The 144,179-nt window shown below is 40.2% G+C and overlaps 1 long non-coding RNA gene across 1 annotated transcript; it reads left to right on the plus strand.

The window, feature by feature from the left end:
- The first annotated feature begins 32,686 nt into the window (after positions 1-32,686).
- Positions 32,687-113,851, plus strand: LOC133272023 (uncharacterized). The gene is made up of 4 exons (XR_009744325.1): positions 32,687-32,780; positions 48,632-48,761; positions 102,350-102,440; positions 113,742-113,851. It is a non-coding gene; the product is annotated as an uncharacterized LOC133272023 (long non-coding RNA).
- Positions 113,852-144,179: the final 30,328 nt, after the last annotated feature.

The raw sequence follows: 144,179 nt of genomic DNA on the forward strand, positions 1-144,179 counted from the left end.
TTCTATTTTGACCAGAAATCTTATGCCAATCCCAAGAAACTCTAAAAAAGTGCTTGTTAAAAAACTGATGATTTCCAACTAAGAATTATCTGATTGAAGAATTCCCACTGGCTCTACTAAAAAATAACAATTCCCTTTCTTCACAGCATCTATGACTATTAGCAGCGATGGAAGCTGCTGTCTGACTGAAACCACAGTAGTCTTAATGACATATGTCTGGCTTTAAGATTCTCCTGAAGGGTATGAGAAGAACTTGAATCTTGCTCTGCTTCTATTAAAATGAACCTAATTGATCTTTACTACTTTGTCTTTTAAAAATAACAGATTGTAATGCTCAGAATCGTGATGGAAAGGTGCTATTAAATGATGTAAACTTCTTTGGTTACTCTGATTTTGTTTAAAAGAGTTTGTATGCTTTTCCTGCGTTAATTTTCCAGTTTAGCTCTCAAAGATGTAGATTTACACCTTGGGGATAGACCACAATTTCACAGACACTGCCTGAAGTATATTTATTATGCAATTGTCTTAATTTTGTAGTGTAAACCCTGATTTAAGCTTTTATTCTCTCGTCCTATCTGAAGACTTTGTTCTCCACTGCCTACTGTTTAATTTCCTTCTATGAAAACACTGGCTGTAGAGCAGAGCACAGAAGGCTCAGTTTCTGGGGGAGAAGCAGATCACCCTCTGTAGGGTTGCAAGAGGAAGATAGGCAGCAGAAAATAAGATCTGGCATTGACATTTGTCCAAAGGGGAAATATTCTTTATTGCCATGATTACTTTTGGCTCTTTCATGAGAAGAAGGGGTTAGGAATTTGGATTACTATCTCATCTAAAAATAAAGTTGACATTATTAACAGCAGCAATAATGAAAAGTGGCATTATATCAGGAAATGAATTTATATTGATGTGGATAACGAGGATTATGTTCAGTGTGTACGCAGTTTCCTGCAGCACGTAATTGTTTCTTGTCCTGTGTTAAGTATTTGAATCAACACAGCGTAACATAAGAGAAAATATGAATGTAGAAACCAGGTTTGTTATGGTTCAAGTTCCTAAATAAGTACATATTGCCTGTTTGGTTTTGGTTTTTTTTTTTCCAACTTTTAAACTATAATATATATACATACATCAGATAAGAATATTACATCTATTCTGTCACTTTTTATTGATTTCATATCGTTCATATTCAATATATGTTTCGTTATGCTTTTACAGAAGAGTTGACCTGTGTTCTGATTTTAAAATTTGTCAAAAGAGAAGTAACTTCACTGTTTTATTTCTGGAAGTAACATGAGCAAAGCTGTGTACAAAGTAGTAATTTTCACGTCTAACCCTTGAGAAAAGAGCACCACAAAACCCTGGGGTCTAGAAACTATCCTTTTAGTGATTCAGTGGTCTCAATGTCACTCATTAAACCAAGAGAAGGCTAAGAGTTGTCTTGAAAGGGTATATAGACTGCTGTTAAAGTATTTCTTTAATAGTAAAGGTCTCTTCCGTAAGAATTCCAAGTCAGTGCCTAAAATATGGAACAAAACCCATCCGGGCTAAGTGGAAAGGCACACCTTTTGGATCGTAGAATAAGTGGAAGGAGCAGCTTACCCTTGGGTGCCATTGACCTTCCCCCAGTTGGATCTCGCATGGCTCAACAGTGAGCAAAACCCAGCAGTTAGGTAAGCTGGCTATAGTATTTCCTTCTGTCCTCCAAGTCTGAGATGGGAAAGCTCATGTCATGCAGATCTTCAATGGCAAGCTTTGGAGATTTTCTTTAGTCCAAGAAATTTCAAGTGTGTGCATAGTGCTGCTTGAAATCTGTGTGTTATTGTTAAGTGAGGGTAAGGAACCATTAGAAGACAAGTCCTTTAGCAAATCTTGCAGAAATCTTCATATGCTTTAGTTTCATTTGGAAGTTTTTTAAGTAGCTTAACATGTTCAAGGGGAAAAAAACTGGGGCAAAACCAGTTGCTATTCATAGAAGGTAAAAAAAGGCAACCAACAAATGTTCTTGAAGGGTCATCTGTCCGCTCGGTAACCAGGAAGTTCTGTATCTATCTGCATCATTTGATCTAATTAGTATAGAAGTGTTTCATTGATTTTTCCACAGTAAATGTAATAGATTTGTTGTGATGGATGAAGCATAAGTTATCTCCAGCAATTTGTGCTTGGAAAGATCGTCAGTTCTTCTGCACCTGTAGATATGTCTACTTCCGAGCTTTTGTTGGTGTGAGTGCTAAATGTTACAACTAGCTTAAATGCAATAGAATTTATAGAGCAAGTGTTCATTTTTATCCCCTTTTACCTATGCAAACTCCTGTTAACCAGTTTTTCCATAAAACTCATGCAGGAGAGAAGATGAAGGCAGTCATTCTCTTCACCATGCACAGCAACAGAGCAGGTTAAGAGGCACCAGTTCATTCAGGGTGTTTCTATTTGAATTTTAGAAACAGTTTCTTCACTGAGACCGCTTGGACACTGGGGTAAGCTGCCTAGAGAAGCAGTGGAATCTGTCTGGCTGCAGATATTCAAGACTTGGCTGGTCAGGGCCATGGATAACCTAATCTAAGGTGCCGCTTTCAACACGAGGTTGGCAAAGATGATCTCCAGGGTCCCTTCCAGCTGAAACTTTTCCATGGTTTTGCAAATCTGAGTTGTTGGCCAAAGGTAACCCAGGTCTGAAGAGGAGCTCTGGAAAGCTGCACTGGCTAATGCTGAGGTTGTCAGTGGGATGTATTGTTCAGTAAATTCAATTTAATGATGCATTTAACAAGAGAGAGTTCCCCCTCTATTAAGGCATTTGGATTTTAAAAGTCAGGTCCTGGATTGCTTTTTTGATTATCACAGCTGGCCAAAATTTTTCTGACTAAATTCCTATGCAGTGGAAAACCACTGTTTTGTCAAAAGCTCTGTAGAGCACGAGCGTCTTGCAGAAGATAAAGTATTTTGACCTTTTCAGAATGACACGACCCTGTCGGCATCATCTTGTCAGGAAGAAATGAAGTCATTTTATGTTGCAACTACTGAACAGCAGACAATAATAAGGTCAAAGTAGGAATCTAGTATTTTGATCTTATTAAAACAGAGTGGTTGGACTAACTTGAAGTGACACCCAAGTACTGCAAATAATTGCACTTTTAAAACCTTTTATTTATTATAAGAATATTATAGATAAATTCCAAATGCCAGTATTTCCTGAGAAGTACACTTCTAGATATCAATGAAGTTTATATTGCTCAAACCCTATCAGTATTTTGACGTACTTTTACCTGATGCTCCAGCTGTTTTGCCCTACAACCAAGCTGCTGTGAGTGGGAGCAGGAGCTAGTATATCTCAGGAGAGGGTGTAAGGAGCCTGGTATCGTTTTCACTGAGTCAGCAACCCGTACTGGGACCAGGTTGCCTGAATTACTGTACAAGCTTTTCCAATGCCTCAAAGGACATCCAGGGAGGATTAATATCTTTGTGGCATAGGAGCAACTCATCTCATCTGCTGTGGCATATGAGGCAATAAGGAGAGAGTGGAGAAATAGGACAGCAATTGAGAGCCCCAGTGTCTGGGGAAATCTATGTCCCGTTATACTGGAATGAAAGGAAATTACAGTTTATTGGAAAAAAATCAATACAGCCAAGGACTGTGTGAAAAACATCTCAGAGATGGAGCTGAGGAGCAGTATTTTGTCTAGACATGTTTCCCTGGCATGACTGTAATTTTCTTTAAGGGCTATTCAGCAGCATTACAGTACTTTCTTGTCCAGAAGTTTGCTGCCACAGAGATGCACAAACTGACAGCTGAATAGTGCTGTAAGGCTAAATTCAGTAAGTCAAGGATCTGCCATGGGAATGATGGTTTGGATATTCAGAAGAGCAGGATTCATCCAGGTCTGGAAAGAGTGGGTGTGACACCACCGGAGAAAGTGGAGTTGCATCTTCTTGCATCATGCTTGGATTTCAAGACTTACGTGTTAGGAAGCTAATGCCAGAGCTCCTGAGGAAAGTTGGACCACGTGTACCTGCAGCAGTGATGAGGTTTCCTGAGGAGGTGAGGGAACTTCTCTGTGCAGCCTTTGTACTGGTGGTGCCTAAGATGCATGTAAAGGCTTTCAGCTGAAGGGAAAGTAATGGTCTACCACAAGCAAGAATTACGCTGCAAGAAGAGAGGTGAGGGAACAAAACTTGTGCAGTTGGCACTGGCTCTTAATTCAAAGTGTTCCCTTACGAAACTGCTCATTTTCTCCTCATCAGCTCCAGGAAGCCGCCAACCCAAATGCCTGTGTGCTCATCTCCTGTGAAGCTGCCAATGGGTTTGAAATGAAGCTGCCAGCATGCAGCTTGCCTGGTACATCCAACTTTGCTGAAGCATTTTCTTGCATGAATACTTATCTTACCAGTTTTCTTGACTGTATTTCATTTACTTTTCAATTAGTTTGGTTTTTTTTATGAAGTATTTGCATTTTTCAAGTCACAGATTCGGGAAAAGAAAAGAAACCAACAAAGCAGACCCAAGGGTTTCTCGTAGGGAATTATATAGGCAAATTTTTATGACTTATATTTTTCCAAATTCATATTTTCCCTCTCATTTAAAATTTCCAAGACTTGTTCCCTGACAGCTGTTATAACAAATGGTGGACTTCTTCAGCTGATGTAATCCAAGACTTCGTTCATGTCAGAGGAGATGTAATATTTATTTATCCACTGGCCAATGAAGTATAATGCACTGGTTTGTTTTTTTTAATGTTCAGTAGCCCTTTTTCAGTATTTTTCAGTTAAAATAGTATATTTCTCTCTAATTATCTGTATAGACTAGATCTGCACAAGACTTTTTGTAGGTCCAGCCCTACAGGTTGCTCATATCATAAAGCTAATGCCATATAAATGTTCAGTAGTCACATAATAGTGACACATCTTGACAGAGTTCTGGAAGGGCCAATAAAAATGTTACTAACCAGATTAAAATGCTGAAGGAAAAATGGTTTCATTGCGAGTTAAAAGTTTTGGGTTTTTTTCCCCTTTAGTATTTGGCAGTGCTTTGCTTGCTCTTCGTTTGACTTTTTGTTTCATTGTTCACAAATACTCTGTGGATCCTCCTCTGATTTAACAGTTGGGAAACAACAGTTATATTCAGGGTGGTTCCAACAAGTCTTAAAACCACCTCAGAATTTCATGCCTGGTCTCTCTTTTGGTACCAACTGACCTAAATATGACAGATGTCACTTGCATCCAGACTTGGTTCTTGTAATCTCTATTTTGCTTCATATGTAAGTTGGCTTTACATATGTAGTATATGTGCTGAGCCCCCTTTATTCTAGGTGTTGCAATAAAGAAGGAGGAAAAACCTCCTGTGCCTTTCTTTAGACTTTGTTTCTTTCATTGGAGGCAGATAGGAAAGAGGCAGCAGCCCCTTGCTTTTCCTAGCACTGCGTTCATTGTCTCTCTTGCTGAAGCCTTCTCCACCTCGCACCCACAGCACACACCACATTGGTAGTTAAAAACCATACACCCTCAAAGACTTACATATTTTGTTGAGATTTCTCTGTAGCTCGACTACAGACAGCCATTGCTCCATTAATCACCCCCCTCTGTTTGACAAGCAGTAGATTTATGGCACTGCGTGGATGGAACCGAAATGCTATTAAACACTATCAATCAGTCCCGCTGAAGCTTCCAGATTCTGCTCGTGGAGTCCTTTTCAAGCGTCATTAGAGCTGGGGCTTTGAGAAGCATGGAGTGAAAGCAAAGAATAGATGGCAGTTTATCCAAGGTAATTTCAGTCTCCCAAAATACACCCCAAAGGTCTAAATGTAGTTTTAAAGAAATAAACAGCAAGGGGAAGACAAGAATCTAGGGGGTTGCTTTTGGTCCTGGGGTAGGATTGAGGGTAAAAGGAGCATCAGATGATGAAGTGGTAAGTCACTGAAGTTGTATGGTTTCTGCAGGCTCAATGTCTGCTTTCACTCTGAGTGGCACAGCAGCCATGAATGCTGTGTTCCTTTTGGCAGGGGAACATTCCCACTTCATTAGTTAATAGCAAAGATATGATACAAACATGGTGAAGATGCACGCTGGGTTTGTAAATACTTTCTTAAATAGCTTTGGTGTTCTGGCTTTCCACAGTGTCTCTGTGTACACCCAGACCTCAGCATGTGACTTCCAGAAAAGTACCATCAAGCAGAAGTAGCTTAATTTAATCTATTAATCTATTATTTATTTATTTACTAGCAAATGCAATTCTTTTTCCTCAAAGCAGCTGCAGTATTCATATAGTCAATTCAAAGAATTTTGAGGGTTTATTCTCCCCTCCATTGTGTATTGTTTGAGGGGAAGTGCTTAGTATTCCATGAGGTTATACACGTTAACAAATGCAGCGTCAGTATTGTTATATTTGTTGTGACTAGAAGCATGTGTAAATTGCTATGTGATCTTCATGTAACATAAAAAGGGAAAGACGCTCAGATGTTAGTGTCTGTGCTCCTTATGCAGTCCACGTATCGAGCAGATTCTTATATAGGAGATTAAGGATATATTCCTATACACACTGAGGGGGTCTCTAGAGCTTTTTAACCCAATAGGAAAACAAATCTGACAGTTGCTGGCACCTAATTCTGCGTTTCATATTCAAGAAAGGAAGGCCAGTAGTCATTTTTGCATATTTATTTCTCATTGCAATCCCATCTTTATCCAAACGACTTCTGTTCTGAATCTGCTATGGAGCCAGCACACAAGACTTACCATAAAAAAGTAAGAAGGCTCTCTCTCAGCAAAATCTATATACATTTGATGCCATTGAATGTAGGAATTTTGCCAGTAGCCACATGATGAAGTTCCTTATGGTGCCAGAGTGATGTGGTGAGGAAGTTGTCTGCATCTCTAAATCCCCACTTTATGCTGTTCTTTGAAAGGCAAAGGATATTTGAAGGGTGTGACACGTGACAAGAATCTGCAGGAAATTACCATTGTGTGTTTCCCCTCTGTGTACTCGACCATTTCATGATAACAACTAGTTATGGAGAAGCTCCGTGTGAAAGGAGCGTGTTGGCTCCTTTTAAACATGCACCCACCCCACAGGAACACGACGCCCCAGATGTGCAGAAGATGGGTCCAGAGCTGGCCAGTGGGTAACATCCTCACTCATAAGCCTGCCAGCCCAGCAGTAAGGAGGTAGAGAAAGAAGCTGCCTCTCTCCATAAACTTTTGTTCCCAGTAATTAATAGAACAACGTTGGAATCTCTGGAATCTTGTGGTAAGTGGTGTGATACGGTAAGCATTCACACTGGATGTATCCTAAGCTTAGTGTGGTAGAAGGATCAGACTCTTGGACCACAGTCTGCCACTGCTACCAACACTCAATACCCAGCACAGGCTGCTGCTGTTTATCTCCACAAATGGGCTGCTGGAAAAAGGTACTACAACACCAAAACCACATCTTTGAGAGGAATGTTGCTTGTAAAGCTCACATTCTCTCTGTGAACACCTCCTCTGCTCCTTGCAGTACAACCACCACCAGCTTCTTTCCCTACAGCAGCAGTATCAGGGGAAGAAGCAGCTGATGGGGGTAAAAGTGTGCTCTCCCACATTAGCTTTTTTCCCCCCAAAAGGACCCCCATCCTTGTTAAAGCTCCCCAGTGTGTGCCTGACCCGCATCAACACCGCTGGCTGCAGGAGCGAGCAGCTTTCATCCTGGCTGCCCCTTTACCTCCTAAAACCAATCTCAGTTTTATTTTAGATCAAGCCCCCCCCCCCACTCCAGTGCCTCTGCTGTGTGATCTAAAGATAGCTACTGCATTGACTATATAGCACGGACACTGCACACATGCTGCTGGATTTTGGATGTGTTTTACATTTTCCAATTGTTAATTTTATAATGTGTCCCTCAGGTCCCTTATTAATGGACAGCTTACAGAGGAGGTCTGGGTTACTGTTTACCACAGCCCTCAATACTTTGGCATCCCTTGAGTCAAATTGAGCGCTCAGGCTTCTGCTTGCCAAGTTAAATCCTTTTAGCATTTTTATAATCTCCAAACACACGTTTCTTCATCTCCCGGACTCGGTCTCTGCAGTTCAGTAAGCATTTGTTGTTTGAAATCAGATCATGATGAAATCTCTTAATAGCTGCTCTATGAAAATATTTTGTTTCAAAAACACTCCAAACTTAATTGGAATGAAAATACCAGCAGCTGGATTGTAGTTTGAAGTTGTAAGTCTGAGAAACAGCTGGAACAGCAGGATTCAGAGAGGCGTTTCTAAATCTTCCTCTTTCTACAGGAACGTTTCAAGGCTGCTGTATTTTGGCAGGCAGTGAAAAGGACCCACTTGAGTTTAGCCTTCTCTGACCAGTACCGTATGCTGCTGTTAGAGCTGTCACTTAGCTTTGCAGCTAGAGCACACAAAAAGGTTTCTGTCTTGTTCTAGGTTTTATAAGGGATCTGATGTGCTCCATGTATTACCAGAACATCATTGCCATTGCTGCCATATCTGAACAATGACTTGCTCTAGCAGGGAAATTAATTTATTCTCAGCTCATCTAATAAGCTGAAAAAATACACTATAAAGAAAGATTTTGGATGAGTTTTTCATTGGATGAGGGCTCACTCCTGCAATTGTATTGAGTCTTCACTCGTCCTAAACCAGAGATCTCATGAAGCTAATACAAGCATTCATGAAGTTGCTAGACAATTTTTGTTGTGTTTTATTTATGCTTTGTTGGAGAGGCTGTTAAGGTTCAAACAGTTTGAGACGTTGGATACGCACACTGGTTCTGTACAATGAGTTCAGTTGGCAAAATGTAGTTCTCTGTCCAGTTTCTACTAGATAAAATTCCTTCCAGCACAAGAGCTAATTGGTAAGGGTGGAGGTAATTGCCTGGAGAAATCATCTTCTTAGGGTAGGAGTAATCCTCACACACAGCACAGCGGCTTTCTGTTTGCATCTGAAAAGACTGGCTCTTTGACTTGATCACTGTAGAACATTGAATTTTAAGCAAAGAGGAAAATGAATTTATAAAAAAAAATGGATTTTTGACATTGGGGCTTTAGGATGCAACCCCTAACAAAACCCTAAATTAATTGGAGCAGTCTTTAGATAAATTCTCATTGGAGATGTTTACTTTCAAGTTACACTTTTGACCAGCATGCTGTCTGGCTGCCTGCTGGTCATTTTATAACGTTAAAGACATAATAATACAAATTTGGCACATAATGCAATGAGAATGTCAGCACCATCTGAAGTCTAAAAGGGTCCCATGCACTTGCCTGGGTGCAGCATCTTCCTTTCTGGCATTAACAGCTGAGCATAGCTGCAGAACAAAATGGTTAAGGATATAACTTCCAGCTTGAAGGAGTTGTCCTTGTTTTAACTCTTACTGACCAATCTAATTATCCTAAGGAAATCACAACTATGAGAATGAGGAGAGAGGAAGCAAACATGTTTTAATGCAGAAGGAGAATGATTATCTTATGTTACTTTAGGTCACTCCACCCTGACATAGCGGAAATCACGTATTAGAGGATAACGTGTGCTCCATATATGTATTTTGCTTATTCTTTCTCAGCAGTGTTATTTCAGTGGCTGTAAGCAAGTTGTTCTGTGCTTCAGGTATTTAAGAAAACACTATTTTTTTCTGGCTTTTTAATTCTTCCACCAAGCATTTGATTAAGTGCATGGACACCATACCTGCAGGTAAGGTTGAAACTCATTAGAACTGCAGTCTCCACTTTTTTTCTGGTAGATTTTCTAGGGATAAAACTTGGGAGGTGTGACTGGAAAAGTATCTACCTTGTTCATTTTAATGGGCTCTTTCTGAAACTCCTCCATGGAGAGGTTCCCTCTCCCTTACATCACTGCTGCAAAATCCTGGCATTAATTCAACAAATTCCTTTAATACTTGTGTTATGCACCACCTTTGTTACTGCTGAAATCAAGCTGAGCATAAATCATGCCCTTATATACAGGAATCAGAGCTTCTGTGTAAATGAGGTGGCGGTGGGCTAGGGAAAAGCGGTTTTGGGTGCATTGACTGCCCCATGTCAAGCAAGCCCCAGGTACAGGGGCACATTCAGATCTAAGCAGGACATACCACAGGTCTGGGTTATCTTTCTGGGCCCACGTCTATGCTGATGCAAACAGTGCTCAAGCCAAAGTTGCTCTGAGGAGAAGGTCCATAACAAATATTAACAGATCGCTTTTAGCTGTTGTCAACCGATTTTGGAGGGTTCTTTTGTTTTTTTTTGTTTAATCACCTTCCAAGTTCTGTATTATGAAGGAAGATGCCTTTCTGGACAACGCTGTAGACAGCAGGAGTGTCTCATCACTTTGGCAATGTGAAATGGACACACATTAAAGACGTGATGCAGACTAGACCTGGTGAGTATCTGCCAAATATTCTATGAATATTTATTTGGATTTTGAATCAAATTCACTTTGGCCTTGTTCCTCTTTGTTTGGAGCTCATACACTAAGAGCACTTGCAGTCTTACCATCCCTGACCACCCATAAAAACATTTAAAATCATTTGCTTCAGCAGAAGTAAAGGTTTGGATTTGCCACATTTACATTGCAGGTATTTGCCCAACTCTCACAAAAGAAGGGAGAAAACAGTGAGTGCAGTGCTTCTAGCTGATCGCAATAGCCTCTGGAGTGATAATGTGGAAGGGATTAATGTTGATAATTTTGCCTTGGAAATACAACAGAAGGTTAATTTTGTAGGGAGAAAAAAAAACCCAAAGGGAAATGTATTTGTTTCTGCCTTTTGCTGAAGGTTGTATTTCACCTGGACAGTAGTCACATCAATCCTTCAATCAGGTGGTACCAAAGGAGAGGGAGATGTCAGGTGAAGGCATGTGGGTGGAAAAGGGGACATGGGACCTTATAGCAGTTTAGCTGGCACTGGAGAAAGTTTCTGTTGTTGTAGGTGATCTTTGTGTGTCTCTGTTTAAGCTGTGTTGAGGGGTTTTGTCGCCCAGGTTGTCTTGCATACAGGAGTAAATGTAGATGTTGGCCTAATGGTCTAGGGCAGGAAAAACTGGTAGCAGTGGCTGGAAAAGATAGCTGGGGAGGCAGGGATGGATGGGTTTAGCACAAAGCATTTAGCAGCTCTATAAACAATCGATGAAAGAAAGGAAATAAGAAATATAAGAAAAGAAATCCTAGTGTGGTTTTAATAATGAGAGCATCCAAACAGGTTGTGATCTGTTCATGGAGCCTCTGCATTCAGGGAAGTTAAAACTGCCAAATACTTTATTGCTTTGAACGTTCATTTCAGAAATCAAGGTGTTTATTAGAGTCCTAAATAAGCATATAACCAACGGATAAACATGAGTTTCAAGAATAACCAACTGTCATAAGGCCGAAAGCTGAGATTCACAGTTGTGGTCTGTTAAATCTGTTTTCCTTTATCCTTCTGGAGTAGTCACAGTCCCAGATTGTTAGATTAGGTTTACCTTTCAGAAGAGAGTGATTTACAAGATGCATTTTATGATGCACATCCCAGAGCTAGTTGCACTATCCCAGCAGAGTTGTACTCTGCTGAAATTAATGTGAATGCCATCATTGTATTGATTAGTTGACTATGACTGCAGATATTTGACGGTTATGGATTCTTTCCTGGGTCATATTAAATCTTAAATTAAGTTTCTGAATTACTGCAGTAAAGAAGAGCATCAGCACGTATAAATGGATAAAAGCACATAAATGAGTAACCAAGGAAGTTGCATCAATTTAAGCAGCCTGTTTGTGAGCTGTACTTTATTTTGTGCCAACTGCATCTTCTTACATCATTAAGTTATTGTCGTGGTGTTTGGTTGTGCCCATTCAATTATAAAATGATTTTTTCATGTGTTAATGTTCGAGTGCTGTGAAGATATCAAGCAATAATCAAACCTTTTCTTCACGATTGTGAATATACCCTTGTGAAAAATGGATTTAAAAATCCACTCTAACCTTTTGCTATCGGAACACAACATGTGTCTGACCTCCCGACCTCACAGCTGTATTCAGGGAACTGTATACTTCAATGATTCCTTTTATACAAACCTGTGTTTCATCAATTTTAAAAATAATTATTCTGAGTTTTCATAGAAATGAGTCAGAGATGCAGCATGTTCCAACATGTAAAGAAAACTCCCCAGCAATACTACTAAAATAACCTTAGTTAAGAACTTACTTGTACAAGAACCTTATTTTTACCAGGACAGAAGACTTATTTATGACTACTTCTCTTATCATGGTGAGTATGGTTTAATATGCCACTTTTAACTACAGCACTGCTGTTGCTCTTTAAGAGTAATATCCCATGAAATAGATGTCAATTCTCAAATACTTTAAGGCTGAGAGGCTCAGGTGAATTATGCTGAAATACAAGGAGGTTTTTATGCTCTAGTGAGGCATCAGACCAGCTGACAAACAGCTTTACATTGAATTGCGTGCAATTGCCTAATTCCTGCTAAGGCTCTTTGAGAATCCTGTTCTACAAGGGTAGGTATCTAAAACAGTTGCACCTACATTTCTGCTTTCAATTTTGTGACTTCTGTCCCTTCACTAGCACGATGTCTAGCACAGCATCACAAATTGCTGTACCAGTGCAAGCGATAGGCAATGAGCAGTGATGTAGAGATGATAGGAGTGTGTGAAAGGTGAGAGAGTAGAGGCATTTTAAATGGATTTGTTTTTGAAGGAAGACTGATGTTGTTGTGTCCTGACTGCCAGACAAAACTCGCAAATGAAAATGTAATTAATTCAGAGCATTGAATATAAAGATGTAAATATATATACAAAATCACACTTGTAATTGAAGTACTTCTAGTGGACATCTGGAAATAGAGACATTTGGTTTGAATTTTGATGGTATGGCAGGACTTCTAACAAGAGCTTTAAATATAGGAAAGTCGGAGTAATATTCCGAGTTTCACTTTTACCTACGTCATTGATGCCTTTTTTTTTTGTGCCTAACACTGCTTTAAATAAAGCAGGACTGATCTGTGTTTTCAATGTCAGCCTTCTCATTCCTTTCTGACTTACAGAGTGATGCTCACTGTTCCCATCCATCATCAATTTCTCCTTCCTAAAATTGCCCATAGAATCATAGAATAGTTCGGGTTGGAAAGGACCTTAAGATCATCCAGTTCCAACCCCCCCTGCCATGGGCAGGGACACCTCACACTAAACCATATCACCCAAGGCCTCAGCTTGCACATCCTTGCTCCCATGCAACTCCCACTCCGTTCCACTCACAGCAGTGCACTTGCTCCAGAGCTCAGTTCGTATCCGCAACATCTTGGTTCAGTCCTCTACCTATCTGCTTTGTGAGCTGTGTACTTCCAGTTGCCAGGGCATTTAGAGGTTATTGGGGGATGGAGGAGAAATAAACCAAGGAAAAACCCAACAACCCTATGCATCTTCAATATTGTCATATGCTTGACATGTTACTTCGTACGGTACCTAGTATAATGAGACTGTACAAGTTGCATGGGTACAAAAATGAGCATTACATAGTCAATAAATCATGCAAGGAATGTGGTATCTGTGTACTTAATCTAAATTTGTTAACACTGGCAAGATAAAGGTCATTTTGACTCCATGCCGACTCTTGAAACTGGGACGCTGTTCAGAAATTTGAGGTTTCTTCATCCAGCTGTGTACATGTGCCTTGTTATCTAATACTTTAATTGCTAACAAAACAGTGGGTAGTGGAGAATATACTGTTCTGTGTCAATATTTAAGCAGGACTTTACTTATGGCTTAAGTTTATTCACCTTGGAGAGAGCATTTTTGCCTCACTTGAATAATTGGGCTAAGAAAAAGCAGGGTTTCAACTTGCTCCGGTGGTTTGCACTTACTATAAGCAAACAGAAAAATATGTGAACTATTTCTGAAACATGTGTTCTTCAGGTCCTTTTTCTTCTTTCTTGAGATTTCAGGAACTGTTGAGACCTCACAAGGGTCTTGGACATTTTCCTTTCTCCTTCCCTTTCCCAATGCTTGAGGCCGATTAAACTCTCTGGCTCTGATTAATATTTTCCTAAATTCTCAACATTTCTCTGCAAGGATTAGCAATTGTGGCTGTAACTGTCTCTCCTTCCCTTCTCATAACTCCTTCAAAAGCTGAGCATGGGGATGGGGACTTCTGCAGGCATATGAGCAAAGGAAGCTGAGAAGAGACAGCAGAAGCTGTTCAGGTTTAAGTACAGAAATCACCAATCTCCACCCCATTCTCAGTGGCGTTTCTCAAGAGAAGTTATCACTTAAAGTCTAAAGTTTGTTGTTTTCCACACCCGAAAGTCTGATTCTCGCAGTGGAGCAGGTTAAAACAAGAGATACTATCCTACTCCCATGAAGCCATAAGATATCTGGAACAACAATTAAGGAGAAGGATATAAAGATGGATATTTTTTTCCAAACTGGAGCTCTCCGCATGGAAGAAGCAGTAACATAAAGCTGTGAAGTCTGACTCGTGCAGAGGCTCAGGCTGTATCAGTTTTCCTCAAATCTGTTCACAGGGCTAAAGGATCTGTTTGTTTTTAATACCTTGTGTTCACCAACCCGTGATAACATGAACAGAGCAAGTCTTGAGGAAGTTACATACTTTGAGCACTCCTTTATGCTTCCTGAAAGTTTCTCCGGAGTTGATCCTGCTTCAAACTTCCCCTTTCATACTGTGCTACACTAGGACATGAAATAAATATGTAGTAAAATGAAACTTCTATATCAAGACACCGAATGTGTATTCAGTCTTTATCCTCCGAGATAAGACAGCGTTCCAACCCAAATGTATCATAGACTATGACTCTACTATGCATCATAGGACCCCAAAACAAGGAATCTAGGTACCAGACTGCTGCTTTTAATACAAGTCTCATTCTTAGTTTTAAGACCTGGCTTACGGCCATAAAAGTGGTGGTTTTGTTGGGTGAGGGGCTTTTTGGGGTTTGGGGTTGTTTCTTTTAAGCAGAGTAACTATGCAAAGAGCACATACACCGTAAGTTAAAACCATGTGAAGATAATTGAGGAGAGGAAGAAGAGGCAGCAAGCTTTGAAAAAAGAAGCTTTTCTCCGCAGAAGATGTGCACATATGCCATGCCTTTAAAAATCTCTGCCATTAGGCTTATTAGGAGAACTGAATGGAACTTGTCCATGTGTGTCCTGGAGTAGATAAGGCTCTAACTATCCCTTCAAAGGCAGTTGGAAAGGCTCAGAACAGTGTTTCTGGGGTCCAGACTGGTGCTTGTGGTGCATGAAAATATAAAGGGAAGTAGAGTGAGAGTCGGATGATCTGCATTTAGCAAGCTGAACAACAGTTTTCAGGCTTTTTCTGTGACAAACAAATCTCACCTTGTCTTTCAAGGTGAGTTTTGGACATTTTTCTTAGCTAGATTCAAGCTGTGGAGAAACACTGCTTGGCTTTTGTTTGCAAACCAGCTCTTTCTTCCACATCCTCTCTCTAATCCAGATTTATCAGTAATTTGGAGCAATTCTTACGGATACACGTGTAATACCAAAACAATCCCAGAACACTACATTTAAATGTTTAATTGCTTTATAATGATTTCAATTCTTATTCATATATATTTTCAGTAGGAGTGCTTATAGAAAGGGCACTTTTTACTTTGCAAGGACACTACATTATGGCATGATGAGGATCTAAAGTTTGCAGTGGCAAAGTTAAAATATTTTCTGCTCTGAGAATAAAAATTAAGTCTGCATGAATAAGATGAATATTGCTAAACCTGGATATGTAAAACGTCTTGTCTGTCCTCCCTATCCCTAATATTTAACCAGGTGCTAGACCAGCTAAAATCTGAGATCATAGAATCATAGAATAGCTAGGGTTGGAAAGGACCTTAAGATCACCCAGTTCCAACCCCCCTGCCAGGGGCAGGGACACCTCACACTAAACCATCTCACCCAAGGCTCTGTCCAACCTGGCCTTAACCACCATAGATGGAGTATTCACAGCTTCCCTGGGCAACCCATTCCAGTGCTTCACCACCCTCACAGGAAAGAATTTCCTCCTTATATCCAATCTAAACTTCCCCTGTTTAAGTTTGAACCCGTTACCCCTTGTCCTGTCACTACAGTCCCTAATGAAGAGTCACGCCCCAGCATCCCTATAGGCCCCCTTCAGATACTGGAAGGCTGCTCTGAGGTCTCCACGCAGCCTTCTCTTCTCCAGGCTGAACAGCCCCAACTTTCTCAGCCTGTCTTCATACAGGAGGTGCTCCAGTCCCTGATCATCCTCGTGGCCTCCTCTGGACTTGTTCCAACAGTTCCATGTCCTTTTTATGTTGAGGACACCAGAACTGCACACAATGCTCCAGGTGAGGTCTCACAAGAGCAGAGTAGAGGGGCAGGATCACCTCCTTCGACCTGCTGGTCACGCTCCTTTTTATGCAGCCCAGGATACGCAGACAGATCTCTCTTACTAAGCTTCTGATGCTTAGAACTTTAGAGTTTATGTTTGGAAAGCTTTCTTGTAACAATGAGCAGCAACCTTTTCCTCTAATGAGGCCTGAAGTTCATGTAATCACTCTAAACATTGGTGCTTTAAGTTTTCTTAAAAATACCAAACATATTATAGAATTACGGGTGTGGGAGGTCATCTAAAAGGATGAAATGAGTAAGATCTCCAGATGTTAAAGAAACAACATAGTTATAAGAAGTTATAAAAGCCAAATTTAGATGCTGAGTTTTACATAGATGTATTTTCTTTAGGATTTCCTGCTGAAAATGATAGATCCAATGTCCTTTATCACATCAGTGATTTTGACTTTGTAGGAGAATTGGTGTATGCTGGCAAGAAAGGTTCTTCCGATATCGCCCATGATAAATGTTTGGACACAAACCAGTTTTTGTAGCATTAGGAAAAAGTGGTTTGCCTCTAATCCTAGTACTTTCCTTCCTGAGTTCTCTGTGACATCTTGCTTTTCAAAGTCAGTTTTTGTCTCAGCCTAGCAGAACTTTGAAACATAGGTTATAAGGAATGCTGTTCCTTCGAATGCAGTTAAATCCATGGCATTTAAGATTTCCTATGTCATTAATTTAAAATGTGCATTTTTGGGTCTTTTCCCCACTTTTGGGTATTGGCAGTCTGAAAAGAGCTGTGTATTATACTGTGCCAGTTGTTCTTAATCATTCTTGTGACAATATTATCCCTGTAATATGGCCAAAGCAGAGTCTACGTGGATTATCTGACACTTAATTACCTGAATTACAAGATATAAAATGTACTTTGAGCACTCATAAGGTATGTAACCAAATTATCCACTGCTTTTGTGTTCTTCCCCACTTTGTCCTTCTTCATGGCTTGCATTTATGAACTGTTATTAAAAAAATATCAAATCAAACCCAAACCAGGAGATTTATGTTTCTATGCTGGTTTGGATTAAGATAGCACGTAAGAGAAATATGAGAGTCGGTTTGTGGGTTAACTTTGTTTCTCATCTTTTCCCACATTGTATTTAAAACCAGGGCAGACCAGTTGCTCTGGAGCATAAGCCTGTGGGGTTTTCATATTTTGTGCCTTCTAATGCATGTGATTTTTTAAAGCAGTGCTAGATGAATTACTTGATTGACTTCTGTGTGATTTCTTGTACCTGGCTCATGCAGAGATGTTCATGGTTTTCCCACTCCTGAGCGATGGAGGTGCATAGATCTGCATTTACAAACCAGTTCTGATCTCAAATGTGTTAACTCAAATGTGGATACAGGGACACTAAAAATCTCTGGATATTCCTAATTAGGTGAGTGCTTCAGAAGAAGTATTTGTGCAGTATTTCTAGAAATCTCTATATCTTTCCATGGTTGATTTGTTGCTGTCACTAGATGAATGCCACATCATTTGCAGTGCTAATGCTGACTTGGGGACAGCTTTGACAGAATGTCTACAGAGGCCAGTTCTGCTATTCCCACCTTGATAAGCCAGCAGACAGTTCAGAGTGACAACATTGGCATTATCCAGACTTCTATATTGGGGAAAAAATAACATAGTAAGCTCCTACCCTTTCTGTTAATTCTAGTATAGTTATTCCTTGGGAAATAGCCCTATAGAGCCACATTACCCTCAACTTCTGTGCTGTCTCAGCAAGCAATTATTCAGCTGATGACAAATTATTCTACGCATCCTCATAGTAAAGTAAGGTTCTGAGAACTTCTTTATGATAATTCCTTCAAAAAAACCCCAAAACCAAAACCAGATCTGAATGTAGTCTTTGTAGGTTAAGAAGACTTCGTGGGTGAACAGTTCTCTTCTAAGCCATTGCTCTTAATCTTCCCTGTGTGTTACATGCTGTTCTTAGGCAGTATGTTCCAGATAATGGACTTTAAAACAAATGGTTTAACTTGCAGAGACTATCTTAAAGCTAAAATCATGCCAAGGTTTGTGTTGCTTTGAGACTTTAATCAGCCACCTTTTGCATTTAATTGCTATTTTGGCAGGCTAGAGAAAGGAAATAGAGATTTTTAGCAATTCTATATCAACATGAACCAAAAAGAATGATAGCCAATGAAAAGGTCTTTTTCTAACTCAGAGATTCTCTGCTTGCCAAGAGTCAGAAGCTTTTTGCAAATATCAGAGGTGGGAGAGGAGTTTTTTTTGAGAAAAGCTTGTTAGACTCCTTTATAATGGAAGACTTTATGCAACACAGGTAAATGCATGATATGCTCCCATTTAGAGGACATCCTGCTTAGCACATCACACCTACTTAATGTTCCACTCCAGTGGACCAGCTTCTTGGAAGGCTTTGTGGAGCTCTGATACGCATTGAAAGGTAACAAACCTGTTATCCAACTTACCTAGGTAAGTTTACCTCTATATCTGTATCCTAGGTTGTATTTCCTACAGTAGACGTGTGCTACTGACTTTCACCTCATTGCCTAACAGCACAAGCATAGCTGTGGCCAAATGCGTTGTTATCATTAAGGTCTGTGCTCTCCTGATTCATCCAGTGAAAAGCAGTTGTGCGGTTATTAATCAAGAAAGATCTGTTTGTCATTAATATCCACTTCACTTCAAACTTATTTAAGTGTTGGAAACCTCAGAAGCTGCTATTCCAGTTGCTTATAATGTGCTCTTTGTTTTCTGTTTGGCTTATCTTTAAGCACAATACAATCCGAAGGAAGCACACCCACTCCCTAATGTTTTCCTTGGGAGCCAGAAATGTGTGCTGCAGCATATTTAAGCGGTTGCAAGTTAAAGTGTATGTTATGAAAGGTGCGGGGGATGGTAGCGGTGGGATGCAGGAAACGATACTGAACTCTAAAGGTTGCAGATCCAGGCTAAAACCAGAGTCCTGACAGTTCCCAATTTGAAACTGTGCAGCTGAAGTCAAAAAGCTCGACTAGCAAATGCAAAACCGATCAGCTCGCCTTGCTTGATGGATGGCTTTTTAAGGCTGGTACACCTTGTGGTCCGAATACACCCAGTCGTCTAAAAGTTCAGCAGCTAAACTGAAACTAACCATTGTTCAAATACTTTTGTAATGAGAGAATCTTGTTTACTTTAACGGTTTCCCTTCCTAAGAGGCATGCTGGTTTTTCCCAGCCTGCAATGTTTCTTCTTTCCTTATAGCGTTTCCCAAAGTGATGTTATCCCTGACTTCTTGGATCGTTAATTCTGAATTCTTTGTACATCTTTTGTTGTTCTTGCTTTGTTTTTTTAATACTAAACCTTCCTTAAAAGCCCTAGATTTTACTTTAGCTAATGCTAAAGCTATTCATACAGAGGGCTTATTCTTTACACATAGTTGGCCTGGGAGGCTACCTAGGTAGTCCAGATCCGGTGTGTACCTACATATATGTGTGTGTGTGTATATATATATTTTGCTCTTACCCTCCCATATACGTATATGATGTTTATATATATCTATATACACACAAACTGTTTAAGGATTCTGCTCTAAGGATTCTGCTCTTGCAGGTGTCAGACACGGCACCACTGTGTGTATTATTAGCCACTCCTGCATATGGGCAATGGTACCACAGCCAAAAGCTTGATCTGGATGTGAATTCAAGCTCACACATATACATGCATACCCCCTCTCATGGCTCATCTATGAGAGGACAGCAACCTCCTGCTATATTACTTACTAGAGCTCCTCTTTTTTCAAGATGCTAAATCTCTGCTCTGAACATCTCCCTGCTCTTCAAAGCTCTGTGGGATCCTCCATACCTGCAGTCTCAGCCCCTACTTGCTTTTGGCATGTGACTTTTCTTTTTCTGCTGCATTTAGAGTAGAGTTCCAAGGTATCAAATCAAAAATGACAAAAAAAGACTGAATTAAAAACAAAATCCTGCGTATCTTTTGTATCCCGTTACTGCTTTAAAAAAAACCCAAAAAATTAAGAAAGACCGAATTGTCTACAGACACCAGATACAAGACCTTATTTAAGAATCTCTTTAAATTTCACAAGGACTCAATTTCGATTCTGAAATTCAAAAGTCATTTGCGATTTTGGCTCAGAGTCACAAATAAATATCATTGGAGGCTTCTGAAAACTCAATATCAAAGCTGTTCTTGCAAGATCTCTTATTTAACAGAAGTGTCTTACAAACAGTTTAAGGAGTTTTTGTTTTGCTTTCTCTGAATCAAACTCAGGCCTGGGTTTAGATTCAAATTGTAACTCTGAGTTTTCATTTCAAATGCAATCTGTAAACCATGGCAAGTTTCAGGCACAGTGGTTTTTCTGTTAAATAAATAAGCATTACTATTTAATTGATACTTCTTAACCAGAAAGGTCAGCCCCATTGTTTCTAAAGCTATTCGCTGTATATGAATCTGAAACATAAATCATTAGTACCAACTGTGAAAGCCATGATGCAGTCAAGCACTTGTCACATGGAATAGAAAAATAAACAAGTTATTCCCCCAAGACCTCTGTGCTATTTAGAGCTGAATGAAAACCTCATTGAATAAAATCATCAGTTTGAATACACTTGTTTTGTGGATACTACTTGAAAGATTATATCTTACTCAAATGTATCTACATGTAAAGTACTTGACTTTTAAAAAGACTCTAAATGAGAAATTAAGCATTAAAAGCAGGTTTTTTCAATGCACTTTTAACACCAGCTTGATATTTGTAATTTCTGCTAACGAAAAAAATCTTACAGAAACAAAAAAGTTGGATTTTCTTGCATTTCTAGTATCCCGTACGGCTTCATCTTTTCTGGAGAGGGAAAGAACAAAGAAGAGAAGAGAAAAACCTGATACTGGTAAAGGAAAACTGTCATTTTTCACTTTTCAGAAGCCAGCCTGAAATATTTTGAACTGAAATTGAAGTATTTTGTTCAGTGAGAAATGAAGGGGGGAAAAATGCTCCAATGCAGATCTATAGGTGTTGAACAGCTTCTTCCTTTTGCAGCCCTGCCTGCTATTGGTAGAGCAACGCTGTCTTCCTTTCTTTCTCTCCTAGTACAGAAAAAGAGTTTGAAAACATGAGATTTTCATTTGACCTGTTCTCCTTCTGCTATTCTTGCTCCATCTCTTTGGAAAAAATGCTAAGAAAGAGAAAATATATCGCTATTAGAAATATGTGATGTGACCAGCCTTTGCACCTTAGCTTCTTGACATATATCTGTTGGTCATACACTTTCAGGAGAACAATTTGCTGTAAAATATAATCCATCTCTCTCACATATAAGCATTCAATAAAGTTGGCAATGTCCCAGGGAGGAAGAGGAAAGCTGCAAGGCACACCCATGTGTGCAATATCACATACACCATCAGCTAGCGTAAACTTTGTTCCAGAGCAGGGTTGCCTGAAAGTTCCATGGACCGGTGTCTAGAAAACCTTCCAAAACAAGGCTTCTAAGTGGTATTCTTGGGTTTTTTCCCTGGGTTTGAAAGATTTCCTTGGTTGATTAAGTCATACAATTGGTAGAGGTTGCCTCTTGCTTTTGTCCTTCCATGGTCTCAGCTACAGCACTTACATTCACTTGTCAGGGTTTCTTTTGTAGGAAGCGATTTTTTTATTTCAAGTTCATTCTTGCTAAGTCTTATTTCGACTAGAGACAAGCATACTGGCCTAGGAATGCAAACCAGAAATGACTTGCATACTGGGTTGTGTTTAAATACAGGTCCCATTGCCTTTGTCGCTTACCGTCTTCTGTTGGTCTCTGTTAGTTGTGCTCATTAAGTTTGCCTGTATGCCAGAAGTGTCTGTACCTGCTGGTGTTTGCTTGTAGACGTGTGTCTGAACAGCAGTTAAATACCTCCTGTGACATTTTGATTCTTACTATATCTAGCAAGAGGCAGGGGGGCAGAATGCCATGAAATATGGGACACTTCAGAACAATCCAACAGCAAATACTCTTCACTTAGTGTATTGCCTTGGGATGCCAGTGGCAGTCGAACCAGCCCTGTATTTGCAGCCACTGCAAAATGCTGATGTAATAAACAGTCTCTCATGCTTGCAGCTGGACCCGGCTGGTGCAGTCCCAGCAGCCAGAGAAGGGAAAGGGGCTGGTCTGCGCTGAGGAGTGGGTGCTCAGAGCACCCTTCTGGGGCAAAAGCTTAGGGAAGCCTCATGCAGTTCAACAAGGCCAAGTGCAAGATGCTGCACATGGGTCAGGGCAATTGCCAGCACAAACACAGGCTGGGCAGAGACTGGATTGAGAACAGCCCTGAGGAGGACTTGGGGATGTTGGTTGATGAGAAGCTGCCCATGACCTTGCATCAGCATGTGAATGAGCCCAGAACCCCATCGTGTGCTGTGCTGCACCCCCAGAGCATGAGCAGCAGGTCATGAAGGGGATTCTCCCCCCTCTGCCCTGGGGCCCTCAACACAAGAGGGACGTGGAGCTGTTGCAGTGAGTCCAGAGGAAGCCATGGAGATGCTGCGAGGGCTGGAGCAGCTCTGCTCTGGAGCCAGGCTGAGAGAGCTGGGCTGGGTCAGCCTGGAGAAGAGAAGGCTCCTGAAGGGGAGACCTGAGAGCAGCTCCAGTGCCTAAAGGGGCTGCAGGAAACCTGGAGAGGGGCTTGGGACAAGGGATGTAGGGACAGGCCAAGGGGAATGGCTTTAACGTGCCAGAGGGGAGACTGAGATGAACTCTTAGGCAGAAGCTCTTCCCTGGGAGGGTGCTGAGGCGCTGGCACAGGGTGCCCAGAGAAGCTGTGGCTGCCCCATCCCTGGCAGTGTTCAAGGGCAGGTTGGACACAGGGGCTTGGAGCAAGCTGCTCTAGTGGAAGGTGTCCCTGCCTGTGGCAGGGGTTGGAACTGGATGAGCTTCCAGTACAAACCAGTCTGGCGTTCTGTGATTCTATGACCTGCTGCAAGTGAAGCCCAGTCTGTGGACAAGACAAAGTTATGTCTCTCCCAACCTGCTTGACAAATCCAAGGCTGAGAAGGGGTGAGTGACATGTCTTAAGTGCATCTCCTTCCCTGGGCAACCGTACCGTCAAGAGACCATTGCACTGGTGCAGTCACCACTGGTAGGGAATCCGGTGGTGGTATCAGCGAAGAACCTGAGGAGAAGATTGTGACAGATGGTGACTGTGGGATGGCTTGTTAAAGTGAAGGACTGTGCATAGATTGGCTTTGGAAAGAGCAGTTGTGAGACCATCCTCAGGTTTAGCAGGATTTGGGTTGTGAGACCAGGTGGGCGAGTTTCATTTCTTGCCTAGATTTTATTTATCTTTACACCTGTTCCCCTAAAAGGGGTGGTTGAGTTTCCTTTGATGTTGTCTTCTACTTAAGTTAGTACAGAAACAATTATTTTTCCTATATTATTTTCATAGCCTAAGTGAACGGTTAAGTAAGAGCCTTGTAATATTTCCATAATTAAATCTCTGACCAATGAAGGCAATTCACTTGAAATTACATCTCTTCTGAAGTACCTTAGTGAATCAGGGCCTGGTTTTGGCTTCATTTGTCAGGCTGTTTCACAAGCAGAAACTAAGTGGCCTAAAGCTTATAAACAGCTTTGAGTATTGGCTACGTGCTCTGCTAGAACAGCATCCATCACGACAACGTCAGGGATGCAGCGGGGCGTTTTGTCTTATCTTCTCTCCCTCTCAGCAGTCGTGTGTTCTCATACCTAGACGGTTGGCTCATTAAAACAAGTGTGTTATTGCTGAGCATGAAAAAATAGAAAGAGAGGCGCTGTTTTTAAGACTTGGATTTATAGCTCCATGTTGTAATCAGACATCACAAATTCTTTCACAAGAACTATAAAACAAGTTTTCTCATGAGAAGGAGAAAAGGGGGGGGGAAGGCGACCATGCTGTCCTCCATTAAACAATTCTGAGTTTCTAGTTTAGTGCAAGCTCGAGGGGAAAAAGGGGACGTAGCAGTAAATCATCTGAGCAGCTCTCAGCCGTAAAGTTTCTTGAGCAGTCAAAACTGCCAGGGCTTGTTTGGATGACTTATCCTAGGCAGGGGGGATGGAAGAGGGTTTATAATACAGCTGCAAACTTTTGCTGTCTCTAGTGTCATTGTTGTTTACATTACGCAAGAATGTGCTACAGAAACCTCCTTCCATTTCAAAGGTGACATTTTCCTCTCTGACCTTGTTTTGAGATTATTTCACCCAGCCAACGAAGCAGAAATCTGGAATCGCCTCAGCACTGGTTAAGTCTTTGCAGAGGATGGGGAGTTGGGTAGGGGCTGCAGCAACCCAGCCTGGTGAGGCAGGGTTGGATGTGGGGAGAGACTTTTGGGCCTGACTGGGGTTTGGACCCAGCCATTGAACGCATTGCCAGCAGAGGTGGTATGGGCTGTTATCCAAATAGGATGATTGACTGAGTGATTGCTTTGTGTTGAGGGTGGAAGGGAGAAGGGTGCCAGTTGGCTTGGGTGACTGGTAGCTCTTGGATACCTTACCTGTTCCTCCAAAAATGATGCCAGCATTTTACACTAAATCGTTAGATCCTCTCCATTAAAGTAAGGCTAAAATGTTTATTGCTTATCTCCATCAACAAAATTCGATCAAAGAACTTCATCACTGTGCTGTATTTCAAATTGCTATTGCTGCAAACTCTGTATTGTAGTTGGAGACACTGTTTTCAGTAGAAGACAATACTCCTATTTGACAGTGCAGTGATGTATGTGATATCAGAGCATGCCTTGGGGAGCAGACTACAGTAATGTATGCATGCAGGGGTGCAGGCTGTCACTGCCTGGATGAGCTATGCAAATGCTGAAGCAGTGTAAGAAAAATACACCTGGAGACAAGGAGAACTTGCCCAGAAGGGTGTTACATAGTACACCTTGAGACAACTCAATTGATAAATTAGGGGAGGATAAATATATCTTCAATATAGGTTTTAGATTAGTAACTTGGGAATTTGTGAGAATAATAGTAGAATTTACTCATAAACTGTGTTTTGGGGGGAAATGAAGAAAATTAGTCCCAAACCAGGACTTCATTCCTCTTTCTTCTCCTGAAATTCTTTCTCCTTACTCTTTCCTCTGAGCACTGTTATAAGAAAGATGTCTCGTATCCTGAGACCTCTGACTAAAGCTTGAGATGAGTATCTTTTAAATTAAACAGAACTCAGCCTGACCTGTTTCTGTCTTAAATTTCTTAATAGTATGGAATATACCCTTTAAACAATCTTAGACCTGTGCTTCCCCCTTCTCCCCTTAATCTAAGGTATGATTAGTGTTTAATGGACCTTGAAAAGCACCTTTATTTATAATGGCGACAGGTTGCTCTTGTCTAAATATGATCTCCAGTTTTCTGTTTCCTCTTAAAATGCAACCCAAAATTGTGGGACACATACTTGGTTTTTATGTTCATATATGCTAGATATTTTTAAAGAACCTTTTTTTTTGAAAATAATTTAATATTTATAACTACTTATACACCCCAAACAATAGCCTCCTTTATGCTGAGTAGCATTGATAACACAGTATCTATTACACAGATATACCAGGGTATCAGGTGCCAAGAAACACTTTTCGTTAAGGAGGACATATGAATCCAGGACACTTATTCTTCATCTAAAGAGACAGCACTCTCATACTCGCTACACTTTGCTGCACAAAGAGCTCAGAAGCCCTCCAAATGTCAGCCTGTGTGAGTTGAAACTGATGATCTGTCTTGTGTGATTTGCTGAAATCCAGGGATAAAAGTAGCTAGGACCCAGTGCTTTAAGAACATCAACTCAAGCAGACAAAGGCCCAAAATGTGATTTCAGTAGCATCTCTTCTATAGAATAAAACCTTATGCATCAGACCTCAGGTAGAAACTGCATTGGTTATGTGTGTGCATCTGCTTATTGAGCACAAAGTTTTTCTACAGAGTGATCTTCCAAATCACGCAGCCCCTCTCATAGCTGCCTAGCTCAACTCAGACTAGAAAATGAGAGATGAAGCTTTCAGAGCTGGTGGGATGATCCTGTGGGAGAAGATGAACCGTCATTACCTTTGTTAATGATGGTGGATCCCTGTGATATGATAAAGCCACAGCGCCTGCATAGAACTACCTAATTAAATGTTTTAGGAATAAATGACAGTGGGATTACTGGTTTTCTCCACACCGGCATCAAATCCTAATACAACTGGCCAAAGTTCAGATATGTTTGCATTGCTAATATAGCTGGGACTGATTTCTATTAATAATAATGTTATTGTAAAGGCTAGAGGATCCAGCTGAGGCTGATGCTGCTCTGCTCTCAGTAGCATACAGGAAAGTCAAGCAAGTCCCGTTATCAAATCTGGAAACAACAGTAACGATCTCCGGAGTCTCTGTCCAGTTACTTAATCAGAAAACAATTCTTTTTCAATATATTGTTTATTATTTTGAATAATGCTCAAACTTTAAAGTACAATATCTGCTCACCTGGATCATGTCATGTTCAGCTATGCTAATTTTCTAGTAATTAGAACCCCTGGGGCTGGATACCATCTGTTTTCCACAGCTCCTATCACCTTAATATCTAAGGGCAGATTTAAAAAGTAAAAAAGCCCAAATGGGATTTAAGGGCCTAGAAAGCACGGATTTTCATGTTCATCTTACTTTTGACGCATTCAAGGTAGTTGCTTTGCTTTGCTTTGCTTTGCTTTTCCCCCCCCGACTTCTTTCGAAACACAGCTAGTCTGCTATCTTTTTCTCCCTCATCTGTGCCAAATCCCTAAAGGTGACTTAATCTGTTGAGAGTCCCTCTCAATCATTATGCTTTAAGCTTTAATATATGACTCAACAGATAAATATTCAAAAACAGAGCAATTTCTCAGTGCTTTTTCACTAAGTAAGCTAAGCAGGGTGACAAGGCCAGAGAAGTTTTGATTTGAGAAGATCAAAATGGAATGTGGCTAGCTTAGGCAAAATGAAGGTGGTAAAAAATTACTGACTGTACAACGTACCCAGGTTTGCTTAAAATATATTTCCAAATTTGAATAATTTGGGCTCTCCATAACTGGAAGATCTTTCAAAAGGGTTCTCTATTTTTAGTTTTACAGATCATTCGTGCTATTTTTAAATGTTCTGATATTACATCATTTAACTCTGTGAAGTGATTACAGTGGTAGGCAAATTTGCATGGAAGAATGAGGCAATTTAAAATGTGTCATTTGATAAGAATGAAGGGGAAAGTGAAAAATATTTATCCACATATAATGTCTTCTTCTCAAAAGACACTAGAGATCAAACCTGGAGAGATTAAAGGAATCTAAAGGTCAAATAACTAATACCTACAGTAGGTTGCAAGGTGAAATAATGATTACGAAATGACAACCAAAGACAGTGGGAGAACTATGATGCATAGCCAAGGAGAATAAGGCCTTTTCACTCTCCATGTTCATTTTTCCATTCCTAGAGCCTGTTGTACTTGATGCTCCTATACTTAATTCTCCTCTTCTAAACACTTTCCTCATAATGATAGCTAGTTTTAAACTTTTAGGTTAAAATATTTAGAAAATAGTCATATAGTTGTCTCTAATGGTTGGTGATGTTTAGATAACAGTAGCTTAGCACTATATTGTGTAGGCACACATATGTTCATTCCTCAGAAGACAGGGCGGTTATGCAGGCGTGACATTTTTATTGATTGCACCACATTAAATATATCAGAAGCAGCAGAAGATCATAATAGGTTCTTTTACTAGTCCTACTTACAAGAGGAAAGCTCAGTGCAAGGATACAAAGGTGCTACCTAAGCATGAATCTCTTCAGATCAGATTTAGGAGAAGGAGCCTGAAAAGATGCCCAAACGAGTCTCTGAACGTCTTCACTACTGCCAATAATGATGTGAAATATGTATTGAAAACTATGTGTGTATATTTGTGTATAGATACTTATATTCTAGCTTGTATGGTAAAGTGATGGTTCTTATTGCTGGTTGCTGATATTTGAAGTATTTGAAGTATTTTTTGCACTGCTCTTTTTAAAATAATGCTCAAGTTGTTTGCACATGCATTACTGATAAGGCCAAGGATTCTATTTTCACTGCTCACTGAAAAATGTAAAAAATGTGAATCTAACTACCAGGGCTACACGCATTATCTGGTAAGAGATTAATAAAAATCCTTTCCCATCTTTCCCTGTCACATAATAGACACAGACCAAGGATGCTGTGACACACGTTACCAGCCTGTTGACAGAGAATTGGAGAGGTGGGTGCCACATCTGTATTACACATCCTAGACCCTAACTGCTAGCTGTGGCTTTAATCATTTTCATTTTACTAATCATAAAAAAAGCTAACACAATGAATTAATCTAAACAGAGATTTAACTTCAATATTACTGAGGCATGCAAAAAACTCCTGTGCAAGTAACTTAATTCTTCAAGTGGGATATAGTTAAAACAGAATGAATTGTGAAAGCCTTGAAGAAGAATAAGGCAGGGGTATTTAAAGAGGAACTTCCCTTGAACATCCAATGCTATTTGTCTAGAGACGAGCACTGAGCAGCAGTAGGTGTCTGAAATGCTCAACCTGAATTGTTTTGCCCCTTTAAGGAGAAAATCTAGTTCAGACAGAATCACAGCCTGGGTGCGTAGTAGAGAGCTTGGAAAAGCTTCGCTGTCGTCATTGTTGTTCTTATGGCCAAAGACTGTACCAAATAAATCAGAAATTTTTGTCTGTTGCACTCTTAGCTTTCTGGATGGAGTCTGTATTCAGCTCAGGTTGCAGGCAGAAATGCTCACGATAAGGTTGCTAAGACTCAGGAGCATGACTTCTGTTTGGGATGAAACGATTTCAGCTTTAGCCCACTCGGACATAGCACATTTCTCACTAGTTGTTAATTACTGAGATCAGTGTTCAGAAATATTAGTTTCTTGATTTTTACATTTTGATTTCCTTATATCTTTGTGTGTACATATGTATCTCTTTAGTTATACTCCTTGAGCCATCTCAATAACTTCATCAGGTTTACTGAGGAGGCAAAATGCTAATATTTAAAAGTTTCATGAGCTGATCCACTTCTTGGTCAAGTAACTTGGGTTTTGTGACTCAGAACTGTCAGTTGCTCAATATTTCTTGTGTCAGTGACTGCAGTTAACACAGAAATAACTTCCTTCTCATCAGGATTCTGCCAGTGATAAATACAACATAAATTAGGAGCACTGCACCTCATGTTATGCTTTATTTTGTGAAATAGATACGGGGGTAGAGAAATTCGTCGGTGGAGTGGTGCTTTTTTGTGCTTTTGTATTTTATCTGGTGCTAGTTGATTCTCCAAGTTGTATAAGAATAGCAGGACATGAGGGCTAATGCTGTCTAAGAGATAGTTAACTCCTAATGTGCTGTTGTGCGTAGTGTTTTGCTACACAGCCTTCTGTTGGTCTGACCAGCCACTTCCAGGTATTTATCTGTGGACTTGTAAATAATCCAGGGACCCTGAGCAAGGCTGTAGAGTCCCTCACACCTTATATGGCTGGCATTGCAGCATCAGTATTAGTGCAGCGCCTCGCTGACAGATTGCTGCTCTGACCATGGCGAGAGGTCACATGTATTTCTACCTCCTAATTTGCCCGATGAGAGACTATTGAGGTTGAAGAGAAGCGATTGCTCCACTCCTGCTTCCCTCAGATTGTTCTTTCTTTGAGGACAATTTCCTAAACAATCTTGCTGCTCTTAATGAGAAAAGCCCAAAGTGTTTATTGTAACCTGCTTTGAACTGTTAGCAGCTCCAGAGGAGGGAGGTCTTCGAACAGAGCCCGTCTTGTGCCAAAATGAGAGCACTCAGCGGAGCGGGGTTGAGGTACAGAAGCAGAGCAGCAAGGGAACAGCGTTAATAAAAACACTGCAAATGAAACGTTAGCGCGGGGTGGTGAAAAAACCCAATTTTATTTTGTTTTCACACATTAGGTTTTGCTTAAAGCAGACAAGTACCAGGGAGAGCGTTCTGAAAAGAGGCTTTGTATAGGAGCTGGGGCTCTATCCATCAGATTTGTCATTTCAGGAATGCAGCCAGATGTATTGACTTACTAGCAATTGCATTGGTGCCATCTGGCCTGCTGGAGGCTGTATTAAAGATGGAAAAAACTGAACAGAAAGAAATGAAATTTGTTCATCATGCCATTACCCTAGCTGCTTATTTAAAGAGAGGAAAAAATGTAACTTCTTGGCAGGGGGTATGCTGTTTGAAAATAAGATATAAGGTTTTAAGGACCGCAAGTTTCAAAACCAAGCCCTGGTGTTTATACGTAGACTTGAAAGCTGGGCCTCACTGTTGTCATTTTGTGTATGTTTTTTTTTTTAATGGAAAAATGCTTTCAAATCCTACTGTTCCGAGCTGTAGAGCAAAAAACACCCCCAGTCCCCTGCCTGGTCCACTGCAGCGTTTATACTTACTCATTCTCAGTGGTCCTCAGTACTATTTTAGCTGTCTGAATTCTCTCCTTGTCTCAGGAACTGAAGTTTGTAGGTGTTGTACTTTCTATTGCTGACCTAGGAATGTCTTCCTAATATTTGGATCATTACTTTTCTAACTTACCGGCATTGCTCTCTAAGGAGAGCTACTATTCCCAGTCCAACGGTAGCAATAATACAGCCCTTATTTTAATACTGCCACACCTAAATGTGCTTATTTTAATTAATGAATACCAGGTCTAAAGTATTTCCATACATTTAATAAGCAAGATGTTTTTCTTAATATTTGGAGGATCAGGGCTAGTGTTAATCTTTATTGACAGAATAAAAGTGAAACCATTTTCAGTATAGAAATGCACTGTGGCTAAGGGGTAAGAAGTGTTCCCCAGCCTTATTGAGTTATTATTTGAACTATACATATATTCATATTTAGTTCTACAAACAGTCTCCCTGAATCAATAGCTGGAGGCTGCCATCTTTCCGGGAGGTGATTCCGTTTGTTTCACAGGATAAAACTGTGGGTCTGAATCAGCTCCCACTGGAGTTAATGAAAGTTGGACTGGCTCCTGTAAGAGGCTGTGAAGCAGTTGTTTGTTAGGCATTTTCAACCTTTGCTGAAGGTCAGAAGAAAGACTTGATTACTGGGAAGTATAACAGTGTAGATGCTAAATTAGATTCTTTTCTGTTCTTCAGTACTCTCACAGACATACTGGTTAATTTACTGTCACAATAAAAGTTGTTTACAATTACTGACAACATGATGAAACAAAGGACCAGAGTCCCTTCTAAAACATATATTTCAGTTCTGCTCTGTTCTTTTTGCTTCTTTTGTTTTTGCCATTTAGGACAGAAAGCTCTTGAGGGCAGGGAAGTGGAACTTTGTAAAAGGCTGAGCTACTTGTGGGTGAAGTCAGTGTTTTAGCACTCCTGAACACACGTGTTAGAAGAATACACAATAATTTTAGGATTTCTGTGACCATGAAACCTCCATTATAGCACTGCCAGGGTCTTCACTGTGGTTTTTTTTTTTTTTCCAACAAGATGAGAAATCCTGGCACCAATACTGGAAAAGTCAACAGTGACTAAATACTCTTAAAAAAAGATGTAATGTTCTTACTCATAGCAAGCCATGGAGGAGTGTGAAAAAAGACCAAATTCAACCCTCATTAAACAACAGAATAAAGACTTCTGTCCACTCTGGAGAAAGCTGGTTTGTGCTTTCTAAGGAAACACTGAGCAGCATCACCTGAGCAGGAGTGTTAGCTGGTGCAACATTACGCTACCATGTCCATAGCCATAGAGAGCACCAATCTCTTGGTTTTTATATAGATATATCTATATTTATATATATAAAGTGCCTATTACCATATTGATAAACATTCTTTGGAACCACTCGGACATGGGTGAAAAATCCCCAATGTCTGAATCATCTCAGTAACATGCCTTCTCATTCTGCATTTGGGAGAGTGTCTACTATATCTGTGACACTCCATCTCCCTGCATCAGGATGGAGCAGCACAACCTCAGCTGATGAAGTGGACTTGGGGCTGCTCTGAGCAGCTGCTGTTTCTGAATGCCCGATATGTTTGCTGAAGAGCACTGTGGGGTTTTGTTGTCACTCAGTTTTTAGTAATGTGAAATGTTCTGGAAGTCGATTTAAGTAAGGTCGTGTCCCATGTTTCCCCTCCCTACACTAAAATTCAGTATCTCTGGTAGCAATGTGTGGATTATTCCTCCAACGGATTAATTAAAGGACTTAATCTCTGTGCCTTTTATTTTGTAAATTCAGAATGTTGACATTATTATTGTTAACAATAGTCTTATGATTATAAGCAGGAAGACAGGAGGGCTCAAGTGTATGACACATAGGACAAAATGCTGTTCTGGCCAGGAACCGCACACTGAGCGGAACAGCAAGGGTACAAAATATTCTGGGAAAAGAGAAACGTTGCCATTTCTCTGCAGGGAGCTTCTGCCCATGCAGAAGTTACCACCAGATATTGGCAGCTCTGCCAGGAACAGAAACATTTCCAAAGCCCTGTGGGTGAGTTTTGAGGGGAAGAAAGCAAATCATAGGTTTGAAAGTTTGAAGAAAAAATGGAAGAGTGACAAGAGGAATTGTCAGATTTACATTATGAAAGAGCTTGTGAAATTGATTTGGGAATAATAACTTTCCTCTCCATATTTCTTGGTTTTCCTCAGGTGAACTAGAAAGTAGTCCAGCTCACTTGAAATTGGAAAGATCTTCAGAAGTATGTTATGTTTCCATATTTAATCTATGAGAGTGCATAAATATAACGCACATGAGATGTGGGCATACATAAATAGCATGTGCGTATGCATTATTAAGTGTGGGATTACAGGTAGTGCAGTTTTAAAGCATGCTGAGTAACACCAGCCTCTCGATAACAGTAACACTGGCTCTCTCGGTAATACTAATGCAAATAATGCAACCAGAGAAGTAAGAAGAGTAAACAAATTAATAAACAATACTAAGTAAGAGCAGGTAATTAAGTATACTGTGAAGAATAATGTAAAGTAGTAAATCTTCCACATTTTTCTTATTCATTTAGCATATACATATGTTATATAGCTGCACAAATGGAGCATATACCTTCTCTGTATTTTTTTAGCAATACAGCACCCATAAGATAAACTAAGGATGACAAAGGGGTGTGTGGGAAGACAGGAAAACTTATTCCTCACTGTCTAGAGTTCTTTGCTGTCTAATTCCTTTTTTTCCTGCCCTTCTAGAACCCTGTAACAGAGAAAGCTGCTAGTGCTCGGAAGGCATAGATACCATCTTATCTGGTGAGTTAGATGGGTTTTTTGTATGGGTTTGGAAAAGTTCATTGTACACCAGAGAAGACTACGTGGAAAAAACCCTTTAAAAAGTTTGTAGAAAACCTGGAGCAGCACAGCATGTGCATATGTAAGTATTTAAACCAAATACAGAGTTGCGGTAGCCTTGAACAACTCTGAAACCAGTGGATGTTTTCTTCTTGAATATGAGAACAGTATTTTGTCAGTCTGTTTTTTATTAACACAAACAGGCTAGTGGCAGTGACATAGGTAGTGACATAAGGTGTATTTACGATAAATAATGGACTGCCAAAGGGGAGAACTGTGCAAGGGACAACTTTCATGTGTACTTTTTGGTGATGCATGACCTACCCTTATTCCACAGGCCTTTTATCATCTCTACACGAAAGAAACATGTTTTAGCCAAGATTCATGTGGACTTGATAGCTCTATCTTTGTAGCTTTTTCTACAGTACTCCCCAAAGGGCTGATACTAATATGTAGTCAACCACCTTTAGGCCATTGTTGGGTCAACTTGGACAAAAAATAGTAGTTTCCGAAACTTAAAACCCCTGTATCGGTGACAAGAGAAACAAAATCAAGTGTAAGTCCAGGCAAAACAGCTGGAGATGGCTGGCAGTTTCAGTGGCAATGTGATGCAGATTGAATGCCTTGTTCAAATACAATCTCCACAGAGACCTGTTGACAGCTTGCGCTGTTTCTGCTCTTGATGTTGGTATTCTGCACTTTCAGAGAGATCCTGCTGCCCATGAAGGTATGTCTAAGAAGTCAGAAACTTTAAAACATTACATATAACACAAAACTCTCCTAGTTTAATTCCAAAACTCCCCTAGAAATGAATCTCGTGAGGTCAGTGAGGGGAAGGTCCTGGTGCCACTGTGCTCTGTGTGAAAATTACACCGTGAATTCTGCACCAAGATTTTGCCCATTCTACTTGGAGGAATGAAGCTGCAGTTCTTTAAGAATATGGTTTTTTTCAACTCCAAGTTTCCAATATGCAACACTAACTTGATGTATTAGGGTTAAAATTACAAATTCATCACCTAATGAGAAATAGATCCCAAATCTATCACTTGTGCTACACTGCCAAAAGCAGATCCTGGTAACTGAATTGGCTGTAGTCATCTTTCTCCTTGCTGAAGTTCAAGCTCTTATGTTATTAAATGGTTTATTATACTTAGGTGATGTACTTAATTTGCTTGTTTTAAGGGACTGCTTGCTCTGGTTTCTTTTTCAATTAAGTGACCACTCTAAGTGCATTTAACAGTCATTGACAGTAGTACTTTGAATTACAGATCTAGTTAATCTTACGCTGCTCTTTATCCCCACAGCAGCGATAGCTCCAGAATCCCATTATTAAGCACAAAGCCAGCCTTAATTTTGCAATTAAAAGGAAAGTAATTTGATGATGCACACACAGACCGATGGGGCACGTGTGTGCATGTATAAACACTGGAGTATCATATGGAAGCTCTTAATGAAACCCTTATGATATGAATAATACTCAAGTTACAAGTGCTACAGCTTATCTGTTATGTGTGGTAGGTGATAATAACTCTGCCGTTCAGTCAAGGCAGGAAAGCAATTTTAGTAAACATAATACCTGAAAGCAATTTTCAAATTATTCCCTGAGTCCTAATGTATAGTAATCTCCATCACAGTTAGGTTATTTTTCAAATCCTATTTCTTTTCTACCAAGCATGCTGCAGGTTTCCCCACATTTGTGCTCCTGCCTTTTCCAAAGGCTGAAATGTACTCCTGCATCGCTTTACTTTTCTTTGTCTCTTTTTGTACTATTTACCTATGGACAGGGAAAAATTGTCCTTAATCTCTATGCATGGTGGGGAATGCTGCTTTTCCCCTTCTCTTTAAGTACCCACAGGGACAATCCAGTCTTTCACTATTGTAATTACTGCATCAGACAGTAACAGAACAGTATCAATATCATTCTAAAAGACATGGTTTTACTATTCTGACATAAAGGCCTTAGACTATCAAAATTCTTTTTTAACCATGCCAGGAATATAATTGAAAGCATATTAGCTGTATGGATATAGAAACCTAGAGGAATTTTGTTGGTCTTGTGGTTAGCTAAGGAAAGATGTGGAGAGACGTTTAAACCAAGAGTTTCTAGAAGCCATACATACACGTTCCTGAAATTTGAGAGAATGCATTTGACAATAATGCTCACTTTGAAAACTGGGTATGAGGCTCTTTAGGATTGTTCTTGTGTGCCTTTGGCTGCCTTGGTAATATTTTTGGAGAGAGAGTTTTGGTCACTGTTCTGGATTTGTTCAGGGAAGACAACTTGGACCTTTTGGACGTTGATGCACTTCTAGCTTGACTGCAGTTAAATGCTCTTCAGGTGATATTTCAGCTTAGCTGAGATTTTTTTCCCAAGCAGAACCTCTCTCCAAAAGTTGCAGTCAATGCGAACTTTCCTTTCAGATCAAAGTGAATAGACTGGCTCTGTGTTATCACCTGACAACATTATCATTGGGAATATTAAGCTGTCAGCAACAGATCTGAAGGAATCATTTTCCCAATCTGTAGTGAATTATAGGGGATGGGAGTCTATCACACATAAAAGTCTTTCTATTTTCTAAGTCTGTGCCTAATTCTAATACTTTCAATCTGACCTCAGGCTGGATTTCCCTCTTGTTTTAAATCATGCTCAAGACACAAGACACCTTCTAATAGCTTAGTTACAAGATTTGTAACAATTCAACACATTTGTGTATGTATTTATGGTATTTTTCATTTTAGATGTATTTAAATCTGTATGTGTATGTCTGGAGAGAGCAGTCTTTTTGCTGAAATGCTCACTGCCTCCCTGTTATAGATCTTTCCCTTTTTTGTTGAATTCCTGATTAATATGTTGTTTGCATCTCCTAATACTATCACACACATCATTTGGGACTGAGTGGGGGTCAGTGTCAAGTGGAACAGGATTAGGATGTGGGAGGTTGCTAGCATTAATGCTTAGCTACTAGGATTAGGATAAGGCTATAATTGAGCAGTTCAACTAACCTGGGATTCATCAAGAGATTTGCAAAAGTACATTACAGTGGTCAATGAAAGGAACTTTTAAACTATCAAGGCAATGTGGTATTACAAAGCTCTAATTGCAAAGAGGCAGGGTTAAGCAGTTATCACGTCTCACATGTACAAACGTAAGATGGTTTTGGCATTGCAGTGTGTGTTTCTGCTTGTTTAGAGATAGAGGGACAATGAGATATGAAAAAGTGTTTTGTCTAAAAAGTTCAAAAAATGGCAGAAAGACAATAGTTTCTAATGAAATCCCATTGGAGTCGTTATCTCATAGAATTTAGAGGGACTTGGAAGTGATACTAAAAAGTAAAATATCTCAAAGGACCTTTAAAAAGGTGTTTTAACTGAATGAATAACTGCAGCAATCTGCTATTAGCCTAGACAGAATTTCACCAATTTCTCTAATCCTGCCAATTTGCAGGCTATGGAGGTAACACTGGCTAGAGCAGACACATCAAAATATAGAAGTGGTGCATAGGTTTTGTGGTGGTCCTCTTGACAGGGATGATAAGTGCTAACAAACCATAAAGATGGTTCCCTTTGCATTGACAGGTCACCCCAAAGCTGAAATGGTCCACAATGGTGATAAATTCCTCAAAACTGCATCCTGTTTTCATCCAAATCTGCATTCCAGCCACAGTGTAGTTGGCAAATATTAGTGCAGAGAGAGCAATTTCATTGTGCAATTTGTCTTGGCTGTGCTCATTTTTTTTTTGGGGGGGGGGGAATGGGAATGAAATAGCAGCTTTTGATGACATCATAGCTATGGCCGAGATTAAAACTGCTCCCCTGTGGGGTGTTGGTGGGATTTTTGCTCTATCAGCTTCATGGACATGTATATTTGTGCTGTACTGGCAGCGGGCCCGTTTCTATGATTGTTTTATGGGGTGTCCAGTGTTATTAAGCCTCTCTGTGTTTTTTCCCCTTTCACTTTTTACTCCTGAGCTGCATTTCTGTAACCAATTTGCATTACTTTATGTTCAGTTTCATATGCCATGTGTCAGCTGAATTACACTTCACATCTAAAGATTCAAAGCCTTTGGAATCCTTCTTGGTGACTATACTGTATTTACTTTTCACTCGTTTGTGTGCAATTGAGGAGTTTAACAAGTTTTCGGCTGTTTTCCATGACTGAGCACATCTCTGCACAAGATGGATTAAAAAAAGAACCCTGTAAAGACCCAAAAAGAGAACATTTAGGAATAACTAACAATGCAATTTGTACCTTGATCTATAACAATCTTCCTGTGTTCTGGCTTTTATGTGCATTCAGCAATTGCGTTATTCTGTTGATTTATGAGGAAAAAAAAAGCCTATTCCTTATGTCCTTGAAACGCAACACACAGATAAGTCTTGATGTTGTCTCAGGAGAACCAGAGGGGTACTGAAATATACAAATCATTAATAAATTATCATCATAATAATGTCAAGCTGCTTCATGCTGGTCTCCATGAAACCCGTAATGGGCTTGAGGTTGTAAAAGTATGTATCTTTTCTTAAAGCCTTAAAATATTTTTACCATGGTTTCTGTTTCAATTTAGCCACATTGATGCATTTCTAAGGTTCAATAAACATAATGTAATGATGTGGGCTCTATCCCATTCCCAGAAAGTATAAATTTCTAAAGATTCAGCAATATCACCAAATCTTACGTCTTACTTTCCATGGGTTCTCTTGATTCCTGCATGGGCCACCCATGAAGTTACCCAAATGTGCAGTACTTTGTCTGAGGGTTTTGTGAGCTGCTTTATTTGGGAGTAGAATAGGTATCTCAAGTATGATTCCCTCTTTTTATCCCCTGTGTCTGTAAAGCACAGATAACAGAGATAGCCGTGAACGACTTAATTTTGCTCTTCCATCCAGCTGAAGTCAGCAGAGTAAAGATGGTGTAAATAGGGTCAGAGTCAGGCTTTTAGACACGATAAATTTCCTTATGCTAGTGGCAGTATGTTCAGAATGCTTTGTTCAGAATGCTTTGAAGTGCTGGTTTGTCAGAGTTCACAACAGTTCATTTCAGCTCCAAATAAAATATTATCTGACTTTGCTGGCTTTCCAGCACCAGGCGATGTAACAGTAGAGCTGTTCTAATTCATTTTATGAATCCAGTTCTCTTACACTAGTTTCTTTATTGGAATTCATACAGAGCTTTCTTTAAACACAGCTTTTCACTGAAGAAAAACAAAAGAGTGTTTATATAAGACAATAGGGCAGACATCATTTACTGTATAGAGTTGATATTGAGTTTATGCAACTAAGACAAAGGGAAATGAACACCCCCATGTGGTATAACCTCTGCAAGAGTGTAGCTTTGTTATTTTAAGGCTTGAAATGACATACCTTTTAAAGTTTGAATTATTGAAGAATATACTCTACAACACGTACTTTGTTCTACAGAATGCAAGCACAATAGTTTCCTTATGTCTTTGAATTTAGAATACATTCAAAACACGACAACTGCCACCTTTCTGAAGCAGTTTGCAATGTAGCATAAAATCCCAGTTCTGTGACTTAAAGAACTTTCAGCAGTTGGTGTGTTTTTATGGGGGGATGTCTAACAATGTCAGCACTAAGGCTTAAAATAAGCCCAATTGCCGAGCAGAATCCCTTTAACATTCAGCTTAATTCTGATGTCTCTATCCTCCTTCCTTCTCATCGCCTGCTTTGTGATCTTCTGAGCAAAACAGCCTCTTGGGACTTTTTCAAAGGTTTTGAAGCTGTGCGCAAGAAATGGTGAGGACAAGGAGGAATTTCAGGGCCTGTGGACATGGAGGGATCCAATGGACTACAACTTTTCCACTTTTATCTTCCAACTCCTTATTGTTTTGCAGTTAAGAAATAGCATCCTGAGATAACTGGTTAAAGCATAGCAAAAGATAAACTAATCTATTTATTAATAGGATAGAAATGAATTTTTCTCTTAATACTTTAGTGGCTCCAAAAAGTATACCTGACTGCAAAGAATATGTCTATTATATGTTAGAGCTGCCAATCATGTAACCCCATAGGACTGACCTCACTACAAGCTATTATGAAGTTAGAGTAAATCCAAACAAATTAGTGAACAGTGTCTGCAAGGTAAAGAATTTTTTTCCCATGTTGATATGTTTGTGAAAAAATCTAAGTTTAAAAAAAGAAAAGTAAATTAGAGGAAAGGAAATCTGAAAAGAGCTAATATCAGGGATGTGAAGGATAGCTATAGTTGTGAGGCATGAAGATGACTTGGTTTTGGTGCAGACCAGATTGCCCGTCTCTGGCTTCCAGAGTCATATCCAGGTAGTTGCTCAAGTGATTGTTCTAATACAAGCAGGGATGAGGGGGAAAGGAGCAATTAGTTAGTTTCCTCTTAGGAAGAGCCCTCTGAACCACTTCCCTTCCTTTTGGTCTGAAATAGTCTGTGTCTTCTGTCCTGCAGGTCATTAATTTACTATATAAATGCCCTTCTGTACAGAGGTTAGGGTACGGCTTTATGGGTACCTCAGGAAGTAACATCTAAATCTGAACGTGTTAGTTCATCTAGCCTGAGTTCAGTACCAACTAGGTAAATCACATTTGGATCATAAATGTTGTATCTACCTATATAAAGAACACATTTTCCAATGTGAAAACTCTTAGAATCTCAATAGGGTAAGTGGAAACCTGTGGAGGTCATCTAGTCCCAAAGCAGTCAGCTAATGCAAACCATTCATGACAGTTTCGTGTAGTTTATTTATTTATTTATTTATTAAAAAGGAGGGTGGGGAAAAGGCATATTTAATATTCTCTCCTGTTAAGGCTGTATTCCTCATGCATGGGTATGAAAGCCTCTGTTTGTGTTTTCCAGTAAACTGTGATGGACCTTCTCTGTCCTTTGAGACAAGCATTGGTGAGAAAGGTGGAAAGACGTTGGCTGACTAGCAACAAATAATGTAGCCTGCAGCCATCTTGCTACAGATTACCTGTTAAAACATTGGGTATATAGGGGATAGATCATCTGGTTCAACTGGCAAGTAGAATTACTGCCCTTCCCTGCAAGCAAGAAGTGTCTGTATATGAATGACAGTGGAGTAGTAACCCAAGCAAACTATGCAACAAAGCCATGCTTTACTGAGCTTTCTCACAGTATAGAATTTGAATCTAAAGAAGACATGCATATAGGGAATGTTTTCTTATGAGGGATGCACGGCATCTATCAGTGCTTCAATTGCTAACAAGTAACTAGAAATGTATTGACTGAAACGTACATAGAGTGCGCATCTTTCCATTAATAATTTTGAGTTTTCTCAAAACAGGCAGGTTCTGCAAAGCCATTTCACAGATCAGCTCCAGCTTGGCTATTTATTAGTCAGAATTTGCAGACTTGACTCTTAAATATATATATGGAAGTTGTGCTTGATTTCTATGGAACGAGAGAGTAATTTCTCAATTGTTCTTCTCATAAGGGCTGAATGCTGAAACTTTACCTGTGTCAGCTGCCTCCTAACCAGCTACAGCAAGTTTATTTTTAGCCAGTGAGAGACTGAAAGTTTCATTTTGAGAACTTCAAACAAAGTATAAATCAAGATCGTTTAGTGATAAAAAAGCTTGGCTGGGGACTTCTATTGGCTTTTCTATCCGAAATACAACATCGGGGTTTCTTTTTTTCATGGGTACAAATGTTATTTTTCAGTGGCTGTCAGAAATGGTCTGTTTCAACTTCTTATACAATTGACCATTGTGATAAGTCAGTGAGTTTATCCTTTTTGTCCATTAGACTGAATAAACACTGGGATTTTGTTCATCTTTTAAATCCATTATATGGCATTTCCCAGAGGAAGTAAGCTTTGTATTTACTTGTGTGGCAGCTCTTAGGAATATGGCATTTGAAATCATTCCCTTTTTTTCCCCAAAACCCACTTCCAAGAAACTAAGGGTCTGGCTTTATATAAAGGTTTCAAGGGCTAAAATAATTCCTTACTGTGAATCCACACGCTAAATTTAATTAAACGCAGGGCTACTACAAGATTAGATCAGGAGATTGTTTATATTGACAATGCTTTCCACAAAAAGTTTTGACAACCAACTGCTGAAAATAGCTGCAGAAAACCACCAATGAAAACCAGCAGTGAAAAGAATCCCCAAGACTAATTCACACAAGAGTAAAGAAGGAATAGCCGAAGACCCTATCTCAGCTTAGGTTAATGCTGGCCTCTTCGTGGAATAATTTCTTTTGATGATCTAAGGGAGCATTCTTGATGCTTTATATGCTTTATATACTTGCTATTTTATATCTATTTAAAGCTACAACAGAGATTTGAGTGTGAAATACTTTTTCAATGTGAGCCAAACACTGAATGAGGACTGTACAAAAAAAAAAAGTAGAGATTTCAGAGACACAAATAGAATATTTCCATGTGTGACAGGTATTTCTTTGGTAAAGTCTTTGAAAAGCAGAAACAAGACAAAAAGATGGAGGTGCCACAAAAGAGAAGTACTTCATTAGGACCTACCAAAAGTGGTATTAGGTCCAGTGATGTTGTCCTTGGTGTTTCTAAAGGTCATTTGACCAATAGCTACTAAAAAATAAAAGTGTCAGGAAATATTTCTGTCTTGGTGTTCTGTCAGATTGAGTGGAAATTCGGTTGCCTAACATAAATATATTCTGCCTTTTGAGATACAGTTCAAAGCCAGAATACTCTGAAAAGCCTTGTTTTCCTTGTCTTATGTCTGATTTACAATTCCTATGAAGGTGTCTCAGATGCTGTTGAACATCCCAAATAGCATGGGGTGCTTACATTTAGGCAACTGACTGCTGTGCTAAGTTACGGACTGAACAGTCAGAATTTCTCTGGAGCAGAGCCATAATCAGGAAGAGAATTTCCATTTGACTGTCTGACATATTTGAGTTAGTGTTAAAGAACCTGGGGAAGTTTCTTCTAGGAATAGAATCAAAATAATTGGAGTGTGGCACCAGCTAAAGCTCAAACATTTGTTCAGTTTCTTGTGAGGATTGAGCTTGTCTTTGGTGAGTCCTATGCTGGAATGGTCATTCTGATAGCAATATTCTGGAGAGAAACTGGTTAGCCAAAAGGTATCTTATCTTGAACATGTGCTTAACTTTTTCAGGACTGAATGTGAGTAGAGAGGATTAGCTCACTGGTAGGGTGAGCCTGCTCATCTTTAGCTTCTAAAACAGAATGAAAGGACTGATTATTATTAAGACCACATTTCAATTTACGTCCCTGCAATGACACGACAACTTTAAACTTTTCTTCTGCTTAACAAGGTCATCAGAATTATTTATGTTGCTAGTTATACTGCATCTGAACATAGACAGTGCTAGTTTGGAAACCAGAAATGCCGAGTTCTGCAACAGATTTTTGAGATCCAGTTGGAATAAAGTGCTAAAATACCATTGAGTACTAGAGCACTGATTGCTTTGGAAGTATTGACCACTATCAAACTTTGCACACATGTAGTTTAAAGAGTTTTAATATGACCTGCGTCCAAAATGAAAAACATGAAATTCTGCTTGAAACCTAAGTTCAGGTTTTATCTGTGGTGAAATGAAATGAATCTTTGCATTTGACCACAAACAATTTTCTTTCTTCTTGCACTTTTGACTCATTAGAAAAGAATCATTACAGATACTTCTTTTTTTTTTTTTTTCCCAATAACTCAAAAATTCAGTTGTGTGCATAGTTTTGTGTGGGACAGACCCCAAACTAGTTCCAAAAGCTAGCAAATCCCCAAATCCATAATATCTCCAAATCAAAACCTCTTGCATCCTTCTTAGGCATGCTTCGATACCTCTCACTGATTTCATAGAGGGAGAGAAAATAAACAACAAAGAACTGAAGAAAACTGATATATGTACTTACATCATGAAAAGATGCTGGATGCAAAAGGTAGGATTTACAAAAGTACATAAGCGTAGCAGGTCTCTCAATAGTTTTAGTAAATCATGGACACCCAAGTTGTCCACAGACCCCAGGAGGTGCAGATATATTTGAGCTGTCCCCAGGTGAATCTGCAAACGAACAGTGATGATACTGCATTGCTGGTAAGTTTTAGTACCTTTAATGAGATGCTTATAAACCTTAATTTAAGTACTTGATAGGGGGGTTGCACTACCATTTATCTGCCTATAAACTGAAGGAGACCCAAGATCCAATTCACTGGGAGTTAGGATACTTCTGAGGAGCTGAGCCACCTAAGTCAGATGTTTCTGATAATTTAACTCCAAAGGATTAAGGATTTTTACTTCATTCTCATTCATCAACAGCTGCTAGAAAGCTGTGTTAGAGCTTCCAAAATATGAAGTAGGCGTATGCTGTAAGCTGCCATAGAATCTTTTCTGTATTATTGGTACCATCAGTGCCTGATTAGGCATCATATATTTGCCATCAATTAATTTAGTCTTTCCCATTCTGATTTGATGTTTTAATGTGCTGGCATGAGAACTTGATCAGCCATTCCTGGGATAAACAAATGCAATAACTTTTTAGATGGAAGAAAGAATTCAGCCAAGGCCAGTGCACTTGTAATTCAAACATTATCTGTATTTAACCTTTCCCTGCATAGGTTAGAATCTCATATTATCCTCTCAAGGATTTTATTCTTGTTTTCCTAAATAATTATCTGGACTACCTGACTTTGTGCTTGGCTATCAAATTTGCTGAGTTAGGAACACTGAGGAAAGGTTAATGTGTTCTCCTGCAGATGATTATGTCAGAATGGACTAAGTCTGTGAAATATAAATAGCCAGAATGCCAAAGCAAATATTCCTATTCCCTTGAACTCATTAACAAAAGTTTATTTTAGATGTGATAGGATGCAAGCTATTACTGCAGAATGGAAGAGATGGATAAATTAGGATGGAGGGAATTCATGTGTAAAGCAGGTCAGTATCCAGTGGAACTTAATACTTCCTTACTGAAAATTCAAAAATGGCTTAATTTATGTACACATTCTTAGATACAAATATTTTATTTGATATTTCACCACTTACAGGTAGAGGTTTCTTCTTTCAGTCCTTTCTGAGTTTCTATCCTGAATGGCAATAAGGAAAATCTATTAACTGGCTCATATTTCATGCTAAAAGGGGAATGACAGCAGTAATTCAGCATAACCAGCATATAGAAGGGTGAACACCATGTAGAAAGTCATGTAACTTATGGAGCTTAATGTTAAAACATGAGCAGCACATCAGAATCCAAGGAAATATCTGGTGCATTTTTGTTTCTTTCCAAACTGTAAGTCTGATGTACTTTGTTAACAGAGTGAGCTGCCATTCAGTCTCAATTAAACTGCCAGAGCTGTAAGATAATAACAGCAGGAAATGCTTGGAAGATAAATTCAAGATGGTAGCTACAATGGGACTTCTCTGAACTGATTAGAGTTGTAACTATATTGTGTAGCGTACTTATAGTAAAGCTGAAATAGACTTTATTTTTCATTAAAGCAAGTAGTAGAAGAAAACACCTTATCTCACTTCCCTTCCATGCCATACCCAATACATTCACTCTTGAACTTACTCTGTTTATAGCTTGCAAGGGACAAGGTTTATTTGAACTGGTTATGTTTTGAGTTCATGTGGGTTTCTGCCTTCAACTGCAGAATGTACTCCACAAGTTCTTGTGTCGCTCTGCCTGGCTATTCTTTTTGTTGCCGTGCCAGGGTTTATCACCACTCACTTCTGGATAGTGTTAATGGTGCAGTCACTTCCTCTCTGCCAAACAACCGTAACATTCACCAGACTTCCCTGCATGTTACGGAGCAACTCAAGTATCATTACCTGAAATGGACAAAAAAATTAGAAATAAAAAAGTTAATCCTGTTTATAGAAGGAATTTTGATAGATGCTGAACACCCTTTTGACAGATTAATGAAAGGAAAAGTAGTCATTTTGGATATCTTAGCAGAATTTCAGCTGAGTGGTGCTTCACAATACTCAGGTTCTAAGAAAGAATTTGTTATGAAAGCTCATTTTTTACTGCAACAAACTGTATTTTAAAGGGAAATGAAAACCAAGCTAACGAATGATGGAGAAGTGAAATCAGTGATGAGCCACTGCCCAGTGCAGTGTCAGCAAGTAGTGTGGTCTGGCTGAGAAGAGCAATTCTCAAACAACCACAATTCCCAAGTCATCTCCTCTTTGTAACACACAAAATGTTATTAAGGGGGCCACATGGGAAGAGGTGGGAACTGTGAAACCTGTCAGTAGATGCCAAAGCAGACAGAAGTGTTTGTGTATATGCAACTGAAATTCTGGGGAAAAAAAGTTATTTTGCAGATTCCTGAGCAACAGAAATAGCTGTAGAACTCTGGTTGAAGATAAACAGTTTTACCACAACTAATCTTTTAGCAATTGGTTAAAAGACAGCAATGTTTACCTTTGGAAAACTACCACTGTGCTGTCAACTCCACCAGTTAGAGCAACTTTCCAAATTTACATCTTCTTATTCACTTACGCTTGACTCCATGCAAGTAAATGGCTCCCACTCACTCCTTACAGTTGAAGGGAAAGGTCATAAATCAGAGCCTTCTAGTCCTCCATGATACCAGATCAAGCTAGTTCAATACACTGTCCCAGAGAATTCACACCTTTCCTTTTGATATGGCATGGAAGATCAATGTCTGAGAGCGTCTGCTGGGTATAGTAGCCTTGTTGCAGAGCAATCTCCATTGTGTGAAGAACAACAGAGGCCAAAATTCTAAATGAGAGGTAGATAACTTTTCTGTGATCTTCATATTTCTTTTCCAAGATGAACTGAAGTGGAATTTCGATATGTTCAGAGAGGAATGTTATTCTAATGCATTCAAATTTTTGAAGTGAATTTTTCTCCTGAGTTTGGGCTGGAAAACCCATCCCAGACCAAAGAAAGCTTCCTAATGGAAATTTTGTAAAATCCAACCTTACTCATAAAAATACTCTGTCTGACCAAATCTGCATCTCATGAATTTGGCCAGCTCTATTTTGGAAAGCCGATTACCTATAAGGTTCTTTCCTCATTCGTTCACCAGTTATTATGTCTAAGAGTATGAGAAGAAAGAAGATGTTTCTGTATCTCTGGAATTTATAGCAGCTCCTGCATTACTGTAAAGTGGACAGGTCAATAGATGTCAGTCAGAGCTTGCAGAACTGAAGGTCTTTATCATCAGGTTGAAACTTAGATGTGTACACCTTGCAAAAGCAGATCTGAAGTATGGGAGGAAAACAAATGCATCTCTCCACCTTCGGTGCTCCTGTTTTGCCACCTCATTGGCAATTCTGACTCACTTCTAACAAGGCACTGGCATCCTTTTCCCAGTTCAACCAGTCCACTCCAGCCTCCTGGGGAGGAAGAGATCTGGTCTCTGGAGAGTTTACATAGCCTGAGAACCCAGCTCGGGAGGCCTTCATTTGACCAAGTGTGAACTAACAAAGAGTATGTCATTTAGGCAACCCAGGGGTGATATGCTGCTTTAAACTGCTCTGATCTTCAGCCAAAAGGGGGGCTTTTGACTCTGTAAACTCAGGAACCAGGATTTTTGAAGGAAGTTAAGAAATGTCTCCACAACAAGTTAATGCTTATAATGAAATATTAGTGTTCATTAGATGATGTTTTCTTCGGCTCCTGTGGAAAAACTCTCAGCTTTAATGACTAAAAGGAGCTAAATGTACTGTTTTTCACTACACAGTAGCACCTGGGTTGGTGTGATTTACAACCAATTGTCAGCTTATTCTACTGTGTTTCCTTTTTTTGGTGAGTTAAATGGGAGTTTAACATATTAAACAGACGTTGCCTGATATACCTGCTGAGCTCATTGAACTATTCAAGATTCTAAACCCCTATAAAATGACAGTGTTCACAAGTGATTAGAGATAATTATTACTGAATATTTTATATTCATTTAAACAACATGGTAATTGCTTTTACTAAGTTTCAACCTCAACGTAATACCATGTTTTAGTGGCTCCAATGTTATAAGCTTTAAATATTCTGGTACTTGTCTTAGAACTATGTTTGGCAGTGAGGTTTTGTGAAGAGCTATACGCAACGAAGACTTAAATGCATAATGTTATTCATAAATGAAGAATGCTATTCAAATGAAGAATGGTTCTCAAAATCAAAACGTGACCCATATTTTAAGGGACATGCAGACAGTGTTTGAGATTAATGTGTTCATGTGCTTCAGTGTTGCACTCCTTACATTAGCAACTCTAGAAGGACTCTCTGAAGCTTGGATGGTCACTGAAAGCCTTGTAAAGACTTTACATGCTTGGATGTGAAGCCTGTTGGATCTGAGTAAAGCCTACGGAGGTACAGATCAAAAGGCACTATTGACTGTTAGAACCGAGATTAAACCTCATTTCACTACAGAGGTGGGAAAAGGGAGGAAAACCAGTAGATGTGATATTCCTTTAGTAATACTCTTGTAGGAGATCAATACCATCTGCAGAATTAGCTGGGTATGGACAGAATGACCTGCTAAGCCAAGCTGCCTTTTTCTTTCCAAAGCCTGTGAAACTAACCCAAACCAACCTTTTAAAATGCAGTTTTATGACCAGGCAAAAGTTACAGTGTGGAAAACATACCAGTGCAGCCGTATTTACTTGCTTGCCTTTTGTGGCAGTGGCTGAGGATAGCCTAATCCTCTTCCCAACAAAGTAAAGAAGAATAAAAAAGAGACAAACAAAAAGCTCGAACAAAGTAAAAATGTCTGATGAAATATTTTTCACTTCATGCAAGCACTTTAGTAAGAGTAATGCCACTTGAATTTAGGGCTGCTTATTCACTAACTGTAAGCTACATAAGTGGTAGGAAGCTCGGGCACTCTGTCCATAATCCTAAGTGAAATGCAGGCCCTTTGCTTGTTTGACTTAAACTTCTGGGATCAGGTTTGAAGTTTTGCATAATACCACTCTGGTCTCTGAGTTTTTTCTTTACCATGCAGGTAAGAAAAGTGTTCATGATGAGGTCAGAAAATACCTGAGGTAAGATGAGTACCTTGGTTTCTTTCTTATTTCCCATAGATTATTTATTTTTTGGTTATGCTTTGCCTGTATTACATTTGTTTTAGTGCCATGAGACATCGTGGTCTTGCAGGGGACTTCAGCTTAACAGCTGTGTGCTGAAAATACAACACAGTGGAGAGGAAAAAGTCTAGGATGCCTCTGGAATGTGTGGAAGAGAACTTTCTGACACAGCAGGTGAGTGAGCCAATGAGAGAAAGCAGCATACTGGGCTTGTTTGTGAACAGAGAAGGTCTTCTGGGTGATGTGGTGGTTGGAAACCATCTTGGGCATAATGATCATGAAATGATAGAGTTTTTGACACCAAGTTGGGTGGGAATGTTGATCTGCTGGAAGATAGGAAGGCTCTACATGGAGATATGAGCAGGCTAGATCGATGGGCTGAGGCCAGCTGTATGAGGTTCAACGAGGCTCAATGCCATGTCCTGCGCTTGGGCCACAACAACCCCATGCAATGCTACAGGCTTGGGAAAGAGTGGCTGGAAAGCTGCTTGGTGGAAAAGGACCTGGGGGTGCTCATTGATGGTGCTGAACATGAACAGCTTGTGCCCAGGCAGCCAAGAAGCCACCAACATCCTGGTCTGTATCAGCAATAGCGTGACCTGCAGGGCCAGGGCAGTGATTGTGCCCCTGTACTGGACACTGGTGAGGCTGCACCTCAAATCCTGTGTTCAGCTCTGGGCCCCTCACTACAAGAGAGACATTGAGGTGCTGGAGCAGGGCCAGAGAAGGGCAGTGGAGCTGGTGCAGGGCCTGGAGCACAAGTGTGATGGGGAACGGCTGTGGAACCAGAGGGGTTCAGTCTGGAGAAGAGAAGACTCAGGGGGGATCTTATCACTCTCTACAACTCCCTGAAAGTAGGATGGAGAGAGGTGGGTGTTGTACTTTTTCCCAAGTAACAAGCAATAGGATGAGAGGAAATGGCCCCAGGTTTTGTGCTAGAAGAGGTTTAGACTGGATATTAGGAAATCTTTCTTCACTGGAAGCATCAAACATTGGACCAAGCTGCCCAGGCAAGTGGTAGATTCACAATCCCTGTAGGTGTAGATGTGGTACTTAGGGACATAGTTTAGTGGTGGACTTGGCAATGTTAGGTTTACGTTTGGAATCAATGATCTTAAAGGTCTTTTCCAACCTAAATGATTCTATGATTCTATTATAACATTTTACTTTATTCTTCATTGTTTCAGTAACCTTGCTGTGTACATATTACTTTCTTGTGATGCTGCGAAGAACTAGGCATCTGTTTAGAGGAGGTGATTAGTAATAACCTTTATTAGGTGCTTGTCCAACAATTCAGAAGCCTAAAGCAGATTAAAGTTGAATAGTAGCATGAAATATGTTCACAGAATTGTCATCGATTAGGTGAAACTCACGTCCTTGCTGAAAAAGTTATTTGCATGAGTCAACAGGTAGTAGCACATTTCCTCCTAGTGATAGATACATTTTCTTAGCTGAGCCTTTTATTCATGCCAGAGGCATGTGTTGGCACAGTTTGGCAGGGTTTAGAGGAAGTCTATGAAAAACATGTAAGAAACTCTTACAGGAAAATGTCAGTGAGACCTCTCCCTTCCCTCAGATGTGTGCCTGTGCATGACCCAGAACCTGCTTTGAACTTCACCTGCAGTGCTTACTCACAAAATGTATTTTAAAGCAAACTGTTTCAAGTTGCTGCTCAAATGTGATGGATGTCACCTTGCAAGAAAATACAAAAGTCCCTTCATGTGCGTTGCTCTCATTTATTCATGAAGAAAACTAAATGGTAGCACCCCTGTGACTCAACACTTAGCATTGAGGTTTGAGAGAAGCTGGGTTTTTATCTGAGGAGCAACTTCTTTGTTGCTCCTCAGATATCACTTGAACTTCCTCTACAGTTTTCTTGAAGTGGAAGAAGCAAATGTGTATCAAGGAATTGATAGTTTAGTGGTTAATCATTGATCTCTGACTGAGGTCACACCAGTTTTTAGTACATTCAGTCTGATAATCGCGGTCTAAACTCTCAACCTTTTATAGATACCTCATTGTGCACAAGTAGAGCTTGTAGTTTTGAGCAGTTTGTGTCACAAGTATAGCTGCTTCTCTTGCAGTGGTTTTGGGTATGTTTAATTGTAAGCTGTTGCTGAGAGCTTTTGAGGAATGATTTTTAGACAATAGGCTGTTTTCAAGATGATGTTACTTTCAGGACATCATGCTTTTCCCAAGCACAAGTTCCTTGCTGAGTACAAAAAGTGTGCAGGTGTGTGACATACCAGAGACAAGTGGGAAGGGCAGCTCAGGTACTCTTAGGGATGCTTGGGAGAAGTGCTGGAGTGAACAAGGTCTGCCAAAATCTCATCAATAGAGACCACTGTTTCATATTAAATATACTGCTGCCACTGTCTCAGAATAAACCTTGTGTTGTAGCCCTGATGTATTGGTGCTAGGGGCAGTCTTATGCTGTACATGGGGTGCATACCTGGATTTCCTGCTGGACGTGGATGGGAAGCACTGCCTTACGCTCCCTCCTCACTCCCCTGTGACCAGTATGAGCAAGGAGAGGGCTCACATCTGCACTAGAGGTGAGCTGTCTTCTTTTGAATGCAAACATTGAGACGTGCAGGGCAGTGGTGCTAAAAAGGGAGATGTCTTCTTGGCAGTGACACCCAGCTCTGCCGACTTGGTTGCTTTAAAATCTCTGGCTGTTATCACGCAGGAGTAGTTACTGGTACAATATCACAGCTCCCCGGCTGGGTGGCTTCGAGACCTTGGGCAGCAGAAGAGTGCTCACAATCCCCAGAAAGCTTCCATTAGAAGCTTTGCAGAGTTGTGTGTGGTGAATTTATACTGAAGCTTGGAAAGAGAGCCCAGTGCTTGGGAAAGGTGTTTTTTTCATGTAGTTGCTACAAACCACAGGTTATACCAGTCTGCCACTACAGCCATCTTTTCCACCAAGCAAACACAGAGCTGTGGTTTCATCATTGAATCTAATTGTGTGAGAGATGTATACACTATAAATAAGGGTCTTGAATGTTGAAACCGTAAGGGTTGATATCGAAAGAATGCTTAGATTTGGCATTGCACTACTGTAATGATAACTTCCTGAAGTACATAGCATAAATTTAGGAGCTTGGCCCCCCTGGCTCCTTGGTCTCCCTTCTGGGGGGGGGTACAATGTCCTGAGTTGAAGAAGGTGCATGATCAGCCTCAGGCAAAGAGAGCATGTGAAACTGGCTGCTTGTTGAGTCTGTGGGCCAGTAAGTGAATGGTAGGTTGTCGTGGTTTAGCACAGCTGGTAATTCAGAACCATGCAGCTGCTCTCTCACTCTCCCCCTTTTCTTACCCCTGCTCCCAGAGGGATGGGAAGGAGAATCAAAAGAATGTAACTCCCATGGGCTGAGATAAGAACAGTCCAGTAACTGAGGTATAACACAAACCACTGCTGCTACCACCAATAATAATGATGATAAGGGAAACAGCAAGGGAAGAGAATACAACTGCTCACCACCCACTGACCAATACCCAGCCTGACCTGAGCAGTGATCTAGCCCTTCTGGGCAACTGCCACCAGTTTATATAGTGGGCATGATGTGCTGTGGTATGGAATACCTCTTTGGCTAGTTTGGGTCAGGTGTCCTGTCTCTGCTTCCTCCCGACTTCCTCTCCTCCCTGGCAGAGCATGAGACTCACAAAGTCCTTGGTCAGACTAAATGTTACTGAGCAACAACTAAAAACGTCAGTGTTATCAACACTGTTCCCAGGCTGAAAGTCAAAACCACAGCACTGTGCCAGCTACTAAGAAAGAGAAAAATGACTGCTACTGCTGAACCCAAGACATAGGTGTCCTCTGGTCTTGTTAGGAAACAGAGTGGTGAGCTGTGAGGGTCCTCCACCAACAGATGGGGGCTCATGAGTTTTGAATGCCAGAAATCTGATAAGTGAAACTGAAGTCAAAATTTGTTGTGATTCCCCTTCCCTCCCTTCACCCCACCTCCCACTATGGCTGGGAGCAGATATGTAGGTAGCTATGTGGTCATACTGATATGAGCTTTGGGATCTGCCTTCCCAGTTGTGGCCAGACAATCAGAGCTCCTCTGACTTTACTCAGAGCCCTTGGGATTCTCTGGACTAGAAGCCAGGCAGATACCTAGTCCCAGCTGTACACTTTCTCAGTTGGGTTATAATGGCCCATCTGACCCATGGGCAGCCTCTTCTCTGTCACTTGTCCTTGTAGATGTGCTTTAGGTCTTCTGGGGTTTTAAATACCTGTGAAGTTCAGCATTGTTTCAGGGAATAAAATTCTGTGGGTGCCACTTTGGAAAACAACTTTCCCAAAACCAAATATTAAAGAAATGACTGGAAAAACAAGGCACACAGAGTCTTTTCCTGCTGGTCCCTTGTATGGCTTTCCCCTGCGTTTGCTTCCCTCTATTCAGTTAAAGATAAAAAAAAAGCTATCCCAATCTTGGCAAAAATCACTCTGTTTGCCCTGTTTTTTTTTTATTATTTTCTCAGCAGGAAGGCTTTGGAGCTGTTCAGAATTTTATAGGAAAGATGCCAGAACAAGGGACCAACTAATGGTGTGTGAACTTGCATAAAACAAGAAGAAAAGTAATGCCCAACCTTCTCTCCTCCTGGAAGGTCTGTTATATAACTCATGGTCTCGCTAGGTTTTCTTGCAAAAACAGGATGTAGCGAAATCCTTTAAGATATACAAACTTGCTATTTTGGTGCTGAAAATATGGGAAAACTAAGATTATATATTCCATGGAGAATGTCATAGGTGGAAAAAAATATAACGTATTAAATGCCTGATTCCCTTTAGGGAGAATAGGACAGATTCGAGACAGATGCATGTGAATAAATCTTCTTTTAATGAACGACACTTAGCTCTGCTGGGCTGTATCAAAAATATTGCCACGGTGTCTGTGCAGCTTCAGCAGCAGGAAGCTGAATTGCCAAAGAGGCAATATCCTGAGTCCGATCAGTGTATCATAATCAAACAGACACTAAGCAAGAAGGATAGGGTGTCTCACAAACCATATTGGATTAAACAAGCTTGCTAACTGTCTGTAATTTCTATGGGTTCCAATTACTGTCTTAAAGGGCTAGACAGAAGCAGGATCATGCAATGCATTATTTTGGAAGATCACCATCGCCCAGAACATTGCCCTTACTGTAATATGGTGACAAATGCATCATGATAGTTAATATTCCATTATAGAGCTCATTTTCCCAGGGTCTATAACTCACCCGTAATAATTTGCTGAAGGTTGAAACTTGGCAGGCAGGGCTGCAGACCGGGAATTAATTTTGGTAACACTATAATAAGTGCTCTTTAATTAATGTTAAATGAAAATGGAATTCCTAAGAAATTACACACAGCAGTCATGCGACATGCTGAATGAATTCATCGTGATTAATGGCACTAAAATGAGTATCAAAAGTGGTAAGTGGGATTTGCCTTTTATTAAAAAGTGTTGCCAGCATCGTTTTACTGATATTTGGCACCAAATTGCTTTTAAAGGGACAGCATGAGGAAAGCAGCACCTGTTTATAAAGGGAAAAGAAAGTGATCGGGCAGGCCTTGTGTTAGCGTGCACATAAGTGAGTCTTAATCCTGTGAGCCCTGGTTACTTGTGCAGTCTGGAGTCATTCTGAGCTAGTGCTGGTGACAGCTCTGCTTTGAGTGGGAAAATTGGACTGAAGAACTTTATCAGTTCCTTCCAGCCAACATACCTATGACTGCATGAGTTATAGTAAAATTTAGGGCCTGGATTATATGGAATTATATGTAGAGATGGAGAATGTCTTTAAGGCATTCTCTCTCAAAGTAAAGTGATGATAATCCCCATATTGCAACCAGGGGAAGAACGAAGCAGAAACAAAAAACAAAAGGTACTATCCAAAGAAATCAGCCTTTTGAACAGCCAGGAAATAAAAGGTGAACCTGTTTATCTGTGTTATTTCCTATGTTTGTGAATGTCCCATCCATATTCTTTATATAATAACACCTTTGTCTCCCACAACTGAAGAGCTTTCTAAAATTCAGAGACTTTTAAGATACATTTCACTGCTCAGAGATTAACATTTATCTATTAATTTTTTGTGTTAATTTTATTAATCTTTGACAATGGCACTATAAAGCCAAGAAAATAGGCTTGGAAATGCTTAACGGAAATGCATTGATGAATAATGGATGAATCACGAATGGTTTGATGAATGCTGCTACAGTTTCTATGTAGGAATGCTGGGCGATTATTTGGGCTGCCAGATTTCCCCTTGCTAAAGGTTTAGTGAAACTGCTATGTAGAGTGCTCTGGAAGGCAAGGAAGAGACCATCTGGGAAACAGCAAAGTTCATTAAAAGGGGATGTAGGTATAAATCCCCTCCAGCCCCCCCAAAATCTCTTGTTATGGTCTACAAAGCAGTATTCCCAGCACAGTAGGTGTTAGAGTACCTCATGCATAAGTCCCTGTGAGCTAGACCATGGCTTCAATGAGGTAATAATATGACTCATCTGCTCCATCATATGGCTCTGCCAGTGTATCACGGTCTACCCAAGACAGCATCTCCTCATAGTGAGAAGCCATAAATCACCTGAATTGTATGTTCCATGAAGCAGCATGGCAGATACAGTTTGCTAACGAGCTGTCCTGAAATAAATTTATCATGCAGTTCACAAAGTGAAATATTTGCGGTTTGGTTGAACTTACCCAGAAAGAAATAATCCAGTTAGGTGAATAAGAAAATCAGCATTTCAAGAACAAAATGTTCATTTGGTAAAACCATATATATATATACTTATCCAAGACAATTTCTGACCAGCCAGATTGCTGTTGCTCAGAGAAATGGTAGAACTTATACCTAAATTGTCTGTTTCCTTACCAGTAAATAAATGGCAGCGTTTTTGTCAGGCTGTTAAATGAATTACTTGCTTATATGGCATTGATGGCAGATACAGCAGTCAGACTTTATGCTTCTTCCTAAGCCATTACAAAAGTTTCTGTTGATTGCATTCATATTACTTCCAGCAGCCCAGCAAACCTCTTTCTTTCTCCTCACCACTACTTTATGCTTATGTGATATACAGAAATGTCATATGATCATCCTTACCAATATATTCTGCTCTGCCTCTTGTAATGTTAATGTTATCCCTTCAAACATCCCCAATCTGGCAGGAGAACGTCCCACTAAACACGGACACACTGGTGCCAAAGAGAACAAAACAAATGATAGTAGAAGCATAGAATATCTCAAATTATAAGGGAACCATAAAGGTTGTTGAGTCCAACTCCCTGCTTCTCATAGGCCTACCCACAACTAAACCATATGACTTAAGAGCATCGTCCAGATGCTCCCTGAACTCTGATAGGCTTGGTGCCATGACCATTCCCCAGGAGTGTGTTCCAGTAACCAGCCACCATCTCACTGAAGAATCTTTTTCTACTTTCTAGTCTGAACTTCCCCTAAACCAACTTTATTCCAGTTCCTCGTGTCCAGTCATGGCTCACCAGAGATAGAGTCCCCCATCAGCCTTCTCTTCTTTGAGCTGAACAAGCCAAGGGACCTCAGGCATTCTTCCTAAGTCTTGACCTTGAGATCTTTCACCATCTTGGTCACTTTCTTCTGTACACTCTCTAATAGTCTGATGTCCTTATATTTATGTGCCCAAACTTGCAATGTAGAGAGGTACGATCAGCTGTCTCTCTCTGAATGTACACTGTGGTTTTTCTTGTAAGGATAATACTGTGTAATGATAAATGAAGAACAAGATAGGTTATATTATTTTTTTGTGGCAGATGTGGATACGCTAGAGTCTAGAGGAATGTTTGTATTCATAGAGGATCTTTTTCTGAGCCAGAGAATCCGAAATCCAGACAGATTTGAAAGGAACCAAATCACACCACCAACATTACTGTGTCAAGGAAAGAAAACACACCGGAAAAATTAATAAAAAGAAACTTTTGTTGTCAGTTACTGCTGACATAAGACGTCACCAGCTGTACAAGACAACACAGTTATCTGGAATTGTGCTTTATAAATCAAAACACAGAAGATATCTTTACTACAGATCTTCCATATTTCACCCAGCCTATGGGTGTCTTTCTTTTCAGTTTGTATTCAACTTAATTGCCCCAAATTACCTGTTACAGTGATCCTTTTCCTTCCTTCTTGCTTCCCTCTCTGTAGCAGGGACCGCTTTGTGCTGGGCAGTAGGAGCAGGGCAATATGGTGTTGTGGTACTAAGTCATGAGAGCACTGTACAGTGACTCCTTAAGATAGAAACGTGTTTCTGGTGTCAGAAGTGACTTTCTGTTTTGGATGGTGTTGTCCTTGTTCCTCCTGTTTTATTTTCTGCAATGGCTCTAACGCATTTTTGTATTTTCCTAATCAATGTTTTCCATACCTTTTTGCTATTTGTGCTTTACAGTCTATTATTTTAATGGTGAGCTAACAGTTTATTTCATTGGGAGTTAACAGTGTAGTAAAAACCATATTAAAACATACCCACATCATCATCTTGTTAAAAGCAAACTAAAAAGGAACTCAAACTGACTGTTTCAGTAGTCTCCAGGCAAGATAATTTCTTCAGATAAACAGCTTATCTCTTTAGATTTTCAGAATGTTTCTGCTATTGCAACCAACGGTGCATTAACCAGGAGAAATCAAACTAAAAGCACCAGACTTCAACAGATGGCTTTCGGGTCCCACATGTACACCTCTGTCCAACAATCTGTTTACAGTTCAGGTTTATTTTCCCAGTGATCATTTATTTGGACAGAGATAACAGTGTTGCTTTCCCCAAAGAATGAGTGATATGCTCTATGGGGTGAAGGAGAAGGCTGAATAATTTGGGCTATGCAATGTTAATTTTAATGTTCACAGTATCGTGCATTCCCTGAATCTTGTGGAAGCCTGAATAGAGTCTGTTGAAAACTTAAACCTGCTCTCCACAATGCATTCGAGGCAGATATGTTTTAGAAAAGCAATGCAAAACCACCAAAGTGGTCAAATAGAGCCAGACCAGTGGTCTGTGCATCGTGCATTTTCCCCTTCCTGGCAATCACTTGTAGGAGAGGCTTAAAGAGCTTGAGACTACAAAAAAAATATAGGAATATGACTGCAGGCATCCAAATTTTACTAGCAAGAAGGAATGTGAAAGGGAAGAGAGTACTCTGAATTAATGTTAAATTTCTTATGTTTTACATGCCTTCAATAGTACATAGTTAAAAAATAATCCTTTGAAAGAAGAGAGGAAAATAAATCTGCCTTAAAATAGTGAATGTCTCTCAGAGACCCAGCCTGCCCTGCACACGATCAGAATCAGTTGCAAATGCCATGGTAATTTTCTTCTGGAAAATCCAACCACATTTAATTTGCAATGTCTTCCATCAGACCACCACATTTTTGTATCTCAAGTTGTATGGTCTGGAAATGGAAGTGAAACATCATATATGCCATGAATGAATGAATGAAAAGTAAATAAAGACTAATATCCCATTTTAGCTTAAAAAAATAAGATTATACCAGACCACATTTGTTTTCCCTTACTCCAAGAGTATCTTACATGCCCAGAGAAATGACATATTTAATAAAAATAACTTCAATTCCTTGTGGGTACTTGAGCTTATTTCACTGTAAAAGTTTGCAAGAAAAGGCAAAAAGGATAAGTCAGTCCTTTTGTGTCTCAACATAGCGCGTTTGAAGTTGGGGGAAGTTTGTTGCTGGTTTCTGTGTGTTGTGTCTGCGAGACGTGGGTCAAAATCAGACCTTACGAAAGCTCCAAGTCCTTTGCAATGCATGTTGCACAATAAGAAATACTTTCCTGTTGAGTGGAATAGCTCAGGGGTACAGATCTTACCCAGGGTGGAGTTCCCAAAAAAGCAAGACTGGAAAAGACTGGGCTGGCTGGTTACCCCAGGGGCTTGCTCTGTCACAAATGAGTAAGTAGGAGAATGTAATCTGAAGGTTGAACATAGCTGGAAAAGATCCAACAATTTAAACATCGGTGTGGAAAATAATTACATACTGACAGGTCTCCAGGGCAAAGAAAGAGAGACAAGGGCTTATATTAACTCGTCATGGTGCCAACAGTCAATCGTTGTTTAATTGAACAGTATTTGTAGGCATTTTCATGGTGTGACAAGAAATGATACTTGTATTTATGTTATTGTTATGTAGGAGATAGAGGTGTTTAATGGGTAGCAGGAGGAATTAAACCAGGATGGTAATGGAAAAGTAAAACTTCCCAGTACCACAGAATTTGTAAAGTACCTTGATTTGGGTAAAACTGTCAAGCTAGTTATCAAATGTGGCATATAAAGCATTAAGCAAGGGAGCAAAGGAAAGGGAAGTGAGCACAGTGGGAATCAGGTTATCTGGGAACTTACTCCAAATGAGAAAATTCAGCTGTTTGTTTGCCTGGAAGGCTCAATGGATAGGGTAAATTGTTGCTAAATTTGAGGGTCCCAGAGCAGGTTATAGGAGGTTATTCTCTTGATCTAATTCTTGGACTGAAGAAAATACACAGTACTCAGTTAAGATGTATGTAAATGAGACCTCAGTTCCACATGTTGCCAGGTTTCTGGATCCTTGTTTTAATACTGATGTTGGAAACAACAATATCTAGTGAAACAAGATGCAAACCTGCTTCAAGGCAAAGTGGAACACATTGCCATTAATCTTATTTCAGCACTCGTGCCAGAAGCTCTGAATTCCATGAGCACCGTTCAGAAGGTTATCTGATTGTCCTCCTCAGCACACGGCATGCTGTAACCTATAGCAAGCAAATTAAATATAATCATATCAGTGCACTGAAATTACACTCCTTTTCCATATGGGGGCCTGTGGGCAATAATCATGTTGTTATCCATTTATCTGTTTCCCTCTAGGAAGTTTTCAGTCTAACTAGCCAGAACAAATTCGAAGGCTCTGTCATAATTTCAGGAATTGCTGTGCCAGAGGGCTTCTAACACCTCTGGTATTTCTTGCTTTCCAGCCAGGGAAGGAGGGGCTTCTAGGATTGGTTGTTTTGGGTGTTTTTTTTGCTGTTCCCATGTAATATTTCCTTGTATTCTGTTCTCAAGGTGGTGAAAAATAAGGCTGCAGTGTTTAGCCGATGCCCGTGGCATACTAACAAATATATTTCCTCTAAATGCTGATATTATACAAGGCTGAATGACATCACGTTGCTGCTTCCAGTTCATTCTTCCCTTACAAGGGCAATATTGTACGGCGAGTAATTTGTCAGAGATACTAAAACCAGCTTGGGAGCAACAATAATTGTGAATAGGGTGAGTGGGTGCACTGTTCTGACTTGTTTCAGGGGCTTAAATTTTGGAAAACAGCCTAAAAAAATATCAATTTAAAGAGAAAGAAAAAATTGAACCTGGGGCATTTGCTAGGGCCAGACATTAGTTCCATTTAGACTCTCAACCATCCCACACTTAATTGTAGGTCTGCTGCATTAGCTTGTAGGAGTAGTAAAAGCATGTAATTCAATCTAATCAGATGGGCAGAGGAACTGGGTGCTTTGTGCCAAGGGGAGCCCCTGGAACAAAAGGACAAATGTGGCTGCAGAAAAGTAGTTTTACCATAGGAAATTCTTGCAGGACTACTTGATCTGTGCAGAAAGTGGTGCAAGAAGCAAACTACCTAAGGAAATGATGGTGTCTAAGCATTCTTGTCCTGTCTCAGTGGGGCACCAGATGAAGTCCCCACAGAGCCCTCACTGAATGAACGTGCATGGCTGGGTTTTCCATCTCACTCAGGTTTAATTGCCTAAAAACTGGGTGCTCTCTGTGCCTTCAATGAAATAAGTGTAGCTCGTTCACTGTAAGCTTGGTGTAAAAGATGTAACGGGAGTTGTCCTTTGCAATTATTCTTGATCCACTGAAAGGAACTCTGATGATGAGTGTAAGTCGGATGACTTCTAGGGACTTACACCCCAAGCTGTCCATCTGGGACAGCTGTAATTCCTACTGTCGCAGGAATTAACTTTCTCCTGCAGATGATCTCTAGATGTGGTCTCATTATGAAAGCAGAATACTGTGCAATGCATGTAAATCATTCCTAGGAAAAAGATATTGCTGGGGAATAATTCTGTACTGAAAAAAGGACACATGACATGACCAAGTAGCCTTCCTTTAGTCTCTTCAAGACATAATATTGCCTGCATGATAATTTCTAAAAGTGATAAATGTTTGTCTGAAACTTTTCTTGAGGAAATTCTTGGCATGTTTTAGAAATTTGATGAAGAAATCTTTTGATATTTCTACACTCTGCTTTCCTTGATGTTATCTTCTTGCTGAGATGTGAAGATTGATGTTATCAGTGAAGATTAATGAATGGAGCTTATCGAGATTTCAGTTATAATGTTGCTTTAGATGTTCTGTATCTACATTGGTGTGTTGAATATCAGTAATCTTTCCTTTTTCCCTCAATCTAGTTTAAACATTTACAGAAAATGAACACCAAATCAGTGGGTAGGAATGGAGGTTGTCTTCTAGAATATTTTAGCTACCTTGAAGGTGCAGTGGTACAGTTCTGATGGTCACGGTAGATGGTTCATGTTTGCATTTAAATCAAAGTTTCAAAGAGACAGTTGAAAAATATAATTTTTCTCCCCCCTGAAAGAAATGTGGACAAAAGAGGAATAATAGTTAGGCAGAAGATTAGGGAAATAATTTGAGTAAAGAGAGGAGGAGAAGGGAGAAGAATGGAAAAGAAAGGTGAAAAGGAAAAGCAGAGTCGTTTGGCTTTAAGCAGAGATGTCAGTTCCAAACCCAAGCAAACAAACAAAACCTCAAACTGTGTTTAATTCATAATGGAATCTTCCAACCAGAAATCAGGGGAATTTGAGAAAAGCAAGCACTTTTCCTTAAAATCTCATATTTCTTTTAAGGTAAATATAAATGAGCATTGTTTTGCCTGCCACTCTTCACCAATCAATTTATCTGAAGGTCGGAAGACAGCTCTACTGATAGGTCCCTTATTGAAAATTAAGTCAGAGTTCAGCGAGTTACTAGAACAGAAAATCACTTCAGATGGGAGCAAGCTCTTTTGGATGGCAAAGGCTGGCTTGGCCAGGGTCCCAGTCCTTTCACCAGTAACCCCTCAGGAGGTCAGCCCTGCCAGTATCCCAGACGCCTCTTCCCAATCCACTGAGGGCTGCTTCTTCTCTGGCATCAGAGAGGAATTTCCTCTACCTCTCTGCTCCTTCTTTCCTTTTTCCGTGTGCCCTCGTTGGATCAATTATAACATGGCTTGTAAATTACAGCATCACAAAAATTGACGCTAGAATTATTTAGGAATAGGAAATGTGAACAGATTAATTGGAGCATTAAAAAGGAGAACAATTTGATCTGTCAAAGTACAATGACAAGTCCTATGTTTAGGAACAATGAGCATATTATAGATGTGCTACACACTTGTTTGAGTGTGCATGGTTTGTATAAACATCCTTAGCCCAGAAGTTCTGGCTTTATCTGCATGACACTTTTGTTTCTTACATCCTATAAAGAGACCATTAAATAAAGTAGAAATTCAAGGGGAAAACCCATGACTTTGATTGTGATATAATTTGGTAGACAGTTAATTGGTAATTAAAGACTGGGTTTGCCTTGGACAGAGCTTCTTATTTCTTAATGTTTATCTGATGTTAGGTATTAGACCAACACTTCAGGAAGTAGAAGGGTTTTCAGTAGTACTGAGCACCCTTTGAGGCAGAACTGAAAAGAAAATAGAGCTTCTATATGCTGATATTTCCACCTTTATGTTTCAGTTTTGGAGAAAATATCCTTAATTGAAAATGCTCTATTATGAAAATGAATAGCTTACATTATATATATGAAAACCCCATAGTTTTTAGATTAGAATAGTATCTCTAGATAGTGAGTGTCTACTGGGATATGTAATTGAGACCCTGTATTTCCCCCTAACTTTGCTCTCCAGCTGTGCTATAAGCCCTTGATAAACTATGTGGTCTTTACAACCAGCTGAATCTCTGTAGCAGCTCATTAAAAATTATTTAATTGAAACTTATTTCTCTTCAGGTTTTTTGACCTAGTCTTCCTATGCTGTCAATTAATTCAGAAACCTTGTAGATTCTCCTATAAAAAGAACCCAGTCATTTGTCTTATTTGCCCAGGTAACCTATGCTATCATTTCAGCTTAAATTCATGATGCATTTCTGAACAGCTTTAACTTTTTAAACCTTCCTGTAGAGATGGAAAAGTAGGAATGAAATGTTATTATGGAGCCACCTCTGTGCATTTTAAGCCCTTAATATTTGTGCATACCTCAAGTGAGTGTTGGTGATAAATCGCCATTGTCCTAGCAGCTGAAAATACCACAACTTAGTAGGCAGCTCAGGGACAGCATCTCTGGGGAGAAAGAGATGGCTGGACATGATGGTGATTTCTAGATGTGTTCCTAGTCTGAGGAAGGAGTCCCTGGCGCCCTGGGAACACAAGCTCTGCCAGCTTGCAAAGGATGTGGCTTGTGTCCCGCTCTATGTCCAGCCAACTGCTGCAGACAGAACAGTGGAACCAGTATGTCCCTCTCTCCCACTGCAGGATCTCATCCTGCACCAAGTTTTATATAATCAACTAATATATAACCAAATTCTGCACCAAACTTTAATACAACCATTGAAGCTTCCACTCTCTGGAGCAGGTGTGGAGCCAAGTGATATCTGTGCTGCCAAACCATGCTGTGATTTACCCTTGAACACCCAAGTTTTTTTAATTTATACCTTTTTACATGCTCTGAGTCCAACTTTTGTTCAGCTCTGTTGTTTTGGCAAGGAAAAAAGACGTTGCTCTGTATGGGTGATAAGCGCTGGCTGGAGAAATCTTATGGGTCACTTTACACATTGAGTTTGGGTGCTGAAAGTTAGAGAGTTTTTGTATTTAAAGAAGTGAAAGTCCTGGTGTCTGACTACTCACTGGGATGGAAAACTTCCTGCAAAAACATCATCCTGCCTTTTATTGATATTTTTATTCCTCTCTGCAGAGATATTTTTTATTTCTTTTAAAACAGTAAGTAGGAAATAGTTACTTATTTACTCATTGTTCTAAGAGATAGAAAGAGCGACATTGTAGTCAAGTTTAAACAGAATAGATATTGGTGGTATCTACAGGTTACAGAGAAAAAGCAAACTTAGGCTATACTGGTACTGAGAGGCATTTGTGTTGTAGCTAACATGACACGACAGGTTTGTGGTGCCGTTCTGTGTCTGAAACTTTCCTTTTTCCTGGAAATATTTGTTTTTCTTCTGTAACATGTTTATTCACAACAGCACCAGCCAAAAAATGTACAAAACAACTGTAGAAACTGCTGCTGGGCTGTGAACAAAGACCGCGGGGTCTTCGAAATACAGAAATGTACTTCTGAATCTACACCTTTGATCTTAGATTGGCAGTGTGGTTTTGGCTCACTGTGCATAAACTGACCCCGATCTGATTAGAGGAAGGTTGATCACCGTACTAGGTTTGAGCCCTTCTATGTACTTCTGGGCTGAGGTTCACATTTGGAGCTGGTCCAAGCAAAGTCTTCATGCGTCAGTGAATCTGTAGATCTCACCAGACTGCCTGTATATCAAGAATCTGTTCTTTTAAAAACACTTGATTTCTTAGATAAAATTTTGATGCATAGTGAAGTTTCTTGTTGTGGAGCCACTGGAAAATACGCTGCTTCATGTGAATGAAAAAGAACAGGATTAGAACTTTGGTCATGGCCTGTGCAGCACTAATGTTAGTGTAAGAGTGGATGGGGTAGTGCTGTGTCTATGTTAGAGAAATTTGATAATACATTGAAAAACAGGCTCCTACTGTACTTTTAGCCTTTAATTTGAGTAGTACAGTGATGCCAGGTAGTTAAGAACAGAAATGTTGTGTAGAAGCAAAAATTTATACACAGCTGGAATGTGGGTTTATAAAAAATGAGTGGTGTTTCAGAACTACATTCAGTTTGGTCTATAGGATACACATATGGTTTTGAGAGCTCTAAGTTCCCTGTCATTTTCTCGTTGGCTGCTCCTTTTATTGTTTCTTGTAATGATAAGGAAATGGATCGTCTCAGAATAAATGAATGCCATATGTACCAAATGTACATGAAAATGCCAGCTTTTGTGTTCTGTATCCCTAAACCCCCACTACAAATCCATGTTACAGTGGATTTCTCCATACTAACCAGCAGCTATTCTTTAGCTTCTGTACAAACGGTAGTCAAACCTCTGCTGCTGAAGAAGTTGCTGATGTCTCAGTGACAGAACCTACCCTGCATGTGCGCTGCTCTTTTATTGCTTACAGAGAAATAAGTGAATGGGTCATTAAGTTTCCAAGGTATACTATTTCTGTTTGGACTGAAACAGCTTGGATGTGCTTTAAAGCAAGTAACAGAGCATTAATCTTTCCATTTCTCGTCTATTTTTTTCAGGGAAATTTGTTGCTAAGTAACGTTAAAATTCTGCATGAAGTCGCAACAGCTCTGCAGCAAATACTTTATTTTCTCGTATTTCCATGTTGATGTGACATCCTTGGTTGAGGATGAAAGATCTTGCAGTGCAATAATGATTAGAAGCTGTTGAAAAAGTGCAAAGAAAAAAACAAAACCCAGGAAATTTTAACTCCTGTAGCAACGCCTGGTGCTGCTTTGAAGCTCTTATTTATTTTCTATTTACTGGGTTTATATTAGTGTCTCAGTCTCATTGTGCCAGATGCTAACTAAACATAGCCAGGGGATGGCTGTGCCCCTAAGGGATTATCTTTTACACAGAGGGGTGATTGTGTCCTTCAGACTTCTCACCTGTGTCAGGAGACAGTTATGGTAGACCTTTAACCTTAGCTGTGCTACAGCACTGCAAAGCCAGGAGTGCATGACTGTCCTGGTCTGCTTTTGCCCCTTCACAGATTCCTCCAGCTCTGTCCCATCCTTACATGGGGGTTTTGTGTTAGAAGTCAATCAGGAAGGAGAATTTGGACTCTGGGACCATAGCAGTACTTCAGTGCCTCATCAGGCTTTCAGTGAAGTCCTCTCCTGGGCAAAAATCTGTGGAATTGCTCAAATCTGCTGATAAATGGTGTGCACGATGGGGCAGTGAGCACCACCAGCATGCACATAAGACCAGTGGCACCACCGGAGCAGGCTGCTCTTGCTTCTTGCACCATCTACACAGCAGAACCCACCGTGAAAGTCTGGCTTAGGAAGGGTTTCATACCTGACCACAACCAGAGCCAGATCCCCCGTGACCTGTACTGTTACAAGGGGAGAGCTCTCTCCAGTGAACTTAATACAAGAATGTTTGCAATGTTTTAGAAAGGAAACAAACGTTTCCGGAGAGGGTGGGCAGAGACGTTGCAATGTCCATATTAACCCAAATGGCATGCTGCAGATTTACACGCATTCTTATTAAATATAAGAAAATTGTTATTAAATATAGCATGCACTAAACCAAGAAGACTATACGGATGTTTAATAGGGTTGCGTGTAAGTTCCTCTCTGAGACCCCAGGATTTATCAGGGAAGGATCATCTTTTCAGTAGAAGTTTAGAACCATGCACTAGGATAACATTTCCTCTCGCAGGGCCACACAAAACTATTAAAATGTTGGTATTCATTAATAGATGCCTTAGGATTTTTCTGTGCAGGAAGAACAGTGAACAAACTGCCTCTCTGTACATCTGCCAAAGCCTTCTTTGAAGCAGCAAACACTTGCTAGGATTTGTATGTGTTGCTTGAGGAAGTATACCTATGCTTTTGAGACAGAGCACCAGTGTGTATACGGATACTTCACCAGGTAGTTTACCAGAGAGGTTATAACAACCCGTGCTGTAAACAGACATACATTTTCCAGAGCAGGAAGAAGAAACCCAGGAGGAAATCAGGATTGCACAGAATACTGTAAGTAATTTTAGCAAGCTGAATGAATGTCCGAAGGCTGACAAGCATTAGGCCTTCATTTTCACAAAGCTTTTAAGCTCAAGCTTAATTGTAAACACATGTTTATGAATTTTGCTAAACAGGAAGATACTTGCACAAAAGATTAATTTAATAATAATATAATAGCTGCACAATAATAATTTCTGGTGCTTTTCCACTTAGAAATCTGTAGCTAATGTAAAAAATAAATAGCACAAAGGAAACAGAAATGATTTTGCCTTTTCATGGTAAAAAGAGTCATAAAATCAGAGAGGTCATGTGGTAAGTGTGATTTACCTGAGCTTTAAGTACTCTGAAAATGAAACACCAGGAACAGCATAATCAGTCAGGAGAGCAATTAGGGACTCCATTACCACTCAAGAGAAGCAACAGAGACCATAATCACTTGCCCGAGGAAATGGTTTTCACATACACGCCGAATTCGGTGTGTTTATCAGCAGTGTGTGAGTAAGGGAGTGTCTTAAGCTCTTGACAGGAGCAAGAATAATACATAGGGAATGGGGTGGTTATTTAGGGAATCTGTCTGTCATAATTTATTCTTCTGCTTCATATCTGGAAGTAGTTGCTAAAAATGTTCAAAGCCTGGACTTGCTGAATGTGTGTGGAATGCTTCATTTGCTGACAAGGTTTGTGATGTGTCCCGCAGGCTGGGGACACCAAGGAACCTGTGTTGAACAACAGGATTTGTTACGGTGGGATGCTAGACAAGCTATTTCTCTCCCATCTTTGTCTCTTTAAGGGGAAGCAGGAATCCCAACAGGGGCAAAGATGACAAACCATGCTTTCTGTAAACATCCATGTGGTGGACATTTGGGGAGGGAAACGGCTGATGACTCATATTCATATGTGCTTTATATGTACTCTCATACACACATGGGAGATAGTGAGTACAGGGTCTAGTTTAACTCCAGGCTAAGCATGTTGTTCTATGGTAGAACAATAGAAAGAAATTGTTTGAGTTGGAGGAGGATTGTGGACAACCCCAAATGTGAAAATCTAAAGCATCGAGGAAGTGCATGTAGGGCTTATTAATTATCTTTGTTCATTGTGTATCTTTTATGTTGATGCATAAAGTGCAACAGTATTTTAGACTACCATACAAAGTCTGTTCTATTCAAAAGGAGCATTTCAATAGCTGGAGCTAGGGGAAATGGTTAACAGATATGATAGGTATGACCTAAACATATATGGATCCCTCCCAAGAAGAAGGACTAGATAGGTTTCCTTCTGGGCTGTGTTGCTAAAGGACTTGGAGTACTATATAGGCTGAGAGGAGTCCAGCTATTTCAGGATCGTAAACCAAGGGAATTGTCCACGTGGCTAAATTTTAGGACAGGTTTCATGTGACTGGAGACAAGATCTACTTGTAGCTGTTGGCTTAATTTTGTGTTTCTGTTTACAAAAGTGAATATTAGAGGAAACTTTAGGCATGACATCCTGATGCAATGCTTTTAATGAAGAACAGCAAGGGACTTTGAAAGTATTGGAAAAGGCTTTGTAGCAGGAATACCTAGCCAAATGTGTACACATCCATAGAGGCTACAAAGTTAATGACTTTGGTATCTCAAGCTAGAAGGTCTGAATGCTTTCATTTTCCTACCCTTTTTTCATTTTGATAATATGAATGAATGATTTTTAATGGCCATAAAAGGCCAATAAACAGCTCCATGGTGGCACTCTAGTGTGATGAAAGATACTAGTCAATATTTATAGAGGATTGATATGGTGAATAGACTGACAGCAGCTACAGGTCCATAATTCTCTTATCAAGTCCTTCTTTTTGCTTAGATGTTTTTCTTTCAGTGTGGTTTTTATGCATTCATCAAAGATACTCTGACATCTAGTAGCCCTACTGCTCTGACAGGATTGCTGGACATCTGGAAATATGGATGTGCCAAGTGCATTAGCATATATGCTTTCTACAGTTCATGCACCGTAAATCTGCACCATCCAGGAAGTCTCTCCTTAGGTCCCATGTGTTGAGCTTTGCACATGCCCAACAGCTGTTTGCACATCAGTGGCTTCCTGGCAACTTCCTGGAAATGTCTTGGAGAAATAGGAGAAAATGGCATAAATCTCACTGTAACCGGGGTATAAGAAACTCATTTTGCTGTAGCACACATGTGTAAGACCAGCATGTCGTAATTTTCAGGACTGGGTTTATAGTGAAGGAGAATTATTTAATCACATATATTTTTTATTTCTGGGCAGCAATGTTTAGAGGAGATCTGACAGGCAAACTAGAGCTGCATGGGTAGAATTTAACTGTGAGCCTTAATCTAATGGCCCAACTCAGCACAGGCTCAACTTCAAGCTCATAAGTGGTTTCTTGCCAAAGTTAAGCACACATCAGGGCATTCAACAGCAGGCAAGATTAAGGTAATAAGACTAACAACATGTGCACACACAGTAAAAATAAAAGATTTTGGGAGCAGCAGCTATGCTATCAATTGCTCCCTGAGAAATACACTCAAGCTTTTTTGGGCTAGTGATAACTGCTGAATTTTAGTTTTGTATTTTTTTTTAATAACACTTTCAAACTGCATTCTTCCAAAATAATTTTGTGTAATGATGGAAGGAATATTTTTTACCTCCATATTCTTCACCTCCATATTCTTCCAGTGCAGTTTTTGTTTAACAGTCTTCTCTTGAACACTAGGAGAAAGAATAATGTATGTTAAATAGTGATCTTGCCCTGGTGGGAAGTAGCTTTGTTGTAACTGTCATACAGTAGAATGTATCAGGATGCCCGAATATAACACATAGGTTAATAATTGAGGCAGTGGGAATGCTGAGGTCTTTGCTTTATAGCCGGCTTTGACCTATCACAAAACAAGCTTCTTCGTGGTGCTCTTCCTGCCTGGAGCAGACTTTATCCTTAAAATGGATTTTATTTGTCCTTTCATCATGAATAAGTTTGGCCAAAAGGGCAATTCTAATGTGCACATATTCCTGCTAGTTCAATGTACTTATTCTTTTAATATACTTCTTGGGTCATTTTTTCCTTTTGTGTTAAGCATGATCTTACTGTATCACTTTTCGTAACTGGCTTTCAGCAGATTCAGTGCGCTGCAGCTTGAAGTGTCAGACTGTGGGTGGTCCATTTCATTTGAGGCATTTTGAGCCAAATGTGAATAGAAAACAGCTTTTGTTCTGCAATTTTGGACTTACCCTTAAATACCTACCAGACTGTAATCATCCACACATCACCCACTGCCAATAAATAACCTCTTTTATTATCCAAGTCTCTAGATGGGGAAGAATATTTTTTGCTGAATTCAGCTAGAGGCAGCAATATGCAGGGTCATCTTTCTTCTTTTTCTTTTTCCATATGAAAAGCTTAGATATTTTATTAGAGTGGCAGCAATGTGATTATTTATTTTGTTATACATGAATAATAATGCCAAAGTTAAAACATAAAGTGAAGTTTAAATGTTTCTGTCTTTTATACTGGTATAAAGCACAGCAGAATCTGCCCAACAGAGCTTTCCACATGTATGGGGCCAGAATATATGTGCAACATGAAAATTAAGAAAGCACAGATTTTGGTACTTGTGATGACATAGTTTTACGGGAGTACTGAGTGAAATCCTAGGCTGCATGGGTGAGGCACAGTAGAGCTTCCTAAAATAGAAATGCTCTCCAGCTCTCTGAAAGCTCATAATCTAGGTGTCAAGTAAAGTCAAGCAGGTGGATGAAGGAGGTAAGCAGTGTGGAGAAAGCTGGCAGATGAATTAATGTGGTAACATGCATAATTTAACAGAAAAGCAGATGCTTGAGCTAGCTGTTCTAATCAGATTTGACTGGGAATAACACATAGCCATCCCAGCAAAGCTAAGTTTGAAGAAAGAACTTAAATGGGTATAAACATGAATTTATCCTTCAGGTTTTCTTCTCCCTCTCTACCATGACATATTTGGAAAGTGCCTGTTTTCCTGTCTTCTCGGATTCCCACAAGAATACGGAGAGGGCAGTGTGCGATAGCTCGACCACACTGCTACAACAGCTCTTGATTTCAAAGGGTTCTATTGGATTCTGTTGAACGTTTTCATTCGCAAGGGGTTTTTCTATTACTTTTATGATACATCGGAGTTACACTCGTGATGCTGTTCCCCTTCACATAATCTCACAGCTCTGATTTGTGGCTCCCGAGGGAGTCCTTAGAGCACAGATGAAGGGCATGGGGTTAAATCTCATTTTACTAGGCAACCTGCTTTGCATCATTTTCTGGGTTTTTTTCACAGATCAAGAATGTTTTTTTGGCACACTGTACATAAACAAATGCTGTTCTGGTTGGAACCCTGTCTAGTAGTTAAAGCAATGGATTGAGAGCCAATGAGTGATTGAGTCAGCTTCTGGATTCCTAGTCCAGCATTTTCTATTGATTTATTGTCTAGCTTTAGACAATTAGCTAATATCTTTCTGTCTCTTCTATTCTCTCTCTTATTTTGCATGGGTATAATCATACCGCTCAGACCTTTTCTCATCTCTTTTTAAAAAGGCTCTTTTACATCAGTTGAGAAACTTTGTCCAAGACCAAGGCCTTTCTCCTGGCCTGGGCAGGGTTTCTGTGGTGCAGGTGCTGTGACAGATTATAGCAAGGGACCCTTTTGCAAGTATGGGTACAGGGGGTTCATGTCTTCGTTGGAAGGCAGGAGCATGACCCATTCCTGGGTTCTCAGTGTTACCTTTGGGCAGGTCCTGGATGCATGTTACTCCAGCCACATTTGGAAGGCAACAAAATTTCTAGATACTATAGATATAGCTTCTGTAAGCTCACTCTGGTGGTCAGGGAACCACTGGTTGGTAGGTAGGTAGGTAGGACACACGGTAGGGTGCACTTCTTTGGCTGTTTGGCAGTGGTCTTGTTGGCAAAATGTTCCTTGGTGGATTGCAGAGGTGTTTAACTAATCAGACAGTCCTTAGTGGTTTTGAAACTGTAGTGGGCAGTGGGGAACTTGGAGGCAAGGTCATAGTCCCCCATCCCTATACCTGATAAACTGTAAGTCTGTGCTCCCCATCAGGGTTTGACTAGATGATCTCTGAAGGTCCCTTCCAACCTGTACTATTCTATGACTCTATGATCTTCAGATATAGCACTAACTCTGCCCTGAAAAACATACTTGTAAGTTTCTTTGAAAGGCTCTCCCGAAAGAACTAAGCTTCCTAAAGAAAAAATGCATTCAGGGTGACGAGGTGGCAATTACATGCAGTGCTCAAACCTCAGCCACATTGAGATGGCTCTAAGATGATGCACCTCTGGGTCTTCATACCTCCTGGCTCTCTCTCATAACCATGCAGGAATCTACTAGGTCATTTGTTGCATAGACGATGGATGACAGATCAACTTGTATCTTGAGGGCAGGTGTTGGAAAACCAGGTCTTCTATATGCTGAAAGCCTTTTTATAAAAGAAAGCAAAAAGACCTTGAATTGCAATACAAAAACATTGGGATTGTTGATAGTTACTGTAAACTGTGCCATCAAACGTAACAAGCCTTTGTACACATGCAGGTATGATTACATACCTCAGACTTGTATATGCTTTCTATAGCAATAGTACCTTTCTTGACATGTAATAGCATTGACTGACTGAACTTTGAATTAATCTTGCCCTTCTTAGGACATGGAGTGCAATGAGTTATGGGAAAGGTGTCTTACAGGTACCAGTTAAGTCCTAGATATGCTGAGGTGACTGCCTGCTGCAAACTGAGCTGTTCATCAAATCCAAGTGGCTGTTCTTGAGATATGATGTCAATAACTATGTCCCACCATTCCCATCAGAAGCTAGGCACTATATCTAGCTAAAAGCTGATTTGGCCTGATGGAGCTGGGCAATGGAGGTGCTTCACCCTGAGAGGAGCCAGACCACTGAGGCAGCAAAAAAAGTCCTATGTCAAGGTGCATCTACAAAGCTGTTCAGAGCTGTGTGCATATGGACATTGAGATGTTCATATGCCCCTTGAAATCAGCAGCAGCATGCTCAGTGACCAGCAGGCTTTGTATAGAGTCTCTGAGTTACTGTGAAAGTAGTGGAAACATCCTGTCATGGCAGCCTTTGCCACTGAAAAAGAAATGACTTTTTTAAATTAAAGTGGTTAAATGATAGTAGCCAATGACAAAAGCCAAGCATTTTGAGACTTGCATCAGATGTCAAATATATTCATGTTCAGATTTCATTTACGTGTTTCGGCGCCCTGCATCTCTCAAAACCAGATGCTTCCAAACCATCCCTTCAATCTGAATTCTGCTACAATAACAAAATTAAGCAGTTTCTAATAAAACTCTGTCCCAGAGGTCTTGCAGCTAGAATGTCATCTCTAAAGCAAAAAGCCTAAACCTGTAGATTTCACGCTTACTTTTTAACTATTCCAATGTATAGCATATCCCGTCCATAGTGCTAGATACTTTCTTCTGCAGCTATAAAACTATTTGTGCAGCAACTGGTCCCACATTAGCTTGTTCATTTATTGATTTCTGGAAAACGCTACAGAAATATGGTAAATAAATCAAAAGAAATTCTTATCATTCAATTCAGTGTTATCATTAACAAAACTAATCTGGACAATGTAAGAGCTACAAATTGCTGACTGCGTCAAGAGGTTGATGTTCACACTCAAGTACTAAGCCTTAGCTATAGTACTTGCAAAGACAACTTTGAGATAAGAGATGACATTATACCACGTACTAAAATCAGCTTTCTTTAAGAGTTATTTAGCTTTGATTTGAGAATTTTCTCTCTTTGCTAAGTCCTATTGGTTGATACCTTGAAAATATCAGTTAAATTACAGTGGTGCAGAGGAAAAGAGATAATATATTCAAGGAACATGCTAGCAAATAGAAAATGGCTCACGTAAAAACATTGCCTGCTTTGGGCCTTTTAAAACAGAAAGCTGTAGGGCTGTTCGGGGTCATGCAACCTCACACTGTTCACTATCATACTGATTTGCTAACTTTAGAAGTTCACAGCTCTTTTCCTGTGCAGTAACGACATATGTGATTCATAAAAACCTTTGCCTTTAAAGCCATACTTCAGCCCCACTAAAATCAATACTATTTAAACAACTACTTAAGCATTGATCAATAATGTTTAAAGCTAGAAGGAAATATTAATATGTATAGTCTGACCTGTAAAGGACAGATTTATAAGATTTCCCCACAAGCCAATAAATTCATCTTTGGCTAAAGAACATCTATGAGAAGGCTATTTGAGTCTGATTTGAAAGCTGAGACTTCTTTCACTAACATGCTCCAACTCTTAGTTATCCTTAGTGTTTTAAATATGTTACTCTCTGCCATTTTGCCTTTGTTTGGCTTCAATGTCCTGTCATCACTTCCTTTCTTTCCCCAAGCAATATTTTCTCTTTCTTGTACAAATGCACACTGTAATCTAACTACTCTTGATTTTATTTTTGATAAGCTTAAGAGTGAGTTTCGTTTTAAGTACTTCAGTATGCTGTATAGCATTTCACTTACTATTCAGAAGTAAAGGGAAGAGATGTCCAAGCTTGGACACATGGACATGTGGGCTGGGAGCACAGCTTTGCAAATCAGTTTTGCTGGCTGGAGGTAAATCCCCACCTGATAGATATGGAAATGGTTGTGGACGTCAAAAAGGCTGCACCGCCGAATCTAGCTAGAGGAAAAGAATTATATATGTCATATAATTTTGACGTTGATTCAGGGCTTTTTGACATCTAAGAAGTTCTGGGGGGAAAACAAACAATCCCTTGCAATTTAATTTTGTGTCTGTGTGACTTTCTCCCTTAAAATCTATTCCAGTCCCATGGGTTCTTCAATAACTGCTGATCTCCAGGTGACTCCACATTCCTGCCCAGCCTTCTCCTACCTCACACTTCTCCTGTGGATACACAGAGCAGCACAGGGCTGCTTCTCAGCGCTGAGCTGAGTTTCCCGACCATCTCCTTGCTGTGCAGCAGCGGTGTTTTTCTTATGTTGCGAAGATAAACTCTAAGAGTGTGAAGAGAACATGCTTATGTATAGTGGATGTGGTTATTAATATTCCTTTATGCTTCTTGAAATGGGGAGTGTAAGCAGAGGAGCAGACAAACCTTGTGATGTGTTGTCAGGCATGATGAATCAGATAGACCCCCTTGGTGGTTTGCTAGCACACAAAACAGCTCTGTCTGCAGTGTGTTTCTTTAGTCATCAGTGGTGTGCTGGTTTGAAAAGGCTGCAGTAGGAGCAGTGATGTATAAGAGTATTTTGAGAGTACTTCCAAACATCAGAACATTATGTGCTGGGTGATGTCTTGATTAGCTCTGTAGAAAAGCTTTCCCCTTCCCTTTCTGAAGTTCTCCTTCAGTGAGGAGAGAGAAGGAAATGAAACATAAACACTTAAGCAGAAAAGTAAATCCAGCTCCGTGTCAGGTAATTGGCATTAATTATGAGAACTGTAGGTCAGTAATATGCTGAAGGATATTTGGAATACTTCTCAGGGTGATGTATGTGTTCATCTCATCTGCCCAGAAAAGCCTGTGTAGCAGATACAGCCAGACTGTGTGGCTTATCAAAGGCTATCAGAAAAACAAATATTTTTAGAATGGTTCTTCAACCTATTTTTCAAACCGAGTATGGAGCAACGTGAGGGTTTCTGCCTTAATCAGTTTGCAGTAAGAGCGAGACCTTACTCCACAAATCCCATAGCAGAGCTCTATGTGAAGCAATCAGGGATCAGTGTGGAGGAGGCATGAGGTGAAAATGAATTCACAAGCAGTTACTAAGCGCTTCAGTATCACAACAATATTTATTAAGTGTATTGGGCTGGAAAAAAATAATGGCCATGCCTAAACTGTGGTTCTGGAAGCTGTCCAATGCGACCTGGCTCCATTGGAAAGCTGGCATACTTGGGTGTGTTTTCAGCTATCTCTGTCTAGTCTGGGTTGGGATTTGCATCTAGTTTTCTGTTCTTCTATTGATGTGCCACTTTTATGCAGCACCCTCTGGGATCACTCTGCCATCTCTCCCAAATGCTGTTGAGCAGAAAGGCATGTGAATGTCCCATGGGGTCTTGTTATGGATAGCAATATCATCACAAATTTATTAGAAAGCTCGCTGAAGTTCACCAAAGTTTTAAGTGAAAGTGTGCCCAGTTTTGAGCTTGGATAGGCCAAGAAATGTTTCTGTATTCTGTTCAGTCTCAATTTAATACAAACCACAGTGCAAAGCATGTCTAGGAGCACCTCCTTTCATATGGCAAGCACCACATTGAAAGAGGAAGGCACTTTTGCAGGTCATATTTCCCCGCTATCAATTGACTACAGGGTTAAAGGTTTGGATTTAAGAGCCTGTATTCTGTGTAGACTCCGTGTAAGTTCAATGTTGAGTTCCATTTTGGAGCTGTCCAAAGCCCAACTCTCTAGTGTTATCAGTTAGATCTGTCTTTAAAGCATCGTACAATTGATGCTTAAATCAGAAATCAATACACAGTTATTTAGTAAAGTTCTGAAAGGTTCAAACTGCATAATTCCTCTACTAGAAATTCATTTTCTCTCTGCTTAATGTTACTCCTTATAGCTCACATTTTACTAAAACCTCTGTATGTGCTCACATATATGCTCAATGTCACATTACATCCTCTACCATTGAGGTACCGTATCTGTTTTACTGACGTCTTCCTGTTCCATGCCATTAAACACTATTGCTGCAAGTGATAAGCAGAAAGCGAATTGCATGGAAAGGTCATCAAATGTGATTATAATACACGGCATATGATATGATGTGACAATTCAGTAGTGTCATAAATCCCAATTGGATCTCCCCCTCAAGCACTCAAAAATCCTCAACTGTGTCTGAAAAACATCATGAGTGGTTTAAAACTTTTGACTTTTTAAAAAAATTTATATATATTTATATACATCTTTGCCTCATTTTCTAAACTTGTCACATATGCTTCAAATTGCTGAGTTTGCTGCCAGTGATAGGTGTCAAAGTTTGCTTTCATAATAAAAGTTAAAAATGGGAATTACCTGAATTATTATACAGGCAATCTCTTGATTGCAGAAGCCTGCAAGTACCACAGGGGTTGTGGTGGGCACTGCTTGATAATGGACAGTGTCTGCTGAATAATACTTTCTCAGGACTCAGCGTCCTCTTTTCCCTATCTAGAAAGAACCAAGAGTAGTGGAGAGCGGAACAGAGCTGAGGCTGTTCCTCCTTCTTCTCAGATACACCACAAAAGGGAAGGAGAGGGTGCATGAACCCACGGTCTCCCTTTTATTCCTCCTCTCTGTTTCAGCTTGTAATGAATGAGGAGGAGGGTGCTTTTTTCCCCCACCTCTCTCTCAGCTGGCTGGGGAAAAACATGCAGGCAGCAAAGATGTGTGTCCTCCCTATGCAGAAACCAACTTACTGGCCAAGCTTCAGAGGAGCCCCGCTCCAGAGCTGGGGTCAGAAAGGTGACTTCCACTTTTAGCAGTGGTTGGAACAAACTCGTGATTATCATTCTTTCTCTAAAGTCAGACAAATAAAGCTACTTTCCACTACAACTCACCCACAAAGCCATCTCCAAAAGTTTGGCATGTAGCTTAGAAATGTCCACAGGGCAACACTAAGATGAAAAGAGTTAACTGTATATCCATGAACACCTTCTTCCCCTTGGCCTGTGCTACCTACCCCCTATTCCACTGACCAAATAGGTCTTCACCAAAAATGGAAGGATACAAAACCCCTCACCGTGCTATAGAAAACCCTAGAACACTGTGAGAGGGGCCCAGGAGTGATAAGAGGGACAAAAGCAAAACGCTCATCAGAATGAGTCCTGTGTGGACTGTGTGAATTCAGAATGTTAAAACCCAATCCCTAGAAAACTGGTCACTTCTAACAGTTAATGACCTGCTAGTCTGCTAACCATCAGGACAGGAAGCTAGGAGCAGTTAACACTTTCAGAAACACAGTTGTTGCTAACAATAGTAACAAACCATATCTTGGACTTGTTATCGTACACGATGTAGGAGAAACGTAGTAAGTGTTCAGAATGACACTGAATAATTGCAATATTAAGGCATAGAGGAGATGAGGACTATAGATACAATCCAGGAATAGAAGTAGAGCATTACAAATATAGTGGGCAAGCAGAATAGCACTGGTGTGACCCAGAGTTAAATTTAAAGCTGGGGTCAGAACATTTCCTTCCTGCAGTAAACACGCAGGAAGAGAAAGAAGAAGGAAAGGGGGATGCAAGTAAGTGCTGGCAGTCACTTTATGGGCTTACTATTTGCTTTCCCTTCTGGCTGTCAAAGCAAAAGATCTTACAAAGCTGTGATACTCCAGAGAATCCAAAGTTTCCCAGGGAATGTTGATTATGAGAATTTATCCCTCCTGAAGGTCTCCATCCAGCAGCTCACAATTCTCTACATCCTGCGTAATAGGAGCCTCTACATGTCCCTCTATATGTTGCCTCCCCGAAAGAGAGAGGTGTGCAGGATTTCCTTTTGTCTACTGCTAAACCCTGAGCTCTAGGACAGTCTCTTCCTATTGACTACAGTTTTTGGTGTTCTGTATGTAGTGACCTGACCTCTTGCTGCTCAGTATTGTAAGACTGCAAGCTGAATGCTTTTATGTATTGTAAAAATAGACCTCTCTGATGACTAAAGGAGGACCTTGAATGCCTTTGCTTCCATTTACCTCTCCTTTCAAGAAGTCAATTCAATTATATTTAAAAACGTACAACTCAATATCTTTGAAACCTTGACACATAAACTCCTCCACTTTGATTCTTCCAGACATAATGACTATCAACATGAACCTTATCAGGGCTTTTAATAACTCATTATTTGTATATAACAAACAGCATTATTCAAATGTAATTTCTGGCAGCATCACTACTCATGCAAACTTTTCAGGTACTGTGAAGGCCTGGTTTGAGATTAATGGTATAGAATCATAGAATCACACAATAATTTGGGTTGGAAAGGACCTTAAGATCATCCAGTTCCAGCCCCCCTGCCATGGGCAGGGACACCTCACAATAAACCGTGTCACCCAAGGCTCTGTCCAACCTGGCCTTGAACACATTTTGTTCCTGGGACACTTTTCTTTCTCTTTCAGCCAGATGCCAAAAGAAGATTTCTCACTATTCCCTGTTAGAACAGTTGTATTAACTGGCATAAGCACGGGGACAGCAGAAGCAAGGGAAATAGACCCTGGAGTTGGTGCGGAGTCAAATCTGGGTTCATATATGTTTCTTTCATACTGAAGCTTCAGAAATTAGGAGTGGTGATTTATAAGCTTTTGACAAATTTCCATCTGCTCTCATTCCATGTAGTTTTTTTTCCCCCTCAGAGTTCAAAGGCTGTCTACTGCAGAGCAGCACTGCCTTTGTGATATATCGCTGTCTCTGAGGCTGTCATTCGTTCTAATTTTAACACTGACGGAGCTCTATGCCTTAATTCAAGAACCACCCCCAATAGCTCCAACAAGCAGGAAATCTATTCTGCTAAAGCCCAGGTTTCTGAACTCTCATGTAAAACAGCATTTGTGAAAGTAAACCTAAGGACCTTCAGAAAAAGTTGAGCATATTGTTGGAGATTGGAGAAATATTAAGATGATGTCATTTAGTATAACTTTTCTCCTGACTCCTACCTTCTGCTACAACAGTGATTTCAATTTTTGACTGTGTGTAGCAATCGGCATTTAGCAAAGAACAAAGCATGGGGTTTTTTTCCCAACTCTGCATTTTTGAGGTTTCTGTAACTGCATATTCCTCAACTTTTCACTCTTTTATTGTGGAAAGTTACAAAGCCAGACATGGAAAAAGAGAACAGTGTTTAGTAACTTGTTCTACCTTTATTGGTTGAACATTCATTACAGTAGGGATTATATAGCACACACACAAAAAATGAAGTAATAGATTCTAAACATCTAATAACAGGACGTATAATTTAACTGATACTACTAATGCTGACCACAGTTCCTTCCTCAATTACAAATATAGAATTCCCAGTGTCTTAATAAAGGGAAAATATAGGAAAAATTCATCATAGTCAGTAATTAGCCTCTCTAACATTAAAACCCCCTTACCTTATATTTTAATATTTCTGGGAAGAAACTGAAGTGCATTATTCTTTTGATCCTGCAAACATATCAAAATCAACTTTTAGAATTTCTTAACATTTTCAGATCAGACCTTTTTTTTGGAAACAATTCCTTTACTAATATTTAGTTATTGTAAAACCAAATCTACTATTTTTTTTTATAGCTAGAAGTAAAACCAGAAAATAAATATCAATAAAAGCAATAAATAAATGAACATTATTTCTCTCTTCTCTTCCTCCTTCTCTGCCTTCCAAACCCAACATGAGTTTTTCTGGAGTCCCACATGGGGAAAACAGCTTCCATATTGTTGAGCAAAAAAGGCTTTTCCAAGTTTTGGCCAGATTTCCCTGGTCTTCGCTCCTCAGGACTGCCAGCTACAGTTTCCTTTCCCCCTCTGATTCTGATGCACTCTGAGAGAGCTGTTAGTGACGTGCTCTCTTTTAGGTGCAAAATGCAGAAGTTATCTCAAATACATTGATCTCCAATGCATTGATAGGTTGTGCAGCCCTGTTTTCCAAGAGGATTGCTCCCACCTTCCTCCTCCTGCCAAGGGATGAATGAAGCTGTGAAAAACAGCAATTAGAAGCTGGAAAAAAAACCCGATCACAGGGTGCAAGAAGTGAGAATTCACAGTTAAACTGTATTGCTCAGAGAGAGCAATAGGGAGGCAGAGCTTTTTGTGAGATTAGTCCTGTTAGACAGCAGATAGAGGAATACTTTGAACTTGGGCTGGATGTAAAACGCATGAGGGCTACCAGGGCTGACCTTTTTTGAATTATGATGATCCTAACAGAAGGAGTTAAGTGAAAACTGATGGAGGGAAAGCAGGACTGCAGTTAACTGAAAAAAAGAATGCATTTGGTTGTTTGAAGGTCCATATGTAAAAGCAGAAAATTTCAGTAGATATCCACAAATAACAAGGGGCATAATTTATCTGAGGCACCACCCTTTCAGTTGGCACAGCCACAGGAGTACTAACATGGACTTTCTTTCCCTAAGTAGTTCCTGGGCCTACGTTTTCTTCTTCTTTCTTACTATGGCACAAATAACTTCAGTCACAGCTTCCTTGTAAAGTTAGGGCTTCAAATAGCTATTAGAAAATTTCATAAGCAAAAAAAATTAACTCATTTTTATACTCTGTTTTCATGGCTTAGCATTTCATTTCCAGAACCTAGTTGATCCTATGATTCTAAGTTGCAACAGATTTACTTCTACACTCCCAAGTGCTACTGGCAATGTTTTTACTATATTTATTGTGATAACAGTGCTTAATAATTATAGTATTAAAGAGTCTCAGTTATAATCCCTTTATGACAAATACCTTATGAGAAACCATTTTTTATTATTGAAGGATAATACTGTAAGCAGCAGTTACTTTGAAGGGCAATATAGAGGCCAAAGGTAAAAAAAAGGCCAGTGAGATTCCTAAAAGGTTCTAAACAGCAACTGAAATTATTTTACATTTTAACACTCGTTTGTTATCTGAAACAGCAGGAGTCAGTTTTAAAACCAAAGCTGCTTAATGCTCTTTAATTGACAATTAAACTGTGCAGATTTTTACTAACATGACTCTAAATGTTTCATGAAAGCATATTCTGACCATCTGAAATACTTTGTTTAATAAGGTTCCACTGACTGTCTTTTTCATATGCTGCAAACAAAGTGCTCTGCTGCTAAGCTGGACAGAATTAGGCACAAGCTATACAGGATTCCAGAATTAGTTCCACTGCACGACATATGTTTTCAGGAATGGAAAAGCACAGCATGCAGCAACATGCAAGTGATTTCTAGGAAACTCAGAGAAGACTTGAGAAAGTCTGGATTGCAATCATGATACACACGGTTCTCCTAGTTTCTGCTGGAGAGAAAGCTTTTGTGAAAGGAGTTTTATGTCCAGCCTGTCAGGTTTAGTACATCTAAATAATTTATAAAGCTCTAGGAGGTAATCTCTGACCAGGCTTAGCCATTGGAGCTATCATAATATTATGTAGTGGGTCAAGTTTCCATACTGTAAAGGGAGACCTTATTTGTCGGGCTGTGATACAGAAGTTAGGACTTCAAGTGCAGACTTTGCCTATGAAGTTCAAGTGTGTTGTAATTTATTACTTGCCCAATGCAGCTAATGTAAGTGTTCTCCATTTTAATTCAAGGTTGATATTTGACTAACGAGCAAGGCTTTTGCCCATCTGCCCTTGTGCTTATGTATATTAACTTCCTTATCCTTGCAAGTGTTCAAGAAGTTTTATTAGGAAAAGGCAAATGTCAAAAGTGTAAAGCTACTTTAATAAAACGGACCGAGATCAAGTTTCCTTGCTGGCTGCCTGCCACTGAAAATCCCTTTGTTAGCTTTTTAAAATTTCCTGTGACAAATAGAACCCTTTTCATTTCTTTCTATCAGACTGCACATGTTTAATTAAAATGTGAAAAATTTGACTAAAAATTTCCCATGAAAACTTTGGGAGTACTTCCCTTCTGAACCTGCATGATTTTGAGGTTAGCATTGTTTTAAGGACAGTTCTAAAACTCATGGTCCAAAAAGCATGAATGATCAAGGAAAAAAAAGATTAATTATATTGCCAAATTTTAGAATGATTTAATCCTCTCATTTTCCAGGGGGCCTGATGAAAGTTTCATGGAAAACAAAGACCATGAGCTACTGGGGGAGGAGAGAGGGAGTAAAAAAGAATAAATATGGTAAATGTGAACACAATGAAATGATTAAAGTAAATGAAAGCATTACTGTGCAGCTGGAACAAACGATTGATATAGTGTGCACTGGACTGATAGTCGTAGGAAATACTCGTTGTCCACATAGCTGCTTTGATTGGCAATATTGAAGTTAACATAAGAAACTAGCGAGATCAAATGCAGCGTCCAAGTAAATGTTCCTGTATTTGACTGGAAAAAATAGTGATTATGGTTTTGGACATCCACTGTTTAAATTACACTGGGTTACTATGACATATAAAATACTTGGCATGAACAAATATTTCTTACTGGAGCAATTAGACTCCATTAAAATGAAGTCTTTTAAAATACTTGGCATGTCTTAATATTTTGTGCATGAAAAGAAACATGATCAGGAGAGTAAATAAAGTTTTGATATCATATACATATTACAAATATAATAAAATATTAACAGAAGGGTGAAGCACAAGCTAAATTTCTCTGCAGAATGACCTTCTATATGGTAACGAGGCCGTGTGTTTAATGTCACTTAATAATGTAGTGCATAGAAGGGCAGGTTTTAGAAATCCCAAGAGGTTCAACATGTGATCTCCTTGGTCCACATCCTGCATTTTTCTGCTCTGTTGATGTGTATTGCAAATCGACTTACAAAAGGAGCACAACTGCCAGATAAAATTTGTTCTGGCATCCCTGGCGTCTTGATAATGGCCATCATTCTCATGTGTTCTCTGTTTTGGACTGGTTGGACCTATTCATTGTGGCCCTGCGTGCTCAGGAAGAAATAGTACTGAAAATGATGCCTGGTCTCAGTGCTGTCATTATGTTAGGTAACAAAACCTGAGGTCCTGGAGAGATAAGGTACTTTACAAACAGTACCTCAAGAAGCAGGAGATAGAGACAAGCCTAACGCAAGCAAGTGTGGACTCATTCCAAACATACTTTCTTTTTATCCTCTAATCACCCTTATTTGATTCTCTTTGTTCCCCTCACCTCCAAAGAAACAAAATGACCGTGTGGTCCTTTCCAAATGAGGAACAAATAGGGTTCAGTAGAAGATTTTGCCAAAACCAATAAACAGAAGTGGCAGTAGCTGCGTTAAAATCCTATCATTTCCAAAAACACAAAAGGAGAATTACTATGGCCTAGCCTTGGGCCAAATCCACTAATTTTCTGCAGTAGGGTGTCATTACAAATTTAAGCAGGGTCTCAGGAGTTGATACAAACCATCTGAGCACAGAGCTGTAGAATTACAAAGGCATTCCAGTGTCTCTGATGAAAGGGATTAACAGGGAGGCCGAGACAGAGGTGGGAAGCCCAAAAAGGTACGGGAGGCTGAGACAGAGGTGGATGCTGAGAAGGTGTGGGGGGCTCCAAAGGTGTGGGAAGCAAAATGGGTGTGCGAGGTCCAGTCAGAGGTGGAGGTTAAAAGGATGTGGGAGACCAAAACAGTGTGGTGGGAAACCAAAATGGTGTGGGAGGCCTTGACAGAGGCAGAGGTCAAAAAGGTGTAGAAGGACAAACATTTGTGGGAGACCGAGAGAGGAGGAGGCTGAAAGGTGTGGAAGCAGTCAGATAGAACCTTCGTTCCCAACAAGTACATTTAGTCCTATTTTTTAACCCTTCTAACAACTGCTCAGTTTTTGCACGCTTTGAAATGAAGTTATCTCGAAAGCATAATGCTGGATCCAAGACTACTACTGTGAGCTCTGGATATAGAGAATCAGAAATTATGTGTACATTGAGTTTCCCCTACATTGGATTATAATGGAGAATAGGTGAAGTATGGCCAAATTCAGAATTAGGCCAAAATACAGCTTCCTTTGGCTCAAGTTTAATTTAAAGACCAGTAGCTTGTGTTGTTTTCTGGACATCTCTAAGTATGGACTCTTTTCTTTGGGTCATTGTTCAAGGTACTGTCCTCTGTGTTTTGTGGAAGTTAAACAAAGGAAGTCCTACCTTTAGCTATACTGAATGAGAGATTAAAAATATATGTCCAAGAATACCACTGCATTCTTCATCTTAGATATATAAAAACTAAAAGTAGATATATACAGAGCTCAAAAATATATTCCCAGATACGTTATTGCTGCTACATTCACAATAGTTTAATTCACTGGACTGATTTTTAAAAACCACCTCTATTCTTTCATTAAAGATGAAAATCATAAAAGTGTGCTAGGTGAAGGATATTTTTTCTCTGTGACACTTAGGAAAGGGGGAGAAAACTATGTGCAAATAATACTGTGTGCTTAATTTTAGCTAGGTGTGGGCAAGCTTCACTATGTCAGTTAAAACTAAGCATAGAATAGCCTGTGTGTATGCAGCCTTTCACCTTCAAGAATCTCAGAGCACTTTAAATACACCAAAAACCTCTTCACCCCAAGTAGTCACAGTGCTGCTCAAAGGTACAATGAAGCTGTTGTTCAGCTGCATGCAGAAATGCTACATACCGTTGGAGGGTAGGAAGTTAAGAATAATACACTATATTCAAATATAACTTTTAGGAGTATTTAGGTAGGCTGAATGTAGCTACCTGGAATTTAGCCACAAGACTCAACTTAACAGCCCTGCTCTTGTCAAAAGTGGAATAAGATCTTTAATTTTTCCATTCCATTTCCATTAATCACCACAAGTGGTCATAAGGTTTTCCACCCCAGCCAAGAGTCAAGCTTTCCAACAGCACACTTCCTTTTACCACGGAGCTACATTAATGCTGCTTCAGAATTAAGAGTGCCTCCTACTGAACCTCTAACACACTTTCCCTTCATGTCAGGATTTCCCTTCTAAAAATTGACCATCTAGATGGTGATCTAAACATCTACAATGCAATGATAACACAAAACAAGAGCTTGTGTCCTCTTAGAGAGGCCATTAATCCATCTTCAGGAAAGTTTTTAGGAAGATTTCACTCCTCTGACAGGCTCAGCTTAATATAAACCAACAATTTCCCTAATCTATAGTAATTTGTTATTTAAAACACAAAGAGAATTTGGATAATTGAGAAGATAGAAAAGAAAGCTGAAAGTATAGAGTGATTTAGCCATACGATCCTAGTTTCTTGAGGGTTTTTGCTGGGTTCTGAGTCTAATTAGTGTCTGTATGTAAAGCAAAAAAGCAAAGCAAAATGATAAAATCCTCTAATTATGCAGCCAAAAATATCTAATGTAAGTATACAGAGACAGGAAGGAAAAAGACTGATGATATGTGTCATGATAGGGAAGGACACTTCTGTAGCTCAAGAAGGCACAAAGACTTATCAACAGAAATATTTTGCTGTGAATTTCAGTCTATGTAAATGATTTCCTTGCCAGATGCTGCATTTAATTAAGATAGTTTTAACATAAATTGCCTTTATTTTCTTTTTTTTTCTTTTGCCAATTAGAGGATATTATTTACATTTATGGTCAGAGAGACTGATGGTTCTATAACATTCAGAATAATTGCCAGGGCCTGATTTAAGGAATGATCCTAATTGGATAGTTCTGTACTTTAGGCTAAAAATCATCTATTACGTCTTGCATTTGTTCCAGTCAGAGGACATTATGGCCAGTGTATCCTAGCAGGACTGTCAAGTGTCATCTCTTCAGGCTAGCAACACGCACATCTGAAACACAGCATTTGCAGACACGTGCTTTGCATTTGAACTAGAAAAAAGTACTGTGACAACTGTGGAAATACAGCTTTTTGCAGATAAAGATTTTTTTATACAATCTGTAATAGCTTCTGCTTGCAAAGAAGGCTTCTATTTTATCTTCAGTAATTCCAAACAGTTTTACTGTTTGGATAACTTGGAAAAGAAAAAGCAGAAATTCAGTGTTTAATTTTTGGAAAAGACTTATTCAGATGTTTCTTTTCCCCCTGTCTGTATTTGTATTTTAATAGCATCTTAGCATGTACCATAAGAACTGGTCTTTGTTGACTAGCTGCTGCACATATCCAAACTCAGGAAGGCTTTAAAAACCTCAGAGTTTTATAACTCATCTCAGCTTGGTTGGTTTGAAACACATATACTGCTTTGAGATCCAAGTTATTTCTGCATGGGGCTGAACTCTGGTGTTTGAGCACACTGGCCTGTACTTTCTTCTGTCCTGTGGACAAGGTGGTGATGAAGATCCTGGGAGCAAATAGTTTGAGATAACAATTCGTAAGGAGCCTCAAACCTGAGTCTGCTCAAGATTTCCTGAGTTGGAAAGCACTTTGAAAGCCTTCCTCAGTGGTGAATGCAGTAGAAGCATCAGCTGTAGCTGGTAAAGTTCCTTCTGGATACTGTGAACCATGATGATGCCCTTGCTGTGTATGTTTTCTATGAGCACTGAGTCACTACTGCTGTCCCCATCCAGAGCAGCCCTTGGTCACAAGGAGATGTAGCAATCATTGGAAGGCTCATCGTCTTGAGTTCTTTTTGTTCCATGAGTATCTCAAAGGAGATGAAAGTATCGCAATAATGCACCTTTCTGAGAGCTGAATTCAACTCTTAAATTTATAGGTGTTGTGGAGGGTGTTGGATAGGTATTTCCTATCCAACCTATATTATCCTATGCTATTTTTCTTATATGTTGGATAGGTACCCCCAACATCCCAGAATTCTTAGCTTTAGGATATAAAAAATCCAAGCCAAACATCAAAAGTGATGGGTAAGCCTGCCTGGCATTCTCTTATTTCTGAAAGCACATTAGTAATAAAGGTTCTTGGTGAACAGTGCAAATAATGCCGTTTTCTAAGGCAAATCCCACATCTATTTCGTTCTGTAACAAGAACATGGACCAAGCCAATATGAAACCAGACTTGTTACCGTAAATTCTTCTGGAAACCTGCTAAAACAAATTGAAAAGATGGATTTAGTAAGGATGGACAGAACTGAGGCCTTTTAACCGCAGGAGAAAATGAGAGCCCACCTTCCTGTTACATGACCTTTCTGTAGTTTGCGTAATTCACCACTGTTTGTGTACAGATGACCAGATGTTCACTTTGATGAAGGCTATTTATGCATGTACTTAAATCAGTGAGATCAACATTTGCATCCTAAGGTGCCAGGAATGCACCTTAGTAGATCTTGTGAGGGCTCAGCTCACCCCTGGGGGTCTGGCACTTCCAAAGATGAAGCCCTTGTACTGAATATGGATGATAAACAACTGTGGTTGGGAAGTTCATAAAGGTGTGCATGAAATGTTGTGCCCCTTGGGGGCTGTTGGTCTATTTGCCATCTGATGATACCCCTTGGAGGTCAGCGGGAAAGTTTGTGTTGACATTGTGGGCACCTTTGAGCTCTCCACACAGCAATCATGTAAAATACATCTGAAAACACTGCTTCATCTAATGCTGTTTTGAAATAATTTCCAGACCATTAATTACTGTCTGCGAGCTCTTCTTTCATGGGGCCACTTTAATGTTGCTGAGTCATACAACTCAGGTTTTCCTCTTCACTGTTGCGTTTCCTTAAAGCATAACCTTGGTGACGTTTGTGCCAAGAGGCGAATGGCTTGGTAACCGGATTTGACCTCTTAAGTACCCTGAACAGCCACTTCTCTCAAGGTAAATACTAAAGTACACTTAAATAAGACTGCTAAAGTTTGTTTTCCTTCTGATGTAGCCCAACACAGGTATTCAGAGAGGGTGGTCAGAGGGTTGAGCAAAGGCTGGAGCAGCTCTCCCATGGAGCCAGGCTGAGAGAGCTGGGCTGGGTCAGCCTGGAGAAGAGAAGGCTCCTGAAGGGGAGACCTGAGAGCAGCTCCAGTGCCTAAAGGGGCTCCAGGAAACCCGGAGAGGGGCTTGGGACAAGGGATGTAGGGACAGGCCAAGGGGAATGGCTTTAACCTGCCAGAGGGGAGACTGAGATGAGCTCTTAGGCAGAAGCTCTTCCCTGTGAGGGTGCTGAGGCGCTGGCACAGGGTGCCCAGAGAAGCTGTGGCTGCCCCATCCCTGGCAGTGTTCAAGGCCAGGTTGGACACAGGGGCTTGGAGCAAGCTGCTCTAGTGAAAGGTGTCCCTGCCCGTGGCAGGGGTTGGAGCTGGATGAGCTTTAAGGTCCCTTCCAACCCAAATTGGTTCGTGATTCTATGACCCAGCAACCGCTAACTGCATTCCAAGCTTAGACAAAGTATTTATGTAGACGTGTATCTCAGATGTTGTAATATCATGTCCCGTTAGCTATAACCCTGGTGTACATGTCTTTGAACTGCTTCACAGGAAGAAAAGCACTCAGATGTGGCCAAGAAAACAGCTACTAGTAAAGGTGTCCTGGCTTCAGCAGCAGCAGCAGTCATTTTTCTCCTTCTTAGTAGCATCGGTTGCATGATGTATAAAGGAGACCCTGCCTTTGAATATCAGCACAGACCAGCACCTACCTATCCCCCCCCCCCCCCCGAGGAAAGATGGGACACCTTAATCCCAGCAAGGGAGAGGAGTGAGGAAACAATGCTTGTACAGGCTGACAGCAGTTGCAGCTGTGCTTTAGAGATCACATTCAGGTGGAAACTAGTGCTGATTTTATGGGCACTTCTCCGTTCTAGCTCCATGTGTGACAGATTAACTTAAACCGTGTGTGACTTTACACCTGCCTGCTTGACTATAGGCTGGAGCAGGATTTAAGAGAAGCTTTAAGCAGCTCAGGTCCCTGTCTGTCAGATATCTGTCTATTAAACGAAGATGTGACTCCAGCCTTTGCCATCTCCCAGCTGAGACATACATCTGCCTGCATCCTAATTTGGGCATAACTGCAGTGAGCCAGGAGGATGTACTGGGTTAATGCCAGTGCTCATGCCTGGATCACACAGAGTCTAGATGGAGGCTGGGATAGTTGCTGTGCCTCTGGCCTGCAGAATCAGGCCCTGTGCACTATTCTTGTGTAACCTCGACATTTTGGTCTGAGAGTTTTGCAGCAATCAAGTATGTTAAAGCAATTGCTTCACTTCCTCCTGTAAGGAGAGGAAGAGGGAAGTTGCAACCCTTTAAATTTCAGCAAAGGGTAAATTCACAAATTCACCTATAAGCCCTTTTTATAGTCCTTTCACAAGATTGTAGGGAAAAAAAAAGATCCCACAGTAATGGTATAAAATGGGAGTACATGCTTGGGGGCAGTCTTGATCAAATGACACTTAGTCACACTGAAATGAGCTTGGATATGTACCTCATGCACTCCAAGGTAACACGTGCCTCATAAGATCATGCATTTTGTTATGGGTGTTAAAATCTCCTTTTCTCTGTTTCAAGGACACCAGCGGGAGGGAATCAAAACCTTGCAGAAATGTGTTTTCCCAGCTTGCTATTATTCCCAGAAGTTACCGTCTTCCTTCTGTTGTGCCTAATTCAAAAAAGCAGGTTGATCCCTTCACAAGCATCGACCTGTTGTGCAACATGAGAAAGAGTCAGCGCAATCACTTATGTCCCACGTTATCTTGGATCAAGCTGCTCTCCAAGGGTAGCCAGCTTGAATGACTCGCTTTGTTGTCCACAGAGGAGAATCACTCTTCATTCCACTGTCTCTCTGCCAAGATGTGGCTTCCAATGAGGTAATTGTTTTGACAGTTTGACAGAAAGCCTCAGAAACATTAAAAAAGCAAACAGTCCTGCATTTCTGACGACTGGGGCCGTTTGCAAAAGGAAGATGAGATGTATCCAAACCTTTTCTTAAAACAAGAAGACACTGCTGAATATTCTGGTTTGATAAAAAGGCAACACGTTACAAACCTGGTGTTTGTAACCGGCTAACTATTTTGGTGACATGGTTTTAACTTGCCATGGCAGGGGGGTTGGAACTGGTTGATCTTCAGGTCCTTTCCAACCCGAACTATTCTATGATTCTATTTAAACTTCAGTGACTACTCCATAGCTGTTGTTTTTAACTGCTGTGTTTCTGGGATGTTTGAATCTTCATTGCTGAACTAATCCTATGTATAAGGGAAATATAATAATTTCAAACCTTGATAATTGTTAGTTCCATATAAGACACAGTGGCAAGGTATAAATTAGTTTTCTTGGAGAGCCTCAGACTTTTTAAGCTGAATCCAAGGTTCTGCCTGTATTGGGTCATTTATGTGGCTGTGAAAGTGAACCCTGAACCAGCTCAGACTTAGCCTGGGTTTACTGCTCACTGCAAATGTGAGCACCAGCCTGGGCTGACATTGTCCCTGGGTACAAGCTAGGGTTTGTGATTGGGTTTATGCGGCAGTTTTTTGCCTATAGGTTAATCACTGAGCGTGTACTGCAGGTTTTTGTATGTCCTCAGTGCTCACTAATATTCTGCAGGATCGGAGGCTTTGGCATCTTGGGGGCTTTACCATTTTCAAGGCAAAGTGTGCTTTTCCGTATGATGTTATCCAAGATAAGAACTGTTAATGCCAGAAAGGGAGAAAGAAGGTATCCTTAACAATTTCTTCACTGATGAAGATTTGGTTATCTATCTGTAGCTTCAGAGGTAGGCATACGGGAATATGAATATGCACATCTAGAATATGCATACATGCTGTTTTCATTTACAGTCTCTGACTACAGTGACCTCTGGAGTTTCCCACCTTACTGTGTGAGGGTCAAGAAATGTGGTGAGACAGCACAGACCACACTTGAGCTCCGATTTTCTCTCCAGTTCTTCTAGCCACTGTTTTTAGGGGCAGAACTGTGCTGACTGATCCTTAGTGCAACTCCATTGCTCTTAAAAATCAATGTGATCAAAAAGGCTGCTACAAAATTCCTGATATAAACTACTGCATCTGCCAGTTCTCACAACACAAGTCGTTTGGTTTAAATCTCAGGTTCTCCACCACTTCAGGTTTTATCATATATCTTCTTAAACCCTGCCCTTATACCTGGTAACACTAATGGTGCAGAGTTCATGTTGATTGTATCACGATCTAATCTGCAGTTTGTTTGAATATGCATCACTGTATTTATTCTCATTATGGGAATCTAAGGCTGGGGAGCGTGGTGGATGTTTTGGGAGCAGAGATTTTGCTGGGTTCCTGGCAGGCTCTTTCATCTCTCCAGGCTTGAAGCCAGCTTGCTTCTTTGAGGCTCTGCCTTTGCTTGTTCCTTGCCCTAGACAAGGTGGGGTCTGGACCACATTACATGTACTGAAAGCCAACTTCTGCTTGCCCCGGGCTTAGGGAGCTGTGTACTGCTGTTAGCTGGGACTTCTGTGGCTGGCAGGTTCATCTGGGTCTCTTGTCTTCAGGTAGAATGAAACCCCAGCCCTACAGCAGCTATGCTTTACAGATGAAACTTTAGGAGCCTTATTTCTTGATTGCAGATATCTAAGGTCATGGTCTACCTGGAACCACCAGCTTCAGAGATCAGGAAATTGTAGGTTTTCATTGGGAGGGGACTGCAGACTCAGGCCACAAAACAAACTCGTGTTCCCCCACCAGTCTTCCAAGGGAAAGCTCTCTGTCAGAGCATGGTGATGTGGAAAGAAGAGGTTTATCCTCTGGACAAAACGAGACCTCCCAGTGTTCATAGCTCGACATACCTCAAAATAATGGGCTGCTGTCTTCTCTGTGTGTCCTCCACATGTAAGGTCTTTCTACCAGGCTTTCTTCCTCCCCACATCCATGATTCTTTCTGCTGAAAACGCATGTTCAGGTCTGACTGTTTAGCTCTATGGAATTTGCAACTTAACCTCCTTTTTGCTTCACATCTCTACCCAAGTTATTCCTATTCCTTATCTCCAAATGGGACTGCTCCCCTTAATGGCAATTCTCATGATAAAAGAGCTCGTACTGGATATTTTTAGAAAGAATGGAGCAAGATATGCTGGAAAAGGCAGGGCAAGGAGCTACTACTTTTTCTATGTCTTCCCAGGAGCGACTGCACTTGTTCCAGGAAAGGGCTGTACATATTTGCCCTGCTGACTTTGCCAAGAGCAAGCATATCTTTCCAAAGAAGGCTGGCAGAGTATGTATAGGCATTAAGAGAGAAACGAGCAGATCCAAGGTGTTTGACTTTCCTCTCTCATGCCACCAATAATTTCACACCCCTCTGTATGGATTTCAATGTGAATGCTTTGGTACAGGCAATAAAAGAGCAAAGCAGGGAATTGATATGAGGGTTCAATCATGATGGACCAGGATGCTGCAGGCTTTGTGACACTTTAAGATGGTGAAAGGTGCTGCCAAGCCAAGTTGTATTTTTTTTTACCTTTCAATATTTCCCTTAGGAAGGCTCTTTTTAAAACCATTGACTTTAAAGCTTTGGTTCATGTAGTAGCAAACAGCAGAGGGTTTGTTAGCAAATGGACTTGTCATGAGGAGTACTGGGCTCTACCTGGTAGCGCCTGTCTCAGCCACATGTTTGGAAGCCAAACAAGGAAGAAAGGATGTTACCCTGGGTGTTAGGTTTGCCACTCACCTAGACATACCTCAGTCACCACTAAGTCTAGAAGACTTAAGCCTATGCTATGTAAAATAGGTCTGGTCCGTGGCCACAGACACTGGAACTAATTTCTATTCTTGCTGTGAGTCTTGCAAGTACAGCAGTAGCTGAAGGACTGTGGAGATTAAATGGAATGAACCGTTCTCAGTGCACAAGCTGAAAGCTCAGGGGTTGGCTGCACAGCTCTGACTGGTGGATGCCCCATGAACAGATGACTTTTGAGTCATGACTCAATTAATAATTGGATGGTGTTGTGTTTCTGGCTGTGCTCAAACATAAAACTACTGTGCTGCTACGACTGCTTGTGGTCATTAAAAGACCCCACAAGCACGTTTTGCAAGAGTGTGGGTGTTAGTCCCTGTGTTCTGGCTGGATTCCCAAGTGCCTTTGCCTGAATTCCCACCGCATTTTCAACTGGATATGTTATTTCTTAGTCTACTCTTTACAAACACAGTGCTGCAGTTAATAAGGGCTGTGTTACCACCCTCTGGATCAGTGTGTACCAGTGCTGGGTGAGGTCATCCCTTTAAGTGCAATTTTTAAAGTGTACTAAGATCCTCCGAGATGTGAGATGCAAGGAGGTCTTTTTGTTTTCATCTACCCTTGGCCATTTCAAAGACTCAAAATGCCATCTACAATAACAGCGCTATATCTTCCCTTCACTTAGCACGTTTAATGTAGCACACTTAATGTTAGAAAACCATAAACCACCAGGCTTAGCACTGCTATCGCCTGGCATGGTTTATTTTATTCTCTTATGATCCAATACAGTGTATGTAAAACAAGAAATATTAAAATAAGCAATCAGATTCATTTTGCTTGCTTTTGAAAAGTATTTAAAGACTTTTCTGGATTTAAAACTGTCGCAGTAACAGTTTCTGACTTCTCTCATAAAGGGTAAAGTGAGGGCTGAAATTGTCAGACGTGCACCAAAAGGATCACTAACAGAGGTTCTTGGGTCAGGCATTGCCATGGTTGGTGCTTATTCACCAAAGCCTGCCACTGAATTGATCTAGGCCAAGGAGTCTAAAAAGTGGCACATTTTAAAAGTGATTATGTGATTTAGGGAGGAGTTTTTCACTAGTTTTACTGTGGGATGTGTCCTCCTAAATGACTTGCGATGTTTTGATAGTCACTAATACCCTAAAACATCTGCAGTTTCTGAGAGGCTACATCCCTGGTAGTACTCTGATGAGGAGCTTTGGAGACCATCTCCCATTTGTTTAGGAAACTAGACCTGCTTTGGGGAAAATCAGCCTCAGTTTCTGTTTTTCATAACTGTGACCCTAACTTTCATCTTCCAGCTTTACTGTGATGCATGCTCTTTTTACTTCATAGTGGCATGGGTCAGGATGAAAAGGGAAATAATCAAAGAGAAGCAGAATCTCAACTTGCATTGCTGAAACTTTATCCTGTTTATTAACTCTGCTCTCTGAGCCACAATATATTGTGCTTGGATCTTGTAACACTCCATTTTAGACAGTAATAGTCAAAGTGAGTGTTTTAACCAGAGGTGGAGGGTTTTAATATAAAATGTGCCTTTCCTTTAAATTGATTGCAAATGTACTTTCCAAATATTTTACTTTGTAAAAAGAAATCTTGGAGGAATTCCAGTGACTGGTACTTTCCAGGCAGCTAAAGGCAGGTAATTCCCCTTTCAAATACAGCTTGAAAGGTTTTGCAAATCCTGGCTGTATCATTGGGAGCAATGGCCACTACGGAAGAGCGAAGTTAGTCCTCACAGCTCTCACTCCTGTGTGAGAGGTGAGGCTCCCATGGCGAACACGAGGCAGAGGATCCTACTTGGAATTGACTGCAGGGAACACACACATGCTAGTGATGCATAGTGTAAATAGCAGTGGTTACAGCTACAAAGCCTCTCCCATAAGACTGGGGCTGCTCCTTGTGCTAGCTAATCCCATGGAAAAGCTGCAGATGGTAATAACAAGTAAATAAATAAATAATACTAACAACAGCAAAATCAAACCCAGAGAACACAAAGTCTTTTATCACATATATGACACAACTCTTCCCACACTGTAATGCTTCTGTAGGTGTCCACTAACCTCAGGGTTTTGGTTGGTATGGACAGAAGACTTCAAGTGATTTGTTAAAGCTATTCAGAAACGCAGGGGAAGGGAGGAACCCATATTTCAACCTTCAGCCCAAAAGACAAATGACCCCTCTTTGTGGTCTAGGCCTTCCACAAGCTGCATTTCTTTCATCCTATAATATTTGAATCAAAGGGTAAAATGGGGGAAAATAATCCACTAAAATAATTTTCTGTAGCACCTGATTTTCACTGAGTCTCTCTAACGGTGTTGAAAGAAACCAATTTCTCCTTCCTGAAATATTCAGCAAAGCCTTCATCAAACAGATGGTTGAATATAGGCACCATTTCCATCTTCATTAAATTAACATCAGGCATTTGAAAAATCAGTCCTTTAATAACGTATAAATATTTTCTTCTTGTGGTAACTGCCTGATTTCCCTCACAAGAACCGGCTTCTAGTTTTTGTAATAAGACCAACTTATGATGGAAGAGCTGCCAGTGCATGTACACTTGCAGATGTGTTCTTTGATAAGACTTAATTAGCCGCCTTAGTAATTTTCTACTTAATGTGTTTTTAACATTCTTCAGAGATTGAAGTGAGATATGTGTGGGTTAAAGAAAACAAGCTATTTATCCATAATCTTGCCTTGATGATCATTTAAGTTGCGTAGACTAAATGCAATATAGAACATCATTTTCCCAAACCTGCCTATTAGTCCTGCAAAAGAAACTGTATTCCTTAATTTTCACTCTACCATCTCTACCAAATATGTATTGAAAAGAAAATTGTTAGTTAGAGTCATAGAATCATAGAATAGTTAGGGTTGGAAAGGACCTTAAGATCATCCAGTTCCAACCCCCTTGCCATGGGCAGGGACACCTCACACTAAACCATGGCACCCAAGGCTCTGTCCAGCCTGGCCTTAAATACCTCTTTAATCTCTCTCTTTAAAGCATGTTTTAAATCTCTCACTTAAATCAGTGATAATTTTTATTTTGCTGGGATGGGCATTCTGAAGCAGATACATCCACAAAAAGTGTTTTCTTATGACTTCAAAGGGTTCATGCACTGAGCCACTGTGTACAGCAAGTCAAGAAAACCAGTTGTTTCTCTGAAAGCAGTTATCAACAGCAGTGTCTCTGCACAGAGCATGGTGATTTCACACATTCGCCCTCTCAGGATATAGCGTGACATGTTGACTTTATACATCTTTTTGCTGCTGGGAGAAATGGGAGAGATGAGGATAAAAGCAAGTGGAACAAAACCAAACCAGTGCTGGGAACCATTAGACCCGTGTGCTGGGTCTGCGTGCCTGGCCCTTGCTGACTTCTCCCCTCAACCAAATCATTATGTTTCATTAACGGTTTCCAGTTCACACTTGCTTGTGGTTTATGCAGAAGAAAATGATGTCTGATTACAAACACAAGATATTAATTCTCACACAGGTTCTGCATTTGCTCTGGGTGTGGGTGGGTAGGTTTAGAAAACAAATCCATTTGTACCAGAGAATGCACTTTTTATGTTCTATTTTAAAGACAGAGCCCAAGCCCATGTTTTCATATTTTTCAAAGACTTCCCTGCCATAGGAAAAGGTTCATCAATAGGAACTGGTTGTCACCTGTAAGAAACACACATCAGTTTTGAGGGTGTCATGAAAACCTTGGAGGCAATGGCTTGTATTCATGGGCTCGCTTTCCTCTGTTCCCTGCCACCCTCTTCGTGTCTGTTTGATGGAGGTGAAAAAGATAATGAGTCTGATGGATTCAGCCTCCTGAGTGAATTGCTCATTGCCCACCTGACAGATGCTTTCATCTGAGATCTGCTTGCCATCTTACTGTCCAACTTAGCAAGCTTCAGCAGCACATAGAACTATTGGCTTTATTAACTGTCTTTATTCAAGTGCATGTTATGATAATGAAATCAGTTATTGAGGAAACTTCAATTGCTTTTACATGGTAAGGCTGCATTAGTAGTACTTATCTCATTAAAGTTCTGAAGAGGGAGGACTGAGGTAGATAGCAAACACCTGCTGCCTTTCATGTTGCCTTGATATACCCCATGCCCTTCACCTATCTCTGTCATTAGGCACAAGAGTCCTGGTGAAAATCATGGATTGCTTTTTAATGTGCTGTCTGGTGAGGTTTGCTCAAGAGATCTATTACAAGGTATGAAGTATCCATATATCTGTATTTCTACACAGGTCCTTAAATGTGCTGTGCTGAGTCACATTAACAGATCATTAAAGATAGCTTTGCATATTCCCTCTTAGGTTTTGGATTTGCCAGGCCTGTGTAGCATGGATATTTGTTTTCTTTGACCAGAAGTCACTCCTCTTTTGCCATGATTCTATTTTCTGCCCATTTTTTCAGTGCATCCCATCTCCCTGTAAACTTCATATGCAGGACACAAGGGGAATCACTGATTTCTCTTTTTCTTTGTCTGTAATAGATACAGACACTGAAATTCCCTGAAGCAGACTCAGAGACAGCAGGAAAGTTTTAGAGAGGCACTTCTGTGTCTGGAGCCCCAGGATGGTATTCATGGTCTGCTCTTCAAATCAGACACTAATCTTCTAGTGTCCCCCCCTGAACTGGAAAAAGCATCTGAAGAAAAGAGTTAAAATGTTCAATGAGAGCAGTGGTAGGTGGAAATAGGTAATGGTTGCTTATATATGCATAGTAATATCTTTTATAGTATTTTTACCAAGAGAATTTTCCTTTCTTAGAATGATAAATGAGAATAATCTCAGGTTAACAGCTTCAGGGTCTGTTCTACTACAGATATTTCTACAAAGCCTCTGTTAGCTACCTCACCAGGAGCAGTGTATGCATATAACGATAATAAAGCCCTAAAACCTGCCATAATTTGCTTTTTCCCCTCATTATGCACACACATGCACCATCAGAACTACTGGAAATTGTGCATATTACTGAAACAAGGGAACTTTCTGTGTGTGATTATAAATGGAGGGAGGGAATCATGTTAAAGGGAAAATATACGTATTTAAATAGGAAGGAACTGCCCAATCTCTTCTGATGTAATCTAAAGCATTAATAATACACTTATTAAAATGGTAAACTGGGGTCTGCATAAATTAAAATACTTTAAATTGATTTTTTTTTTAAGGCTCTCTTGGAAGATGTTTTATTTATAGAGGTGAACCTGGCTATAGAAAATAAAGCTTGTTTCTCAATATGTTTTATATTGTTTCAGATATCCAAAAGAACTACATTTTTTGGGGGGTCATTTCAGCTTCTAGGTAGTAATACAAAGTTATAGAAATATTCTGTAGCAAGTCTCATCTGTTGGTCAAACTGGAACTCAAAGGATTAGTAGACCAATTATGTAGGTTTTCAATAGCTGTTGAAGTAAAAATAGGATATTCCAAAACAAAAAATCATAACTGGAGACAAAGCTAACAAGTAATGTTGTTTATCAGAGTAGTGAAATTCCACCTATTGTAATGTTTTAAGTGATTAATTTCACAAGAGTTGGAAAAATCTTTAAACACAACCTCATGATGTATTTCATGCACAAAGAAATGTTATGTTGATTTATAGGAGGTGTAAAAATAGACAAAGAAATAATAGGTCATATATTTGCCCTTGTAAGTGTGTAAAATTAACTTTTCAGTGCAAACTTATGGCATGTTACTCTTGGAAAACAGGGTGATATTAATGCAGGTACGAAAAAGTCTTTCACATTGAAGCACCATCTGTTATCACCAAATATACTTTATTTCCCTTTAAGCCTTTTGCTGTGGTCGGGTTCTTGTCATGCATATTACAAAACTTGTCATAATCAACTGGGAGATGCTCTGCAAATTTAGCTAAAAGAACAGTCTGCTAGTAACAAAGATGATAGGAAACAATAGTCCTGCCAGGTTGTAGCTGTGTATGTACATAGATGGTCCTTGTCTCTTGTGAATGAGTCTCCTAATTAAAGCAACCAAACACAAAAACTTGGCTCTCTAGGCAGTGGAACCAGTGCTGTCCAACAGGTCTGTGTAAGGTCTGTGTGTCCCAGCTCAGCAGCAAAATGGAGCTTGAGAGATAAACTACTCCTTCTTGCTTCTATACGCATGCACATCTATGTATTTCATTTCTTACCAGCACTAGTGATCTCACTTTTGAGTTATATACCTTTACGCTTTAGTCTGGCCCACTCCACAGTGGAGACATCAATGCAATTTGATCCCCCCTGCATTGTGTAGACAGTATAATTCTGAATATTATAAGGAAATCATATGGGGTGAAAATGAGAACTCCAAACTATGAGTATTTATGTTGCTCTTAATGCCAACAAAGCATCAGTCTGAGGTTGGCTGCAGAGGTTGTCAGTTGCTGTTCTTGGTTATCAACTAACATTTCATTTAACTGAGGAATAGGTCTTTTGGGCCATTTCCAGGTCTCCCCAGGATCCCTATAGGCATTGTTGCTGGAGGGTAGAAAGGAGGGCCTGCCCTGTTTCTAAAAGCCCATCCTATTACACCTTTCATGGATGGGTGAAAGCAGCATAGTATATTATAATGAACTTGTAAGGTGAGAAACATTTTAAAGAATTCAAACACAGAACCACATGGTGAATTACACAGCACAGTAGGCCCCTTTCTGTGTTATATACAGCTGCCAGAGCTGTTCTTGAAATCCCAAATAACCCATGGAGATAGGGCATAAGAGACAGCCCTGGGTTATGCAAGACCGTTATTCTATACCTGTTTCTGATCTCTGGTAAAGTAGGGGAAATGGAGCCAAGCTGATGTTCGAGAACTAAGATACTTTAGGGAAACACAGGAGGCAAGAAGAAAATATGAGAAGGACTAGAGGTGGTTGTGGGACTACTGTGGCTTTCACTAGGAGCTCTGTAGGGTTCTAGATGCCCCAGAGGCAGCAGGATGGCAGGTAACATAGAACTGCTTCTGGTACACAGAGTCCTAACCCATCCACATTTTGAGTCACCATAACTGGGAGTCAGTATAGACTTCATGTGGAACTTATATCCGAATTAGAATCATAGAATCATAGAATGGTTAGGGTTGGAAAGGACCTTAAGATCAGTTCCAACCCCCCTGCCATGGGCAGGGACACCTCACACTAAACCATATCACCCAAGGCTTTGTCTAACCTGGTCTTGAACACTGCCAGGGATGGAGCATTCACAACCTCCCTGGGCAACCCATTCCAGTGCCTCACCACCCTCACAGGAAAGAATTTCCTCCTTATATCCAATCTAAACTTCCCCTGTTTAAGTTTGAACCCGTTACCCCTTGACCTATCACTACAGTCCCTAATGAAGAGTCCCTCCCCAGCATCCCTATAGGTCCCCTTCAGATACTGGAAGGCTGCTCTGAGGTCTCCACGCAGCCTTCTCTTCTCCAGGCTGAACAGCCCCAACTTCCTCAGCCTATCTTCATAGGGGAGTTGCTCCCATGTGAGACATAACAATATTTGAAACAAAAAAATTGATAGTGCCTACAAGGAAAATACAAGTAGCTTGCTTGGACCCAATACATGTTCAGGTTCATTAGGTTTCTTTGACTTAGTACACTTCGTGCCAGTGAATTTGTTCATGTTGCTTGTCACAGAGAGAAGCCCTTACTCAGCTGTTGCAGCCCCTACTACACCACTGTGTAATGAAGCATATTCCTCATTTGTCTCTGGCAAGCTTTTTCAACAACAAAACTGAATATTTGGCTTTGTTATTGCTGGCAAGAAAGTAGACTGTTGTCCTCTCATTGGTAATATTGGTTGGGTTTCTCACTGCAGACCTGATACCTTGCATAGACAGCTTTCTCAACAAAGAAGATGGGAAATGTAGAATCTCATCCACAGATTAGGATAATCTGATTAGGATAAATTGCAGTGTATTCCTTATTTTTTATTCCTTTGATTTTAGTGTGGGGGGGGTGGGGTTATTGTATGAGAACTATTTTGATGAGCTAGCTTCTCTTTGTCTTGAACGCCATTATTTGTATTGTGCTGTATTTTCACTTCTGGAATAATAGAGAAGACCCAGGCAGGGGCTGTAATGTGTTCCTGAGATACTTCCCACGACTAATGTTTTCTGGTGGGTAACAAAAGAATGACCAGTGCCTTTTCCCCCTTGTGTCCTTTCACAGTGAGGAGCTGCGGTTCAGCAGAACAGACTGAACCAGATGCTTGAATCTTTTCCTGTTGAGCATCAGACATGTTTAAATCTTACTGGAACTAAAACTAAGCTCTTTGCTGTAATAAAGCTTATAAATATAATCTTAATAACCCAAAGAGTACATTTTAATTAGAAGCAGAAGAAATTCAGCAGAAAAATTAGGGATTGAGTAAAGTCATAGGAACAGTAGCAGTATTGCATGCACACCACTCTTTCATAGGCTCTCCAGAGCAATAGATAAAACACAAAGAGCTGTCATGTAAAGGAACTTGTAACTGAATCAGACCACACATGTAATACCTGAGACAAAGGCTTTATTTTTAGGAGAAATGGGCCAATTCATTGGTATTTGGGAAACCATCAACGTACGAGTTCAAGGAAGATGTCTGAGGAGCAATTTAAAGATGAGAAAGGCACAGAGTGACTGATAGAGGGACCTTTTACAAGGGTCTTTAGTGACAGGACAAGGAGAATGGCCTTAAACTGACAGAGGGGAGTTTGAGATTAGATATTAGGAAGAAAATCTTTATTTATGAGGGTGGTGCCACTTCCCTTTGGTGGCTTCTGGTCGTTGTGACCAAAGCCTCCCCTCAAGTGCACACATACAGGTCCTGCTGCTTCCAAATGCATCTGGAGGAAGAATTAGTCCCATACCCACAGTGAGTTTGGTTTCAGAGTAACTCAAACACATTTTGCTTGCATGTGTCCCTTATTACCTCCATCATATTGGCACACGTCCTTTATTTTCTCCTTCCTTCCTTCAACCTCGGGCTGAATAATGCAAGATGAATCACTGATAAAATGGTATTGTAGGAAAGAATATGAGAAGCAAACTCACTTTCACTGAATAAAGAGAACAGATCCTGCCTCTTGACAGGACCAGTATGGAACTGGTTTCTTTCTAACAGGTAATCTAATCAGTAGTGTCACAAAACGGTTAGTAACACATCAGAAAATGTCTTCTGGAAAGGAAGCACGTTGCTTAGTGGTGTTGCACCCAGGTATTATGGGCAGAACATAATTTTTAAGTACATTTCAGTAATCTGGAAGTTACTGTTTAATGAGTTGTTGATAGAGCTTTCATACACAAACTCATCCATTAAACTTACACTGCAAAGAAAGTAAGGACAGCTGGTGAAGTTTATCTGTACTGTCTGGGGCTTGAGGAAGGGTTATTTTTTGTAGAATCATAGAATGCTTTGGGTTAGAAAGAACCTTAAAATAATGAAGTTCCAACATCCTGCCATGGGCAGGGACACCTCACACTAGAGCAGGTCACCCAAGGCTCCATCCAACCTGGCCTTTGAATGCTATTTAGTACAAATAGAGACAAAACAGGCGCAAATTTGAGGGGATGGTTATGTGTTCGAAATGCCAGCAATACAAGATGTTTATTTAACGCTGAGTGTATGGTATGAGAAATACACAAACACACACATATTTCTAGAAATTATAACACAATTGCCTTTGTTTTTAAAGGAATTATTTTCTTATTCATGGTTTGTTTTAATTTACTTGCTTGTAAATTATTTTGGCAGGTTCTGGTGAAATGTAGTAAGGGAAACTATGCATTTCCATGCATGTAAACCAGGAAAATGATGTGACTGTGGACAAACAATGTCTTCCATTGTAAGTTATTTGTTTTTCTCACTGTTGCTAAGCCTTTTGTAACTAAACAGGCATTGTGATCTGAGAGCAATTTGGTGCCAGTGGTGCATTTTAATGATAGAAGCAAATCTTAATAGCTTGCCTCTACCACAGAACAGCTTTGAGGTTGTCAAAGAGCTGAAGTTTTCCTGCACCTGAATATCCTTGAATAGACAACTTTTTGTGGAGAACTTCAGGAAAAGAAAGAGAATCAGTGGTAGAAGGGGCTGATCAAACACACGGCATGTCTCTGATCTTTGGTCTTACTGGAATTGTGGTTGCCAACATAAATTACAGCTTCCTGGAGGCTGCTCTGAGTTATACCGGGATGATGGGAGTGTGTTTATAGCATCACGTTGGTTTGGCTCTTCCTTCCCACTATGCTTTTCTCAGCTGCCAGACCTTAATTACAGAGAACAATTAGTTCTGCTACTACTGCAATGAAACATATTCACATGAATTGACAAATGGGTGATACTGTTTAAAATCAAGTTTTAATATTTTCTATGGATTTAAAAAGATTTTTATTATCTGGGCAAAGGCAAATAGCTGAATTACAAGAATACAGTGCTTTTGTACGTGCTCAGGAACTTGCCTGCTCAAATAGTTGGGTAAATATAGACAAAATGGAATGCCTTGTCTACAGACACAGAGTAATGTGTCTGTATTTATAATGCATGTATTTCCTGAATGAGATACACAGATAGATGAGTACATTTGTGCAGACGTGTATCTTCCTTGCTCTCATCCACACCCCCCTTTTTCTATAAATATTGTTCTTAAAGGAAATAGACTTTGAAAGGGGCAAGAGGCTCTAGTAAAGGATTTAAATATGTAGAACCCTTTTTCTTCCTCTTTGAAAGGAGCAGTCAGTCATAGCTCTCATTTAAAGTCAACCTATGAAATGTCTCTGAGGAGAATTTCAGACTCTCTTTCCAAACACCATGGAGCCAAGTATGGTTATTATCTGAATTTAATTCAAATCATATGAACCTTCCTGGTTTTTGCCATACTAAAGGCTTTTTTCTCCTTTTCAATCTGGCAATGCATTCATCAAGCTATGGGCAGACCCCACTGACATAGAGGAGTAGCTTTGTGACCTTTATGGCTTGCAGAGTATTACAGGTTCAACACATATTTATGATTTTTTTAAAGATACACTAAACAGCCCCATATCTATACAGTAACAGAACCTCTCCATACAATTAGCTTTGTGTGAGTTATAAATGAAAAAGAAAGAAAGCAGAAGTTTGAAGAAATATCCCTAAACTACTGTATCTAGATAAATGTTCCAGCCCTTCCAGGAGAGCTCACACAGACCCTCTCTTCCTCTGTCTCCTGTTCAGTCCAAGAGGTGGTTTGCTTGGATGAGCACAGGTTGTTCATCACAGCTCTGAGTCCTCATTCTGGCTTGGATACTCTCCGAGGGCAATTCTTCTCAGTTCTCCAGTATTTTACAAGAGGATAAGAATAATAATTACCCACCTACTTCACTGCAGCCCTGTCAGGCTGAATCAACGTCTTCTCAGTGCCTGGGACATGTAAAATGCTATATAAAAATGTGAAATAATATTACTTCCCAACCATATGGCCAGAATTTGCTCTCTTTGGAGGAATGAGGATGGGGGATAATTGCAGCCTGAACTTTTCAAATGAGCCACTCAGGAAGGGCACAGTCAGCATAGCAGCAGCCACATCCAGGGTCTCCAAAGACCTCTGTGTTTACGGACACTCCATGGTTAGAGGTCCTGGAAATTTTACAGACCTGTTCACTCCACCTCGACAAGTATGTAGAATATTTTCACTTTAATACCTCTTGCATGGGAAGTATGTTGAACATGCTTTCTCAGCACACTGCGTATCCACAACCTATGCTATGGATTTTCCTGTTTCTCCCTTCCACACAACCATGGCTGTGTCTGCTGGGCTTTCCGGCTTTGGCATTGTAGCTGGGTGCTCTTCCAGCACTTTCTTCTGCCCACTGCCCATTTCAGTGCTCCTGTGAGCCTTGTTCCTTCCGATTGTTGTCACATGTATTGCTCTGGATTCATACCCTTTCATTAATTCCCAGTTTAGCATGTTTATACTGCTGTTCCGTGAAGCCAGGACTATCCAGTTTCTAGGAAACAACTATTATTTATCCTTTGGATACTGCTTATATTGCTGTATTTCAGAACAATTTTCATCCGTGTTATATTTCACTGAGCGGATGCTTTAATAAAAATGATTTTAAAATTATTATTGCATCATAGCAACCCCCACAGCAACACAACAATATATGTGGTTGGCTTGTATGTACCAGGCGGTTGCAAAACATGCACAAATTGAGATGTATTGGCAGTAATGATAACTAAATGCAGAAAAAAAAACCCTCATGTGAGACCAAAGCAGAAGTCTTGGAACTGAATTTGAGCAACAGACTTCAGAGAAGCTCACAGCAGAGGAGGCTGCTCAATCCTCCCCCTGTTACAAGCCCTGTGCTAGTCTGAGCTCTCTGCAGCTTTCTGGCTTCAGGTTTGTAAAGGTAGGTTGGAAGTTTCGGCACCCAAATGCCATTCAAATGAATACAGTTTCTGTGCCCTTTGGCCTCGTGGCTCTATCTTGATGTTACTTATGGTAACGTAATAATCTTCTGTTTGGAGGTATTCCTTCTCAGGTCACACAGCAATGACTTGCACACCTATCTATAGTCTAGTGTGGTATCTTTCTAATAAAAGAACAGTGACACAGTGAAAACAGTCATGATCCGTGTTTGATAAATAATAAACATTAACCTTCTTTCAATAAATGGCCTAAATACTAGGAAGCATGACGTGCCCAAGCAGGATTTTAAAAAACAATCATTTTTTTCACATTAGTCCCATAATAAAATCACCTGGGACCGAGCAGTACATGAATGATCAAAATGTTTCCCATTAAATTTCCCTAACATATATTTAGCACAAACTAAAATTTGGCTTTATAGGCATTTTATAAACTTCTCGGTGGAAAGCCTGAAAGCTGACCTTTGATAATGGCTGAATTCCTGTTTAAAAAGGGGCTGAAGGCTCATAACATAGGTAATTATCTAAGAGCTGGCAGTACTACTTTTCATCTTTCCTATAAGTGTAGTTGGAAAGAAAGGTATGTTTAACACTATTTTGTACAATGAGCCTTCTTATTTCATTAAAGCCAAGGGATATGAAGAGTGGATTACACGGGCCAAGGTGAGATTGCCTGCTCCAGGGATACAAGAGGCCAAGTGTTTTATAAAAGAAGGCAGTTCTGTATCCTTCCATTCCTTCTTGGAGAAGATCACTACTGTAGGATCTATGAGTCAATACTCAGCTCTGGTCTAAGGCTGCTCAGGTGGTCAGAGCCTTGTCATGGGCCAGTGGGAGCACTGGTGGGTGCCCCAGTCCATTAAGCCTCTAACACCAGAGCTAAATAAATATTGCTGTAGCCCTGCACAATTCCCCCCTGCTTAATATAGTCTATTGAAGAAGGAAAACCATGAGATGGTCTTTCAACAAAGAGCCAACCAAATTTTGTTCATAGAATGATCATTAAGATCATCTTAATCATCTAGTATTTTAACATAATGGAAATGGACTTCAACACACGTTAAGGACAATTGTACCAAAACCCTGAGAAGATGTTACAGGTTATCTCTTGGAAACAGCTTTTGGGATAAGATCCAGCAGATACGATGAAACATATTGCAATCTGCCCATTAATTCAGGTTCTACATTGTTTGATGATGGTAAATACTTATAACACCACTTTGTTTAAAGCAAGTTTCAGTTCAGGCAAAATCTGAATTTGGTTTTGGTTTTGTTTCTTAGGCCCCCACAATTTAGTAAACCGTTGTGAAACAGAATTTTGGCAACACAGTTCGACCACGCAATGAACAGTGATCTTGCACTCTGGAGACATGCCCAATACTTCACTAGTGCAAGCACTGTGTGCACACATGGTATCATATCAGTGCAACCATTGTGTACTTTCAGTGCGCAGTTGAGAGAGAATTTTTCATAAGTTACTTTTCTTTGCCCATTTCCTTCATGTATATAAACCTCCCATGGCAATTCTTACACATGTGGAAATGGTAATGTAAGTTCTTTTACTGTTCCTGCTGCTGTAGTATCTGAGCGTTTCACTGTCTTTGACATGTGACCATGGGAAATCACCTAGAAATCTTTATCTCATTTGGGCAGCAACAAGGAGAATTAAAATGTGCACATAGCCTTCCAGCTAGTTCTGAATTAAGTCCTGTGCATTGCAGGTTTAGGAAGAGTAAGAAAGACATCCCCTAATGCCACCCAAGCAGGCAGTTGCCAAAGCAGAACTGAAAAGGGGGTAACCAAGAGCAGGGTCTCCCCATGATTTTCATGTTCATGGTCATGACAGAGGAGCAGACTCTGGATGGGTTGTGCCAGCCCAGAGTTCTTGCCCCTGAACAGCAATGGAGTAGGAGAGAGGAAGAGGTGGAGGACTTCGCTGTACGTCTCCTCACCTGCTTATCATCTTCTGTAGGGATACTCTGGCTTGGGGAGGGACTAGGGTTATCTTAAGAGCAAGAGAATGTAAAAGTTTAGAATAATTATACACTAATCATGTTCAGGAGAGATTAATGGAAAGTAATGAAAATGGTATGAAACCTATTATTATATTTAGGTTTTTGTATTTCTTTTCAAATATACCTTTCTAATGGGTATTTTTTTTTAACAGGGAACATTTGAATTCAGTTATTACTGTAATAGAGTTTGCCAGAGTTCTCATGGCAATTAGTGTTTCCTCCTTGATTTTTGAATGCCAATCCCACCATTCTCAGGGAAGAAACCATGCTAAAAGTCCATTGTTAAAAATCAACAGGCTGATTCAGACTGGTTATATTTAGGTTATATTTAATTAAAGCCAGTTAAGTCAATGCACCTTATGTAGCAGAACAAAAAAAAAAGAAAAAACAGGAAAAAGTTATTTGCACATTGGCTCTTTTTTTTTTCCCTAACTTCCAGCTTTGGAAATAATATATTAAAGCAATCATTGTACTTCTTGGGTTTATTTTAGCACAGCCTGTACTGAATATAAATAATTGAAAAGGAAAAGAAGTAAATGGGTCAAAGCCGATCTCACCTACACCAATAAAAGAAGTTCGATATTCAGTAAAATTCTGGTAGCATTGAGATCAGTATAAAACCTCTTCATTTTTCCAGGCTTTATTCTGAACTTTAATTGCTCAGTTTAATGCAAAATATTCAGTGCAGAGTGATCATAACGGTGTCACAATAATCTGTACCGAAAGAATAGATATTCACTTCAAATTTATATGCATCTATAAAACATAGAGTGTATGCATATATGGGTAAGATATTATATAGAAGTTGCAAAATATGTAGTTCATGAGAAACCAGGGAACAAAGGAAGTGCTACCTAGTGAGGAGTCTTGAGATTTAAATAGCTCGTGCTGAAAATATAACAAAGGCTGCGTTGTGTGATTATGTGCTAGGAGCAATAAGGATATGAGTGGGAAAGCACCCCCCTTTTTATATATATATATGTATGTATATGTAAAATTCGGAAATACATGCTTTAAAATCTCTATGTGTGTATAAAAAGAATATTTTATTTTTATTCTAGCACTAAAAATAACTTTTGTCTCTTCTTTATGAGGAGAAACAGTATGAGAGAATGAACTGAATTGCTGTGTTATGTGCCACTAGTAACATTTTTGTTCATTCATCAGAACAGAAAACTTATTACCATAAGTAGTACTGATTATATGTGTTAAAAATTAACACTGGTATTTCATATCATTTTGAACTTGAAGTATGAATGGGGTTTGGATCAGAATGTATTCTATCAATCTGAACTATTTTATGAAAAGCATGGAAAATTATACACTTTATTTGCCTTGGGGTTGTATTTCAATATAATCAATTGAGATTATGGTGTTAGTTCCAGGCCTGAGCAAAATCCCAAGAACATCTGACTGTAGAAAGTCCCATCTTGTTCCATCTTGTGTTGGATCCTGTAATTGCAGAACACTGCGGCAGCTCTTCCACTATTTCGGATGTGCCTCCTGGTTCGCTGTGAAGGAGAACTAAACTTCCACCCATTTCCCACTTAAATCTCTCCCATATCCAACTTAATGCGTTGTGTGAGATCAGCTTTGGACAGTAAAGAGAGAACTTTCAGTCTGATCCGCAGTTAACTGATTGATAGATGTGATTCATTATTGACCTTATGTATAATTAATACATATTTTTCACAAGCTGGAAAAATTGGAATTTAATCCATCTTGCATCCTAATTAGGTGCATTAAAATTAGCTGGGAGTAGGGTGTTCCCAATCTGTATTCAGGACATGCATTTTGAGGCTTGGATCTGAAATCCAGTTTGAGCTGTCTACAGGTCTACTGCAACCTTCCAGAAGAGCTTATGCTTTTCTTTTCCTGCAAAACTAGCCATGTGGCCCTGAGCCAAGGTTTCCTTGCTAAGGGCTGAATGAGCCTTTCAGACACTCTTGGCGGACCTCACAGTAATACACACGTGTATCAAGAGGAAAAAATAATCCTGAGGACATGGGGCAGATGAATGGAGCTGTGGGCCAGTTCTAGTCCCCAGTTTCACAACTTCCTTGATCATTTCCTAAGCAATTATGTGGGTGTAAGATCTGACCACTGGTTTTCCTCCCTTCTCTTTGACCACGGCTATTTTCTCTGTTGTCTTACTATTCCTTGCTGAACTTATTTGTACTCCTACCCTTCCTCTGGCTTTTTTTGTATGAGTCTGCCTGCCGAGAGTCCCTTGTAGTAATCTCAGACTCCCTGTGACCTAAGTCCTTAAAATCTTATTCCATCCTTTCCTGTTATTCAGAGCTCACTTCCTTATAACATACCAAGTGCTTCTTCCAAATGGAACCTTTTTAGGTAGTCCCACAATTCACGCCGAGCAACATCTCCTAAAAGAAAAGTGGATACGTAAAAATAGGTCCTTATTATGGTGCCCTTTATCTGTCTTTCAGTCCTGCTGGATGTCTGTGTAGCAGAACCATTATGCTAAACAAATATATGCTCCACGTATTCAAGGTCACATTGGTTAGCTCTTTTCCAGTTACATAGCCTGTTGCTGGATAAGGCTTGCATCTGCAACAAAAGCAAAGCATTTTGATTCGTAAATACATAAATAATTTAATGTGGTCATGGAAAGAAAAGGATTTAACCAAGTATGGCTTTAATAACGCTAACTAAATGTCCATGAGAACAATCTGGAGCTGTAAAGAATTCTGACTTTTGTGTTTGGGAATACATTTTTGATTAAGGCTTACTGTTAGCAATATACCTGTAGAGGAGGTTTGCTGATGATAGCTCAGGACCTGAATCCTGGACCTGGAAAACGTCTCCAAAACTTGAAGCTTTGGAGAAAAGAGGTAAATTTGAAAGATTTCCCACCGTTTGTCTCAATCCCAAACACCACCATTTATTTTCCCAATACGTAATTATATTTTGTGTATCAGATCTTATAATGCTATAGTTTTAAATATCATCAGTGGTGTAATAGGACTTCTGATTCCCATGTCTTTCCTCCAGGGCTCCTGAACATGCATAGGTGGCTGCTTATGTGACACACCGAGCCAGCCACTAGTTTAAAAGCTGGTATTTTACTTCCATTTGTCAACTTAAATTATTTTAAGACTAGAAAGTTTCCTTACGACAACATGCAATTGAAAATCTTTAAGAAACATCTGAAATGTCTACCCAGTGAATTTAACCAAAAGCTCCCTTGCTTGCTCCTAGGTTTTTTATGGCTATGAATTAAATTTATTATACAGTAATGAACCATGCAGGATCTAAACTGACCCAGGATTTACTTTAATGGATCGTTAACTTGTCAAGTTCCCCCCTTTTCTTTCTCCCTCCTGATATTTTCTTGTCTTGCCAGAATTCTCATTATCCCAACTATTAATCCATTTATTAACTTTGGACAAGGATGTATTGCATTAATGAAGACTTAAAAATTAATGATCGTACAAATTAAAAGTCTGCTGTAAAAGAATAGAATACAAATAGGCTCTTTAAGATATGAGTTGCATTTACACTCCAAATGAATGGCACATGAAGAGTGTGATAGTGATTCAAAAGTCAGTTCATACTACGCAAGGTTTTTTCCCAACTTCAGCAGCAGATGTACAGAACTCAGTGTGGTAGACAACTATTACAAGGTTGTCTTTCCATAATGTTACTTTAAAAGTAGTATTGTAGATCAACCCCAAAAATAACTTCCATAAAAATGTCAGCTGTGTTTTTCACTCTTGTATGTTTCAAAAGAAGACATTCAAATTGTATTTATGTCGGAATAAAACACTGGAGCCAGTGTAGCTACCGACAACCTCCCATGTTGTCCCTAGTTTTCCTAGAAAGTGTGATCAAATATTTAGGACATAGTTTTCCTAGAAAGTATGACCAAATGTTTCGCACCTACTACTGCTGAAAGTTTGGAAAATATATGTAATAGGAATCACAGTGCACTGCCTGCTCAGATACTAGCCCACATTACATGTGTAAAACAGGGAAATCACTACACTGGACTAGGAGTGAAATAACTCATGGCTTAATCAATGCATATATTTATAATCTGTAAAGAATTTATTTTCACTTTCAGTAAACACATCCCAGAAGACACTACTGGGAAAATAGCTGAATCAACATGCACACACTCATTACTTTCTTATGGCTGTGCTATTCATCGTGCCTCCTGTGAGACAGCAATGTGCCAGAACAGGTATCTGAGAGTCAATAGTTCTGTGTTAGCCACATTTAGGAGAATCAGGGAGGCTTTTTTTCTCTCTCTTCTCTGATTTGATCCATTCCTAAATCTGTTACTGTTAAGGATTTGGGGGTTTGCGCGTATGTTTGTGTTCACATCAGTTTACATCACAAATTATTATCGCTCTTGCTCCCACTGTATCAGCTTTGTGTAAGCTATAAATACCTAATAAGAGTAACTGATGTATTTTGCTACTTTACATTCATGACAGATGTCATAATGTCTGTGTTATACTACAAATGAATATGAAGTGACTTGCGTTTTGTGCTTGTCTGATGTCACTTGGAAAGAGCAGTGCAACTGGGATGGCTTCAGGTTTCATGGAGCTTGAGTATAGAGCACAGTAGAAATGTCAGTGAACCAGCATCTACATGTTGGCGTGCACTTTCTAGTCTAAGAAATTGTTTTGTAATCTAATTTACTAATTTGATTGATTCTGGAATTTATTAGTTAATTCAGTTTGCTGAGGATTTGATCTCTTCTTGAGTAGAAGGATTTTCTGGCTGCTAAGATGAGTAAGCCTTCACCATTGTGACATGTCCTGACTTCATGCTAGAGGGAAATTTGGGTACAGGCCATTTCTTTTTTCACAGTATGTTGGGTTTCATGAGAAGGAAGGCCCAGTATGTGTCTTATAAGTGAGCCATAATATAATCTGGCCAAGTCCCCTGTTTGAGCTACTGGAGAACAAGTCTTTATGCAGAGAACATGACAGTCCACCCTGGACATTCAGCATAGACAAGTCTATATTGTGCAATGTACTTATAACAAGTTATAAAGTGTGGACTGTGCATGAAACACTCTTAGACCAACCACAGCAAGAGGAAGTTACACCGAAGTTGCATAGTTTATCTCCCTTTGAGCAGAATGTCTTTAATCTAGCAGATGTTCCCCACCTTTCTGATCAGTAATTAATAGCTGGAAGGTGTGTCTTGATCCAGGCTATTCTCGTGCATCTTCTGAATCCCTCATATCAACACCATGGTTTCTTTTCTTTTACCTTATGTGGGCACTAATTCAATCAATCACACCAGGTTTTATATTTCTAAGAGGCCGTATCAATCTTAACACTGGAACTTGCTGGATCCAGGAGCTTCTCTTGATATTGCTTTAATGAAAATGTCTAATAAATTCCACCCATACGCTCCACTCTATTCTCACAATATCTATAGCTTTCAGTTAGTCTTCTAATGAACATGAAACTACCTCAGCAAGTCCATGACCTGAAAATGACTTGCAGTCATCTCGTAACCATTTGTGCTGAACCACATCACAAGTTATTCTCCCTTTCCAACAACTTGAACATCAGTGGGAATAAGCATCTTTCCCAAAATCCCTTGAATACAGGCTGGAGGCAAGCAGTCTCAAAAGGGTCCAAGGTTTCAATGCTTTCATCTTGAGGCTACACAGAACTACTTAAGAACTACATCTCGGTCTCGCTCATTTTATTCATTTTAGCAATTGAATGTAAGTTCTTGGCATGATTTCAAAGCATGTTCTTTAAGTTAATAAAATTATAATATTAAAGGGAAAATAGTAGTCTATTCTCAGTGTTACAGCTCCATTGTGCAGACTGGTGGACTTTCTGCCAGGTCATCTTTGTTACATTTAATCGTAGATCTCAAAACCTCATGCATACTGTAGAAAATTAAGAGCAATAAGACTAGTAAATTGTAGTTTGAGGGTATTTATTACTTTTTGCTCTCTTTGGAGAGATTTACTCTCTATTGGAATAAGCAGGAGAAACAAATAAGATGAATGCTGCAACGTGTTCACCAGAGTTAGGAGTCAGGGATTTGGGATTCATAGGTGGCAGTCTGGAAAACAGCTATTTTTCTTATCAAATGCCCTAGAAAACTTTACTATATTTCTGAATGAGGTATTGGCACCATGGACATTGTGGATAACGGCATTATCAACTCATGCTTGACAGCAGTTCCCAAATGCCTGCATTGTTAATGAAGGTGATGTTATGACGCTCAAGCCCCTGGTTGTTAACATAGGACATAGCAATAGCTAAATGCTTCTCTAGATGTCTGAATCAGATGAGAAAGTACACTGCTTTTCTTTAATCGTTGATCCTTACTACTACTTCCCTGATGAATTGAAACACCCATTTACAGAGCCTGCCTTAGAGAACCTAAAAGAGAAAGTGATGTATCTTGCTGCTTCTTTCTGTTTGACCCTTGTAGAAAGGGTTCCACGGTATGAGGAAACAGCTAAAGACCTTTTAGACCCACCTCAAAACCCCCAAAGAAATATAGACTTATTAGACTACTGCGTTGTATTCTGTCCTTGATGTGTTTTCAGAGATTAGCTCATCATTTCTTAATTCTTCTCATTCTCCTCAGGTTCAGAAGTTCTTGATGCTTATGTTAACATAACTAAGGAGGCTAATTTTGCTTTTTGTCTAGTAACAACCTTGGATCTACCAAGCTTTTAAGAGCCTTTAATTTGCATAACTTTTCTTCAACAGCAGACAAAGAGAAAAGAATAAAGCCTCAATTTTAGGGTCAGCCTTTCCAAGATTAAAAGGAAAAGAAAGCAGCTGATGAAAATGTCGAACTGTTTCTGCAGAAAGGGTAAATATTGCAATACTTTAAGTTAAAACTTAATTTCCTTTCTTCTTTCTCCATATCATCCCCTGTAGTACTGCCAGAGTCGGATTTTTTCTTGGAGTGTTTGGGTTGTTGTACCAGAATTGGTTTTATTTATTTACTGGATAAAATAACCCCAAAGGTCACTTGTCATCATGAACACAATTTACAGTAATCTGATGGCTTCTTCCTTAGACGTTTGTCTCTCTTTATTACTTTATTGGTGATTAAATAACTTTAGGAATAGAAGTAGTTCAAATACTAGACTGAAGTTGCAAATTCTATGCTTTGGGGGTACATCAATCCTGTGACAATTAACTTTTAGGTGCTAAATAATAAGAAAAAGAAGATGCTAAATATTTTAGCTGATGTAGCACTGAGGATTTCACAGGTTCTAGAACAATAGAACAGCTATGTCTCACATCAATGAAGTCATGTTCCTTGTATATAAGCACAGATGCTTGAAAATCATTTAGTTTCTGCAATTTACGTAAGTTAAATAAGATTTGCCTTTAATAGATGGAACACCTGTTATTATTGCCCAAGATACAGATTCATATTCCTTTCATTTGATTTCTCTTTCAATAGTTATTTAATCTGCGTAAATGAATTTATAATCCATTATGCCTTACTTGTATTACATTCTTCTTTATTTATCGATTGATCCATGTGGATAGGAAGTAGGTAAAGTACTGTTGTGAAAGCCTGCTTTTCCTGAGGTTCTCCTGGTCCCGGCTAAGGTTGGAGGTACACCGATTTGTGTTCCTAGGAGGACAGTGGTTAGGAAAGACACCATGAAAGCAAAACACTCTAAAATAATCTGTGGAAGGATTTGCCTCCTCCCAGAGAGGTTCCATTAAGGAATATTTGTACAGTAGTTTGTATGCATAAAGCAAGAAGAAGATTGCTTTGTCCTTTAACTTCAAAGGGAGTTTTTCTACCCTCATCTTCTCTCTGTAACAATGAAGTGTCTAAACTGCAAATTATTCAGAAGCTGGAAAGTGACTCTCCAGCCACTGCAAGAAATTCCAGTAGCAATATTTAAGTTATAATCCCATCCATTGTGCTGATTTCTCAACTAAGGTACAAAGGAATGTGGATTGGTCATGAGTCCAACAGTTACAAGTAGAAAAATGCTTGAAATATTAGCATTTTACTAGCATAAATTAACATAAATTATTATCATAATTTTCACAGCAATGCAGAAAAACACGCTGCTCCTGGCCACCACATGATGGAAATACGCTTTGTGCTACAGAAATCTCTAAAGTTGCATGGAACTGAGGTCTTAGACCTTCCCAGTAAGTGTGGCTATGAGATTCTCCATGTCCCACAGCTGTAATGTAAACTTACAGGAGGTGGGGTATTTCATATATCGTAGGGCTTAGTAGCAGACATGAGCATATGCTCACATGGCGCATTGTGAGCAGACGTGCCCTCACTTTACCCAGTCTGAGCTGACCGAGTGCCACATAGCTGTGGTCAGGGTGGCACTGGGCCCATGCTGACACCATGGGGAGAGGCAAAGCTTGGCATCATTACAGCTTTGGGCAGTTTACTGCACGGGCACAACAAGCTGGTGGTTGTAAGGTCTCAAAGAGGTAAGATGCAATATCTCAACATACCTGTAATTGCTGGTGTTTGTCCCCAGCGTAGTCTGCACAAGTTTGTTGTAGAAGGAACAAGGGGACTCTCCTACTGCATGAGCTGATTCATAGAGCATGGGGATGTCCCTCCCCACCCAGGTTAATCTACTCCTGGTCCTGCCAGAGCCTTATGCAAGGATTGAGTTGATGTAGATGCTTTGTGCATAGAAAGCATATCCACAGCATACCCCTCTGTGCAGTTGGAGTCGGGCATGCTCCATTGAGCCGACCCTCCCAGAGCATCAAAGTGTTCAAGCTCAGAAGTAAGGATGGAACTTCAGGGCTGCCAATTGTTTTTAGAGCACCTGGGTGTCAAAATTCCTCTGAATTGTAAAATTGTAGCTCAAATTTTTGTATTGCCTAGAAATTCTGAAACTAACTTGTAATAGCAATGACTTACTCTATATGGAAAAAAAAGCTGCTTCTCTTAAAGACATTTATTCTAGTGGTCTTTCATAATGACATTTAGAGAGCTGAGCCTTCAAATATTGAATATTAGTGTGTTAGTGTGTGTGAAAAGCCAGTGGCTCTTTTCTCACCTATGTGCATCATCAAAATTGTTTCTACAAGGAAGGTAATATGCTTTCAATTATTGCTCTGATCTCCCTTGTGGGCAAGGGAGCGGGAGAAGCTTGCTCTTACATATAAGCTGTTGGACCTGTAGCCTCATAACATTCAATATGTACAGAATTCATCCTGTAAATCAGAGCAATTTATCCAGTTCTGTGCTATAAACTGTTACATTTCCAATAGTTCATTTCTTCCTTCTATATGTTTTCACATAGTCCCAAGCCCCTTTGGGGATGCTTGAACCTGAAAAAAAATGTACAAGGGAATATAAATGATCTGCCCTTTTCCAGCTGACTAATGCGAGCCATAAAACACTTTAAATACAAAGGAGACTTAACATCTGGTCAAGTTTACTCATCATAAACACACCTGAATGAAAAGCACTTCTTGTTCTGTGGAGCAGAGCCAAATGAATGATAGACTAAGACAGACGTTTTATGTTGTTATTTGCAAGTGCTCTCTTCTTGCATTTCAATGGCTAAATTAGAGGTAACTCGATAGTAAAATATGCAGGTAGCCTCAGGACACATCATACATTCTTTTATTCTGAAACCTTTCCATAATTAAAAATGAAACCTAATTACAAACTCCCCATTCTTTTCCTAAAATGTCACAACATTGATGTTTTCAATGTCACTGTCCAGCCGATACAATAACACCGTCAGGTCTGGAGCAGCGATGCAAGATTTGTTTCCTTAACACAATTTATGCTTCAACAACTTTTTGCTTGGGAAAGGGGATAAAAAAGAGGCAGTATTAGAGATGGCCGTATCTGACGTATCAGCCGTACTCTGGTAATGGCTTAAATTGCGGCTTTCCTGGTGTTTTCAGTTGCCCCGCTGGAAAAAATACAGGTTTAGATGACAAAGTCTTCTCTTTTTCCTACGTCTTGTCCCGGGCAGGCTGCTGACGGCTCGCCAGCACCGCCCTCTGTGCTCGGAGAAAGCAGACAGCCACAGCAGCCCAGCAGCAAAGAGTGCTCCGAGGGACCAGGCGAGCGCAGGCTGAATCCCTGGCTCTGCTCAGTAGGGAGCAATCCCTTTGTGCAGGGATTTGTAGCTGCTCCGAGCAGGGATGCTGCTCATGGCAGGAGAGGGCTGTCAAGGGGATGCTCAGGGCTCGCTGCTCTGATCGGTGGTCCCCCGTTCTCCCCCAGAGAACGCTCATTCTCTGGCATTAACAGATTTGATGTTGTAATGGTGCTGGGGTAGAAAGCAAACACAGCTTCTCTAACTGGTGAAAGCATAGAATCATAAAATATATAAGCATAGAATTATAGGATATATAAAGTTGAAGGGACTTATAATGGTCATAGTCCAGGGCCCTCACAGGACTACCTGAAACTGAACAATACAACTAAGAGCATTGTCCAGATGCTCCTTGAACTCTGGCAGGCTTGGTGCCTCCCTGGGAAGCCTGAGAAGAACTTCCCCTGATCCAGCTTCATTTCCTTTCCTTCTGTCCCACTGCTGGTCATCAGAGATCAGCACACACTCCCAGATCACCTCCACTGTTCCCCATGAGGAAGGTGTAGACTGCAATCAAGTCTATCAGGTCACCCCTCAGCCTTTTCCAAGCTAGGCTGAACGAGCCAAGGGGCCTCAGCCGTTCCTCCTAAGTCTTGCCTATGAGACCTTTCACCATCTTGGTTACTCTCCTCCGAACACGTACGAATAGTCTGACATCCTTTTGATATTAAGGTCCCCCAAACTGCACCTAGTGCTGGAGGTGGGGCTGCCCCAAATGCAGTGCAGAGTGGGACAATCGCCTCCCTTGATGGGCTTGGCATGCTGTGCTTTATGTACCCCAGGACACAGTTGCCAGGGCACACCGTTGACTCATTCGACTTTCCATCTACTCAGACCCTCAGATAACTTTCTGTGGGGCTGCTCTCCAGCCTCTTGTCCCCCAGTTTGTATGCATACCACCCAGGATTACCCCATCCCAAGTGCATAATCTGGCACTTGCTCTTGTTAAACTTCACATGGTTCGTGATTGCCTAGCTCTCTAGTCTACCCAGATCTCTCTCTAAGGCCTCTCTACCCTCAAGAGAGTCCACAGCTGCTCCTAGTTTAGTATCATTGGCATACTTACTTTATGTACGTTTGACTCTGGCATTCAGATCATTTATAAAAACATTAAAGAGCACCAGCCCTAAAATTGACCCCTGGGGAGCCCCACTGGTGACTGGCTGCCAGTAACCCTATTTACTGTGCCTGACCCATCATCCAGTTGCTCACCCATTGTATGGTATGAACACATCAAATGGTGATTGTGTTTGGGGAGAAAGAAAGGGGCATTACTTTTCTTAGATCTCTTGAGATATGCCTCTGGAGTCAGGTTCTGCTGGTGCAATTCAGGCTGTTCACAGGCAGCCCTGCTGAATTCAGTGGGACTGTTTGCAAACTAATGTAGGACTCTACATGAGTAAACATGCCCGTGTCTGTCCTTATATAAATACAAATCAGCCTGGAGACTGTAAAGTAAATACAAACAAAATTCCTTTAGTCCAGCTCAGGAGCAGAAAGAGGAATAGGGAATGGCTGTTTTCTTCCCCCCATCTCAACCGACATAAATGTACCCCTCTAGACTTTACAACGCATTATTTAGTGCCTATTTCTACCTAACCCAGAGTCTATACCAGCAAGAAAGACCTTATCTGTCTTCAAAGGAAGATTACATGTCTGCTGCTATAACCTGCATTTCTTCTTGCCCTTCTTGAGAATCATTGCTGGCATTTAAATCCCATGTGCAGGCAACTGTGTTGCCAATGCATCATTAGTGCAACAACAGCATTAGGTCTGGTTCTCCCTGTTCCGCTTTCATCTACTGCCTTTTGTCAGCCTGATTATAAACTTCAGGGACAGGAGTCTTTAGTCTGGGTTTTGTAACCTGGTGTAATGCAGGTTTGGTCTGTGACTGAAGCTTAGACAAGTAACACATTTAAAATTCAACCCCAGTAGTTTATTTCTTTTTTTATTTGCAGAGGAATAAAAAAAAAATATAATTGGAAAAAAAAAAGAGCAAAAGTTTCAAATTGTGTGTATTTTGTAAAACCTTAAGAAAACAACCTTAAACGGCCCCAACCAAGTTGAACAGTATTCTTTAAGAAAGAAAACAGTCCTAAATTAAGAGTGGAATTTTAGCCTCAGCTTTGAATTTCCTGGCTTTTGTTGGTTTCTTATATACCCTCATTATTTCAGCAGTGTGTTGTTTTTGGTCGGACTAATGTTTAGAAATTGTTCCATCCAACCTTTAGATGTCTACTGTTTGAGAATGATTCATTTCTCTTTTGACTTCATGAACAAAATTTGCACAGTGGGTCTTTTTCCTGCCCTTGGTGTGCCTCTCCCTGCTCCAGACTCCATTTCATTCTCTCCTAATAACCTGTGTGACTGCCCTGCAGCTCCAGAGCAGTGTGCATTTCAAGCCAGGAGCTGTACCTTTGTGGGGATGTGGTTTAAGGAGACAGAAAGTTATTTTGCTGGCCCAGGATGAACAGCCTGAATGAAACACACCAGCACAGAGGTACGAGTTGGTGCTCAGATGGGATGCTGGTAGCAATTCTGAACTCAAGCACTGAGTTATTCCAGTGGGGTTTGAATAAATGCTTGAGAAGAGAAAATGCACAAATGTAATTTAGAATACATTTATTTTTTAATGATTTCATATTTGGTCAAAGGTATTCCATAGTTTGCACAATAGTAATTGTGCAATAGTGACAGTGATTTGGGCTCCTTGGCTCACTGGGCAGACTGTTGTTAGTGTTAGAAAAACAGCTATCACTTCCTGCTATAAATGCTCTGAGCCAACATGAAGTATCTGGAGTGCTCTGTTCTTTGACAGCAGGTTATAGATAACCCTCTAATTTAAATTTATGAATGCCAGGGATCATGTAGTATCCAGAAGCAGACAATTTATAGCTTGCCAAGAGGTATCTTCCTGATATGCATAACCAGTGCAGGGATAAAACCATGTGGCAAGCCTTAACTGAGCCTTCCTTAGCCCATCTGCTTGTTGTAAAGGGGTATGTGCAGCAGCTCATGTCCTGGGAAAGAGGAAGAATTGCTGGGCACCGAGCAGACAATGCAGCCAGCGCTGCCAATACCTCTGATATCATCTTCCTCTCCTGCAAGGAACTGCAGGGCATATGTGCCCCACTTTTATAGTAACAGTCAGGATGCCAGTCCCATGTTGTGTTCAGTAAACTTTACCATGCTGCTTTATTCAGGTTTTTTTGGAAGCTAAGGACTAGCAAAAGACAAGTTAGGCAACCGATCACTGAATTGTCAGAAGGAATGTTTGTAATGCATTATACCACAAATTAATAGGATGCATTAAAGAGATGCTGTTTGTGAAGAGTGGTGTAGAAGGCCAGTGTGGAACATGGTTAAAAACAAGAAGAGAAATAAAAACAATGAAATGTGACCACTGCTGATGCAGAGATTCCCCTGGGTTTTTGTTTGAAAAATTCCATTTTTAAGGTTCTAACAAAAAGGAACAAAATTCTTGCTGCAGTTTGTTTTGCAGAGTTACATTTCCAAAATCTCTCAGCGCGCCTGATAGTGGGTTCTGAGCCACAGTCTTCAAATGTCCCATGGAAAGAAAAATTGCTGTCGGTTAAGCATGGGCTTTCTCCTGGCACTGCACCATACCAAGTCTTGTGATCTATTTACATTGAAAACTTGTGAAACTAATGAATGAACCAACACAGAGGGCCCTTGTCTGCAGGATTTCTGAATTGCGCTGATTTTCTTATTTAATCCTTTAAGACTCAAAGTGTTCAGTTTGAACTTGGATTTAGTCTACAGCGATGCAAAGTTTTTTGTAATGCTAACAACAGATGTTAGCAATATACCCACGCTCAGGAAAAAGTTTTGTATGCGACCAAACTCAAGGTAATTGCCACATCATTTGGTAAATTGGCATTACAAACAAGTCTCCGGGGAAGTAATGGGACTCCCTCTGTATGTCATCACTTTCGAGATTTCCACAGGAAAGAGCTTAAAGCTCTTCTCTCTATACTGAAAGCTCACATGAAAAAGCTTATAGTGGGGTTTTGCTATTTCCCAAGAACCTGGAATAGCCTCTTTTTACTGCTACAAGCACACTTTCACATGGCACAAGCGTTTGTGTCATGTTGCCCTTCAAAAAAACCTCGCTGTCTGCCTTTTATATGGCTAAATGTGTTATACTACCTATTAAACAGTGGCAAACTGTGGAGAAGTAACAGTACAGAACTTAGTGCTTTTTGTCACTTAATTAGCCTCAATATGCAAGCTGTGTAGTTTGTTGGTAGCTGTTAGAGCTCTCCTATCGTTGTGGTTATTGCCAATGCCACTCCGGACTGGAAATATTAAACAGGAACAGTACTTTTATTTTCTCTGGTTAACACAGCCAGTCAAATTACCTCTATATGTCACAGATGCTATTCCAACATTATTATATTATGAGGAAATGTGTTTGGAATGATGTCTGGCTATCAGTATTTTGCCATTAGAAGAGAGAAGGGAAGACCAATGGAAGATAGATATTACTACCTACACTGTAATGAGTCCCTAAGGAAAGCTAAAGGAGTAGTTGTAACAAGCCTCTGGATGGACCAAAAAAATATGAGTCAAATCTCATCTGTTCTCCAACTTCTATCTTTAAACTGTCAACACCTTCCATGCTTTTTTGGCTCAAAATGCCTGTCTTCATCTCAGCTAAGCTCCATATAGCTCTTCACTTCCTTGCAAAGTTTTCAGAAAGCTTAAGAGGCTTCTTAAAGTGTCGTTTCGTATGTGGCAGTAAATCCAGCTGAACTGGATGCACTAATGAATTTGTCAGAGTATTTATATGGCAGAGATGTGGGGAAAAGTTCATGCTGTAATCTGTGCATCTCTAATGTGTAAGTAATTGCCAAAACCAAGAGCTTGGTGTCTCTACCTGATTAACACCTTTCTATAGAAACCACCTGACTGCTAACACCAGAAATTGAGCCATTATTCAAGGCAGTGAATATTGAATGACACCTAGAAAGGGGATCAGTGTATGATTTAATCATGGACAGTTTTTATTCTGATAGGAAAATTCAAGTCTTCATATTGAAATAACTCTCGTCTCCAACCCCCCAAATATTTTCCAGTTCAAATAGTCATGAAATCTGAATTTCTCCCTTTGATGGAATAATGATGGTTTCCTGTTCTAGGTGTATTCCTCTTTTAGGTGTCTACCTATGCCCAAATTTCTAGAGCTGGCTTGGGAAAAGGGCAATTGCAACAGCCAAATGTCCATTTGTTTTTTTCCATGCTGTTTGGTGTCCTTATATTACTGTCAGCACTTAAGATGTATAAAGAAAAGACAGTATGAGAAATGTACAGAATATTGAATATTAACATGCGATACAAAACAAGGAAATAAGTATTCCCTGAGATGGTAACAGGAGACATGTAGTGGAGGACACTGGGATGAAGCTGAGAACAGTTACAGAGATAGCTGCTCGGCATGGCATAGTGTCCTAGTAATTGCTGGATAACTCCTGTTCTTGGAGTATTTAAAGAGAATCTGCAGGATCTGTTATAAAGTTGTGGTTTTGCCAAAACTCCTTGGTTAATTTATTAAGTTTTTGTGTCCTGTGGAAATGATATTCTGAATGTGAGCTGTAGGTGCTGCTTGGTACCCTGTATGGTGCTTCTCCAAAGTGGATATTAGCTCTTTGTGTTTGTTGGAGTTCACAACCAGGGTTTATGTGACACAGAAGAGATGAATTTTCAGAGAATTATTGGACCCTGCTCTGTTTTTCCTAGAGCAGCTCAGACTGCTGAATACTGCTGAGCAAACCCACCTGTAGGATAGGATGGAAACACTTGCAAACTCCTCGCCATTTCAGGCCAATAGAGAAAGAAGCCAAGGAGCTGTCGATATTTATATTTAGACCCAGAGATGCCTATTTTTCCTTCCTCTTTTCCTTAATGAGGAGGGGGACCAGACTGGGAGAGTCAAAAACTTGTTGAGCTTGGGACAGAAATAGCACATTTCTTTGCATTTACTTTTTCTTCTCACAGTTCCCTCCATTGACTTGGGTTCAGCTCTCGCTGCACCAACAAGCTCTGAGAGCTCCCATAAAACTCCAAAGGAAAAAAAGAGTGTGCCTGCCAGGTGGGCTTTTTTTTCCCCCAAGTGCTCACAGCTCTAATTTTCACCACATGTGAACAAGTGTTTGCAGTTTTAAAGATGTGTTGAGTAATTGCACATGCGAGACATCTTCTCTTTAATGTTCCCAGTGTGTTCAAAGCTTCTCCGTGACAACACCCCTGTTAACAATGGAGCTGTGGCCTTTAGCTTATGCTTAAGTGGGTACTGTTCTGCGTTGAAATATAATTGGTAGCACTTGCCTATTCTCATTCCCTTACCTTAGCTAATGAAAGACACTGCTATAATCTACTTCACTTAGGATCAGGGTCTGAGCCTGGAAAATCTCTCTCTAGAAGGAGGTGGAAAGTCACCTGCAACTGGGGGTACCGTTTCTTTTTGTACCAAAGCAGGAAACAAGGAGGCTTGTAGCTTCCTCTGTTAGGTGAGGCTGTAAAGTTATGTGCTGGTTTTACACTCCAATAAAGGGAAGACCCCCTTATACAAAAGGGGTTTACGATGTCTCGAACCGATGAAATGTGCAGGATACCTGGTCACCTTCCCTGTTATTCCTACAGAAATGATGCTCCAGCTCTTCAGTGGTGAGTGAATCATTTTCGACACAGATGAAGAGGGAGAGATTTATCAGTGGCCCTGGTCACTCTTTTTCCATACACCAATAACGAGGAGAAAGGTGGCTTAGGTGATGTTATTTCAGTGAATCACCATTCAAAAACCCTGCCTTTAGGGGAATCTCTCATAGCCTGAGCGAGCATCCTTTAGGACTGAGCGTGGACAGCATTGGCAAAAGAGCAACTAAGGAAGAATGGGTTTGGAGGGCTGATAGAGCTTTGGCACACAAATAAATTACAAATGTGAGAAAATGAGGTTTGAAAGCAGGTGAAGGAGCAAATGCAATTGCTGTGAGATAGAACTGAGATAACAACTGCTTTATGAGTTTCTAGTAGGTTGTTATTTTCCTGCCCAGTAATTCTGTTCCAAAGTGGTACTGAAATGTGTATTACCTCCAAAACTGACTGCCTTTAATCATTACTAGAAGTGGATTTAAAAACAATACATTGGTGAACCTATATTGAGAAAACTATAATTATTCTCCATTCCTCCACTGGTCTGAAAATGTATAGTCTAGGGTTTTATTCAAAATAACACATGGTATATAGCAAGGTAGATGCTTTGTAGATTTTAGGAGCTACAATTAAAAGTAATTTACTCCTAGTTATTTCTGGGAAGCAGCTGACAATAGGTTATTCTTCACTGCCCTCTGCTCGGGGGAGCCCTGGGACACCCACCTCTCCTTACTACGCTTGGAGGAACACCTGAAGTGCCTACAGCAATGACATGCTTCTTAAACCCAAGCAAATGAGCTACGAGCACCACTTATATTTGTATTTTTGCAATGATCAAAGGTTTCAGTCGAGACCACCACCCTACGGGCTGTGTGCTGTGTGAGAGAGGCACAGTCCTTGTCCCACAAGATGTGGCTGAATCAGACATGAAACAGAAGTCGCACAGCAGTGACCGAGCAGCCATGCCTTGGGGCAACCCTTACCAATATACAGGTTGAACCTCTCCAGAAGGTCACATATACAGAAGCGTGTGAGTGTGCTTTCCCTTTGAGTTAACACAGCTGCTCCCCAAGCTGCAAATGGAAACACTCATGCTGTTCAGACCCAGAGGTCTCCAATTCAATCTCTGTAGATAAACTCTCTGGAGATGTGCTTACAGTTACGGTGTAATTCAAAGCATGAAAAGCAAGTGAACGCTTCTAGATTATCCACACCCTCAGCAAGAAATCTGTTCATTAGGGTTATGACAGACCCAGTGATTCATTAGTTGGAAAAAGGTTAATATGCATTTGTAGATATAAAACAGAGCTGATCAGAACAGATTGAGTTCCCTCAGTAGTAGCTTATTACGAGAGAATTAAAGGTTGCAGTGGGATCTGCATCTAAAATTGGAGGAAACTGCTTGGCCAGAAACGCTTTGGTGCTATTATTGTTTTTAACTTGAATTACTCTTTTCCCTTGTTGGTATTTGCTCCGTGATGTGTGTGTGGAGAGCAACTGTAACACTTCTGCACAATGGTATAAACTTGTCATATTAAATTGCACTTGGAAATTAAAAGGTTTCTAATCAGCAGAGCAGTGAAGTTCTGGAACAGCTTTCCAGGAAAAATGGAGGCCAATAAATTTAGCCATAATGAAGCCTGAACAGTTTATAAAAGGGATTATATGACATAGCCCATAGAATACTAGTGGACTGAAGCTGATGATCTACGTGGCTCATTTTCCAGACTGTATTCCTATGTCTGTATATTACAGCCCTTCTTTCCCAATGCATTTTAGTGGATAATTCTGCAATCACTGCTGCATGAAGAATACTGGACAGTAAATCCCAGAGGAAGGTTTTATGGTGCCCCATATTTACAGCTGCTAAATTTCAGGTTAAAAATATACGCTACATCAAATTATTTTAATTCTATTTCTTTATGCAGGCAATTGAGGTGGTTGTTACAGGGCTGGAGGGAATCTAGCATAACATGAGAACAGCTGTAGCAGGTTTGAGGTCCAGTTAACCCCATGCCTTCTCTCCACTATGGCTGAAAGAAAAGACTTAATGTGCAGGGTAAGACCATGGTCGTACTTCTTAGAAGCGCTTTTCTAACATCCAACATTTGGATGCCTGGGGACTTCCCAGGAATCAGATCTAGTTCCTCTGGGCTTCCTAAGGCCTGCTCTGATTTTTTATCTCTGAATTCAAGCAGCCACTTTGTTCGCATGTGAAGACTTTTGACACCCTGATGCAAGGGCTTCCACAGCAGAACTGCACTCTGCATGGCGAAGCATTTCCTTTTGCTGCCTGCTTGCTTAATCTCATGAACAGAGAACAATAATGAGTGTCCAACCTACTGCAGTTGTGCTCCCTCATATTGCTATTCAGCTGTCTCTTTTCTAGGCTGAACCATCCTGATCTGCCTGTGCAGAATCCAGCTTTACCTTAATTATCCTTGCTAAATGTAGAAGGACTTCTCTTATGTTACCTCTTTCCTGAGACAGGGAGACACTGAAATTAAAGACAGCATTCAAGATTCACACATACCACAGATTTACATAAAGATGTTATTTCTTTGTTTTGTTCTCTATTGCTTTCCTAAAATCCTAACATTCAGTTTTCTTTCTTTCAATAGCTTCAGCATTCGGAGCTATTTTCATAGAACTTTCTATTCTAATCCCCAAATCTTATGCTTGAATGGCTTCAAGACCCCTACTTTAGATATTTTTTTCATGTTCTAGGTTATATTTTAGTAGAAAATATTTCCATCATCCCTTGCTATAAACAGAAGCTGCTCTTGAGCACGAATGAACTTTTCCCTCCTTCATTAAGAGACAGACTCAGTCCTAATGCAGTCCCTAAACCCCTAGCTGAAGTTAGCTATCTTAGCTTCCACTTTATTTCTGAGTCTGTTTTCTATTATAAAACAAGATACAGTCTGTATTTGTCTACAGTTCTGGTTGCCTCAACATCGCACAGCTGCATAAGGGTTACAGGTCTTATTACTTCTTGGAGCTCCCACTAATGGCTTCAGCTACGGAGAGTATCTTCTTAGTAGCATGTGAAACTTGGGATGTTATCAGGACTCTGTTTAGAGACCAGCTTGAAATTAACCATCCACTTAAGAACGTATTTTCTTTCTTTTTTTTTTTTTTCCCAAAAAGTGAAGTTAAATTATTCACAGTCTCTGTAAAAAGAATTAAAAAATGAGCCACATTTGGTGCTTTTTCTTAGGTGTTTTGTTCCTCATAGAAGCAATGGATTTCAGTGTTTACTGTCTCTTATTTAGGTTACTGGAGAGTGCTTTTATAAGCAATGTAGGAGTTTCCCCCCAATAGTGGAGTCTGTGAGAAATAGCAGTAGTCCAGAATGTCAGTACATTTCCTTCTTACTTAGCTTTATTTAGTCTTTACTACTAATTGCCATCATTTTTTGGCTGCTAATGTTAATTTTTGGCTGGTTTTATCCTCTGAGAGGTTGTTTCATATAGCTAGGTCAGCAGTTTACATACTTTATCTAGAAACTCGTGGTGTTCTTTCCATATTCTAAACAGCTAATGAAGCAAAATGGAAACTGGAGCAGACACACAAGAACTTCCTCAAGAAGCAGGCTCCACTGATTTTCTGCTAGTGAGTAAATCAGAGCTCACTAACAAACCTGTGAGGTTTTACCCTTATTTGTTGTATGACCTTACAAACTTCATATGACCTGTGCTGACCGTCCACAGAAGGAGCTAATTAATATGGTGTCGTAAAGTTTAACCAGTGTTTGTTATAGCTTCTTTAACCCTTGTGGGAAAACTATTGGTCAGTACAATGGTGGTCGCTGACTGACATTTCTATATGCAAGAGAATGGTGAATGATTTTTCAGGGATTTTCCAGCTATAGCTATGGAAGATCAAATATTCCTGATTGAATGCAGCTCACTGATATTAATTACAAAGGACAATATAAAAAAGGGTGGCTTTTTTACCACTTGTTTTACCAAGGAAAACATGAGCAGTCTGGTTTCCGTTACACACTCTCTATTCACACTTGTAAGGTTTCTTTGAGTAAGAAAGCCTAATGCTGTGAATCACATCAGTATGGCTGCAACATCCAGCTAAGATTTTTGTTTATCACACAGCTCCTGATTAAGTTTACCTTTTAGATGCCTCCATCTCCTGTGGATATTCAGTCTTTCCCCTCTCCATTTCAAATGCATGCAGAATACCAAACACAGACAAGAACATTAGTTATTGTGCAAAATGCTGTGCTCCAAATTGACCAAAGGAAATCGTTGTACATCATATGGCATGGTTTAGTGTGAGGTGTCCCTGCCCATGGCAGGCGGGTTGGAACTAGATGATCTTAAAGTCCTTTCAAACCCTAACTATTCTATGATTCTATGAAGGCAGGTATCAGCAGTTTAAACAGTGATATTGATTTAAGATTATAGGAGAATGCAGAATTTTTAATAAAATGGTGAAGCTTGTGGACTGGTTTGTAATTTTATAGCCATTTGGGCTACCAGTGTAACAGCAAGTAAAAAATGCCCTCTACTCTGCTGTCAGTGGTGACACAAAACTGCAAAGCCTTTCAGGCTCAGGTTTTCTCTATGTAAGACTCACCACTTCACTGATACAGAGCAACGTTTGACAGTTGGTGTTTAGTTGTAAGCAGCGCTAGCAAAAGATCATATTTAATTCAGTCTTGTAAGCTTAGGTGCTCTCCCTCATTAGTATTTCTCCTACCGAAATGGGTGCAGTTTGCCATGTGAATGTGTGCGTCAATTGTCAAAGAGGAGAATACAAGCACTCCGTATTTCTTCAAAGATAATAATAAAGTAAGTTTCTTTACTGGGGGAAATGTCTTGAGTACTTTGAAATAGTAATTTTATATAATCATAGAATCCTAGAACACTTTGGGTTGGAAGGGACCTTAAAGCTCATCCAGTTCCAACCCCTGCCACGGGCAGGGACACCTTTCACTAGAGCAGCTTGCTCCAAGCCCCTGTGTCCAACCTGGCCTTGAACACTGCCAGGGATGGGGCAGCCACAGCTTCTCTGGGCACCCTGTGCCAGCGCCTCAGCACCCTCACAAGGAAGAACTTTAAGGAAAGAAATTTTCAGTTACAGCTCATTTTTCACCACCAAAACCAAACCCAAAACCTAAATAACCCCTGAACACCAGCACATACAAAGCTCTGCAACTGCACTTACTCCTTTAAACACGACAGCTAGCACGGCTCATCCTGCGGGAGGTGGAACACCCAAATGAATATTTGAGAGACACATTTGAATATTCCTTTTGCAAAGCCAAAATTTGGATCGAGCTTTTAGGAACTTATTTGTGCTGCTGGGAAAAACAGTGCGGCTCTTTGTTTGGTGCGTGCTGAGGGAGAGATGCACAGATGCTCTTTCCTGAAAGGTTTTCTTAGCTGTCACTGCTGCTATTTAACAGCAATAATAAATGCTAACATTTTGCAGTTCTGAAGTCACTTTAATCCAAAGAGCACCAAGTGTGCTCAGAGAGACTCCTCTAGAAGGAACTGTGGATACAACTGCAAAGGGCAGGTTTTCCCCAGCTAGGACAAGCTGGACCAAATGCGTTTGCCTCAGCAGAGAACATGTGCTTCTGTGCAAATTTCTTAACTTAAATCAACACAGACCCAAGCCGAAGGAAAAGCCATGGCAGGAATGTGGCCTTAGTGATGGAATTACTGACAGAGCTGATAGAAATAAATCAGGGCACTACAACTTTATCTTAAAGTCCATTTCTCATATTCATTATGGGATAAAGGCTCAAAAAGGGGAAGGCTTTGAAATTCAGTGGACAGTATCCTATCTACCAGTTTGGAAAATACCCATTCTTTTAATTTCTTCAGGTTAATTTAAAGGAAATGTGAATCTTTCAATACGAATGAGGAATTAGCTTGTAAACTGTTTGGGACAGAACTGATGCCACTGTTAGAGCATTCTGTTTGAGTTCTCTCTGCATCACCCCATGAAAATAAATAATGTGAAAGGGTAAATGCTTTGCTTGTGATTTTTGCTGCTAGAAAAAAATATGAATGCAAGTCTAAAAAGTCCCTGTACTCAAAGGGATGCTGTAAGAAAACATTCAAAGTGTTGTACAGCGCCACAACTCCTCTACCATCAGACGTGACCCTCCATTCACCATATGACCTGAAGTGATAGAGGTTTTTGTGCTGGGCAAGCAGTTACTGAGAGTTCTAGGACTGTATGATCGCTATTCATGTCTGGGGAAGAACAACAAGGACAGGTTGGACAGGGCTTGGAGCAACCTGGTCTAATGGGAGGGAGGTTGGCCTGCCTGGCCCATGGCAGGGAGGTTGGAACTCGATGAACTTTAAGGTCCCTTCCAACCCAAACCAGTTTGGGATTCTATGAAATGTGGGGAAGTTCATATAGCCATTTTCATTGCTTTTCAGGTTAGCTTTTCCATGAGCATTCATGTGCCTGACTGCTCCTTACTACAGAGAGATTCTAGGTAGAGGTTTGTAAGTATGGGAAGGTGGGTATTCAAGCATGTGTGACTGTATTTTTGCAAGCAATTTGTAGTATTTATATCAGACTTTTTCATAGTGCTCCTTGATCTGGATTATCAGTTTTCTTTGTCATGCAAATAGAACTGGAAATGGAGTGAGGGGCTCAGGTTTTCTCTCCTGATTGACTTGATTTTAGCAACTGCTGTTATACACAGCATAGATGTGGGAAAGAGAAGCAAGTAAGGAGGCATGTGCCAGGGTGATGCTATCTGATTCAAAACTACAGTAAAAGAATTAGACACAACCTCGATGCAAACTGGGCCACTGGGACAGCCCCAGGCTTCAAGCCAGGAGTGCACATTACACAGCAGCTGTTCCGTGCTCCGGGGTCTCTCCTGTATCTGAAACCTTTGTGCATTGGGTGCTTCTGCTTGCCAGGCTGCTGGGCTCTCTGCAGTGTTGGTGCCACACTGGGAAACACACGAGTTCTCCATGTAGGGATAAAGAGCACAGAGCAAGGCCAGCCTAAAGCTGCCTCTTTTTACCCAGGTCCAGAGAACTACAAGGAGATAGCACGAACTTATATTGTATTTTCAGAAACATGGTGAGAAAAACACCTGAGTCCATCACTACTGTCAGGCCCTTCTTAGGGAAGCACAGGGATGAGCTTCCAGACAAGTATATTTTCTTCATTATGTCCTTGGTGCAGCTTTGGTTTTAGTAGTCCTTTTGATTATAGAGTAACCCACTGTTTCTATTTACCAAGTTTTCTGATTATAGAAGTTTTGACTAAAAGGAAAATAAATATGCAGGTGAAAAATGTGACCCAAGAGTTTGCATTATTCAAAGGGCTCATTATTTTTTTTGAATAAGCTTTAACAACATTATATATATATTTTTTTTTACAATATTGAAACTGGCAAACTATTCAAACCTAAAAAAACTTCTCATGGTTGCATTTAATTATTTCTACTTCTTTGAAGCTTAACATATTTTCACCATATGGCAAGCATTTAATTTTCCTATTTTTCTAGTGGAGATTGAATTAAAATGGTTGTTTGGTTTAGCAAAAAACCTTCAACCTATCTGTGTTGCAAGTCAAGGGTTATGGAGGCTTGTTCTTCACTATCATCCCATATTTTTCCTAACAGCTTGCTCCAAAAACTGGTGAAGTCAACAAAGCTATTGCCATCAGTAGCTTTGGGTCAAGCTCTATGAGAACAAGACAGTTCTCCACTCCTGCTGTGAAGCCAGTGACAGAACCATAATACATTAATATTACCATAGTTTACACAAAAATAGTGGCTGTGTGCCACATGGTGGGTGGTATTTTACCAGCCAGAGAGAAATTGAGCTAAGAGGAGCATAAAATGACAATGAGACAAGAGGTATTTTATACCCCAGTTGTCAGGGGAGACTCTCTCGTTGCCTAGATTGTCCTGTTTAACCCCCTACATAAAACAGATGTATCGCTTATGCCCCACAAAGCCTTCTTGCTTGAGCTTGGATTAATCATGTCTTCCAGGTGGGCATCTTAACTGGACTGAAGATGTTGAAGCATTTTCAGTAACTGGCTTATTGCAGTAGTAGCCTGCACCCATTACTGAAATATTCACCTAACACGCTTTGCAAACTGTAGGTGAAAAGTGCCCTTTTTGTGCCTCCTTGGAAAGCACTAAAATCATATTTGATCTGGTGATGACAGCATTGCACAGCACCACTCCATACAACAGACAGATTTGGAGAAACACCAAACAACTTTTATATCACACAAATGATCTGAAGGCGAAGTAAAACCTGAAACATTCCGAAAGCATCATCTTCTGTTTACTAACATGAGACTGGCATTCCTGGAAAAAGAAAGAAGTAAATACCATGTTTTCCTAGCTCAATGACTAACTCCCAACTGTAGCTAATTAAGGTTATCTAGGGCAGGATGCTGTAATACGCGAAAGAGAAAACAAATGATGCCTCCTAGATGCATTAAAGAAGACCTGGGCACAAGGTATGCAATGTTTTTAAGTCCCATATAGCTGTTCACAAAGCCATTCTTTCTATAAAACAAATTATGGTTGCCAATCCTTTACACCCTTCCATAAAGTCATGTGTTTCTTCTAAGCAAGAAGAATTTTATTGTTAAATCATATTGTTAAAACTAAAAGTTCCAGTTCCTAAAGCTCATTCTTCATTGGAAGGCACGTAAGCAACTTAACAAGGCTGCTCATGTGCTCTTATTTACCCGCATGCTTTAACTGCCATTCAGCAGTTGGGCCAACAAAAACAGGTTTATATGGAAATGCGAGAACCTCAAAAAGTTCTCATCTCTTTCATCATTCATTGTAGAGCTGGTGCGCAGCTCCATGTCTCAGCTTCTTGCAAGAGGTACTTTCAGGTGGCGCTCAAACCTGCTGCCTACACCAGAATCTTCATGCTGAGATTTAAATTAGGAGGCAATATTTCTCTTTATGCATCAGAATGCCCTCAACTGAGCAACCCTGCCATGAATGCGACATAAACTGTGATGTTCGTAGATTCCAGATTCATGCCTGGAAAGCAAATAGTTGCTACGGGCAAAGAACCACTCAGCAGGAAGAGAGGAGCTTTGGATTCCAGTCTCTGGATGCATGTTTGTATAAGGAAATTTAATTCAGTTCCCTAAAAATCATGTTTGACAGTCCTGTGTCCGTACATCTCTTCATCCATCAACCTACCCAATAATTTTTTCATTCTATGGTGGTTCTACCATCACAAAACTTGACAAGAGATTAGAAATCTCCAGGGTAGTAAATTTCCATATAGCATTACAAATGACTGGTTTCATCGAGGAGAGAAATTCACTGCAGGATCTCCACAAGGAGAAAGGCAAGAGTTGAAGCTCACCTAGCTGGCAGCTAGAATGGACCAAGTGGAAATCAGGAGCCCAACTCCCCCAGTGCAGTCTGAAAGTATTATTTATTCAAATAAATCTCTAGCTTTCTAAAGAAATATTTTATTTTTATAGATGTTTTTGAACTAATGATAAGATTTTGTGTTGCTACAGTGTGAAAGCTTAGACTGCATTTCACAGAGTGGGTGAAATTGTGCTTCCATTTAATGCACTGGGTGTTTTAGCACTGACGAGCCAGAATTTCTTGCCATGCTCCCTTCTTAAACACAAAGCGCAGCTGTGAATACATCTGTTGCTTTGTTTTGGTTTGTTTCTGATTTTGCATTGCTCGGTTTGGCCGTGGAGCAATGGGGGGACTCGGGGTAGGAGCTTGTTGCTGTATCTGTCATCTCACCTGAAGCAGTTCTCGAGATTTCTATAAACTGTATATTCTTTGGCTCTTCTACAGAAATGTGAGAATACTCAGATAGAGCTGTAACTGATGCTACATCCGCTGCTTGGAAAAGAAGATTTCATGTAAAGATTAGCCAAAAGAACAAAAGACCTTTCTTCACTTTCATTTATTCATGGCCTGTTCAGTTTACTTTTTATCAAACCTTTCTCAAAAATAAACCCTACGCACAACTTAATCTGTGTGGAAATGAACCCTCCCTTTTCAGTCGTGCTGCGGGAATGAACTGTGCAGGATTCTGAGCACTTGCTTGGGACATGGGGAACTAACCAATGTTAAAATGTAAAATGATGCAATTAGGCCTCGTTTTAAAAATCACAACATCCAAGCAAGCAAAGAAGCTAACACTGTTTGCTTTTCTTCCAAGACACCGTCTTTTTATTTCCATGGCTCTTTTACTTAAGGCTTATTTCCTCTTTGTCTTCTATGATAAACGATTTCTCATTATAATGTGGTTTTCATCCTTGAGCTATTAGATGTCACCGACTTGAACAAAGGAGTCATCACATAAGTCATTATATGACTTTCATTTTTCTATCAAAATCCTAAGGCTACTCTTGTAAGGGCATGAATTCCAGTCTTCAAAAACACATAGCATCCTTAATCTTATTAATGTTAATCCTATTTTATGGCACTATGGACCTTGCAGGGTAAAGCTCTTCACTGTACTTAAATAGTGATATCACTGCTCTGATATTACTGCAGTGAGGTGTCATTAACCAGTCTGCACCCCTTATAGTCTTAGGGAATCAAATCTGGTCTATAGGGAGGAAAGAAAAGGAGGCAGAGAGGAAGGGAAGGAAGGAGGGAATAAGGAGGGGAGGAGAGAAAAAGAAAGAAAGAAAAAGCAAGCAGGAAGGAAATTAAGAAAGGCAGGGAAGAAAGGAATAAATAAAGAAAAAGGACTAATTTGGGTAATGAGAAAAACCAGAATGCACTAATGAGGAAGGTACAGATTGTTCTTTTTTTACCCACAGTGCTTTCCAACCAGCTGCAGGAGGATTGTGCATATTCACAGGAAACATCCTGCTGTGGGATGTGAGGCTTATAGAGATATGCTTCTAATGATCTGACACCATTTAACTGCTGCCCGTAAACCAAAAGTAGCCTGCAGAGGAAACCTGTGTGTCCCAGTGGTAATCCAGCATAAATCAGATGCAGACACATGGAACCTGCTCTAAAATCTACAGAGGACATCAGACCTCATTTCGGCTGTCCTTTCTTTCAAGCTTTTGTGGAATGATCCAGAAAACTCTTAGGAAGCAAGGACACAGCATTCATGTTCTGAAGAGCAAATGACACAGTATCCTCATAACTCCACTTAGTTTAACATGAGCACCTTCCTATTCGCTGCAGCTCCCCTTGGAGCCATCACCTAGCTCCTCCTGTCCCACTGTGTGGCAGATCAATATGATCCACAGCGTTGATATGTGGCCTTATTGAATCTGAACCTGCGAGGAGGCCGGCATAGTACCAGCAGTCAGAAGTAGCATCAGATACACCATGAACTTTATGACTCACTAGGGAGTTATTTTGTACCAAATACTTCTGACTGACTAAGGCTGGTGATGGACACTTCATCAGGACATTGCAAACACTACTTTCCTTCACTCTTTACTACACGCAATTTGCTATCTAATCTCTAATGGTGGTGCTTGCAGAATGACTTAGTACCGTGCACATGGGCTGCCTGCGTTTCCCCTTTAAAACACTGTTTTCTAGGTGCTGTTGGCTGGGTGCCTGTGTACAGTATGTCCAGTTTGTTTTTCCACCAGCCACCACTGCTGCTGGAGGTCGCTCTGAGAGCAAGACAAACCCCTTTGAGCTTGCCTCCTGAACCCAGGAAGAATGAGCACACGAGCTCAGGCACTATTTACAGGAGGTTGCAGTGAGAAACGTGAGTGCCAAACAAGGACTGTTTTGTTTTCATGTTTTGCCTTTGTATTGCTCAGTCAAAACAAGTTAATTTTAAACCGAATGTTTAAAGCAAAGAAAGGGAAAACAGAGCAGCTCTTTGTGAGGTGTTATTTTTAGTTTCACCAATCCAAAATGACTGACAGAGGAATTCTGATTTCTTTAGGTTTAGACCTTGCAGGGTTATTTATCATCAAATAAACGTTTGCATTACTTTATAGACCTTGCTAGTCAAGGATTTACTCCTGATGAACACTCACGATCATCGTGTAATACAGCATAGCAGAAGCCAGCGCAGACAGTGCTACATCGCTGAGCTTGAAATTCTACACAGGAGCATTGAAAAAGCTTCTGTTAGGCAGAAGTCCCATGAGATTTCACCCCACTGGATTCCTTCTGTTCTTACTGGCTTTTTGTCCTGTCTCACTGCCTTATTTCTCTCACCCTGTGCAGCACAGAAAGCTGAAATGACATATGCTAATATTTTCTGATATAAGACATGACGTTCAGTCTCCCTTTCAGCTGCCCCAAAAGGACAAGAAAACTTATCTATGTATGCATTTGGGCAGAGTTTCTCCATGGTGTTTCTCTCAGAGTCATCCTCATCCCTGACCTGGGGGAATGCTCAGCTAGTCTCAGTGCATCAGCAGTGTCTACAAAAGGTCCTGCAGACAGATCAGGGCATGTTATGCCCTCGTGTCCTCCCTTCATTGCCCAGGCATTCTGCTTTGATAGCAATTCCAGATTGCTGGGTCTGATTCTCAATAAGCAAGAAGCAGTTCCATGTTAATAGTCAGTATGCAGCTCAGCTAAGCATTACTAAGCTAAGGAATATGACTCTTCCTAAACCTCTTATTTTTTATTCAGAAGAAGCAATCGTGTTTTGATCTGCTGAGCACAAGGATTTCACTTCAGAAGCCATTAACCAAGCGGTCTAATTAGTTCAGTGTAAGGTGCTTTGTTCTGCTATCAGATGTACCTGTGTCCACTTCTGACCCTGTTCTTGACATTCTGTGGCCACTGCTGAGCCATAGGTTTTATTAGCTCCACATTCCAGTTCCTGTACCCACTGTTTGTTCAGATGCATGGGCCCTGCCTTGTGTAGCTGCACTATATGACAGGTTGACTGTCATCTTTTCTTGCACAGCCTGGGAAGGGCATAACATCACTTTAAATTTATGAGTGCCATGAGGATGCTTTCAAGCTTCACGGCAACTACTTCTGCTTCTCCTGCTGCCTCAAAGACGTGTGTGTGTGAGGGGAGGGGGAACAGAGCCTGCTCCTGAATTGATGACCCAAAGAAAATGCCATTCTGAACAGTGGATGAGGCTTTCCCGAGAGAGGTGCTCAGTGTCAAAAATGATCTTTGTTTTACTGCCATAAAATTCATTCTGGCAGGTTGTGGCTAGGCTGGAGAAGAGCTCAGTGCAGAGGGTAGCGGAGGGAACTGCTTTCCTATCAACCTGTGTACCAGAAATATCTTAACCATAACATGCAGCTTCACCTTGAATAATTGGTCCAGGTACACTTAGCCATAAGAATGTACAGGTATTTCTATAGATGGGAAAGACTCCCAAAATACAGGTGGTAATAATTTGAAAACAAAACCCTCTGTATTTCTTCTTTTGTTGTTTCTTTTCACATTTACCAGACTGAATACATTCTGAAGTGAAGATGGACTGACACAGATGGATTATCCTACAGAGCTCTGAGAGCTAGCCCGACCTTTTTATACATGTGACACTGAAGCAGCACATACCATGACAGTGTAATTTGGACTAAGCTCCCCATGCGAGCTTTAAATCAGGTATCTGGGGTGTCGCTAGCACGGGGGCTATTGCACTGAATTGGTTGCCTACTGTAACCCCAGGACTTTGGGTGAATTCATGCATCTTCGTGACTCAGATAAAAATTCTTTGTACTTTTTTTTCAGCACAATGTGAACCTCATATCCTGATTTGATTTCAATATGAACACGGGTGAGGCTTGATGGATTTGACTGAATTTTGCTTTGAAGTCTTGTTTTCCTTTGTTTTCCTTAGCAAACTAAAGACACACTAGAAATGTGTAAAATACTCATTTCTGTGGCTGTGATATTAAATCTTGGGCTGTGGCTCTTGCAAACCAAACCCTGCGTTGGTGCTTTGGTGCATTTGCAAACCTCAGGCCATGTGGAGATAATTCAGCCAACACAGGCTGAGATTGTTGGTGCTGCTGAGAAGTCATCAGATCTCACTCATCTCAGCTGGCCTCCTTCCTTCCTCCCTTGCAATGCCTAAGTATCCTGAAGGTATGTATGCATGGGAGCGGTAGAAAGTGTGAGGAAGTTTTTACTGGGGAGTTGATGGTCTAATTTGAGAACCAAGGGTTAAGCTCCCACACTCATGTTCCTCTAAAATAGATATCAAAATCATAGTGAAAAATATGACTTGCTTTTAGCAGAAAAGCTAATCACTAAAATAGCTCTTTCTTTGCTCACTTGACACGTGTTGCATAGATGGTGCCAAGAGGAGAAGGAGATCCTTCATCTGCCCATGCAGAGATTTCCTTCAAAGTATCTCATCTACTGTGCGCTTCTTCCCACTGACAGAGGATGCAAAACTTCACAAACCGGAGACCACATCAGGGTGAGCAGAGAGCTTCAGTGCTTCAGGTAATAAAGAATGGGTGCACGGTCAGTAGGGAAGTCTCACTGATGCTGAAACCCAGAGTTCAGACTGGAGCATAAAAAGCAGAGGGGGAATGACTAATATTTTTCCTTAAATTCCTCTCATTCATCTACATGGGGAAAGAATGACAGCCTGTAAAAACAAAACTCAAAACTTGTTTTGTGTTTTTGCTGCTTAGATAGAACTGAAGGGTACGAACTTATATTTTTAGATATATAAATTAAAATGTTAAAAGTACTTGTACACAAAAATAATCCCGCAATAATTCAAGTCCTCAAATAATTCATATTTCAGAAGAGCCAACACAAACTCAGAAAAGAGGCAAAGGGGAGAATCAAAAGGGAAAACTATGGTGGAATATCAAGAAGGGGAAGAAACAACTGTAAGGAACTAAAGGCAGAGAGGAGGTCTGAGAAATAAGGCGTGCAGAGGTAAAGCTCTTATTGTCCACATCCAGGAGGATGTGGCTAAATCACAAGACTCCTTAGCTAATAAAAGTGTTGGATACATGAAAATACCTGCATCTTCCCATGACAGTGAGCTTAGTTTGGTTCTCTTCTTACTGTCTGTGAAGTAAACATGAACATAAAAAGGGAAAAGTTTATTTTGTTTCATTTCTTTCATTTCCACCCAAAGCAACTTTATTCTTTATACATTTCTTCACATGCCAGCGGTCAGCATTTTGACTTTGGCAAGAAGCAGCCTAAGTCAATAAGAAAGAACTCCAAGTGTCATGCACAACAAAGGCTTGGGTACAGTTTGCCAAATGACTGTAAAGTAAAACTTACTGAAAAGCAGGCAAAGAACTCGTATCTAGAAATCAAATCTCTGCTTGTAAAAGCCAGAGGTTAAATTCTCTTTTCAAAAAGCCCTCACATACATCTCTCAGGCATGTCCTATCCTTGCTTAAACATTTGAGAGAGGAAAAGTATCTGGGATAAGCAAGAACATTTCCATAGTCATGTGTTGGAAATCTACAGCACAAAATTGAATTATTTCACTCTTTTAAATGACATTTCTAATTTTCACTTATCAAGTCTTATGAGGTATAATACAACTTTTAAAGGCAAACAGAAAAGTCAAATAGCAGCAACAAAAGACACATCCCAGTGTGTATTTATTTTACTTTGCAATTCAAGTCAGTCCAATTGTGCTGCAGGGTATTTAGTTTATGCAATGCTGAAGTTTGAAAACTACACCCAAAATTATTTTTGGATCATATTTAGTGAGATTTATAACACAGGAATGATTGATTTATTTGCATGTTTTGACATTCTGTAGTTTGCTCAGCCCGTGCTCAAATTCTGACGCAGGCAGGCTTTAAAAACTCACATTCATAACAAAGAAAAACATCTTTCTTTATCTTCCATTTTCTAAAGCGAAGACCAAATCTTAAAAGTAGGTATTGATTTTTATATGATTTTGATTTTTAAATTGTATCACATCCAGTTGACAACCAGTCACTAGTGGTGTCCCTCGGGGCCACTGTTGTTTAATACCGTCATTGACGATCTGGATGAGGGGATCAAGTGCACCCTCAGTAAATTTGCATTTGACACCAAGTTGGGTGGTAGTGTTCATCTGCTGGAGGGTAGGAAGGTTCTGCAGTGGGATGTGGATAGGGCTGGTCCTGTTGGGCAATGGCTGGCTTCACAGTCCCATTAATTGTACCATGTGAAGTACTGGTCTTCAGAGAGATGGAGTTCAATACTTAATATTTAGTGGTTATGGTTAATTATACAGCTTCTGGTCTGAAAGAATGATGTATTAGGGCTTTTTCATACCATTTTCCATTCACTGGGAATTGGGAACAAACCTCCACCATCTCTCCCAGCAGCATGGTCAATATTGGGCACATTGCAGAACTGGGAATTTGACAAATGCCCAAACACAGCAGGCTTTTCCTGCTGTGTGCTGGTGCAACAAATGGCATGGTTAAGGGTAGCTTTTCAGATGTGCCCTGTTAGGGCTAATTCTGTGCATTGCTAGCAGTAATCATGCTCCTTACTCCCTTTGGAGCTCTTTAGAATCCTCTTGTATCTCAGAATAGAAATGACTTCCCCAAGCTGTGCAAATGCAAGGATCACTTGCCTTTTATCTCCTGCTCAGTCTGTGGAATAAAATCAAAATCAAAATCACCTGCTTTTGGTCAGCAGCCCAAAGATGTGCAGGTCTGGTTTGTTTCCCACTCAGGAACCCCAATGATATATCACGATTTAGGGGGAAAGCAGGCAGGGGAATCAGTTGTGCTGGGTGAGGGTGGAGGGCTGAGGGCTCCGCACCTCTATGCACTCACTGTGCACAGGGGACAGGAAACCAGAGCAGGTGCCACTCAGTGCAAAGTTCCCTTTCTGTGAAGCTCTGGCTCCATTTCACTCACTCAATTGCACAGAAGGGGCTGTGCAATACAGGGGAGCAGTGGAGCACAGCTGTAAATGCCAAGCAGGCTGGGACTCGCCCGACTGCCACGAGACCTTCCAGCTTTAGTACAACCTAAACCCGAGCACCGTGCATGCTTTCGGGAGGGAAATTATATCCCTCTTTCTTGGTTTTAGGCAATTTACAGTCTGTACTGCTTGTCATTTGGACAAGTGTTTATTCTTGTGACATCTAACCCCACTGCTGCAGGGAACAGAAACTTGTCCACTCAGTTTGAGGAATATAGAAGTAAATAACTCCACAACCAGCACTCATGAAATCTTCAGACTGACTTCTTTGTCCTTTCCCCTGTCAAACTTTCCTTTAAGTTAAATTCACAATCAAATGGGAGCTATGCTTCATCCCTAACGGGGTTCATTTTGCTCCACCGTGGCATGTTTATTGTTGGGTTGTTTGGGTTTTTCTTCATGGTAAGACAGAGAAGATACTTCCCTGGTATCATTTCTTTAGACCAGATCTGGCTTCACTAAAAATGCTTAACTTCATTGAATGAATAGGGATACATCTCTGCATATAGGTAGCTGAATTAAGAGGTGTTGCGTCAAGGATTCTGCTTTGATAGAAGGAGAAGAGTAGAAATAACACAGAATGGGAAAAGAAGATCATAAGAAAGCACCAGCCTTAGTCGTGAAATATCTCCCTAGTATTGATTTACATATGGAACATGTCCCAGAGTTTGTACTCAAACAATGGGGTACGACCATTTTCCAGCTGTAGTTTCAAATTATGATGTTTTGTTGCTTCCCACCTGCATAGATGCAGGTTATCTAATATGGAGATTTAAGACTTCATTCACATTTCCATAATTTTTGTCCTGTAAAATACTGCTTGCAAAACCCCTTGAATGGTGAGGGGGAAGTCTACCCATGGATATTATCTCTCACCTCCTGTAAGCCAGAGAAAAGACAATATATGGTGTAGGGCCTGACCCAAGAAATGCTGCTTTTCTTTCTGAATCACCAAAATGTGTCATTAAACAAAATCCATACTCTTAATCCAGTCCATCCAGATGGTGGTCCTGCAGCTCTTGTCAATGGAAATACATTTTATTTATCTTTCCAGCACTTGTATTACCGTGTTCAATGGAATCACTGAAAAGAAAGAAATGTCTTTTAAACTACTCTGGAAGGTTTGGGTATGAAACAGAGCTTCATAAAGGCTTAAATCTTGAGATCAGAGCTTCACTTTGGCCGTTACACTGCTATAAGAAATAGCCACTTAAGAGCTAGGCTTTTGACACCATCATAAATAAAACCATACCTGAAGAACAGTACTGAGTTGCAGACAGAGCTAGAAAATACATGGAAGCTAGCCGTGTTTGCATCTTGCTAATTCTATACCCATCCATCCAGTGGCAGGATGATTGATGTCATTTGTTTTTGACTCATACTTTACTAGCTCGCAGAATAACAAGAAATGCTTCTATGTGTTAGAGGGATTTGCAGTGTTTCCCTAACGGCTAGAGAGAAATAATTACATGTGTAAAAGAAACTCCATGACCTAAATTGGAGGATGCGCTATGTTATGTACAGAAGGAAGAACTGGGTGTGTTGTGTACTGTGCTCAAGGCTAACTAAATTCCTCAGCTTTAGCTGGTTTACCATTAATTACCTGTAATTATTTTTGTCCTTTCATTGAGATTTATGTTAGTCTGAATCATCCTTTAAAACCTAATTAAATCAGCTATTTCCTTTCCTCTTAGTCCCGCTCAGTGCTGAGTTTGTCCTCATTTTTTCATACTTGGGTATTAATCTATTTAATGTTTGTAGTAATCTCTGGAGAAGAGGGATTTGCCTGAAACAAGGTGATGAAAATGAATGCACTTCACTGATGTTTGAGGGGTTTTATGCACTCAGGTGACTAGGTTCTCCAAAGTATTTAGAGGTCTTGCTTGATACACTGTGAAAATCTGGATCTGGGCTCGCTATGATACTGTCCCACTGTTTATGTATACAGATTCCACAAAGGTTAATACTGTGGTCATACATTTCAGCCCTTGCCATGCCCCTTCATCACTCAGCCTGCAAATGATGCAATTCTTCACAGCTCCAGGTGATGAGCTTTAGGTCTAACAAGAGAATCCCAGGCTTACAGCTTCATGATAACCTTAGTTCAATCCTAATGTGAGAGAAAAGGTGATGGATATTGTAAGTGCAGGATTAATACTAATTAATATCAGGCACAGCTGCAATGGGAATTTTGACTGCACAAGAAAAGAACCACTTTCTTTCTGTCTTCTTTGTGTGTGTATGTATAGCTATAAAATATATTTTAAATTAATTTCTATGATTCACTTTTAATAAGGAGAGAAGACTTGCTTTCCACGAATTCCTTTCTAGCTATATTTTCAAGCTGCAGTGTATTTATTCACTTCATAGAATCATAGAATAGTTAGGGTTGGAAAGGACCTTAAGATCATTCAGTTCCAACCCCCCTGCCATGGGCAGGGACACCTCACACTAAACCATCTCACCCAAGGCCTCGTCCAACGTGGCCTTGAACACTGCCAGGGATGGAGCATTCACAGCCTCCCTGGGCAACCCATTTCAGTGCCTCTGACAATGAATCTGTACAAGCTTCATCCAAACTGAAGGAGTTGTGTCTGTGTAAAACTGGTTTCAGCACTGTACCTCCTGGTAGTTAGAAGTTAAATATACACATTTTCAGAAGCTCATAGAACATTTAAATGCTTTAAATGGATGCAAGTGTGGTTGTGGCAACCTCTGTAATATCCTAGGCCTGAGTTCATCACTGCTCTTTTTAATTCCTCTTATATAATTCATTAATATTAGGGAGTAACAGGAAGTCCTTAAGCAACAAGCAGAGAAAAAGACTTTGTAAACCAAAAGCAAACACTGGTAACTGGAATCCAGGACTTGGTCTTGTTAAAAAGCACAATAGGGGCACATGCAGACATAAAATGGTAATGCCTTTTAGGTTCTCAATAAGCAGGAACACAAGAAAACCATTAATCGTCTCCTAAGTTAAAATCCTCCTTATAATGATGAAATACTTTAGTGATTTTAAGGCACTCTCATCAAACTTTTTAATTTGCTCTTACATTGAAGCACCTCTTACACCAGAGTTACATAGCGTACACTAATTACCGATCCGTGCTTACAGCTCCACTGCTTTAAGGTGCCTCCTTCCCATGTATTTGTAGCTACTTCCACATAACCATGCCCTTTCCACTCATTCTACGCATATGCAAAGTGTGTTTTAAGTACAAACAACCCCTTCAGCACATGCAATCTTAGTTCTGATCTCTACCAAAAGGAAGAAGGGGATATGCTCTTTAGAGCTGAGTGAAGGAAGGCATGGCTAAACACAAATCCTCCAGTGCAGCAGCATCAGGCTCATGAAATCCAACAGGATTACACAAAGAATAGATATATACTTTTTTTTTCATCCAAGCAGTGGAGCAAGAATGGATTATTTATCAGTAAAAAACCCAAACCCAAACAACCCACAGTACTGTTTTGTGTAAGAAAGTAGAGAGTCAATTTAAATGCATTTGCAATCATGGTAGCTCCTTATGTATAGGTAAGGGAGCTTGAATCATTTA

This window comes from Pezoporus flaviventris, unplaced genomic scaffold (genome assembly GCF_033815535.1).
Source record: "Pezoporus flaviventris isolate CSIRO_AGI_PZ_B2104156 unplaced genomic scaffold, CSIRO_AGI_Pfla_v1 ptg000029l, whole genome shotgun sequence".
NCBI lineage: Eukaryota > Metazoa > Chordata > Aves > Psittaciformes > Psittacidae > Pezoporus > Pezoporus flaviventris.